Here is a 144,179-nt window from a genome sequence, read left to right as displayed (position 1 = left end):
GAATTTTTTTTGCCAAATGGTGTAGCTTATATCAACACATGAACCAGTCAATTTGAGTTGACAATTAGTTTCTGAGATGTCAAAGCTGGTTAACGCATCAGTGTGGAACGTCGGACTTTCAGGTCATTTTAGTAACTTTTTTAGTTTTTACACTTTACACGGTATAACTGGTAATAAAATATTCGTGATTCCTCAAATATTCAACTATCTCAGATAACGAAAAGTTTACACTTTACGGAAAATTGTTTGTGCGATCTGAGGGACGAATCTAGTAACATAGTAAACTGTGATATTGTGTGATAAAGGGGTTGATTGTAATATGGAACATTTCTTGCCAGTGTGGTGCGCAAAAAACGCTACAGTTGTGTCAGTGACGCCTTAATTCCGGCAATTACGAGGTCCCGAATCAAAAGGTTATAGCGAAGGGTGACGTATGCTTATTAATTTACGTTACCGTTGAAAGTAAATCTGGCCAGCTCGGGGTTTGGCCCGTGTGCCGTGTAAAGAACAGAGGCGATCGGGCCATCCCGATGGTATCTTTATAGTGCATTATTGCATTAAGCACTTCGGTACATAGAGCAAGGGTAGCATCGTCGAAGGGCAACAATGGAGGCACCCACGGGCCCCATGGATTCGGCCCGTTCGCATTATCGGGGCACAATGGACCATGCCTCGATCAAAAGCACACCGAGTGTTCCTCTCGCCAACGATACACACGTAACCGAATCCACTCGGCTACTTTTCACCACCAAGACGGCTACGATCGCATCCGTTTGCTCAACTTCTATTCACCGTTTCGCGTTTGATCCCCGTTATTTGCCTGTTTAGTGAACGGAGAATTATTATAACTGCAGCCCTCGGGACGAATATTAGATCGGCCTGTAAAGGCCGTTAAGGAGCTATACCTTTGATGAAATAAAAAACAAATCGATAATTTCCGAAATGAGATATTCTGTTAGCAGGATCCTTCTGGAATACCCTCACAAAGTTCTAGTTGGAAATTCGGAGATCTGCTGGATATACATAGCTCTGGAAGTGCAGTCGTGCGCAGTGATGGCAGATAATTGCACTTTCTCGAAATGGAGAGTTCGAATCGGCACCCGGAACATCTGAAAGACTAATGAATTAAATTGGATAAGATTTTGCAGTAACAACATTCCTCGACTGAGCGGATTTTCGATTCGTACATTTTCCTTCTCATCACGAACGAAAGCAGTAACTTTTTAAATTATTGCTAGGACAAAGATTTCTTCTTCTAGTTTAATATAAAATTAACAAACTCAGTTTTTCAGCAAATACTATTTATATGTCGTACAATAAGGTGTAAATATTGACTTTTTAGAGGAACATAATTTTATATATAGAAAAAATTGTTGAATTTACTACTACCCTTTTGAGTTAAATGTCACACAAGAGAATCTTAGAGCAGGGCTGTAGCCGTACAGATCAACCGATGAACTCGGCAGAACGAATTTTAATATACATACAGGGTGTCTCAGCTGAAGGAGGCCACCTAAATATCTCCTTTATTTTTAATTATAATATATATATATTAATTAAAATATAATTAATAATATATATGATATATATAATATTTATATATATATTAGATCAGATATATTAGAGCAGACGTTTTAATGTACCGCAGTTTTTTCCACTGAATCTTAGTTTTAATGAGTACTACAACTGAAAGTTCGAGCACGTCTGCGGTTGGAAATTGGAATTGCATTTTGGTGAGCCACGTGAATCCGACCGTAGAACACTCGACTGGATTTGTCATTAGCTTCTCCGCGCTCCAACCCCTCCCAATTACTTTCGGATTTTAAAGTCCACGTTGAAATAGGTGATCGAAATGTTCGATCGAAATATTGAGTCGTTAATCGGTTTGTGGCAGCTGGTGGGTTCGATCGTACGGTCGCACACAGTGGTTCAACGATGGAAAAATTCAATTTTTGGAATGTTAAATGTAAAGCTATTTATTACTGCAATTTGTTTGCTACTACAGTTGAGCCTGAAACTCAATACAAATTTTCTATGAACTTCTTTAATGAATGTTAGGGTACAGCAATCTTGCATTTTCGTGCACATTCTTTGAGGAATGCATTCAGAGTACCTAGATGATTAGAACACAATTTCTTTTTTTTAATATATAGAATTTCGAAATTTATCGTACGCTCGTATGCGTTCGACTTGTCGAAATCGTTGAAACGTCTTCGGAACGGATTGAATTTTTTTCGTAAATGAAAAGTAACGGACGTTGAAAGGTTACGAACGAATCGTTTGCTTAGGCTCGTCCAGAACCTTCTGGATTATGATCCGCTCTTTATGACCAAGGGAAAATTATAACCGAAGGCCTGGAGCTATTCGCATCATAACTATGATCTCTGTTTACCCAACGAGTTAGTCTTTCGTATAGAGTTTGCGAGTTTGACGAGCCATTAAATAATCGTTTCCGGTTTTTGGTAAGACGTATCATGTTGTTAAGCGGGCGTCGCAAAAATCCTGAACGCGTTTGTCCTTTATTCACAAATATTTCTGTAGAAGCAATAGCAAACATATTAACTGCAAACAATGCGAATCCTGAATAGTTTTTTTTAAAGAAGCAAATGGCGTAGTTAAATAACACTGTCCAACAAAAACTATTTTTATGTTTCCTAATTACCGTTGTGTGGTTCTTATAGAGTTTTTTGCGCTGATTCCGAATCTATTCTTAATTTTTCTCCTAGACGCACAGTTTTGAGAAACATGGCTTTGAAAGAAAACATATTTTTCAACTTTAAACAAATATTGTGATGTTATTATAAAAGATATTGAATTGTTCTTTACAGCAAAAGATTCTGCAGCCTTTCCCGAATCCAGTGATATCCAATATTAATACATTATGATTGTTTAAACACGTTTAAACAATGATTAAAAACGGAGAGACACCACTTTTCCACTAATTTTTGATGATATTTTTCAATTTATCCAAAAAAATAAGGGTCCAGCGGAAAATCGAACTATACCACGCGATAGAGCTTCTTTATCTTCAGAAACCACCCTTTTAAGTTTGCAACGTCGACGTTTTTTTCGAACCAGAAAGCAAAATATCTTCGCCCGACATGAGTTGACGCCAGTGGCGCTTCACCACTAGACGGTCGTTGGACGGGATACGGCGCGGCGCGGCCACTTGCGTTTAATTTACGCGTAGGACATTGTAAATACATCCGACCTCGGTGATGACACACGCCAAACTCAATTTGCACAGGTTAATTGAATTGTTTTTCCTTCCCGAACTATTTTCTCTTAAGTCAAGAGTCCATCGAACAACGACTTGATGAAATTTCGAAGCGGTGGCAGGGAGCCCGTCATTTTAGCGGAAGCTCCGACGCTTAACTTCGTTTACGTTGTTGCTCTTGTCCGGTCCATTAAACTGAACGAGGAGCAAAAACATATGTGTGTGTATAGGTATATTTCACTGTGCGACAAGGAATTTTACCGTTAATTTGTCTCGGCTTCCACACCGAGCACGCCCAATTTTTGACAACGGAATTACCGTAGCGATCTCGGTTGCCAAGGAATTCTTATATTGTCAGAGATCAGTCACTAGATTTCTTTTACTGACGGTATGTAGCGATGTTCGACGAGTTACGGCGCGGCGAGTGGTGAGCGCCACTGGCGGCAACTCATGTCGGGTGAAGATATTTTGCTTTCTGGTTCGAAAAAAATGTCGACGAGGCAAACTTGAAAGGGTGGTTTCTCAAGATAAAAGTCTGCTTTATCGCGTGGTATAGTTGGATTTTCCGCTGAACCCTTATTTTATGAGATAAATTGAAAAATATCCTCAACAATTGGTGCAAAAGTGGTGTCTCTCTGTCTTTAATCATTGTTTAAACATGTTGAAAGAATCATAATGTATTAATATTAGATATCACTGGATTCGGGAAAGTCTGCAGAATCTTTTGCTGTAAAGAACAATTCAATATCTTTTATAATAACATCACAGTATTTGTTTAAAGTTGAGAAATATGTTTTTTTGTACAAGCCGAATGAATAAACTGGAAGAGGTGAATGTAGTTTCAGTGATAATTGTTTGGAATTATTGTACTACGAACAAATTGTAACTGAATGTCCCCTAAGGGTTGGTTTCTACGATGCGATCAAGAGCGCGTGCAAGTAAACGTGACCCGTTATACATGGAACGATCCTCGCGTGTTCTTCTACGATTTTTCCCTTCTGACAGCTCCACCTGCTTCCGTACGAATTTTTCAATTGGACGCTGGCGTATTTGTACTCTTTACAGTAATGAGTTTGACTGGCCTCAATTATTAACCCGGTTCTACACAGATAAAGATACTTTCCCCCAAGCACAAATCATGATAAAAGTTCGGTTTATATCGCGTCGCGTCACAAATGATCTCCATGTTTTCTCCTTCAAGCTCGCTAATTAACATTTACACGAGACTTAATCTTAACAACACGAGTAAAGTTATATAAAACTTTATCTTACTTTCTCTAGTATTCATCACGCTTTCGTTATGCCGCAGCAAAAATAGGCAAGTGTTTTATAATTAAATTACACGTGTCATACGTCTAATATGTGATTCTTGTTTTCTTTTAATTAAGTTAATGAATTTCTATTTCACGTATAAACGTTTCTATTTAAGTTGTTATATTATCTGGTTCATATAATTAAATTTTTAAGCTGCAAAATGATACATTCACGATTTAAAAGAATCGCAATGACTCATAAAAGTATTACATTTATTTCTTTGGTCATACATTGCAATAAGAATCGCTAAAAATCCGAATGATTACATTCCTGTCACGAAGTAATGTAAAATAGTATTTTTCACTGGTTTGTTAATTTCGTGTTAAGGTTTTAATAGCGTTCTTTCACGAACCACTGTAAATATTAAATGGAGTATTCGCTATGAGAATCATATAGTGAAAGTTCCATATTAAAAGGAGGTCTAACAGGGGCAGCTACCCCGTTCAAAGATTCTGTTTCCTCTGCTCGAGGTAGCCATCGATGAATGGTGTATTGATAGAACGGCAGATATTAAATTTATTAGACCGTAGGCTCGTTCTTTGTAACAAGCGGAGCCACACCACTCCCCTCCGAAACGAACGAACCTTTTCTAGATCAACCCATGGGCGTGCAATTTTCCCAACTGCCAATCCCTCTGTCCCCTACCAATGGCAAAAAGCGGCGTGTTCTGTATTCGCCACGAAATTGCCCAGTCGTTTCAATCCACCGCGAATTTTTCGATGAAATGCCGCAAGACGTGCGCCGTGCTGGGTGTCGAAACGCAGCATAGCGCGCTGTCACGCAGTATGGATTTCGGTGCACGCCATTTTGCCAAATGCACGGCGCATTTAATAAAGAATTTTTGATGCAACTGGAACACGCCGACAGTGGCTCTGTCGTAGACCGCAGGTTTAAAATCAATCATTCCGATTCCATTTCGAATTCTTTAATGCGCCTCGAACTCATTTCCTTATTCAGCTCAAATACCTTCTTTTCTTGGGTAAAACACGCTGAATACATCCATTCTAAATGGGTCACTGAATATAGAATACCGAGCAAAAGTTTCAAATCCGAGGGAATAGAGAAACGAAGGAGCATTTGCTTTCTGCGGCAGTAAGTACATAAGTGGCTAAAACACATTGGCAATTCAATGAAAATTATTCGAAATGTCTCACTCAGACTTTTATTTCGCAATACTATGAACAGTTCATTGTATTCTGTGAGATATTTCTCCGCCTATAAAAAATTTGTATCTGCATAAAATATCGGTAATATTTGTCATATTAACTGTATGTGGACTGTGCGAATCGTTAAGTAAGCAAAGTAAAAATTGTTTGTATGAATTGCCAGACACAGGAGTCATTTAGGGATGTGTTTTTAACAATTTGAAATGATTGAAAATTACATACCGATATCTCTGAATTTGTTTAATCTTTCAATCCATAATTCACAGTCTAAGTCCTCAAACGAATTAAAATAATCAATGAACGTTAACGAAAAATGAAATTAGAATTTATGAAAAAATAAAAGAAAGATCGTGTGTTCAATAATTGATTAGATCGTAAGAAAATTAAATTTGTTCTTCACGCGAAGAATTAGCGCCATTCTCTCGGAACGGTGCTCACGATTATATTTGTATTGGTACAGTAACAACGCCACTGGATATATATATGAAACTGAATTACTCTTTCTCGTCGCGCAGTAACAAAAAGTTATTGTATGTCCCTTTCACATTCAATGCCACGTGTCCACAAGCTTTCGAACGGTCGCTCAGCTCCGATTGAGTTCTCAGAATCTACTTTGAAACGACGACGTTCACATTTTAATGTCTCCTAATCCCGATGCACCTCGGGAAACCCTATCGTCGAAGTTTCCCTTCTTTTCTTCCATTGAGGGCGCGTTGAATTTGATTCGGGGACGCTGAAGAATCGAATGTAGCCCGAGGAAACGCGGCCGTGCGCTGCGACACGTGAAACCGATCGGTACACAACGGTGACACGCAACCGACGACCGTAAAGCACGGTAATCGACGAGTCAAAACGCAAGAAGGTTTGTCGTACACCCCCTTCTAATCCGTTTAACGGGGCCAATCGGCCGTCGCTATACACACACCGAAACGTAAATACGAGCCTGGCTAGAAAGAATCACCGAAACCATTGTCAAATAACTGCGGGCCGTGAACCTGAAGAAACTGCGTCTGCGTGCTCGGTGCTGAATAAAATTTGGAACAGTTTCACACGAAATATCTGGTTATTCGATTTCTAACAGTAAGGAACTAACGTAAAGGTAGGGACACGTTTTGATTTTAGCTATGAAATTTCATAGGATGAGACATTGTAGGATGCTACATTTTCGCTCCATATAGTACAATACAATGGCGTTAACGGATAAAAAGTTATAGCCAAAAACTTTTTAGGACATATTTCTAAGTGTGGATTTATAGTGGAGCAGCGAGGTGAGCTGTGCGGTGAAAAAAAAGAAAAACAATGAAAATACATATGTACTTTTTCATTAGTATGTGTCGAAATGTTGTCACGCATGTTGGTTTGTTTTCACCGCGCCGCTATCATCGATGCTCGCAGCTCCACTATAAATCCACCCTTACATGTGTTTCGCACAGCTACACCGAACACAACTTGTGTTGCTTCTAATGCACATGGAAAGTTTATTATAAAAAGAAATAAAGTTGACAACCTTGACGTTGGTGTTTTCAGTGCGTTAATGTGGCAAATGCACTGTCCCAACCTTTACGACAGTACCTTACTATAATTACCATCATGATTCCATTACGTCTACACCTTTCTTCGAAGACTGGAGAGGTTCGAGGATTCTCCAAAGTTCATTTCACGGTCAGTAATTTCACTTTCTCAAGGAGACAGCGACACTACTGATCTACTTAATGAAAGTGGGGTGGGGCTGAAGAAGTTCTGCAGTTTACCTGCCCCCGGTGTCCAGCGGCCAGGTAAATTGCGTCACAGGGATGCGTATCCAGGTATCTACCAGGTGTCACCAGACCCAGCTGGTAGGGCCATTAACCATTCCAAGTCCCGTGCTCCTTGGAAACATCTTTCCACCAGTTCACCCCCTGTAGCTGCGTTGGTGTTCCCGGCTGTGTTTTGCCATAGTGTACCGGCAAAGTTGCACGTTTCTAACAGTCCGTCTTTGTCGGCGGCACGGTGTCTCGTTGGTCTTCTGACAAATTGGGGGGAGACGAGGGTCACCGGTAACAGAGTGAAAACAAATTTGTCTGTGGAATGTCATTGATGGATCGTGACTTGTGTGCCCTTTCCAATTTGCCGCTGGAAACTCGTAATGCACAGTATCAATTAATCATATTGATTCTACTCGACGCGCGTCAATACAACTGCTTTATGTAATTCACTGCGCTGCGCTGCGTGGACGCAATCTAATCCCAACTCTCGATCTCCTGTCTCCGGCAAAGACGTTCTTTGGTATCGATTAGTCTGGTGGTATGATGGCAAGGTCAAAATAAAATGTTTACAAACATATTGTTTCGAGGGTAATCCGACATTAACTCAGCCACAGAAATCCGAATAAAAATAGCTCAGTGGCTCAGGCTAATATGTTTGATGTTCAGGATTAACATATTCTAGAATGGTTACTCGACTGCGAATTTTATGTATTTATGACAGAAATGAGTAAGCCAAATTTAAAACAGCAACAAGATTCAAAGAATTTCAGTTTGAACGGAATATACATACAGTGGGTAACGAAAGTATTTGAAATTTGAACGCCCTTTAAAACAGAATAACTGTTTTATAATTGTACCAAATGACCCGATTTTTTATAATCAATTAGAAGCAGGGACCAAAAATAACAGTTATTTTAAAATTTTCTACGATAAAAATCATTAATAAAAAGTTGATTATTATTGAAATTTAAGATATTCTACACAAAACGAAGAAAAAAATTCGAAAAATAAAATGATTAAAAAATATCGATTTTTATACTTCTTGGTTACAAGTAACAAGATTAGTGTCCAAAAAATTGGATCCTCCTCGATAACTGTTATCGATGAAGAAAAACTGTTTCGATTGCTCAAAGCAGTTATCGATGAGAGACATTTATTTCGATCGCTCATAAAAGTTATCGATGATCGAATTTCTTTTCACGTGTTCATAATAATTATTGATAAGAAAATTCATTTCGGTGGCTTATTTAATTATTGAGTTGTCTACTCTTTTTAAGATGGAGCACGCCTGTGAAATTCATTGAGAAGGTTCCGTACAACAAGACGAATCAACAGACCATAGAAACAACACAAAATCTGTTTGTTAACTGTCTTTGATAATTGATTGTCTACCATTTGAAAGTTATACTATTTAATAATAACTATTACAAATTTCCTGCATCAATAACTGTTATGAGCGATCGAAATGAATTTCTCTCAACGATAACATTTACCAACAAGAGAAAAAATTTGCAGTTATTTATAATCCTTATTTGTAACCAATACGATTTTAGTCGATGAAATACTTGTTATTCTATGACTTTTTTTCTTTTTGGATAGAACAGTTTTGGTCCTTGAGTAGAAGCATTGGTTTACGAAATGATATGCAAAAAAGATTTTCCAAAAATTATAATTTACAAGGTTACATGAAAAAATACAAAAGGCATTTATTAAAACTTTTTTTATTTGGGCCCTTAATGAAAATTTAAAATTTAGAGTAGTAGATATTCAAAATATTTTCTGCTAATAAAATATTACTAATTGATGCATCTCGTTGCAATCGAAAAGAATATTTTGTTATAAATTTCGTGCAATAAAACATTCCCAGAAGACACGTACCGCAGACCATAGGAACGGATCAATTAGTAATCAGCCTCTAGGTATCGTTCTGTACAAAACCGCCTGTACTTTCATGTCCACCCTATTGTTGCTTAACGCGATCCCGATCGAGTCAAGTGCACCGAAGGGGAAAACAAAAAGGTGAAATTGCCGAGTGTGTTCTGCGCAGCTAATCAACCCCTACTGGAATTAGCGATGAAACGATAAAACGTGGAGTGGTTTCGAGTGACTCTCTTGAATGAACCCACCTATACATACTATTCCGTTGGAAAAATTAAGAGGCTCGAGTGGGAAGATAGAATTCAAACGAATATTAACTGTTAATTTCTCTCCAATGAACCAGGGAAAATCAACTTTCTTGGTAATTTTCTTGTAGGTGGATTCAATTTTCTAAATTAGCAGTGAGCCGGTGATATTCTACCTAGCAATTTTAGAGCAGGCCCACTTTGGATTTTCTAGTCACATCGTTCTCGCGGATGATAGTGTTTCGATAAGGACTTCCTGGCTCCGGTGATAACACGGAAATCGAGGTCAACCGAGGAAATGGAACTGGCCAATAGAACGTTCTCGTCCACTTTAACCCGCTCGAAATCTTTCCAATACGCTGCCCTAGTATTCGAGAGATAGAAGATAGTTGGATAAACTACACTGCGAGACAAACCGATAATATATTTTCGAAATCATAACAAATAATTTATTGATTATTTATTTGGATGAACTTCCGAAAAGCCCATACCTCCGATTTTTTTTATACTTTGGATTTTTACGTAGTTTGACGTGCTGATTGCGAATATGATAGTGAAAATTGGCACAAATGTTATTTTCATAGCGAAAACCATGAAAAAACCATAAAAATCATAGTTTTTTCCATTTATTTCCGTAAATAATGGTAATTTTGAAAAATACATCAAATAAAAGTTGTAGCTCTTATCGAAATACACATTTTATGTCGTATTGATTTATGTCATAAAGACAGTAGTTCTTGAGAAAAACGATCTCACTCTGGTCATACATATAATGTATAGGGTGAGCTTTCAATTTTGAAAGACTACTCCCCTGGATTTTCGTATGCGCGGTCGGGCCAGCCCTCTCCGCCCCCTCCCACAACATAATCCAAACTAATTCTGATCGCATTATCTTCCCATTGTACCACACACACCCACCCAGTGTTTCTGAGAAGAAGGTTCTCACATTAAACAATATAAAATCAACTGTAACCAATACCAATTTGTTTTACTATCGAATACGATAATACATATAATACATGTATGCCGTATTGGTCTCAGTTGATTTTATATTGTTTAATGTGAGAACCTTCTTCTCAGAAACACCGGGTGGATATGTGGTACAATGGGAAGATTATGCGATCACAATGAGTATAAATATATGAGTATGAGTATATGAATGCGGAAAATTCAATACTTTAAATAAAAATTGTAGGTCTCATCAAAATACACATTTCATGTCCTATTGATTTTTGTCACAAAAATAGTAGTTTTTGAGAAAAACGATATTAAATGTTCAAAACTTCATATAACTCATATACATAACCTGGATTATCGTCTGCGTGGTCGCAGCTCTGCGCCCCCGCCACCACCTAATGTTAACTAATTCTGATCGCATAATCTTTGCATTCTATACATATAGCCGTCATACAGAATTTAAACTAAATAGTAATGGATAAATCATGCGATCATTGAAATCGAGGGTAGCTCTGTATAAGTGAATAAGTACGTATCATTTTTTTCACAGAAAGTATTATCTTTATGACAAATGTTCTACTAGAAAATGGCGGACTCTTTCATAACCTACAATCGCGGTAGAACGTGTTGCCAACAAATGTTGCCAAAAGTCGTTCACCTCATTTCACAAGATTTTGTGTATCAAATGTGTATAGATGACTATACACAGGGCAATTTTTAAGGTTATGTGAAATAACTTTTTCCTTTAAGGAAATGTTCTCCGCCACTTCGTTAAGGAGTTATTACCAAAAAACACGGGTCAATCAGAGCGCGGCTACAGCAGACGGATTCTGGCTCGGCCAATGCCAACGCCTCGCTCAGCGAGGTCTGTCGTAGCCGCGCTCTGATTGGCCCGTGTTTTTCGTTAATAACTCCTCAACGAATCCACGGAGAACATTTTCGTAAAGGAAAAAGTTTTTTCAGGAATCACCTCTTTCAAGGAAATACAACATTTTTGGGACACCCTGTATAAAATGTGTATATACCAAATTCTCTACAAAAAGATGGACACATGAGAAGTTACTTCCTATTGTCTGTTTATGATAAAATACAGTCAGCTGTTCTTTTGCCACTTGAATTTCGAGTTTTGTCCAGTTCGTGCGCTATGGCGATTCGGTTCACGAGTTACGATTACGCGGAGCTCGTTTCGGATTTAAGAACAATGTTTCGCATTGGCTACGGTTATCAGCAAACGTTTCGCGACCAGCTTTCCTCTCTAATTGTTCCCTTTGAAAGCTTCGTTGACACCTTATCGCTGATCCAACATCGAAACAAGGGCTGGCGCTAAGCCGTTGATGGCCCTCGACGAAATAAGTCGAGCGTTACCGTGCTTAAATTGGAGAAACGAAAAAAGGGAGTAGTTTTGAAAATCCGTGGAATGTCCCGCACCATGGCGCCTGTAACATTTTGCACGCGTGTATATGCGTATGCAATGTTTTTGCCAACAGCAATCGAATTCGTAAATCAAGGTTTGCACTTCGTTTAATGCAACAATGTACAACTTTTATTCGGGCATTTTATATGATACTAACTTTAAAATTGCTTATTATTGCCCCCGTATAGTACATTTTATAATTTTTTAAAGCAATTAGGATTTGTTCCATTATCAAAAACAAGGATCCGTATGCTAAATAAAAATCGTATGAGTCGATTTCAAGAAGTTGAAATTTCAACGAGTCTGGTATAGTGTAACGATATTTCCAAATTGCTTTTATATGTCTGATAACTAGATTGCGGATCTTTATGCATTTATAGCTTTTGAAAATTTTCAAAAAATGCTAGGATATATGTAAAATACGACAGAATTTAGTACGGTTTTAATTTATATCTGATCTAAAAAGTCTACTACCACGGAAAATAAGATTATATTTTATTTAAGTTTCTTAAAATTCGTCTATAAAAATTACAAATTCCATAAACATCCGCAGCCTACTGATAACAAATTTATTGCTGTTATTTATTTGTTGTACGTGCAACCATTTTGGTAACCTCCCCGCTTTGTCCCTGAGGCAAGTGATGCGATATGTAACCCGTCCACAGTATAAATAGATGGGCTTCGACAGCGAATTTTACTGCGAATCGAAAATGGCACAAAGAAAATTCTCGCAGCTTCCAGCGGTATGTATTACTCAGCCGCGGTTGACGAGCACCGATACATTTTTGAATTGAATCCGCCGGGCGACAAAGGGATTGGCCTTCGTCACATCCGAGGAATCGTCGAGAAAATTGATTCGCGAAATCTTGCGGGAAACGATTCCTCGGGGATCTTTTTATCGGGCGGGGAAATCGCGGTTTTGTTTCCTGCCGGAATTATTGCCTTTCGGGACAAATCAACCACTGAATGTTCGGTTTGCTTGAATAAGCGTTCACGAGGAATTATAAAGAGTTGTTCCTCTGATTCGATTTAGATGTAAATCATTATGCATTTCTCGAAAGCATTTGCTTGTGACCATTTTATATGGAAACTGAAAATTCGTATATTGACTTGCGAGACCCTTTGAATGTGTTTCAGTGTTGCGTATCGAAGATGATTGTACAGAACTAGGCAGCGGATTTTATGCATGTTATTTATTATCATTGATAAATAATTACCGACATTTATATTAACTAAAATGAATAGCATTTTTAAGTTGGTTTCGCTGCAATGAATCTTCTATTCATCGAAAGAAATCACCACCCTATTTCAATTTTTATATAATTTCTTATGGTTTACACAACAAAATAATAGAGGAAGCGATAGAATGGCTGAGGAAGTTAGGGGAAAAAAGAAAGAAAAGAGTAGAGAGAAAGATAGGAGAAAGATAGCTCAAAGCAAACTGTACGAGTGGGTCCGGGGAAGGAGGATGTGTGGAACGATGAGAGAGTGTTTAGTTAGAATTGTAAACGGAGTCCCTTTTTATGGTCGGAAGGCTAAAATTAAAGCATTTCTAGTCTATTCTCTTTCAGAAACAAAAACATATGTATAAGGTGGAGTGGGGTAAGTCCGCCCTAGTTTTTGCAAAGTTGGACTTTAAACTGATGAATTTTCAGTCTGGTATGTAAAAACTTGACGTTCTTGGTATCAAACTCTTGCCACAGTTATTACTGATGTATTTTCAGTCTGGTATGTAAAAAATTGACGTTCTTGGTATCAAACTCTTGCCACAGTTATTACTGATGAATTAGTCTTATGTAGGATTCTAATTTTGCTTTAAAATTATCATTTTGATAGGATATTGTACAAAGTGTCAACTAGGACGCACTTTCCCCGAGAAGTATCGTTCATATTATAATAAAAATAACCAATTTACGGATTTTCCCCGTAGACGGACTTACCCCACTCCACCTTATGTACAAGGGAATATACATATAATTCTGCTGTAATCTTTGGTCTAAAACTAAACGGTAATTTGCCCACAAATTGGCCATCTTACCTCACTATAGCTTAACCTTTAACTACCCGCGCGGTGTATTCACTACACCACATGTATCACTGTGTGACTGAGTACTGTGCGGAGCATGAGAGAAAACTACTGGGCAGGGAAAGGGTTAAGAAGATTGCCTTTGCGTTCCTCTTGCCCCGCTCCCCTCTCGCTAGTTTTCTCTCGTGCTCTGAACAGTACATACATTATATTATTGTATTGGTGTACTTTTTACACCAGCGCGGGTAATTAAAGGTTAAGGTGGTTTACGTGCCGTGGTAGGATAGTACTATTGATTTAATGAATATAGTCCCGACATGTGAATGAGCCAACTATATTTAATGCAATAAGTGCAAAATTGCAATTTCTTCATGTTCCTTTTCAATGTATGGTTCGTGAAATATTGTGCTTTAATAATAGACTTACGCAACATTGCTTTTCTTGCATACAATATCGCACGATGTCGTCTAAAATGGACATAAAGCATTATTCAATTTTTAAGCGCAATTAGAGGAATATCTCTATAATCTCAATCTCCAAGCGGTACTAATTGCCTCTTCATCTCCAACGACTTTAAAAACAATTTACCATCCCATTGTCTGACTTCCACAAAGGTGAAGACAGTTTCGTATTCATTGTTTGCTCGCGAATTCGTGCAGACTTATTGTTATAATGGCAACAAAATCTGTATAGAACTCGAACTGCGAAATGCTTCACTGTTCGCGGAACAAACCTACGCGACATTCAAGCTACTGCAACAATCTATTACTCAATGTCATTCGAGCCACCAAGCGCAAATTGAAAGGAGTTCGGAGCTACATCGAAGCGCGCAATTTTTCACGATAGATATTCCAAGATTCAGCCTTCAACTTATCGATACCGTGCCACTGTGAGGTAACTTTCTGGTGCATCGACCTTGTTGTAAATATCGAATACGACGCACCATTTGAGCAAAGTACAATACAGAACTGATATTTCCCCAGATCAAGGACAAAACACCAGGAGTACCAGTTGTTGCAGTTTGCAAGGAGAACCGTTCTTTAGAAAATAGGCAATACGGTTCGTTAACTTAAAAAATGCTGAAAAATTGCAGTTCTTGTTAAAAGGGAAAAGAATATGTAAATCTTAGTTTAATGGTGGTCTATTCATTGTGTTATGTCTCCTATAGGAAATGTGAATGTGGACGTATTTTTTAAAATAATGTTCGTCTACAAAGCTACATCTTTTTTTACACTTTGTGAATGGAACTTACTCTGGGATATTACATACAAAGAGCCATTGAATTAATTAAGGTATACTTTTATTGAAGGACTGAAAACTTTCATACACGGGAAACATTTTACTTGCTCTTAATGCTCTTGTAATGTTTGCACATTTATTAATACACTTACAGCGTAACTAAATAATGGTTCGACATAAGTATTGACGTAACTAGTATTGAACCATATTCGGACAATTACTTTTTTGCTAATTCCTCCATTTTATACGAATTTTGGTTAGGTTCTGTGGGACAGGCTGGGTCCCTCCCCCACTCTAAAGTACGTGTTTCGTCAATTAATAAGGGCAGAATTCACTGTAGTGGGAGTCTGAAGTTTTTTGCAAACATCGTGCGAAGTTGCTCAGAATAGTGACATTGACTAAAGTAAATTATTACGCATTAGTTACACCTTTTCATTTAGATAGACGTGCACAAAGGAATCAGTATTTTTCTGGCCTAGTGCCCGAATGTCGTCCACATCTGTCAGAAATTTTTTCTGCAATATTTCTGAATGTTTTCATTTCGAAAAGATAGATGATCAGCACGTTAGACCACAGAATACCCTGTTAATGCGCGAGGTCGTTACGGGTTAAGACTCCTGATATAGAAATTGGATCAACGACCTTTCGTGGCATTCCTTCATCCTTTCGCGAGGCAGCGGAGATTGGCGGATCGATGATGATATTTCGATCAAAGGCGGCTAAATTGAGGCCAGCGGGGACAGCCGACGCGATCTCGTGGACCGGTGGACGAGTTATTTTTCATCGCGCATCAAAATATTCTCTCGACGGCACTCAGATCGCTGACCTCTTGGCCCTGTTACGAGATGCCACGGCCAGGACGGTATGAAAGCGTCGTGGAGGGTATTGAATCGAGATAATGCTTTATTCCGGCTCTGATAAGCAGTGATAGGTTCTTCATTTATACGACCCTACGACAATGCCGGGCTTTGGTTGGTGGAGTGGATAGATATCTGGCCCGATGACGTCCGCACGTCCACACATACACATATTTTTGTGAAATTGTCACCTGTTCGACGGCTAATACGAAGTCGATATTGCATTCCTAGCATAGAGTTAGAAAACGGTAAGGAGGGAAAGCAGACAAAAGGAGAGAGAGATGGAAGAGGAGAAGAGAGCGCATTTCCGATCCTCCGATGCTTATGGAGGCGAGTTTCCATTGAAAGGCGGAACACGTGTCCGTGGCCTGTAGTCTCGGTCCAGGTCAGTCGATATGGGGATCTTTCGCAGGGTGCCATAAACCACCATAAAGAAGAGGAGAGCGATGCTTGGTCGAGGTCTTCGAGGCTCAATGATCCCCGAGAGCCCATTATTATTCTCGTAGTAAGTCGGGCTGACCAGATGCTAACTCCCCCGTTCTATCCTCGACTTCTCTCGTTCGCCGGTATGGATTTCATTCACAAGATCCTTCGGTGGCTTCTTGAGTCGTTTCATTGTGGCTCTCGAGTACCTGTAACCTAGAAGGCCTCTGAAGAGAACCTTCTTTCGTGTTCTCGTTTAGCCTACGTCCCCGGAGGAACGTAAAATTCAAATTTCCTGCACGGGAGGTGGCAACGCCCCGAGACTGTCCAGATTCTCATTGAGAAATACTGAAAGTGCACCGGACACAATAGTAAAATGCCGGATGGAAGGAGGAAGAAGAGAGAACGAAGAGATATCCTTACACCGGTCATTGATGAGAAACAGCACCGAGGTCTTTACACCCTCTTGAGAATGTTTTCTTGCTGGCGATCCTCCCGCGAAAGCCAACAGTCTCTTCCAGCTTCATTCAGCGATCGCCAGGATGAATGGGAGTCGTGCAGTCCACTCGTAGGCGTTCGATGGAGTAATGTCATTCGTGAAGTGCCCAGACTCCGCGGGATGCCAGTCGAAAAAGCCGATTCTCCTTCAGCAATGGTGGAACAAATGGGTCAGGTCCTTGGAAAAACGACTCTCGTGAGCTAAACCCTTCCGCGAAATAAGTCTGTTGCCACGAAATGCCTTCTTTTTACTCATCAATTGACCATGGAATTTCACAGGGACCTTTGTGTCGCTCACAAAAATTTTGGTGATTATTTAATAGTTCGCCCTGCTTACAGATTTCTTGTTTCTTGCAACAGATCTAGACAAATTTTATTCTGCACCTGCATTCCACTAATTGCCGTAACCTTGCAAGATCTTGAAGGCCACAGACACCAAGAATTGTGGAAATGTTAGATTGATTCGAAATGCTTCTGCCGTAGTATCTTCTCGGCTTTATTAACACGTTCGCTGCCAACAACGAGTTATCTCGTAGGTCGAAGTTTGTGTTTAGGCTGTCATAAAACATTTTATCGCAAAAACCGATTACGATATAACTCGTATAATTAATAAAGCAATTAAAAATTATCTAAATTCAATATCTTTCCCATAAATACATGTTTTGTCTTTTTATTTTACGATTAATTAAAATTTGTTGGCGTGGTGGAACCGTTTTTGAAAATGTCGCTCGGGAGCGAACGTGTTAACACTAAACCTACCACGAGGGGTCAAATGATCCATTTTAGATTTTTTATGCAACAGTTATTGAAATTGTAAAGTTGTTTTCATGGGAATTTATTGAATATATTTTTTGACTCTAGTATATATTATAGTAAAAATCGCACAAAATATAAATCAATTTAATCTTGTTATTTTGATGGTCGGTAGGTTTAGTGTTAACGAAATCGAACTGAATCAATCAAAACCAATTTACATATTGTAATAACTCAATTAAATCTCATTAATTATTTGTTGTCGTCTAGAGCCGACAGCACCCAATGAAAGAGAGGTCACAGTAAAATTGAATAGCATCAAACACAAAATGTTCAACAACGTAAATATCGAATTTTTAAATAACTAATTAAATAAATAATTATTGATTACATATTATAAAATCAGCGTGGCAGCCAACGTGTTACTACAACTGTAAATAATTATTTTCGGAAGCATTCATACATTTTAACGTCCATGACATTGAACGACCTTGTGTTCACGTAATTTTCCTTAGTATTAATTGCGTCGACTCGATAATTCTCAAAGAATTTTTCATCGTTCCTGTCTCTCGCGTCGTCGAAGACAGAAATACAAGACGGTTGATGAATTTTTCGATGACTGGTCGTCGAGGCAAGCTAATATTCTAGCAAACAAGTTACTGCGCGGCAAGGCGCTCTCCACGCCGGAAATAAAGAAGGAAAATTAATTTTAGAGTAATTAACACGCCTGTCCTTCGTAGGGCTTCTCTCGGAAAGTAAACGCCAAGGAAATGAATCGAATGATTTGACGAGAGAGCGAGAGAGGACTTGGACGAAGTAGCAGCACACTCGAGGATTTCAAATGAAAAGAAACAAAATGGGGAAAAATGGTGACGAGGGCGCGGAGAGCGAAGGTGAAGGTATAACGATAGACGATAACCGACAAAGTATCGAGGACTCGGCTGACTCTTTTGCACCGCACCGTGAACTGCCTTGCCTGTTTCCTTTCAGAAACGGTTTCCTTTTGTGCGCTCGCGTGCGAGTGGTTGTGCCAAGAACTTCCCTTTCTGCGGTAGATCTTTTCACGACCACCTTATATATGTAATTTGAGAAAACCTTTGGCAGCCCATATAAAAACACATTGTACGCAACTTCAGAAAAATTTCTAGGCTTAACGCTAATGGCGACCTTGCTCGAAACCTCGTTGCGTCGCACAGTGAGCCAAACTGATGAATTCTGTGTCAAAATCGAAGAACTTTCAATAGAAATGAGATAGAGCGATAATGAAATTGCTGCCACGTCCCTCTAGTTCAAGCTAAATAGCTCAATTTTTCAGTAAATACTTTCTTGAACATCACACAATAAAATGTGCACAGTTTTTTTTTTAAAGAAACATAATTTTATATGTTAAAAAAACTTTTTAAGAACCACGCTTATATTAAAATGCACTAAAAAGGAGAAAATAATTTTTTCCTGGTACTCCATAAAAATACCGAATCCACTTAAATGGTTAATAATAAATATATTAACCCAAAATTTTAAGGAATTAGTTCAGAATTCTTCCGTTATAAAATTAGTGTCGGAATAGATAGAAATATTTACTATCCATATAAATTTAAAGAAAATCATGACATTAGTGACTATAAAAATAAAAGCTTGGATCACGCACGAAGATTAAGTCAATATAGTATAGCGCTCCACGCTTTTATTTTTATAGTCACACTAATGTCATGATTTTATATCTAAATTTATATTGAATTTTTCTATCTATTCCGACACTAATTTTATAACAGAAGAAATTTTGAACAAATTGCTTAAAATTTTGGGGAGAAATAATATTAATTATTCAACTGGATTCGGTATTTTATGGAGAACCAGGAAAAAATTATTTTCTCCCTTTTAGTGCATTTTAATATAAGCGTGGTTTTTAAAGAGTATTCGGTAATTATTTACTTTCAGGGCTTCCACGGTAATACGGGCGATGCGTGGGTGCATAGTTATTTCGCACGTGTGACATTGTACCTCTATGATCAAGCCCCGTGAAGGCTGCGCGACGACACCTTTTCACCTTCCACCCTGCCCTTACTCAACGGATTTATCATGCACACGTCCCAATAAAGATGAGATTTATATTCATTACCCAGAAAGGCAACAGCAAAAAATTGAAGTATAAATGCACTATCTGAAAAAAGGATGCAACGTCAATAAGTATTTCCTTGCCGCTGGGGTTCTATAAAACGTCGTACGAAAGTACTTACGCCAGACTTTGTTCTGACGTTTTATTCTTTGCATTATGGTTCAAAGGAGTCTTCTGCAGGATAATATATTCCTCTCGAGTGTCGTGTTGTTGTTACAAGATGCGAGTTCTGCGTTGTCGATGAAAGAACGAAATTTATTACGATGGAGAAGATCGCAGAAGAGACCGGTGTGAACTGTAGCTATAAAATATTCTATTTCATTAATAAGATTAGAAAAACTACACTGGGAAAATCTAATCAATCTCTTGAGACATACAAATCTAAAAAATATGTACCGAGGAAGTTTCTTCAGTGTGTTAAGCTCTTAATGGCTTTTCGATCGGGAGAGATAATCAGAACCTGAAAAAATAACAGAAACACTCGCACGGCATTATTAACGCATCCGTTCCCCACTGAATGGTGGTGGGTGTTTACCATGAAATCGAGGTTGTTCTGGATGATTTTCATAATGAGCGGTACGATGATTAAATGTAGAGTCCGAACAGGGCGTAATGTTAAATGAACTATAAGTGCATATCGAGTCGTCGAATTTGCAAGCTCGAATATCAAGCGTTAAGTTTACCCTTGCAACTTTATAGGCCAGCGATCCGTAATTGAGATAATGTGATAGCTCGATAGCTAGCCTGACCTCACTCACGGTAACATCGGCTGCGAAATTTCATTTAAATTATTTCGCCTCAGAGATGCTTACCGCATCGACTTGAATGGCGCGGCGCGGCGCGACGTACGCTGCTGGACGAAATTGAAAATACCCTGGAAATGAACAGGATAAGGGCTTCATATTATAACTGTATTAAATAACATTATGCAGGATGATTCTCGTAAAGTGAGGATCTCGTATAACTCGTTAATTATTATTAGTACGTAGAATGATGCAAGTTTACATCTAAAGATCTCTTTTATTTTTTAAAATGCAATGCCTAACATTTCTTACTGAATTTATTGTGTAGAACATGAATTTTTCTATAAAAAAATATTAGGAGACGTCATTTTTTCAACTTGAATTAGCTTTTGGTCTGAAATTGACGCAATGGTAAAAAAATAATATCATGGAGCGATAATAGTTATATTAATAAAATAATATTTAAAGTAAAATTACTCACGTCGTTCACGACTAATAAAACAATGTGCAGAATGCATGCAAAATTTGCATGCTCAGAATCAGTGAAAATATAGCAAATTGAAACGAGGTACAAATGGAAGTTAATCCAGTAATTTTCGGAGGGTTACAATTGCTGGAGTTTTATAATTCTGTTCACAAATGTGTTTGGAGGTTTTTGATATATATAGATGTCTAAGGGATCGAGAGACGATAATTTCGAGGCGATAAAAGCGTACGGTCCAGAGATCATTAAATACAAATTTGAGGGAAACAGTTTACGAGGCCTTAATTTTATTAGCAATATAACCGTGGAGGTCTTTTGTTAGCCAGACCCGCCGGCACACTTTCTCAATCGTAAATTTTTATTTGTCAGAATTTCTTAAGCCCTGCGGGTGATACTCTGCCACCCTCTCCCGCAGGTTCCCCTCTATTCTTGAGGCAGGGTAGCGCGGCGCTTCGGTGGTCCTCTTACGAATCTCCTCCAAGCAAAGATTCCTACAGAAGGAGCTGTTTGTTGTTCGCGAACAAAATGTTATATTCACCGCCACCTAGGAACATTTGCATTCTCTCCATTCGTGTCTCTGGTGTAAAATAAAATTATTTTAAAGTATTACCAAAATGCTTCCCGATATACTTACGAATTTAATAAATTTTATAAAAAAGGAGAGTTTTTCAATACGCTAATTACTTTGAATACTTTCATAATAGGAGATTAAAGTATAGTATAAAGTTCGTATATATATATATATATAGAAGTTAATAAATCAACTATTCATACATATAAGAAAATAATGTACTGCTTACTTTTGTTTCCTACGTCGTGTAAAGAAATATTGCTTAATAATAAAAAGGACATTCTTTAATATTGAGTCACGCTTACAAAACCCGAGACTCGGTTGCGTCTTATTTTTAAGGGAAAACTTTCGAGCCACTGCATCGGCTCGGCATAAATAAAAAATTCAGTAGCCAAAAGTCGCGGCTTATCCTCAAGATTTTCCGAATGCGGCAGTTACATTTTGGATTCACGTGTATTTACATATTCATGCGACGTGTATAGTGTATAGCGATATTCCCGCTCTGTATCTTATTCGTCTAAATTCTAAATCTTACTCAAAGTTTCTGCGACAGTAAACCGACTTCTCTTTGACCAGCCTGAACACTCGGAAATGTCAAGATAGATTTTTCCGGTCTTAAATTTTTACTTATCACACTTCCAGAAGCTCGCCAGATGTTCCCACCCCGCTACTCCGACAGTTCGCACTGGCTGGTGGGAATTCGCGTGAAAGTTCCCAGGCTCGCTGCAATCTCGAAGTACGGTATCGACGTACTTGGTCTTTGATGTTTCATGTGCTGGCACTTCTGCAGATCTCCGAATCCATTCTTAAAGATGCGCAAGCATCCTCTTTTGGCAGGATTTCACTTCTCATACCGTTTGCGTCTATAGACTCTGTCACTCTCTGGGCGACCCACAGTGGGGTATTTGGCCCGAAAAGTCGGAAATAACTATTTTAGCGTTATTTATGTGCTTAAAGTCATAATATAGCGAGTTGAATTCGTCTCAACGTCAGCTGTAACATTATGAAATCAAAATGATTTTTATTTTGTATTGGAAAAAAATTTTTTCGCAATTTTATATTTATATTAATTTTGTATTATATTAATTTCCATCAGGAAATACACGCTGTAATTGTTGATGCTCATTTCTACTTAACCCTTTTAGTGCCGGAGGCCGATATATCGGCTCTTGCTCCACTGGCGAAAAGTGCCAGAGCCGATATACATATTTCGTCCTTAATATACTGCTTTTTGAATCATGTAAATATTGTTTCTTATTTGGTTTTTATGAGCATTTTCCCAAACCCTAGTAAAACCATGAAATTCGGCTGGTTATTCTCGCATAGGCATCTCTTTTTCGCCTGGCACTAAAAGGGTTAAATTAGTTATAAATCTTCAATCTGTGCAAATCTCTCTGGGACTAATTCCTTCTGTGCTATGATCACAAACCTTTATCGAATGTAATGGTACCAGTGAGAGCACCATATATTACTCAATACATAGTACAGTAAAGTCGCGATCTAAGCGCGACAGAGGTGGTCGTTCTAAGTCAGTTAGCTTCCACTGTGGGCAGAGTTGCCAGAAATGTTTTATCCAAATATAGAAGAAGTAGTGAAATCTGCAATTATGTATACATATACATATGAGCTAGGCTCGAAATATAGGAGTTCAAGTAAAAGAGGTACACAGTACTACACAGCACATTTTAAACTTTTTTATTCAAACAAAGATTTTTGAAAATTCCTACAGGTACGTAAAGATCAAGTTCAAATATAAAAAACTCATATCAAATATACAGGGTGTCCCAAAATTCGTGAAAATCCCGAAAGGGGTTGGTTCCTGATTTCAAGCGACATTTTCCCTTGCAAAAATGTTATCCGCGGCTTTGTTTAGGAGTTATTAACGAAAAACACCGACTAATCAGAGCGCGACCTAGACGCGAGTTGGCACACACAAAGCGTGCTATAAAATCTCTCGACTTTCGATAAAGTAGAGTAGTTCACGGGTGCACACGTAAAAAAGCAATGCTGAAACCTTATTCTTCACACGTGTACGTCGGACAGCAAAAATTGTACGACTTACGCAGAATTATGAAATTGACTTATTTTCGACTTTTCGGGCCAAATAACCCACTGTGCAGCGGTTTTTTAAGCAAAATGTAAATTTTGTACCTCAATTGCAACAAACTGGACTGAAGCGGAAGCTCATTGTATTTCTTAAGCTACATGGATATTCATTTCTTTTCTTACCATTTTAATGACTTGAAGCCTCATTTCTTTGGTTTGATAGTGCACAACTGCGACATGGCGGATTGCGATATTCCGGGGGGGGGGGGTGGGTTGAATTTATCGACCTGATAGCAAAGGTTCCTCGTACCATATTGGAGATGTTTTTGGTCTTATCTGTACCTAAGATAATTGCATCCAGCGTACTGCTTCCGTCGGCGCTAATTTAATAAACGTCATTTCCTAAAAGGAATCAGCCAATGTTGCGGTTCGCCCCGAAGAGGCTCAGGTGTGGTAGTAGGGAAGAAGAGAGAAAATCGTTCTCCCACATTAATGCGTAATGTTATGAGGGATTAATTTTCCTTTAATTTCGCCCACGCAAAGTGCATTTATCGCGAATAACTCACCGTAAATACCTCTTCTACATCCTATTGTATTCTGTGGCCTGTTTATGCCCATGGGTGCAACTCTCTACAAAGTGCTATACTCTTCAATGTTACCTGAACTAAATCTAATCAAATAAAACAAAAAAAGTTGAACGGTATTTAAACATCTACAAACTTGTATAATATAAAATTTCGAAAAGAAATTTTTTTCGTCAAAAAATAAAAATCAATTTGACTTTTTTAATATTCAACGAGCACTTTTGATTTTATAATGTTATAGCTGACGTTAAGATGAATTCAACGACCTACTATGTTATGACTATGTTATACCCCACTGTGTGCGCTGTCTAGTTATTATCATATGATCCTAATAATTGTACTAAATATGTATGGACGAGGTAATTGGAAGGTAATTGCGAGGTGATTGGAAGCTGTGTATCAAGCCCAGTAGCTGGAATTGGTTGGGCTATAACTTCAAGGGAGTCAGTTGAAAGGATATTTGAACCGGATTCGATGGGATTCAATGAAACCGGCCGCGCTCTGGTTCTGGTCCGAGGAATTAATATCGCATCATTGTAGATTCATTACGCTAAGAAACCGTAGATTCATCGAATAGCGCCGCAGCCGGTCCGCTACCGATAGGTATACATATGTATTCATCCTGCCTCGAAAACTAATAATTTCACGATCGTTATACACAGACGTAGACGGTACGGCCCCAGTTGGTGGCCGCATTAATCTTCCAGCGGAACTTTGCAGCCTTAATAAACGCGTGATATGACAGTTTCGGCGTTACAGGGCGAATCCATTGTCTGAGCTCCGCCGCCGTGGAGTGCCACAGTACATTTTCCCCTGTGGCCGGGTCCCAGGAAACAGATTCGGGGACCTTCGTACTGCAATAATGAGACGAAAGATACCGTCGTTCCTACCACCGTTTCGATTCCGAACAGTTCAAACGGCGGTCGTCTCATTATTTAAACAATTTTAGATCCTACTCCTAGCTACTTTTTATAGTAAATATTGGATTGTGTTGAGAAATCGTTGGCTGTGGCATGCAACAGCAAAAGTGAGTCTACGTACCGACAATATCATCAAGAACGATGTAGTCATTTCTTGTGCAACGTATTTTGCAGCAGTGCAAACACTCGAAGTACAGAAAATGGAAGCATCGGTCTCCTTTAATGTCTCGGCATAAAGAGAAGCGCTTGGTGTTTGCAGAGAATGCATATTGTACGTATACCAAACGTAGATTCACGCATGCATATCCCAAAAAGAGTAATGATCTCGCTTAAGAAGGCGTCAATATTTTTTGTGATTTAAAATAATCACACACACACATTAACTTTCAATGCACGTGTATATCACGATATGAGATACATTTCTGCAAAGTTCAATGCACGTGTATATCAGGGTATGAGATACATTTCTTTTGCAAAAAATGCGCATTAGGATGGAAATTGTTATTAATAATCATATAAAAATAATTTATATTCGTAAAAATTGTTAATTTCTTTTTGAATATAGTAACTGTACTGTGTTAAATTTCGTGTTCTGTGAATAGTTACCTATACATATGCATTAGTAACCTTTAGACTTCTGTCCAAAATTTGGTCATTTGTCCGCACTGTGCGTCGTTAGATAGGTACCCTCATTGAAATGATCGCTTTGTCATCGTTTACTGTCATCGATCTCGCACGGTCGTGCATTCATAGGTAAACAGAATCGAAAAAAACATGTAATTTCGTCGTAGTTGCGTGCAGCTGACGATGATCGGCCGTGTACAAAATCGCGGGTTCTTAAGTAGGTGCACCAGAGCTCGTTCGGGTGACGCATGATATATCATAATTTTGTAACTGGTCCGAAAAAAAGAGAGAGAAGAAGAGGTAGGGAGGGGTGCTCGGTATTGCTGATGGGGGAAAAAATTGAATATGTTTCGTGTATTCATAACCCCCGACAATGGACACTTGAACCTGCCTTGTTAAATGGGAGCAGTGAAGCGAGAAACTGGGTGGACCCGGCACCTATAGGTCGTTTCAGGATCCGTTGGGTGTTATTGATGGTCCTGCGAACGCGCGCGCGAGGGCAACCGTGTTCCTCGTTCCAGGACCAAATCGTTTGACGGATATGTCTCGATAACAAGGTACTCTCTCTCTCTCTCTCCTGTGGGCAAAAAGGATTCGATGACGCCAGGAGTACGTTTGCTGACTAATTCCCTTCGGCGCTAGTTATCCCGAAGGAAGAACAATCAGGAGAGACTTCATCCTCAGATTTGAAATAATCCCATTGCAGATTACACTGGGTGATAATCAAGATATTAGAACCACGATTGTGATAAGTTGACGATTTTACGTTAAAATGGTCGATTTTGAAATGAAACCCTAGAGACACATTTTTGTAATTTTTGTATAAAGCGTTAATGTTTGCAAATTACAATATTTTAGACACTTTAGAGAATTATGTACATATTATGACATGGTTAAAAAGTATGTGTCTCGTACTGTGGCTTTAATAATATAATTTGATCACCTCCTGTAAGTTAGAAGAACTTCCAATTCTAAGAGTTGCCATATTTAGAATTAGAACCTTTCTGCAAAATTATGCTAGGTTTAACACTAGAATTTTATTTTTGAAAATTTTTATTTCACTTCATAATACATATAATCATATAGGTTTAACACTAGAACTATCGAGTACTAAACGTGACTGGCATATGTATATTGTTTTATGATAATGACAAGATTGGATTTATTTCGGTTTGTATGGTTTATACGTACATGAGTGTACGAGTTTGTCAAAGCAAGTTTTCATTAGGAATTTTTATGATTTCAATAATTGTATGAAGGAAAATAAAGGAACAAGATATTTTGACCCGTTCAGTAATTTTAGTAAGTAGGAATAAGTAGACAAATACATTAGTCTGTAGATCTTTAGGAATTAAAACACTATTTATGTATTTTCTACGTTGTATTTGTTAAACATTTTCCAGAAGATCTGAATACATAAAGAAATGGACAGTTTTAATTAGTCGTTCGGTGTATCCCATTTTAATTTTCCGATTTTTATTTGGTGCTAAAAATGAAATTATCTCGTTCCCTCAGATTTCAACCGCTTTTCAAAATTGGCTGCCACGCGTAATTGCAACAATTGAATAATCTATTTAGTTTTGTCGGTATGTATCGGTAACGGAATATTCTCCGTTTAATATGGCACGCAAGTAATAATTGGTTAAACTCTAATTGAAGCGGACAGATGAAAGCAATTAGCGCAGTTATAATCAAGTGAACCTCTACTTGAATTTTCTTCAATGTCATTTCATGTACGAGACATTAATGTTGAGTGAAGATTTTAACAAATGAAGAATTTAAAAATACGATTATATTATTTTCAACGTATTAAACATACTAACAAACGGAATTAATTTATATCGTATTCCAGGTTGTTGCACGTGAGGTAGACAATTTTTATTTTGCGTAAAGATCCGCTGTCTATTCATCACTCATAGTTACTCAGAATTCCGATCGAATATTCTGTACCATCGGTAGTAATAATCTTCTGCGAACAGAGGTGTCTCAGATCTATTCTAAAAATTCATGATTCTGTGTAGCGATTCATAGTTATTCACATTCGAAACCAGTCGCAACAATCTAACTGAAAGAGCATCGGTACCTGTTGGTGTCGATTGTCAGCGGGATATCACGCAAGAACGGCAACACAACACGCGCCGTGCACAGTAAATTTGCGGGACAGGCTCATCATTTTTCCATCCTCGGCGATTCGGCACCCCTCTCGGCGCACTTAAACGCGATTATACCGTTCGCTAGATCAACGGGGCCGAATCGGTTCTATTCGACAGTGGCGCTGTCATTTGCCAGGCATCCGGGAAATTAAACGCGGCATCGACTGACGCGGCGACGCCACCGTCACCCCTGACAGGAATGAATTTAATTCTTAATTAAACTACGAAATGGAAAGTCCAATTCGCTGTGGTGCGACCCTCTTCGGTTCTGCGGGGCGCACCTGCACGCCCCCGTACACGTGGAATCCGTAGAACATTAAAGCGCATACCGGCCGAAAACAAATACGCGTCACCCCGGGTCCCGAGTCCTCGAACCGTACGCAATATGTGTCCTCGACCCTAAACTGCCGACTTGAAAAAAGATGAGGCGACAAGCTCGATCCATACACACCTCTTCAATGCTGCAACGGCGCCGCATTCGGGGACCGCATTCGTGCTAGCTCTGTGCACCCCATAATACATATACGACGCACTGTGGCCCACTTCAAAGTCGCCAGATTTCTGGTTTGTTTCTTTGGAGGCTTCAATAGTTATAGACAAACGGAGAAATATGTTCTGGATCATTTCTACTCTCTTCTATTTCGAGTGTAGTAATGTTTAAAACGAGCGTCTTTTATTGCAACAGCGATTGAAAAAAGGAATTGAGAATCCTGTTAAAGTAGCAATTGATTATTGAATATGTAATATTTGAGCGTGCGTATTTTTCAAATCGCAGCGCTCAAAGACCACAATATAATCCATTCTTGATCATACTAATCTTAATAATAGTAATAACATAATATACCTAATAATAACAATAATAACAATAATAATAGTAATAATAATATTAATAACAATAATAATATTAACGATAGAGGGAAATGCAGTTACCCCCTCTCTGCCAGTACACAGTTCGACAGAGACGAAAGGCGTCACGTGACTGGGCCCTGGCGGAAACGTGGGAGAAAAGTCTTAATTTGGCGACTCGGGCCCAAGCATTGACTTAAGGAATATTATTCCGGTGTTATATCGTATAGAAACAGATTTTCAGGAGATCTATTTCGTTTCAAAAATTTGTATTTCTTATTTTCAACTTTCTATTTTCCCATATTCTTTGAGTGGAAAAGACATTTCCTCATGGTTTTATTGGAATCTAGTATTTTATTGGAACCTGAAATAAAACAGTAGTGTTTTAAAAAACATTTGATTCAAGCATTAAATGAAACATATAGTATTTGAAATGAAACATATATTTCCATATAGTATTTGCATATATGGAAACATTTCAATTTTCAGTATTTTTTCCCAAACTGTTTCGAATGTTCCCTCGGCAGGCTAACGAATTTTTTACGAATTCCACAGTCGGTTGGAGCAGCGAGTTGCGGCGCCACTGTTTCCAGAATACCAAAACGCAGGGTTGTTCTCGCACCCTCTCACCGACGCACGTGCACGATCGTAGAATTCGTCGCAGTTCTGGTTTCGAATGTGCCCTACAATAACGCATGTTAATAAGCATTAATGGCCGTTATATATGGGGGTACTGTTTATATTGGATATCAGTTATCGGATATTGCTTCGCACGATGAATAACGAATACTGGGTTAGCTGAATCGTCACCCGATCTGTTTGATCTAAATTTCACAAATACAAGTCACGCGCGAATAGTAAATATCCATAGCGTGCATGGAATCGAGGGAAATGGGTTGTTCAGTTGAAACAACAAAAAACGAAAAAAAAATAGTACGAAAGTAGAGCGCTGATCGAGAGAAAAAATGAAAAGTAGAATGTCGAGACTGGCTTAAACGATTTCGATGTTTGCGTATCGTATCGACGATTGAGTTTGATACGAAATAAAAAAATATGTTTCAATGTAGAGGGGACACTACTGCGCATTCATCAAGCTAAGAAAAAAAAATTAATGATGCTTCTGTAATTCTTCGGATGATCGCGTGCCTCTGTCGTGACGGAAATGGAGTCGTCATCGATTATCACTCGATACGACAAATTCGTATTAATGACCAGGCAACTTTCTTTCCGATCAGTTTTTGCATACTCATCCTCGACACAATATGACATAACAGTTGGGTCTGCAGTCGGCGCGAGTTTCTTTTATTGTCGATTCCGAATCGGTCGGACATCATATGTCGGACAGATTGTTCATTTCGCGTCTGTCATGCAGATTCTACTGGCAGCAGACTCGATAATTAATTTACCCATACACCCCTAGCATCATTAGCCGTTTCAACATGACGAAGGGTACACGAATATTCGCATGTTTCTTTCTCCTGGGCGAAATTAAAGCGACCATTCACGTCATTTGCGAGTTAGTATTCGTCATTTCCCTTTGATCGAAGATTATTGGAACGGGTGAAGTTTCAAGAGCCGTGTTTGAATATAAAATCTCAATAAGTCTCAATTAAACAGGACGATCTTTGTAGATACAGAGACATCACAATTTGAACATTTTCGGATTCATTCTGGACTCATTTTAAAGCTTGAAAGCTCTGCATTCACAATCCCTCATAATTTGTAATAATAATTTTCTTCTTGAGAAATATGAATAATTCTCTTCCTCTTTTCTTCTTAAAAATACTATCAGGTCGTTAAGTATGGAATTTGACAAGTGTGTTTAAAAGTGTTTGGTCAAGTTCCGTACTTAACGACCTGATACAAGTTGAAACTTTTCTAAAAACATTGGACAATATTTTGGTTAAGGAATCCATCACATAGTTGTGTGTGACGATTAAAACTTTCCCTTTACAACGACCCCTTAAAACTCGATGTACAATTTTGTTTTCTCTTAACTATATGTATAATCTAAAATGATGGTTAACATTTAAAATTCTAAACAATTCGTATTAAAAAGGTTTACGATTCCGACGGAATTTCGATGATACAATGTCAAGGATGTTTGCATTATTCGCCGGGGAACGAAATTTGTTTTCGAATAACATAATGGAAGCTTTAAGTAAATTAACGAGACGGATGTGAATTGTTTTCCGCGCTGAATGGTCCTTCACGTGTTTGAAAATTCTATCCTCGAGAGATTATTTCAGCGTTTCCAACGTTCATGTTGCCAACAATCGATTCCAAATAATTTCGTAAACAGCGTTCGTGGAACAGAGCATGTATCTCGAAAGGTCAGACGTAAGATAGGGTAAGTTTCCTGTAAATACTATCGTGGATCCTTTTTACTGAACTGGTTGTTGAGTGGAGTATTTTGAAAAAAAAAACGATGGAGTACTTAATTGGCGCACTAATTTTGTCAGACACTTTTCTATTTATTAGTTAAGAGACTGAAGTCTAACTACATCATACGGTGGAGCGTATCTTATGTTTCCAACGTGGATTTTATTTTTGATTGACCAAACAACGAAAAGTTAGTGTTTACCCTCCCCGCCCCCTTAGGCACCTAATCCTAACCAATTCCAAATCAGTGAGGTCGTAGCTTTTCGATAAGTTCAACAAAAGTTAATTCAATTTGATGTGCCTTTTGAAATAATGCGCAGAATGTAGTCAATAAAGAATTGACTCAAGTTTTTTACGAATATGTATAGGGGAAAGTTGTTCAGAATGTGTTGACCTCGACAACATATATCAAGATCAAGGTCATTGGAGTTGGGACCGATTTAAATATTTATTTTGCATGAAGATCTGTTGTCTAGTAATCAATCAATTAGAACAACCTGCTATTCGTCAGTCGCACTAATTGCGGTAATCGTTCAGCAACCACATCAAGTAGCGGCGCCAGAAAAGAGTCTTTGATATCAATTTAGGTCTATGATCCCTTCAAAACGATCCCCGTTTGTTTGCTACTCGTTATCTCACGAGATTCAGGCTTTCGGGGACAGGGACGAGCCATGGATCGTGCGCATCGTCAAATAGGCAAGATTTTTGGCCGTAGTTTCCCGTGGGACGATGCGCAAACACTCGCACGCACGTACGCACGCACACGAGCGTGTACGCGCTTACAATCAATCGTAGGGTCCGGAACACGCAGCCGGTGCACGCGTCTTCGGCTTTGCTGCACAATCAAGTGTCCCTCATTATTGTTAGCGGTTATTTGTTTGGCGAAGTAGTCAATAAGAAGTGATTTAGTAAACAAGTAGCATATTGCCGATGGCCGTTCGCTCAGCCGTGTGATTTAATGTTGCGTGGTGGCCGACAGCGAGCGAATCGATTCTCGTGTCCGACCGATTATTCCTGGGAACATGGGGAAGCTTTCCGATCTAAGTGCACAAATGCCAAACGATTTGCCGAATCCACCCACGGCGAGCACGCGCGTCAACCACGCTAATGGAAATCAGGAGATAATTAACCACCGACGTTTTTTTTTTCATGCGAAACTTCCTCTCTGCGTTTCGATAGTTCGAACCAAAGCAGAGCTCGAAGACGATTGTAACATGTACATTAAGGTGGTCCTTACTTTTCAACTTTCGAATCTTTTGGTCTTAGGACCCTAAAATATGACACTTCGTGAAAAAATGATATGTGCAAAATTTCAGCTCGATCGGACGATGGGAACCCGTGCCGCAACCAGAGTTGGGCATTAATCGATTAAAATTTTAATCAAGATTGATTGATTAATGTGTACGATTAACAAAGTAATCATTGAAAAATCTGCGATTGATTCAATCGATTCATGAAGTTAATCGTTAGTCGTTGATTAAAAGTAGAAATCATCGAAAAAGCGATTGATGTAGTTAATCGCCATACGGTCTATCCATAAATTGTAGTAAGGAGGGAGATAGAGACAGAGAGAGGAGATGGAGAATTGACAGAAATATATCTCAGCAAAAACTTAGTTTACATTTTTTTCAGTATTCATACAGTCTTGATTCCGTATTTCATTTTGAAGTTTCAACAGTTAATCATTAATCAATTATCCGATTGACGGTTGACGATTACAATTGAAAGGAATGTAATCGTTAATCGCAATTCACGACTAAAGTAGAAATTTAACCGTTATTCCCAATTAACGATTAATAAGTACATGTTCAATCGTTAACCGCAATTAACGAATGAACTAGGAGATTAATTGTTAATTGCGATTGACGATTGAAGTAGAAATTTATTCGTCTATCGTTGATTAAATTTTTGCCTAACTCTGGCCGCAACGCGCTTGGAAATTGTTCATTTTGAAACTTGATTTCCTCTATTATAGTACATTGTAAATATAGATTCCTATATATCGTTGAATTTGTCTTTCCATGCTACATAACTATATGCAAATAAAGTACAACGTTATCGTAAAAAAAGATTCCGCAACATTAAAATTTCGAAAATGGAATTTCAAAAAAAGATTTGTTGTTCAGCATTATATTATATTTACTTTGTCTAACAATACAACTTTTGTTTGACACATTTTTTCATATATTTATTAATAACAAAGATGTTTAAATAACGTAGTATAAAAGTATTACAATGCACCAAAATACTTGCTCAACCCATTTTGATCATCTAATCAGCTCGATGTGATCGGATTGGGATGGTGAATTTGGTTAATAACTTCATCGCGAGCGCCGGTGAACAAACCTGTTGTCGCATACTGACACACCTAATTGGCAAAGTTAAGTTCTGATTCTAGATCTTAAATTAAGTTCTGATTCTAGATCTGTTCTGATTTCTACGTAAAACCTCTCGATAAAGGTATACATATATTTGGTGATGCGAATTTCAAATTGACGACTTGCGGGGTGGGAGTATTCTCGCGTGTAAACACGTACAATAAAATATTCGACAATTATTTTAAGAAAATGATCGAGACTAATATGATAACGTTTTGAATGTATGTATATTTTTATGTTTCGAGTAATAGCAGAAATTTTTATGAAACATTCTATTAAAAATTGTACCAGCTAGAGCAGTCTTTATTAAACAGTCAGAGTGAAACTGTTAATTAAACACGCAATATTAAAAATAATAATGAACGTTTCATATTTTGCATTTATATGAAGTCCAGCAAGGAAAAAAGGTAAATGAAGCTACAATTATATTAAATGAATGCGATTCGATAAACACGATTAATAATTTGAAATACAGAAACATTATTCAATGACAAAAATTTCAGAAACGTGCAAGTGGCTCTCCAAAAGCAATAATTTTGTGGGAAAAGCGAGAAACAAAGTTTTGTTTGAAACAGAAAACAATTAAGAGAACTGATTAGAGAAGATTAAGTACATGTATGTATAAATGAAAGCTACAGTACATATTATCAGTAAGTAATAAAAATAAAGTACCTATACCATACGTAACTATATAAAAACTGTTGTTTTCACTGTTATTGGTTTCGTTCTAATTTGTATAGCTGTAAATTAGAGTTTAGCGATAAATAACTTTTCCTATAACCATAATACAGATTTATATCGTTTGATATAGTGTTGAACAGTATTGTCGCAGTAGGAGCTCAAATATTCATATCGATTCGCTACCCTTGAATCATGAAGTGTCCCCTCTTGTGGTTTAGTGGACCGTGCAAAGTTTGTTTCTCTAATTCACTCAGCCGTGGCTACACGTTGACCAACGCGGTGAAAACTAAGCGAATTAATAACGTAATAAAGCATCATCGACTACGTCTCCGCGGTCAATTACGCACAATCCAATTTTTAACGACCGCTCAATCAATCAAAATTGGATAAACCCCTCTCACGAACAAACAATATTATCCGTTTCACAATGCAAATACCGAAAATTCAACAACTACAAATAGCAAAAATCCGAAATTTAGAGTTTTTAGTACAGTAGGATAATCGGGATAATCGAGACCCGAGGGACATAATTAAAATGTACATTATATTCCAAAATAAATTTTTTATTTTTGAAAATTTATTTCACACACATCATAATACATATAATCATATAGGTTTAACACTAGAACTATCGAGTACTAAACGTGATTGGTATATGTATACATATTGTTTTGTGATAATATAAAACGATTGGATTTATTTCAGTTTGTATGGTTTCTATTCTAATACGTGCCTGAGTGAACGAGTTTATCAAAGCAATTTTTCATTAAAAATTTTTATGATTTCAATAATTGTATGAAGGAAAATAAGGAACAAGATATTTTGACCCGCGCGCGCGCGTTCAGTAATTTTAGTGAGTATGAATAAGCAGACAAATACATTGGTCTGTAGATCTTTAGGAATTAAAACACTATTTATGTATTTTCTACGTTTTATTTGTTAAACATTTTCCAGAAGATCTGAATACATAAACAAATGGACAGTTTTAATTAGTCGTTCGGTGTGTTCCGTTTTAATTTTCCGATTTCTATTTGGTGCTAAAAATGAAATTATCTCGATCCCTCAGATTTCAACCGCTTTTCAAATTAGCTGCCACGCGTAATTGCAACAATTGAATAATCTCATTTTTGTCGGTTTCGGTAACGAAATAATCTCTGTTTAATATGGCATGCAAGTAATAATTCGTTAAACTCTAATTGAAGCAGTCCGCGGTCAATTACGCATACTCCAATTTTTAACATGACCGCTGGGTTTAATAAATCAAAATTGGATGTATATAAACCCCTCTCACGAAAAAACATTATCCGTTTCACAATACAAATACCGAAAATTCAACAACTACAAATAGCAAAAATCCGAAATTCAGTGTTTCTAGTACAGTAGGACAATCGGGATGATTGGGAGATAAACAGCCCGCACAAATTAAGGCCCAATGCATAATCGAGACCCGAGGGACATAATTAAAATGTACAGTATATTCCAAAATAAATTTTTTATTTTTGAAAATTTATTTTCCTTCATGATACATATAATTATATTTAAACTCATATTTGTTTATAATCGGGATCCGGTTAATCGAGGTCCTACTGTATTCGAATTTCTGTAAGTTTTATGTTAATAAAGTTCCGCGCGTATTATTAATAATAATAATTCTATACAATAATGAATACTATGTTTCTGTAAATGGACAAAGTACTTAATAATGGTACATAGCAAACACAAATCATTGAAATGCTGGAACCACCATAGTGCATTTATTTCTCCAAAACACAATTTCTTCATTCTCGATTTTCTACTTTTAAATATAGCATTTCCCTGACCGCGTTTCTATCATGACTTACGGCCCACCTTGTATACGTAATCTAGCAATTTTCCGGGACATTGGCCTTCTACAATTCGGTTTTCGTGGAATTCGTAGGAAGTCAGGTCAGTTTAACACCTATTTGTGAGGTCGATTGGCTCAGACCGATCTATTTCCAGGCGTCATAGAATGTTTCCGTGATCCTCGATCACTGTATCCCCGCCCTCCGCACGCTCCAAGAACATATGTCAGCCCTTTGTGTACGCTTCCGACGATTTTCTTTCTGGATCTCACACACCGATGACTTTTTCTTCGCTTCTTCTATTCGAGCACCATTGACGACCTTCTCGACGCGATCAATAACTTATGGTTGATCGCGTTGATGATCCATGCTCGTGCCAATCATTCCTTTCTACCTCTAAGTTGCAATCGGCGTCGTTCTTCCAACTCCAGGAAATAGGGCGATTTTTTAAGAGGAGCTTGACCATCACTGAATGTGCTCAAGTGGTTCTGCGTAATGTAACTAATTGGTTTTTGTAATTGAAATTGATTGTGAATCCGTGATAACGGAAGGGTTAATTATATCCCGTTGTCGTATAGGCACTTGGAGTTCGCTCGATAAAGTTATGTCGTGAGGCGACTGTAGTCTATGAAAATGATTCTTCAATAGAGCCTCGCTCATCCAAACGTGTCAAACAAGGCAGTCTGGATAAAGGACAACTGCTGATAACAGGAGCTGACATTGGTTGAGCAAACAATTTCGAGGCGAACGTTCAATTGGTTATGTCTAGGGGTGTACGAGATCTCGGTCGGGACGGGCATTTTTCTCGGAATCGGGACGGAATCCCGAAAATATCTGTGATTCCCGACATTTTGAAGTTTTTCCATACTTGCAGAATAACGACACTTTCGGGAATCCCAAATATTATTCTATATCCCGTACATTGTCGGGCATCCCGAACACTTTTGGGATCCCGTATATTCTCGGGAATCCTGAATCTTCGCGGGATCCCGAATATGTTACGGGAATCCCGAACATTTTCGGGAATCTCGCACACCCCTCGTTATGTCGGTTTGGGCAACTTGCGGCTCGCGAGCTGCAGACGACTTCTCTCCCTACTCCTGCGTCCTCCCCACTAAACTCCCGTGTACTGTAAGAGGAGGTTGGGTAGATTAGAAGTGTACCTATAGGAGGTCGTATCCTCGCAGTCACGCGTGGCAAAGCACGGTAGAGGCAATATGAAATAGTTGATAGTGGGGGGACCGGTGCAGTGGTAGTGGGAGTCGTGAAGCGACAGCGGGGAAAAAGTTTCCCGGGCCTGGGGCCTAAGTTATGCAAAGTCGGGCTATATGAACATCAGTATTGGTACAACTGAAAATACGGACCATAGTACGGGGTAAGAGAGGATCTTTATGAATTCAGATATTAATTAACTTGTTTATAGAAACGAGATGCGGATAAACAAGGTTTCGCAGAATTCGTTAGCGGAGATAATAAATTCTGAGAAACACGAGCTCGTGTAGTTCCGAAAATTCACGGAAAATCCTTTAGAGTTTTCCGCGCGTGATGTTAACCTTGGAGCTTTTCTTTTGTTTCCGCTCATCGTTTTCACGTGGTTTTTTTTTCATTCTCCAGTATTCTCCACCTGAATCGAGTGTTCATCACTCAGCGCGTATTCGATGGAATCCCGTGAATTTGAATGAGAATTCGTGGACACCACTGTCAGCTCATTTTCACGGGTTTTCTCGTGCTTGTACGTGTGGCGTCGGATCGATTGGCATAGGCTCTAGAAAACGATACCCGAAGACCACCTCGATTGTTTGCGCTCTCTGCTTTCTTTTCTCACCCTGAACAAAACACCGCTCGCTCTCTGGTCACACGCGTGATTCCATTGAAGCAAAGTTGTTTTTATAATTGTTTTGCATTCGCGACGCCACGCCGCGCTGGTCTTGTAAAAGCATTTAAATAATAAAACATGACATCTTACATTTGACTTCGTCGGCTCCTGCCTATATTCACTTTCGCGATATTATCGATACAGCGAACCACAATAATATTCGAACACTTTTAAGAGGATGATAACCTTTGAAGTGAAACTTCTTTTATATAGCAGGGTGTAAGCCTAATTCGCGTCACGGAATTCGCGACACGAAAATGCGTAACGGAAGTGGTGGGGATGGTTAGCCGAGCTAGTCTTAAATAAAAAATGGCTGTATCTCGAGAACGGTGCGTCCTACTACAAAAATAACGGAATCCTCAAAAGGCTGAACCGAAAGCATGTAAGATATGCCCAACCACATGACGTATGTAGTCTTTTGAATTTAAAAAAAAAACATACGCGTGGAAAACCACGCGCGGCAGAAGTGAAACTTCTTGCAGTCTAGTAATGTTTAGAAGTAAATTAAGATTGGAAATAGTAAATAATCCTAATGAAACGCGACAACAAGGTCAGGAACAACTCTCGATGCAGTATTTGCAAGACATTTAGACAAAATTGAATCATGGATATTTATATCATATTTTAGCTATCACAAGCCAATTGTTTCAATGATAGAATCATAGAAAATCATAGAAAAAATAATGAACGATCAAAATTTGCGACGCAAAGAAGGAGAGCATATGGGAAATGCTATGAACCATGTCTCTTGCTTTCCCATACGCTCTCCTTCTTTGCGTCGCAAATTTTGACTTTAAAGTCAGATCATACGGCTTGGTTTTTTGAGAAGTCATAACAATTAGTTTACTATAAGACGTGAAAAAAATTTTTTTAAAAATTGCAATTTGTCGGGATTACAGAGAAAATACTAGAAGTTGTTGTTTATAACTTTTTTTTATGGGGATCTATATTGAAAATTTAAAAAATACATTTTACAATAAATTACAAACGTTTAAAGAAAGTGAAAATTGCGGTTTTTGCCGATTTTCAGCCTATAATCTAATACAGGTTATAATGCGCAAATGCGACGTATAACAATAAAGTTTTATTCATTCTGTATTTGTATTACATTTTTTAAAAGCATGTTTACTAAAGTGCGGCCCGCTGTAACGTTACGCGTCATCAAAGTGGCCCATGAAACCATTTGGGTTGGCCAGGCCTGATCTGATATAATAAATTTTGATGAAATTTTCAGAATATTTATAATTGACACAACTTTTATTATTCTTTTTTTGTAATTCCGACCAATTGCAATTTATTTAAAATTTCGTTTTCACGTCACGTAATAAACTAATTGCTCTAACTTCTAAAAAATATCCAAGTAGTATGATTGATATTAAAAAAGTTATCGTCCTTTTTAAAGTGTCCGAATATTACTGTGGTTCGCCGTATATCAAATGTACTGACAAACGTATCAATAATCGCATCTCCGCTTCGCGATTACAAAGGTCTGTTGCTGCTTCACCAATTAAGGTGGTGCAGCCACTCTGAATTTAAATAGAGTGCGTGGGTCATAAACACGGCTGCGACATTCGCCAGGATGTAATCTCGGACTGGGGTTAAATTCGCGCAGATGGAGGTTGTGAATTAGACGACACACAAGCCAGAGCAAATCTTCTACGTATTGTTCACCTTGCCGCACCGCGTTGGATAATGCTCTGGGAGAGAGTTCCACTCATTTCATACATTACTCTGCTTAGTTAGATAAGCGTTAGTTTACTGGGCGACGCAGCATGAGCCCGCGCGAGTATGTCTTCTCTAATATGATTGTAAACGCTGTCTAGGAATAGATCCTTTGCAGCAGAGAGAGAGAGAGAGAGTGTATGTTCTAAATATATACTTGATCCTTGTATTAGATGGTCAATCAGAACCCTCTAGTCTGGTGTAAACGAATTTTGGCGAAACTTGTTTGGGACAGTGTGTTGAATCAATTTTTCTGAATCTTTCTACACTGAAGTAGCTAACAATATTTTTTATCTAAACAGAGCTATAAATAATGCCGTTGTGGTCGCTTATATCCATAGTTCGCCGTCAAAACAGTTATAATGTTTGCTGTATTCGTCATACAAACTGAAAATCCATAAACTTTTCATTAGTTTATGAGTTCGTGCCCACAGCATGAACACATTTGTACGTTGAGACATGAAAAATTGAAGAAATACAATTTTCTGACACCCTAGTTTATGTACTTTATATGTACTAGGTTATACATAAATAATTTAACTCATTATCTACATAGTCATTGCTTTTACCAAAAAATATTTTACATGAAACTGACTCTATTCGAAGGGACTAATTGAATAAATACATACATTTCTTATTTTTTTCTTGCCTATTTTGAAATATTATAATAACCTCGAGTTTTTAAAATTACAATGCCTACTGTGTGTTTTTATACATGATAGATAACTGTTACAGAATATGTCTCTGATTAATAATATTTATTGTGTTATCAGGTGCATACCAGTGCTGAATAATGATCAAATTCAATTGTTCTTGCTTTATGTATTAGTATTCAAGAATTTCAAGCGTAATTGAACAATATTGTTAACATTGAAAGAGAGATCAATGAGAATTGGAGGCACAGACGGTTTATAGTAGTTAAGGGTTAAGGTAGGAACTTCCGACGTCGATCGTATCTCCGTTCGCTGAATGTGTGTGCTTCGGAACACGCCCAAAATCTACACTTCAAGTTCGCGGATACAACGTCAGCTCGAACGGGGCCGTGAATTAAGGTACTCATGTTTCCTGCTTCATTTAGTGTAAATCACCTCGTACACAGCGCGAGCAAATAACCCGAATATTTGTCAGCGAGTTTCCCGGAGAACTTCACGAATTCTTTAAGAGGAACGTGAAGATGATACGCGTCGACGAACGATAGGGAACATCTTGAACCGTTAGGAGTGGATTCCCTATGCCATAGTTCGAACAGGATCAAAGGCGTTTCAGTGACAATTCGTGTTGCGAAAAGGGTGCGCAGAATGAGTTTTTGTTACGACATAATCAGTGGAGCATTACCCTATGGGCAACTTGGGCAAATGCTCGGGGTCCCAAGAAAATGGGGGCCCGAAAACACAAACCATGATCCAAGATCCAAATTCTACGTTTTTATCATAAACTGTCATAAAGTTATTTAGTTGGGGTTAGGGGTCCCGAAATTCTACTTTGCCCAAGGCCCCAACTAGTTATAACGCGCTACTGGACATAATACAAAGGGACTGTCGTAAAGGTTGGGATACCGTATAAGTTGGGACTGTGCTTTCTTCCACATTAACACACTGAGAACACCAATGTCATGGTTGGCATTAGAGGCAACAAGTCGTGTTCAGTGTAGCTGTGCCAAGCAAAGGCTAAAAATATGTCCTAAAAAGTTTTATTGTGTTTCTTATTGATTCGTTTATAACTGAAAATACTTCAACCGTGATTGGTTACATATAATCTGATTTGTTGGAAATTGAATGTGGTTGAAATGTGCAAAAAAAATGGTGCACTTGTAGCGAAAATGTAGCTGGCAACTGTGCTTTTCCAACGGTATACATTTTTTTGCGTAATTCTCGTCCTATGAAGTTTTATAGCTAAAAAACAAAAGATGCCCCAACCTTTACGACAGTCCCTTACATATGTATAAAAATCGTTTGATTTCATTGTTTCGGAGTTAATGTCTTTTGATATTGTTTTCTGCATATAGGATTGTACATAGACCGTGCCAAAAATGACAGAGCAGAGATTATGCCAAATGGAAACCAAGAAAAGTGCAATCCAAGCGGAATGTAGGGCTATGGTTTCCGCAATCGGTATGGGGCGACCCTAGCAAATGGCGGAAGACCGGCAAGTGCTGGTCCCTACGAAATTCTTTGGCCACGTGTGACAAGGCTTCGGCATCGGACAACGTTAATTGGACAAATAACCTCGTCCCTGTATTACCGGAGATCCCGGGCCTCCTCTATCTTTAGGGATCAATCTGAACATTCCCAGGAGCGAATCTCCTTTGTCTGACGAGAGTTGCTTGCACGAATAATCGGCTTTATCCAGCCCAGAGAGAAAACTCTATCTTTGACGTCACCGTCGACGAATTTGTAAGAAGGGTCAAAAGTATTGTCACAATCGACTTTCAGAATATTAAGAAAAATAGAGGAACTTGCAAAAATGCTTAAAATCGCCCAACTTTAAACACGCATATCTTCGAACCAGTGAATTTCTAACATTAAAACTTGGATTTTCAGCATTTTCTTGTCAAAATCTACAGGATTACATTTAAAAAAGTTGAAGACTTTCGATTTGGTTGACTTACTCCACTTTTAATATAAGCATTGCATTTGGAAGTTCTGTCTGTTGCAAATGGTTCGCTTCAACGAACATAGCAATTGTTTCTCCCAAACAGTATTATCTTATTCACCAGATTGTTTGACTTTTATGCTCTACGCGATTGTTCTACACCCACATTGTCGTGCTAGTGTACACTCTAGTTGAATTACATGCGACATAATTATCTTCGAGCTCTGTTCTTTAATTAAGAATTTATGCTGCTTCAAAGGACATCTCCGACGCCGACGTATCGATAAAGAAGCTAAACTAAAGTTCGAATACGAAACTAAATCCCGCCTCGCGAATTCAAGAGACATCCTGCCCTTTGTCGTCGTGAAAACTCGAGGAATCGCATAAGACAAAACACGCTGTTACCAAGAAACAGATTGAATGGTATGCAAATACAACGAGGAGCTCGTTCTTCGTAGTTTTCTTACGTGCCATTCAAGTGCTATAATGGTTTCTCCGTTGGCTCTGAAATCTGCCGCCTCCATCTCAGTTTCTTGTTCTCCTGAACCACTCGTGTTATGCATATGTTATTACCATTTACCATCGCTTAGAGATGACTAAAATGTTGTCTGGACCAAGTTTAGCTTGTAAACCAATTTTGTTAATTGAAAATCAAAAATACTGATTAGCCTATCAGTGCAAATTAAGGGTTCGTGCACAAGATGGCAAACTTCTTCTTAAGCGGTATAGTAATGTATCGATTTATGTATATATATGTATATATATGTATATATATATATATATATATATATATACAGGAATTTTGAAGGAATTTTGAGACACCATGTATACATATACAGTAAGGAACAAAACTGATTCCACACACTTTAAATCAGAACAACTTTTTTATGAATGGACCAAACGACTTCAGTTTCTCTGTAAGGCTAGAAGAATTAGTTTAGTAAATGATGTGTAAAAAATATGTTGAAAAAATGCATAAAAAATGGTACAACTTGCCACTTTATGGTACACTACAAAAATTACCACTTGTGATCGTTTATAATTCCGAAACCAATTAACTAATTTTAATGAAATTTTCAGAGCGTATATAATTTATACCAGTTGACCAGACACATCTTTTGAATTTTCGTTATTGGCCCAGCTAAAAAAGTTGTAAAAATCAATTTTTAGTATTGTTTTTCACAATTCCGACCAAATGCATTTTTTCAGCTTATTTATTAGACGTCATTTACTAAACTAATTCTTCTAGCCTTACAGAGAAATTGAAGTCGTTTGGTCGATTCATATAGAAGTTATTCTGATTTAAAGTGTGTGGAATCAGTTATGCCCCTTACCGTATATGTAAAAGAGATGTGCACGATATTTGGGACCTAGAAAGTCCGCTTTAGGGACCCAGAAAGTCCGATCATAACATGTAAACGAGATCAGATATAGCGGTGAAACAATGCTATGTAATCCCATCATAAAACATTTTTGTTTTCAATTATTTGTGACATTGCGTTTGTGACATTCAACTTTGCATACATTTTTTTGTTAATAATTTGGTACAATCCTGGGGGGTGCCATGAAAGAAGCTCAAAAGTCAAAAATAAGAACCTATAGTGTACATGATCCGTTCAACAGTTCACCGCTTGTCTGGGAGGTAAGAAAAACACACACGGTAAGCTTTCCTCCGGAAAGCTGCGAGGCGAGGTCCACCGTTCGAACAATCGATTAGCACGAAAGCCCGAGTTTTACGATCGTGCTCTGGGGGCACGATAATTTCTAGCAAGTTTTCGACGCGATATAAACAGCACCGGTCTTCTTGCGGAATTCTGGCCGTGGGAAGGGCTGGCAAACAACCACGCGAAATCCCCGGGAAACATCGAGGAGGGTGGATCTCCTCGAACGAGTCTCGAGTGGTTGGTACGTCGTGAGAAATTGCGGTGCGGTCATCCGAGGCCAGATATCAGAAGTCTCTTCGACGTGGCAATCATCTACGTTTTTCCGCCCCTTGTTGCCCCCTGTCCAGCGATATTCCGATCCTGGCAACCCGGCCCAAGAAAGGGAAATAGTAGCCCAATGATAGCCACCCCCCGCCCGACAGCGCGAGAACGAAATCAATAAAGCCTGGGCAAGTTTTGCCGCCGCTCTTTCTCTCCTGGTTCCTGTTTCACGCTACTACCCTGTCTCTCTTTCGCCACACCTTTTGCCATCTTTGCTTCCCTATTTTGCCAGAATCTCGTCTCCCCCCTCCGCCACTTATTTCGTCGCTATGTGTTTCCTTCGACGGTGTACGCGACGCAGTCTTGAGTTAAGGTCCATTACCTGGGACCAGAAAGTTACCTCGAACGTTTTTATGGAAAAAATTGCTAACCGATGCTGGTTTGTTATTCGAGGGTATTTAATTAGATACTAAACGTGAAGAGTATATTTTTGATCTTCTTACGCCGGCACAATGACTCGGCTTGCCGAGTTCCAGGAAAATTCCCAATTCTTTATAATTGTCTGTCGAATTTTTATTTTTATTGCGAAAAGGTTTAACGGTTAACTGACTGAGAATTCCATTGTATATGATTTTTTATGAAATTGGTATAATACCTCATTAAATATATCATGCTAATATATTTAATAATGTAAACAATATTGTGAATAATGGTACTAATGTTAATGTAATAATGTAATAATCATTTTTCACTAAAGGATTCCAAATTTCCGATTGTGGATTTTGTTGAATGTGAGAGATCATATAAATCTAATCTCTTCTCGGTAAAACTAATCACTCGGTAGAAATTCTGAATCTACATAGTACAGATGAATAGAGTTGTACCATCTGGAATGGAGGATGCGAAACGAACCACCTTAATGTTAGGAGATTGCAATGTAAAAACGTTTTAATTAAAACGTCTCTGTGCTAGTTCAATCTATTCTTTGTAAATACTTCATTATAATGTAATTACAACCAGCATGCACAATTTAATGTTACGCTTGAGATTGTTTTAGACGTCTCGAAATAAAAGAGTGTTTGAGCTTTTGTTATCAAATTCCACATTTGCTGTGTTCTGCGGCTCGACAAATATACGGCAGTTTGTTTTTACGAGTGTGATGAGGTGAGGTATTTATACGCATGCTTCGAATTTTTATTCCATTGGTTTAATTAAAATGCTTCATGCAGCGAAAAATGCTTTTATAAGGTTGAGGGTGAAATAGATGAACGAACAAAAATGAAATAATATCGTATCAATATGTACAGTTACTCGAATTAATATTCGAACTCTCTAAAAAAAGACGATAACTTTTTTAATATTATACATACTATAAAATTTGAACTTTTTTGGGAAGCTAGAGTAATTAGTTTACTAAAGGATGTGAAATTTTTTTTTCGAAAATAGCAATTGGTCGGAATTGTAGAAAAAATACTAAAAGTAACGTTTTACAACTTTTTTATGTGGGCCTATATTGAAAATTTTAAAAACACGTTTTGCAGATCTGTGTCAATTAAACATATTCTGAAAATTTCGTCAAAATCAGTCGACGTTGCAATGAGCTACAAACGTTCAAAGATGGTAAAAACTGCAGATTTTCACGATTTTTGTGGCCTATATCTAAGAATTATTACATCTTTCAATGCCCGTCGTTTTTTGGGTAGGTTCGATCACGCGGGTGAGCTGCATTTCGCGAAGAAGCAATATTTTTTTATGCTCTTTGTGTTGAAATATTCTCTGCGTTATTGCGGACTCCCGCACAAAGCCCTTTTTTGCAATTTGGCTCTTGGAACTTTATAAACAACAAAAGTGTACGTTTTTATGGAAGAACATTTTTTCTGTACACTTTTTCCAAATGCTCTTTGTGTTGAAATACTCTCTGTATTATTGCGGATTAGCATGCAGAGCTCTTTTTTGGAAAAGGTGTACAGAAAAAAAGTTCTTCTATAAAAATGTATACTTTTGTTGTTTATAAAGTTCCAACAGCCAAATTGCAAAAAAGGGCTTTGTGCGGGAGTCCGCAACAATGCAGATAATATTTCAACACAAAGAGCATCAAAAAATATTGCTTCTTCGCGAAATGCAGCCTACCCGCGTGATCGAAAAAATCAAGCTGTTTCATATTCTCTGTCAGTGTCTTTCCTGCCAGAAACACGTCTGCTTCTCTGTCTTCGTAGTTCACCTCGATTGGCGCTGTTAAAGTTACTATTTCCGCTCCGGTGCACCTTTAAAACACGTACGTGGCTGTATTTCGGGAACGGTGCGTTCTACTGCAAAAATAACGAAATTTTCGACAGACCTTACGCGAAGCATATACGGTATGCCCAACCACATGTCGTATGTGGTCTTTTGATTTAAAGAAAAAAAATTTTTTTTCGGGTTTTTCGAAAAAAAATTGTTTTTGGGATTTTCGATTTTTCCTGTTGGTTTCGATATAAAAGACACCTGATTCCAAAATTTCAAGTTTCTAGCTTGTCTGGAAGTGGGTTAGAATTAACATGATCCTCCTATATATATTCCAAGAATTATGCGTTTTTGGGATATTTTTATCTCACTCAGGTTCTAGGCTAAGTAGAAAGTTACTTTTTACATGAGAGTTAGTTGATATTATATCTAGCTCAAATAAAAATTTTGGTTGACCTCGGTTACCAGGGAGAGCGGCAGTGGCGGTGGCAATATGGCTAAAAAGCGCTAAACTATCGTACGAGAATAACTACTCGGCAGCTTAGAGGTGGCGGGAGGGGAATTTGGTTCGCGCGCTACCGCGCGTGTTGATAACCAGTTATTATGCATAATCACCGGACTAATCACATTTATCGTAAAAAACGCAAATAAAAAACCGTGCAAAAACTGATGCGTTTCCTATAGTAAATAGAGGATACGTTCCGTGTTATCGAAAAATTGTGTACAATGAAATGAAGAACGCGATATTTAATTCAAAAAACTGCGCCAAAAAGGCAATAAAGAGGCAACACGTGGCAGAATATCGTCTGTTCTACTTTTGGAAAGTTTCTTAAGGGAGGTATAGAACAATAGAGACTCCTAAACGCCATGGGTACATGATATTGCGTAACACGATAGTGATTGACTAATTGCGCAACCTGTTGTGTAAAATCAGAATTTCCTGATATTTCATGCACAACAAATGGGCTGCACCAATATTGTCAGAGTCTCATCACTACGGAGTGAAAAACTGAACGATTGCTCAAATTATGTGTCAACGTGAATACAATTTGGATTTGCGTAACATCATGATGCACAATAATTGTTGCGCAACATGCTTGATCGTGGATAGGTCCCTCTATTTATCGACTCTACGTAAAAAACTCTCCAGAAAAATCTTGCGTAAAATCAATGTCGTTCGAACCGCGGTAGAGAGAACATCTCTAAAGACGTATCATTTCGAAGCTTACGTTTGTTATCTACCACCAGCTGTGCAGTTCGTTGACCCGACGGCAGATCCCTTGACTTTCGGCACTGCCATATACCTGAAGTCAGCTGTGCAGTTCGCCACCGAATGGCCTAGTGATACATATTTCGAAGCAGCAACTGTATTTACGGCTGGATAAGCGAGTTCTAATTAAATCAATTTTTGCTCCTTCTCTTGTTCGGTGTTTCACCACGGCGCGACACCAACGCTGCGCTCAATGAAACCAGCCACCGCGCACCTCCTCCTCGACCCTCTTCACTCCTCGCTATCACGCGCCGATGACGCGCTCTGATTGGTCCGTGGATTTTCGTTAATAACTCCTTAACAAAGCCGATGCGCACATTTTGGCAAATGAAAATGTCGTTTCAAATAACCTCAGGAACCGCCTCATTCAAGGAACTCGAACATTTGTGGGACACCCTGCATACACTCGCCGCTCATTTAACCGAGGAACAAAAATATTTTATATATCACGTATCTATTGTATTCTTTCTCTTTCTCGTATCGTAATATTTTTCCAGTCTAATAATGAACAGATTTAATTTAACAGAGTTATATATTTTACGCTTTGGAAACATTTATGAACGACATTTTACACGTGTACGATTACGGGTTATTCGAGTGAGAGAATAAACTAAAATTAATCGACATTAATCACGTAGTAGAGTTGAAGTTAATAACGAATAGATCTCCCTTTGTGTGTTTCCTTTTCAAAACTTCATCATCTAGAACAGCTACAACACGGAGCAAGTACCATCTCCCATTTTTTCGATCATATTTGAACAGGCGGATGATAAATGAGCCGTTAGAGATAGTCGGTGTGTTTAAACTTCTGCCACTCAAAGGATTCACGAACACTTTTTGTGCGAAAGTTCACCGCGATTCCGAGCTCTTTGCGTCCCGCAATCCTCTTTAATTCGATCTGCTTCGGACGAGCCAAGGTCGGACCGTTTCATCGGTCAGATTTCGAGTCGTTGAGAGTACGCACGGATACTCTAGCTGGTATAAATCCAGGTGAAATCTTAGGACCTTTAGTGTACTTGGATATTTTTCTTTTAATTAGACCGTCCGGTTTGTACATCTTGCACAGGGTGAAGTACGAAACGTGATCACAAGACTGTAGGTCCTTATGGCGGTAGATTCGTTTCAATAATTGCCAGGGTACGGGATTCGCATTCTCATTTCTCGGTAATACAAACACGGCGGTTTTCAGTAGTAACGCTAGATAAAAGATCGATCTAGAGCGCTATATACCCTCAAAAGTCCTATTTTTCGTTTACGAGGCGTAATTAGCATTATTTGGCAGCATGTAGCTATGAAAATAAGACTTTTGAGGAAGATAGTGCCCTAGATCGATCTTTTATCTAGCGTTTTTGACTACTGAAAAACCCCGTGTTTCTATTATCGAGAAATGAAAAGGCAATCCCGCACCCTTACAATCCTGGAAAAACGAGTCTATCCCCTTATACGAAATATAAATTTTCTAGACATTTTGGCCGTCTCGACACAGTCCTTGCCTTAGCAATTTGATTATTTTACAATCAAGACACTTGAAACACGCGGTTTCCATTCATAAAAACGACTTCTATATGCAAAACAAAGAAAAAAGTTTCTGTCAAAAGTTTTCGCGCATTTAAACTACATTCAATTTCCAACCAAATCAGATATATTTAAGCAATCAGGGTTGAAAAATTTTCAATTGAGAACGAATCTATAAGAAACACAATAAAACTTTTTTGGACATATTTTTAGACTTTGCTTGGCACATCTACACTGAACACTGCTTGTTGCCTCTAATGCCAACCATGAGGTTGGTGTTTCCAGTGCGTTAATGTGCTAAAAAGCAGTGTTCCAACTTATAGGGTACCCCAATCTTTACGACAGTCCCTTACGTATATTCGACTCAAGTTACATAAAAATGAGTTTCCTTAAAACAAGTACTAAAGAGAATCTTAACCGGATCGATAACAGACCTGCCTGTAATAATTCATGGAGCGTGAACTGTGCTTCTCACAACAAGCGTGCACGAGCGCTTGTGAACGCAATCGAATGGGACAGCGTTGCATTGGCGCGCGTGTAATCGCCAATATTGTTCCTGGTTATTTGTTCATAGAAGCGCTATTGCTGGCTTCAATACGCCGGAATTAACGTGGTAAGGGGGAATGCCTCGTTGATCGGAAGAGAAACCTACTTTGCACCATTCATGCGGCTCCTTTCAAATGCTATTCACGATTCAACTATTTGGAATATGCACCATTGTGGTACGACAAGTAAATCTTTTACTAATGGTACGTTAGAACTATCGTTTTAGCTAGGAACTCAAAACAACAATTATCCCAGAAGTTTTCATCGAAAGAATCGACAGTACAGTCTTGATTACTATGTATTTCAGTTAACACGTGTGCGGTCAGCATGCTTTCTCCATTCATCTTTCTACTCTTTCTTGTATTTTCATTCATGGTATGTGCAAATTTGTAAAACACAAGAATGCTTGTACTGTCAGTCACATAAGTATTCGTACGTCCTTTAAAACAGAATAATTTTTTTATAATTGTACCAAATGTGTGTGTGTGTGTGTGTGTGTGTGTGTGACTTGATGTTTTGTAAGCAATTAGGATTGGTTTACTAAATGATCTGCAAAAAAGATTTTCCAAAAATTACAATTTACAAGGTTGCTTGCAATAATAAAACAGGAATTTTTTAAAACTTTTTTACTTGGGCTGTTAATGAAAATTTCAAATGTTTTGTAGATCTATAGTAGTTACATACATGCTGAAAAATTCATCGACATCGATTGACATACACACGAGCTAAAAGCGGTTAAAAATGGTAAAAATCGTAGTTTTTCACGACTTTTGATCAGTTTCTGCTTAAATACCACAGAATTGTACATCTTTCGGTGCATGTCGTTTATTCCTGCGTCAACCGATTTCGATGAAGTTTTCAGCACGTGTACAACTAACATAGACCCACAAAACATATATTTTAAATTTTCATTTAGGGCCAAATAAAAAAGTTTTAAGAAATGCCTTTTTTATTTTTGCATGCAACCTTGTAAATTGTAATTTTTAGCAAATCTTTTTTGCACATCATTTAGTAAACCAATGCCTCTAGTTGCTTACAAAACATGAGGTCATTTGGTACAATTATAAAAAAGTTATTCTGTTTTAAAGGGCGTACGAACACTTCTACACTCACTGTATGTATATTATCCACAATTAAAAGCGTTTTTAGTGGGTTGGCAAGAAAGTAATTTCGGTACTTGAAGGTGAAATAGAGCCCAATTTTTTTATACAAGCAATGAATTTTAATGAATAAGATATTCTCCTTTTTGTTCAATGATCTTTTGCCAAAAAGAATAAATAAGAAAATATTTTATTGATTAATGTTCATCGTTTGAATAAAGAAATTCGGTTTTATTTCACCTTAAAATACCGAAATTACTTTCTTGCCAACCCAATAATTTTGTTGTGTGGGTTACCCTGGGTTCGTCATTCCGTATTTACCAACAGGTTTCTGAGTTCATTCATTCCCACGAATTTATAGCTACATAAGAAATTGTTGTTATTAATACAACCCAATTTGTGTTGCTAATATGTGTCTGCTTTGGTACGTAATTGTTGTGTTAAATTGTTCGATGGTCGATGAAAATATTTGTTGACGATTTGACGGCATCGATGAAAATATAGTGTCGCATAGTGGGGTTCATTTGGCCCGAGAAGTCGGAAAAAAGTCGATTTCAATATTTTGCGTAAGTCGTACAATTTTTGCTGTCTGACGTAGACAAAGGTCTGAAGAATAATGTTTTGGTATCGTTTTTTCTATTTGTACACACGTGTAGTACTCTACTACAGCGTTCTCATTCATCAGCGATTTTCAAGTGTTTTAAGGAAATTATGTAAAATGTTACATTGCAGAAGCTTTTCAAGTAGATATACAGACCACTTTTGCACAGATTTCATTTCGTTATCATCTAAATTAGTATAGCTATTAATATTTGAACATAATCAATAATTCTGTAAGTTTTTTGACGATTATAAAACTTCATTGAAGATTTTGTTGTGCTACTGAGTAATATCCGGTGCACTTTCTGGTATCATTGCATTCTTTTCGGTCAAAGCACTCCGCCATCACGATTTTTCAAGGATTTCCGAAATCGGAGGGAAAATGTTTGCAACAAAAGTGGAACAGTATTTAAACATCTACAGACTTCTATATATAAAATTCCAAAATGAGAAATATTTTTTCGACAAAAAATAAAAATCATTTGTTTGTATTTTCTAAATTTGTTAAAATACATTCAAATTCCTACTTGATCGAATTCAAAGACCAACTATATTATGACCTCGAACCCATAAATGACGCTAAAATAGTTTTTCCGACTTTTTCCAAGTCGCCAAATACCCCATTGTGTGAACCAACATTATCAAGTCCGTTTCGCGTTAGTGGATAGCCGACGGGCTAAAAGAATATCAGTGCCAGGTAAAGCGTTGAAAAGGACGAACGCGTTGAATCCTATCTGGTTCGCAGAGCAGCTCGTTAGAGTCGTATATCCTTGATGGAGCAAAAAACGCCGTCAGCCTCGGATATTCATTTATCCCGAGCGTTATACAATTTTTTTCGATTAAACCACTTCAACGCCAATTTTTCAGCGTGCTCAATGCCAAATCCTGACTGACGCGCGCCATGACCATTCGTCGAGATCAAGGTCCCTGCACGGAGGGTGACAATAGAGAGGGGATTGATTGTTGCGGTCTGAAGGCAAACCCCACGGCAAAAAGTTCCGGTGGCAAACGGGATCCGGTTTTCCGGTTGCGTTGCGAATCGTCCGCGTGCGTGTTCCGTTCACGGTAGGCGTGCCGTACTCGACAAATCGTCTTTCGATGTATGCCTGAGTGATTTCGAATAGAAGAGACACTGCTCGAGAGGGAAGAGCAAGAGAGAGACACCATCTACGAGATACAGGGGGTTGGGACCATAAATATTGTCTCTCCGCTCGATTGTACGGTGCCTGCGCATTGGTCTGCAAGAATAAAACAGGTTTCTCCCCGTGATACGCGACTGTCGACATCATTCACATAAAGAAGTGGGCTGGCACATGATAATTTAGTCCTTAGCAATTTCATGCTCGAGAAACGAAGGTGATGCGGTGTCTCTTCAGGCAGATGTTTGTGGAGACGTTTTGACTTTATCCAAATCGATTGTGAATTTTTCACACCTAACATTTTCTTGAGATTTCTGGGTCGAAGTATGTACAGTGACTGCCATTAATATCCGAACACTCTTCAATATTAGATATACGGAGCACTAAAAATTTACATTACGTTATAAGAATAACAAGAATATATTTATCCTAATTTTTGGGGCGACATCTAAGAAATGAATATAGTATATTAGATAAATCCTTCGTAAATGCGTCCTTAGAATCTCTAACAATCAAAAATTAAAAAATTTGGCACAAAATTGAAATGAATGTGCACGTATTTCTGAGAAAAATGAAATGGTGGAACTTGAAACGCTAAACAGATTAAACGGTTTTGAGATCTTATTTTCAACTGATTAAAATGATTAAAGAAAAATAGAAATATATATTTGAGAATCCCGTTTCTCGTAATCAACGAAGTAAGTTTTCTAACGAATAAATGTACACGTACTTAAAGTACTAGTTGATTTTCTGGAAGAACCCGAAGCTAATTAAAAACTAGTAAATACGACGAATTCAATTCCACCATTTTATCTGCGCCTCTTCCAAAGCTCTTTATTATGTACCAACACACCATTGAAGCACAGCACGCACGTACTGCGCACAAAATTAAATAGGATTTTGTGTATCTCTGTCCTTTTAAAACAATTTGCCGCGGGAGATAGAATTCACGGGAGCGAAACGCGTTTATATCATTGACGAACGGTCTTCTAACTGCAATATGACTATTTCGCCAGTGATCCGACATTGAAAAACTTGCTTGCAGGCGCGAGACGTCCATTCCCAAATTAATTACCGAGTTTGCGAACTGATTCAATTTACGCTTTCAATATCCACTGGGACGGAACTACGTTATACGGTCGGACGCGAAAGTTTCATCCGGATGACAGGGAACAGTCAAGGTGAACATCGTGCAAAACAGTTATCATGCCACGTGTGTATCGCACGAGTGTGTGTTTGTGTGTGTGTGTGTGAGAGAGAGAGGGATGTGTTCGCGATCAACATGTTTCATGTGGCATTCGGAACAACAAATCCAATCTTCTTTACATCTGGTTGAATAATAATCTTCCAACCTTTCGACACAATGATTATCAGAATCTTCAGGACTGTTTATGATCTTCTCTTTTTGTAATTAATTGAAGAAGGGATGCTATCCTGACGAAAACGACTGCCTAGTATACCTACATAAATTACTGGTGCGTCTATCCCTAAATTGAGGGAGAAACGCACCTATACAAAAACAAGAACCAGTACAAAAAATTTTGTCAAAGCACGATGAAAAATCGTAAAGGAAAAACCATTGTCACTATTTAAGTCGATACGGATAGTTAAAACCATACAATAAGAACGTAATAACATTTGTATTTTCACTAACAAAAATATCTGTGGTTGTCAGGAAGAACGCCGCATGTCACATAATTTCACTTTCGAGATAAGGTGGAGTGGGGTAAGTGCGCCCTGGTTTTTGCAAAGTTCGACTTTAAAATGATGTATTTTCAGTCTGGTATGTAAAAACTTAACGCTCTTGGTATCAAACTCTTGCCACAGTTATTACTGATGAATTAGTATTATGTAGGATTATAGTTTTGCTTGAAAATGATTATTTTGATAGGATATTGTACAAAGTGTCAACTACTACGCACTTGCCCCGAAAATGGGGCAAGAGCGTCTCTGACAGTTAAAAATGCTTTCGAACCTTGTTTCAAGTGCTACGGGGCAAGAAAAGAATGATTAACAAGCCTGGTACAAAATGATTTTTATTGCATTAAATATATTGTTTAGTTTTATAGTTACCCTTACAGTACGGACTTACCCCACCGTGATAATACGGACTTGCCCCGCGTAGTGTAATATTTACGAGGCAAGATCATCTTAGTGTTTTTCTCAATAAATTTTACAAAATACAATAAAAACGGTTTATTTAATGTAAACCTACATCAATATTTGTTGTATTTACCTAAAATAACAACACAGAATATATTAATAATGTGTAAACTATTGCACGTTCAGGGTAACCTCATAGTTGTACGTGTACCTCGCACGTGACTGTTTGGCATTGGTTGATTTAAGCGAGGAAAACACACCTTTATTCTTGGGCGCCATCTATGTCGAATAGTTCATATTAACTTCATATAATAGTTCATATTAATAAATACAAGCTAGAGAAATTTCGTTCATATTATAATAAAAATAAGCAATTAACGCACTTGCCCCGTTGACGCACTTACCCCATTCCACCTTATTGCCGTTTAACTTTTTGATCACTAATGCTTTGATATAGGACATCGGTGAAATTACATTATTTTTTTCTGCCTTTCGAATTTTTTTTTCATGACTTTTTTTCTGGTAATTACATGAATCCTATACTATAGAGCTCAATTAATGTATAAACTCTAATTTGTTGAAATTGTGACATGCAGCGTTTTTCCTTGCAACCACAGATATTTGAGTTACCATGGGTTCGTCGACAACTCATTTGACCGACACTGTTTTGATCGACACGATTTTACCGACAATAACTTTCATCGACACTATGCTTTCCTCGACATTGTGAAATGGTCGACAAATAATTTGACCGACACTATGTTTTCGTCGACGTATTAGAAAAATACTAGAGAGCCGAGAAATGTACAGTGATATGGGTCTTTTAAAGTAAAGGCTTTAGCACAAAATATATCGCGTTGATTTCATTACTTGATATTTATGTAATTATTGTACAAGTTTGTTATGTTTTGTAATCTGCATATGTATATGCGTAGCATTCGTTCTGTTCATTGAAATTATTTATACGTATTTACACAATTATGTTTGAAATTAAATGAAATATTATGATTTTTGTTTATTTGTGTGTACCTATTAATGCCTTAAAATACCACATATTTATTTGAAGAAATGCTTTGTACTTCTCTTTATTTTTTATTATACAAGCAACTAAATGCGTCTAGAACATAACAGTGATAATAACGATTAGTCAACATTAGCAAATACGAATCAAACCTGTCGCTAAACACGGACTGTCGATGAAAGCAGCAGACGTCGACAATTTGACCGTATCTATGAAAACATAGTGTCGGTCAAATTATTTGTCGACCATTTCACAATGTCGAGGAAAACATAGTGTCGACGAAAGTTATTGTCGGTCAAATCGTGTCGATCAAAACAGTGTCGGTCAAATGAGTTGTCCGCGAACCCATGGTAACCCAGATATTTCGGCAGGAGTGCGGAGCACTAAGAAGTTTTTGTTTTTGTTACACGCAAATGATGTTATACACGTGTTTTTCGAAACGAGGTTATTTGCATAGGTTTTATTTGTAAAAAAACAGTTAAAAATTGTCTAGTATTGCCACAATAAAAACTGGTGCATCTCTCACCCAATGGTGCATCTATCCCGACATTAACCTACGTGTATGTTTGCTGGCGTAAATTCCGTTAGCGATGATCACTTAATCCGCTGCCAGGTGTCTATCCGAAAGCAAAAAAAGCGACGTAAGCGTGTTCGCGCGATCAAATTATTCGCTAACGAACGGTATCACGAGCGTTAACAAGCGTCCTGCCGACAAAAGTTGCACGCGACGGATGTCGATTTCCTGCAAACAGCGTGACGAGCAAACTGTTGAGGCCAATCGATCTCGATACACGAGGCTGACGACCTGGCAGCAATTCACCTTCGCGAACAATAAGTCGGCCAGCCATAGCTTTTGATATAACCGCGTGTTCAATTAACAGTGGCGACAAGCACTGTTCGACGTCTCTTGTCCTTTGACTGGTAAGGAACACTTCTCAATAGATAATAATATTGCACAATATTATTTAGGTACTCCGTACACACTTAAAAAGAGAATAACTTTCTTAAAACAAGTTAGAACCGTTCGAGTATATTTCAGTTTATGGAAGTACATATTACTTTACTTGATGATGCACAGCTACAACTATTTCTACAAATATTTGGACGGAATCGCAAAGAAAATAGTAAAGGTCCTTTTTGTAGTTTTGTATGACAGTCATGCGTGTTAAAAATTTAATTGAAATCTAAAATTTTTAATTCATATCTGAAAATCATCCGACCCAATTTTGAAGAAGCTCTTTCTTTTTAGAAGATGTGCGTATACTTTTGTCCATCGCCATAAGATTGTTAACACGATTAACAATGGAGTATGGCGTGATATGAGCGACGATTACGTACGTCTAATATATTTATTATAATTTATCGATAGCGAAGCCAAACCATCAAAAACGAAGAAGTGCACCAAAAATTTGTACACAAAACTACGTGCCAACTTTGTGTGAACAGTGTAACGAGGAAACTATCGCTGCCAATCGATTTCGATACACGGGCCCATCGAGCAAGCAATTCATCTGTGCGAACAATAAGCCTGTTCGCTGAGGCAACCATAGGCTAGCTAGACTATCAGAACAAGCCTGTGCATTGTCGATGCCATGGCACGTTTACCTGTTTTCTTACAATGTGTCTGGCCTCTTTCAAACTCGATCCATCGACGGTTTCTTTGACAGCTACGGATACCAGGGCCTTCTTTTATCGATGTATCGAAAGAGGTTAAACGGTGGATCACGAAAGTAATCGCGACGCCCCATCGGCAAAGGTCTCGGATGAAAGTGTCGGCGACGGATCCATCCGAGAACGGCTTAATTCGTTCCGACAACATCGTTTAACCCTCTATGTTGCGACCAGCCGAGTTCTCCACCCTGTCTCGACGACTCCGTAACCGAATCAGAGTGCTGTGGCACTTCGACAGATGCCTGATCGCGCGATAAAGGGGCACCGCACGGTGGCGTAGTATAAATGCCCCATAAAATCGATTCTGGAAATAATCTGTATCACATGGATTTTCAGTACAATTTTGTATTCGGGTAGTTGAAGTATCCGAGTCGAGAGAAACATTTTCTGTAAGGTACACGTCCGAGTGAGCCACTGAAATTAGCTCTTTGCGGCCGGGTCCAAAGTTGTTCGACTTTTTCACTTCAGAACTTGCTGCAACGCCATGCAGTTCGCGAAACTACCATTGTTCCATGTGTACTTACCTCATAATTTTCACTTCATTTTTCTCTAATCTTCACGATGTGATGGCGAGAACAGGCAGGACGTACTTTTAAAAAAGTCGTCGGAACTTTCAATTCTGTGGCGACAAGTTTGCCCTATCAATTTTAGAGGCTTAACCATTCAATGACATGAGACTATCCAATTCTGTGGCGACAAGTTTGCCCTATCAATTTTAGAGGCTTAACCATTCAATGACAAGAGACTATCTGTCTTGCGATTCTATTAATTTTGATCCGTTTTGAGAGTTGAGCATCAAAATGTACGATCAACAGCTTTAATTGATTTCATGTTTCATGAAAATGAAACTTCTCTCAAGAATCAGAAGATCGATTAATGAAACAGTACGCTTTGGCCAAGTTTCGAAATTCATTCGAAAAAAAACAGTAACGAAAATGAAAGCAAAGTAAAGTGAAGTGCACGAGAAGGCCAACTTATGGAACTGAAAACTTAAGAAGCAAAGAAAGAATGAAGATTTTAAGAAATAAAAAGGAAGAGGAATTGAGAAAGACAATGGAGTCTTCGTTGTAAATGCAATTGTAAAATATTGTAAACTTCACGATGCTCTTAATTTAAAACAGCTTCAAACTAAAGATAAGTATTTAGTTATGTATGTGATTTTATACTACGGTGTTAAAATTAATGAAATGTTTATTCATTTAAAATGTAATGAAGAAAAAACTTATTTGTTACTGTACGCTCGTATATTTCGAATTCTAGTCCGCAGTAATGGGTACGCAGTAATTAGTGTATGGCTCTTTCTCAAAATGTTAGCGATTTTATTTTTGAATATTAACTTACGTTGCATTAGGTTTTGAGAGACGCCAATTCTTTTTTTAACAGGACACATCAGGCTTCCATAAAATGCTTACACATATTATTATTTCATGATAAATTAGGAATAGTATTAAAATTAATTACAATCGAAGCATGATATGATATGAGTAATCGGTACAATTACCCTATTGTTAATAAGTAGACTCGATACATGCTTGCTCGTATCGAGTTGAAGCGAGTACATTAAAACTGAACAAAAGGCAATGCTATCACTGAAAATGTTCAGCCGCTATTCACGGGTCCAATGAGACACTCGATAGAGGGAGTTAATGGGCCATTAAGTGACTCGTAATAGAAAAACTTTCAATAGAAAGCAGCTTTATCTAGAGTCCTAGGGCACGAGGTCAAAACGGTTGTTGCGCTTCGTCCAATATGGCGGTAACGCGACACCGGACTGCATTACCTCTTTAATCATACGCTCTAGCGTATGTAATCTTCGACGCTGGAGAGGATATTAACTTTTGGCGATAAGATCACCCCGTTAATTTTGCGCTGCTCTCTGCTCGGAGACCATTCGATACTGATTACAGCCTTGCCTTCCCGGTGACTGAAACTTTTCATGAGCAACTTATCGCGATTATTGACCTCTAATTGCAGGCGAACCAGTGTTCACGGTTTAAACAGTTGGTATACTCATTGGCGAATCTTGTGAACCTAAGACAAAAAGTACGTGGTAAGTAATAGTAAGTATGCAGTCATCCCGCGTTGAAAGATACCGAAGCGTCATTTTAATCAGCTAACGTAACAGTATTTTTAAATACTTCACATGTTTCTACTATGTCGCAGTTGACCTACTTATTTGTTTCATGAATACATAAAATTCGCAGTCTGATAAGTCACATTATTTGGATGATCTAATATTAATACGAGTTATAAGAGTTTTATTATTTTAGATATAAATAATTCATTGCAAAAACCAGTCTATATATTATATACAGGGTGAGGCAGCTAAAACAGGCTACCTGGATAACTCAATAGCAATTGATGTTAGGAAAAAAGGCATCAGATGGAACTTGCTTTGTTTCTTATGTTAGTAGCTTTTTTGTAGGTGGACGCGTCGTAGAGATCATATGAAGGTCACAACTTCGATTTTCTTAATATAATGCCCAATATTTTTGATAGAAATCGGATGAAGCACAAAATTCTGCGTAAAGAAGTATTGACCTTCATATATTATAAATCTAATAGTTAACGAGATATTATCTAATTTCCCATATGTATAATAGCTATTACCTGGAAGCTGGTAGGTGCTCGAACTGATATTTCTCAACTTGAATAAGTACAAATGGAAAATTATTTCGATAATGTCTCGTTAACTATTAGATTTATGATATACGAAGATCAATACTTTTTTACGCAGAATCTTGTGCTTCATCTAAGTTCGAGAAAAAATATTGGGCATTCTATTTAAAAAACTAAAGGTGACCTTCATGTTCTTTACGCGTTCACCTACAAGAAAGCTACTTACATCAGATTAATGCCCCCTCGAAACCAAGCAAGTTCCATCTGATGCATTTTAGCAGCCGAGTTATTCCGGTTGCCTATTTTAGGTGCCTCACCCTGTATAGACTTGTGTATTCACAATTTATTCGTTACTGTTCATTTATGTGTAGAATCATCAAGTATAGATTTATCATTCAAATCTATATAAATAAAAATGTAATGTTCGTTTGTTCAAAATTTAACAACTCCGAAACGGCTGAACGTAGAAAGCTGGGGTTTGAGCCATTAGACGCAGCGTTCCTTCAGGAAGGTTTTAGGACAATCTGCATTCGAAAAAGTCCATTCGTTCAAAAGTTGTGACGTCATTAGTGACCATTTTTCGCCCTCTTTTGGGCACGTTTCTGCTTATAACTTTTGACTGGTAGTACCTATATTCAATTTGAGGTACTCATTGGATTCAGCTCGCCAAGTTCTTTCAAATGACTACTGATACGATTCTGTAGTTTGCATAGTTTAGGAGTTATAACACAAAAAGTGTGCGTTTTTTTAACTTTTTGGTTTACCGACTTTTTAAACAGCTGTAGCTTTTCAAGGGTAGGTTTTAGGAAAAATCTGAGATCACCTTGGCGATTGGAAATTTAATTCTCTACAACTTTCATATTTGACACTTTTTTCTCCGACGCGATCTAAGTGGTCATGCAAAAAACGATATAAACTCGAAAATGTTGATAGTTTTGCTTTAAGGTATTTTCGGCCATAACTTTTGAACCGTTTGTCGGAAATAAGTTTTGGGCAAACGTTTGCACATAATGCATTATTGGATTTTTTTATTTTTGTGCGGTCGGAATTAAATTGCCATTTTTAGAAAAATTTTTCACTGCAATAATAAAAAGTACACTGTTTTATATTCAGAGAGAAGGTAGTTTTTCTTGCCTGACCATTTCTCGATTCTTCAGCGTGAAAACATCCCTTGATTGAATACGGAAGTTACCTTGTTTCCTTGTAAACCTTTAAAATTATATTACATGCAACGACAATAGATATAAAGACGACACTACTGAATTAATACAAATTGTTTATCTGAATAAAACATCTACCACCATCTTCATTGTGAAATATTTTGAACTTTCTGTCACGTGGAGAAATATGTAGAATAAATGGTTCTGAAATTCCCAAAGGAACAATTGGTAGCAATAGTACGGGAGGTATACATTATACACTCACGCATACTTGATGACTGACAAATAAACTACGGATCTATATATGCAACATACAAATTTTTTGCAAAAATTCCAAGGTACAGAAGCTGAATATAAATTTCTTTCTTTCTTTAATAATTCTAGTAAGTTGAAAGTATTATGGACATATTTTTAAATTCTTCGAATTTTTCTATTGTTTTAAATGTCAGACACTCATTTCTGTCATAAATTCATAAAATCCTTAGTCTACTGATAAAGCAAGTATTACGTTGCCACTAAAATAATAATTTTAAAGTGATTAAAAGGATTTAGAACATTCATGATAATCCAATATTTAATCGCCGTTTCTGACCAAATTATGGAAGCATCATTCGTGTACCTGACCAAAAACTTGTTGTTTGGACACCCACGAGGCAACGCCTGAAGCAAGAGCCGTTGAATTTATTCATCTTTTGCCGCAGAAACTAGAAAGTATTTACTTTAAGAGAATTTGAAGCATTTAATTAACGTGAAAATCGAAGTTTAATTGTATAGTATCCGTTTCCCGCTGACAACTGCAATAGTTCCATGCTCTGAAGAAATTGAATCCCGTTCTAGGGAACAGAAAGTTTCTTTTCTGTATCGGACAATGGTTAAACGAGCTGATGTAAATGTTTCTTTACTCTATTATGCAAACATTTACACATAATCGAAAACTGCTCGTCAATCTATACACATCGAAAAACATTTAACGTTATTATCGATGTTTATTGTTTCAGTTATTATCGATGAAATGACATTTAAAAACATGTTGTAATAAAGATGTTCTGTTAAACATAGCATATTTTTATTTTTTTACACATAATAATGATGTATTTTATTGACAAATAAAATATTTCATTAAAGTTTTAATTATTAGCAAATTTTATTCTTTAACAACAGCTTGCCCCACAACGGGGCAAAAAGTTCCGCTTCGCTCAACGACAAATAAATGAAAAAATATAAAAACCTATATTACAGTATTTTAATTTTAAGATTAGAATTTTAAAATATAATAAATTTAACAAAATAAATTACTCGTTAAAGATGAGAATATCTATACTATCTCTACGTCATTTTATATGTTTCTTCAAAATCGGAACTTCTAGCCCCGGTTTTCCCTATGCAATGAAATTCACTTTCGATAGATTTTCGCGGGATCCTTACCATAAATGAAATATGAAGTTTTCACATGGATAACTCTGTGGGATTCTTGTAATCTTGTTCACTATTATAGGATCAGCGAAACGGATCAGAAAATCGATGGTATTTCCTCGGAATAAAGCGTCGGGATAACAACACTCTCCGCCGCGCCGCACCGCACCGTGGCGATCGTCGCACGGGGCAGCTAACAATTACGCATCGGAATTACTCGATATCGATTCGGGCCAGTTCCCACAATTTTAATTGGTTGGCCGCAATAACGTACGGAAGTACGATTAAATGGTTGTCGGGTATCCGCGCGCGTATGCACACGTAGTGCCCATCTTGATCGACGACAATTACTGCCGCCTCTTTCAGGAATATTCTCCTACCGGACTCCTTTGTGTCCGGGGCTCTCTCCGTTTTATTTTTTCATCTTCCCTTTTCCATTTCCCCCCCAAGGTCGTGTGTCACGCGATGAAAGAGTAGAAATGCCCGATGGTATGCGAATCGTCGGCTTCGTGAAATGTCAACCCCAAAACCACTCGAGTTACTCGAAAGGGAAATACGAGTCCATGGGCCGAACTACACCGCTGCTGTTGCTGCGTCGCCGTCGATTCCAACGAAACGTTCGAGCCGCCGATAAAAATTGAAACGAGACTCAGGAACCGTCGGAGATGCGACGTTGGATACCGTCGAAAACGGCCACACAGTTGTCGATTTTTCACAAAAGTCGGACAAAAATTAGTATCACTTGAAAATTATTCTTATACATATACATGTATACGTGGATAGGTGTATCAAAAGTGTATCATCCTTGCCAAGTATTACATAATGACTTAACATCACTGTAGATCACGATGACTTCTTCCAATCAAAATCCCATCAAAGTTGTGACAATTGGATCCGAAGTACATGCAAAGCACGTGAAATAGATCTTCCATGTTCACACTCGTATTTCTTCCATTTCCGACCTTGTGCGATCTTAAAGATCATTTTGTCGTATACGAATGAATTCGTTTTGGTGCACGCTTTCATATGACATAAAAAACTATATAGCATTCCATTTAAAAAATTGAAAGCCATCTTGATTTCTAACAAAATAATTTCTATTTGAATTTGTGGCAGCCAACAATGTAATTATTGAATTGATTATTGAGCCTTCAGGAAATCTCACTTGCCCCAGCCTCCAATTCATGTCTATAATAATTCTTATATTTTTGCCCCTGTTCTCGTACTTATCGACCACTGTGTGTCGCGGGCCTGTTTGATATCGTCCAGATTTTGGCACGAGGGAATTACCTGTGGGAACGGCTGCCGAATCAAGGAGTCCGCTGGATTTCTGGTCGGCGCGCCGCGCCGCGCCGAAGCGATTCGACGTTGCTCCCCAGGGAAAAGTTGGAAAACGGCGGAACTTCCAAGACTTTCCGCTACAGATCGAACAAATAAAAATTCAAATTGCGCCGGGAGATGCCGAAGAAACGGGGAGAAACGCGCGACGAGCGTAGAATATGTTTCGCGAGAATGTGCTGACTTCGAATTGCGAAGCCGCGTTCGGCGCTGTTTCGCCCCGAATAATGGGCCTGCCAGCCTTGCTCCAAAATGCTTCGAGAATGGAGTGAACATGTCTCGTTTGGTTACTATTAGGTATTGGGCAATGTACCTCGGACGTGTCTTCCACTTCGCAGGGTACGTGACATTTCTTCTCATGAGTTTCGAATCGTATCATCTCGAGTTATTAGCAATTACTTGGCGATTAAATTCTCTCTCACGTAGAATTTACCTTTTAAGTATGGTTTTCAAGGTCAAAAACGCTTAAAATCGCTCAACTTTACACACGCATAACCTTTGAACCAGTGAATCCTTTGAAACATTGAGACTTGGTTTCGTCAGAATCTACAGGATTACATATAAAAAAGTTAAAAAATTTAGGTTTCCCGAGTTGAAGTTCAGTCGTGTTTTGTACTTCACTTATTCATTTCTCTAATAAATTCACAAAATTCTCTGCTGATGACAATATTACGGATACTAGTAATTTCATTATGTCCAAAGACACGTGCCACAAGCTACCACGCTTTCACTTTCAATTTTGATCCTCAATTTCTAAGGAACAAATTCTGAATATGTATAACGAATGGGGAAATCGTTAACCCGACTTTATGCCAGTTCCATTACCGGGATAGCGCAATAGTTCCACGTGGGCGGATTACGAAAGCTGTTATGCATTTTAACGTTAATGGTTTCATTCTCAGGAGCACCGCGATAGGCGGCGAGTGCTGGACTGTGATAACGATGCGTAGTTTGCTACCGATTTTGGCATCTATTTTCCGGCATCCATTGGCAACAGCACAGGTAATCCTCTTAATTGGCCCAGTAACTGGGCCTCGTCGACTGCTTCTCGTCGACGAAAAATTACAACTCATGGTTAGGATTGCCGTCTATAAAATCACGAACGCAGGACGAACGGCATAAAAATCCCGGACTTTTCTGTCTGAAAGTCGGACAGTTTCAACTACTCTTTAAGTTAGATATGATAACATAAAGAAAAGATTCAGACGGGAAATTCCGGCGAAAAATATATATGAATTATTTTTTAATGAATTATAGTGCAAATTTCATCCCGGTATTTCTTATGATTTAAGAGATATGTATAGCAAAATGTCACCCTTGATCCAAGCCCTCTGTGCGCGGCCGTTCGAGACTCTATGTATGTATATCGTGGTGCAGAGTTCACTTCAAATAATTTTAACTTCGTCAATTTTAATGTGTCCGTGTTTTGAAAACAGGCCCGTAAAGGGGACACTTGGGGCTATATCCCATTTTTTCAAATTTTAAGTAAATGGTGACATAAATGTATAAAAATATGCGTCATTTTCGTGTAGAACGAATTCGACGAAATCCAGATACAGCGAATAGCTACCTCCATGTACGATGGAACGTTCTCACGAGCGTTTAGGTTTCTGCCGTCGCTGATTCGCCAGGTATCATTCTTTTCATCATGGCGGAAAGTTGACGGAAATCGATGGTACGTCGGATACGACGAACATCTCCTCCTGAACTTGCGTCTTTTTCGTTTTTCCACGCGAGTGCTTCCGGCAATATTTTCCGGCGCGTATTTACATTTAGATTGAATTCCGCATTTGTGAAAACAACTATAATATATACGGTGACGTAGCTCGACTAATTTGATACCAGACTCGACGAAAAATCATCTATTTTCTCCGTTTCTCGAATTTGTTCTGCCTCCACGTTTTTCCGCTGGTTACGCAGTGAAAGATTTTTGGAAGTGGTGTAGATGAGCCACAAGTGATCTATAAAATTTCGATAGTCGTGATCTGAACTGCATATACATAGCACGTGCGGGATAGTGCGACTTGAATGAGTCGGGAAAATAAGCAGATATTTATCTTTATTGCAGTCTAATGCGCTATTGTGTGATTTCTTTAGCCATATAACATCAAATCGGGCGAAATAATGTCTGTGTATGCATTTCAAAAATGTCCATTTAATGTTTTCTTTTATTTATTCACAAAATACAAAATTACATTCAATTAATTGTATAATTTATGTTATGTGAATTTTCAACGAGTCGTAAACTAATTGTAAGTATATAAAATTACAATATGTTTATGTTACGATCTAAAATTTTATACTAGTCCCCAAAATCGAATTATTATCTCAAACAATGATCTATTCCTTTGTCAACGCAGTATTTTAATGATCAACAAATACTAGAATATACATAGTCTTTTATTTATTGACTATGTATTTCTATTTCTTCAGGAACGAAAAACTAAAAAATTTGGTAAACTCGAAAAATGAAGAAAATTAACTCCTTGTCAAAATATTTAATAATATGGGAATGATAAACTACTTACCTGTGAGCATCATGCAAATAGCGTGAAGATCATAATACAATTGAAATGATTGACAATTGTATTATACCTACATAACATAAAATAACATTTTACCGATTCATAAACATACAACCAACGAGAGTGACAATAGGACCACTACGTCAAAATTATAGTCTCCTAATTGGAACAGATACTCCACAGAATAGTGGTTCGGTTCATTAATAAGACTTAGTGCTGCTTGAAAATTTGATGCGCATTTGATGACTAGTATGCTTACCTATCAAAGCGACCATTTCCCGGCACACAACACTAACTAGTGTCTTTAGCATAATTGATAAGTCCCATATAATTTGCACACCATCCTTTTCACATGTCTGTTCCCGATATTCACTGAATGTCGACCATCAAGGTAAAAGAATATTCAACACACTAAATTGTTACGATTTCTTGTTACGTCAACTCGCGCGCGGGGACGAGTAAATATTCGAGCGGACAATACCTGCTATGTACATAGGATGTTCAAAAAATGGGACATTTTCTTGAATGGGTGATTCCCGAGGTAATTTGAAATAACTTTTCCCTTTACAAAAATGTCACTTAACTATTCCAATTAAAGTTATTAACATTTTTTATCTATTGTACTGTAAGTTCTCCTTTGAGCACAAATTCGATTTGAACTGGCGATTTAAAAATGTTAAAGCTACTTTCTTTAAACTGGCAAAAAGGCGCACATTTATACACTTAACTCATTAATGCTTTTACTTTCGTCTTTGGGAAGTAATGGTACGTTCATTAAATGCTTCAAATCGCCTGTGCAAGGGGTCGGCGAAGGGTGGGGAATGGAAAATGGATGGTGACAAAGGATATTTTTTTTCTGGAATGGTTGCGGGTTCGGGGCTGAAAAGGATATACTCGGCGTACACCATGTAGACACTTTATTTTCTGTACTCGGTGGTTACGTTACACATGGGTCACAATATGAGTCCACCATACTCGCTTACAATCATTTCTCCGGACTCTTGCACTCGCACGTAACGCACGTACAATTCATAAATCTCCCGTGCTACAAATCGCTCTTTTAAATCTTCCACTGTGAGCACGCATGTCGTGCAGGTCTCAAGAGGCCTATAAACGATCCAAGCGAGCTTGTCGACAGTTCAAGAAGCACAGACAAATATAAATAATCATTAGTTCTCTTCTGTTCTCAACTTATTAACATACAAACGTTCCCTGCAGACTTCAACGAGTACTTTCGTGCTGGGCGAAACAATTAAGACGAAACGTACCCATAGAAAAACGTAAATGATCATCGGTTCTCTTATTCTCTCAACTTATGAGGATACAAACGTCCGCTCCAGACTTCAACGAGCACATTTGTGCCGAGGGAAACAATCAAAACAGAGCGTACGCATACGAAAACGTAAATGATCATGGGTTCTCTCATTTTCTCAACTTATGAGGATACAAACGTTCTCTCAAGCAATATAGACTTCAAGCCATAGAAACCATTTTCACAACCAGTTACTAACTGGAAATCGATGTCTCTCGTGACAGACTTTTTCTCAGTTCGACCAACATGTACCCCGAAATTAAAGATTCATCGCTACACGTGCTCGCGCGAGAAGCCTATATAGGTAATAGATTTAATTGGAAATTCTACGTTGATGCGCCATGCTCTAATTAGTACGCAAACAATCGGTACTATTGCGGAACAGGTACCAGAGCTTCAAGCTGTGTTTCGCGTGTATTTAAGGCACGCGGACAACAGACAATTATGGATTATCAAGTACAGTCGACAAGCACGATCGATCCTCTATGGGAGACTTAACGATGCGTGTTACGGCACTGCTCGATTGGTTGCGCGTTTCTTCTTCGCCGGCGCTCGTACAAGATACAAAACATGTCCAGACATTCTTCTCCATTCTACCGCCCCCTTTTCCCCCATTCGTTCGCTTGTAATGGATGGTCGTGTACGCACAAATGCCGCGCTCCACGTGCGCTGTTTCTCAATTAATCGAGCTTTTACTGCAATCGAGGCGAGAGACAATTAGCTCGCGTTAATGATGCTCCTAAATTGCGTTTCTTCGTTCTTATTTTCACACAAGCTGCTGCTGGCCAAATTAAGAAATATGTTGCTCTTTCTCGATAAAATCGTTGAGCTACTCAATTAAATGACACGTACTCATTTTTGTCATAAATTACATATAATCCGCTGTCTAGTTGTTATACGGCAAGGGGTTAATATATTAGAAAATAATGTTCTTACTCCGTGTTCGTGCCATTAGAAAAATGTCTAGTTCGACTGAAAAGAATTTTCATGAAATATGAACACTTGCCAAAAGTTTACGATACCAAGCTCAAGGTAATTTCATTAAAACGAATCTTCACGGATGGTTATTAGAGTGTGAAATTCACTTTTTGAAACTCTTGGTGGTGAATGAAGTGCGTTGGTGTAAATAAGATTTACGAGGGCCTTTCGGCTGCAGCAACGATACGATTAATTGAGAGACATAAATAGAATGCACACAAAGCGTCCTATCGCGTTCCCCGTTGATTAGCGACCAACGCAGATAGCAGCACTGTATGGGTCCTGATGGAGAGGAACACAACATGGTTCGGAGGTAATTTAATTGAACAAAACACGTCGCTCGATAAGCGTGTACTGTTGTTATTGTAGTAGCATCGTGTGGGGCCTGGTCGCCTGACACGCGCAGATAATACATTGGAATTCGGCGGCGAGTTTATTTGAAATATCGAGCAATTGCACGGACAACACTGGCATTCTACCATGATGCGTCGAAAATAACGCAGACCTAACTCAAACCAAACGAAAGAACACGAATGCTATTTTTATAAATACCTTGAAAGCAATTATGAATTCTACACTTAACTTAGAATTATGAATTCTACAACATATTTGAGTTTCATCAAAATGGGTAAGGTGTACACTTTTCTATATGCATAATTACCGACAATTGTACAGCAAGGGGTTAAAGAATTTATGAATAGTCTTGCGGTAGATAAAATATTAAGGACCACCATGAGACCATCAAATAACAAATTTCTCGCGAAGGAAGGTCGCCCGCAGACAGGGAATTCACCCTAAATCTCTTCCCCGAATAAGGCTAGCATTCAGTGTCAATTGTCTGCAGTTGTTCCCTTATCACTGGCATCAGCCCCAATTACGTTCTGTACTCCTTTCAGCACGCGATACGCCCATAATAATGACATCAAAATAAACCAGCGAGGGGTTTGCATACGCTCGTAGGTGTACTTTACTTGAAAAAAAAGGAAAACTCGCCCCCGATTCCATGATTCTCGACACGAAAGCCCGTGTGCGGGCTTAAACGTCGATCGTCCAGCGATACTCGATCGGCGATTACGCAACTGAGGGGGTCAAAGAGTTATAGGATTCGCGTTTGTATGTATAACGCCAGTGGTAAAGTTTCTTTGGAACGCGACAGGACCGAGAATTGCGCGTATCCCGTGCGCACGTTGCGCAACCCCACGACAACGCTGAACTTCTAGGAACACGTCTAGTAACGCATCTGTTTCAGAAATGCATCTGCACTTCGTACTCGGACTCGGTGCACGTTGCCGCCGCATTCCTCTCGATGCAGAGTAGACTGTGTTGCGATGGAACACGCGCAGAGCTATGATCGATATACATCTACCATTAAAGCGTTACATCAACGTTACATGAGACGGCGCGAGGGTGATTTGGAACGTTATCGAGCGCTCTCTGGAATTTCTCGCACGGTTTTCCGCGCATCAATACGCTGACTACCTCGAGATCTCTCTAAAACACTGGCAAATATCAATTACGATACATCGATGCCTAGCGGGGTATCTATAGCAAATGGAAGTTATATGGTACGAGAGGGTCAACCAAATATGTAAACCAAACTTTCGTTGCATATGAAATGTCCGATTTTTAACTGTGACATTAAAGAAACATTTTTCGAAATAAAACTTATTGATGAGCAAGGTGAGCACCGTTATAATCCACATGTCCTATTAATTGGTTGCTAGATCACATTCATTCTGTGTAAGACTGTCATTTATATTTTAAAGATATTTTTAGCATCATTTATCATTGCATCTTGACCAAACATCACACAATGCTATATCGCTTGTCTCGATGCATCGTGTTTTGATCGTGTTGGCGTCCACTAACATTAGCAACTATCTGTGTCGTCAACAACGTCGTATCTCGAAATTGTTGGTGTGATCTACGCAAGGTTTCAATGAATTTAGCACGTTGAATAGTTAAAAACGTGATAATAATACGTTATGCAATGGGAATTGGTACTAGTCGGCGCTCATTCTGTTATGTAGAATATCCCATGAAGCAGATTGAGGTGTAAGCCATTCTACTTGAACTAGCCTGTTGTACAATAGAAAATCCGGTTAATATTTGGTCTGACTCCTTGTTTCGTTGATCAGTAGTCAGCGCTGTCCTCGGTCAACGACCGACCGTATTGACGCGCAACGCTTCGAAACTTTTCATTTTACTTTCTCCTCTAGAATGACGCCCTCAAACCTGATACGCAATGCTTTTTACTCGCTACTTTGTTATATGCTTTTAGACCTTATCGCTCGTACGACTACGAAGTAATTGCTACACGTATAAATCTTTTCTGAAAAAGACCGTTCCTCCGTTCTAAAAGGGTACAAACGTTTTATACAGCTCGTTGTGCTGCGTACCAGGCTCCGGGATCATCACAAGATTTCTACATACCTACTATACGGACTTCGCAGCATCTACAAAAATAATTCTCGGTTTTAATGTCCTGGACGTTTTTCAGTCGTTGCAACGTTACAAAATCCCACATGCCTAGAGCGAGAATCAAGCGCGGCCGATGATCGCTCTCGTTTAATTCGGCCTTGTTCATTAGCGTTTTCATATTGCGTCAACACTTGTCCGCGCGGACCGATGATCATCGCGAACAAATCGCGCGGATTCCACTGTGTCTGAACAAGGCCTAATTCTTTCCGCGCGGGATCGCAGGTACGAAGTTTTGAGCAGAGTCGCCAGATTAAGATTTGTGTCCCCACTCTACTTTTCCCATCTACGACGCTATTCCCCCCGCCGTGCCGCGGCCCAGTCACGTGGCACGTTTCGCCTCTGTCGTCCATGCGTCACAATGTCACGTGACTAATTTAGTACTGTCAGAGAGACGGTAACTGCATTCCCCTCAATTCGCGCGTGCCCCCTCCCCTCATCTGACGACTCTGGTTCTGAGTTCCACACACCAATGCGAATAAACTACCCCCGGTAAATGTCGAACATTGAAAATGAAACAAGGATTCTGCACATTTTGTGTCACACTGGTTTGCTTTATCGTTGAAATTGCGTTCTGGAAAAATGACGACGTTCCTCGGATTTGGATTTAGTTGGAGACGCACATACGCTACGGTTTGTAAGTATTTGAGACACTTAGTACTAGCTAATTGAGAGCTTTCTATCGTTAATATTATTATTATTGTTAATATTATTATATTATTACAATTAGTGTGATCAAGAATGGGTTATATTGTGGTCTTTGAGCGCCGCGATTTAAAAAATACGCACGCCCAAATGTTACATATTTAATAATCTATTGTTACTTTTGCAGGATTCTCAATCCCCTTTTTTTCAATCGCTGTTTCAATAAAAAACCCTCGTTCTAAATATTACTACACTCGAAATAGAAGAGAATAGAATATTAAACATGCTGGTGAAAATAAATGAAATGATCCGGAACACATTCATTTAATCAAAACGAAGAAACAAATCTGAAATCACGGTGTATGTCAATATTAAGATTACCAAAGATAGACATACTATTTCAGAAAGGGTTGATTTGAAGAATGTTTTATGTATATTACTTTTAGTAAAATTTGTTATTATGATTATTATCGTGGTGATCATATTATTTGGTTTAGTATTAGTGCATCAATGCATTCCCGTACGTGATTCATCTATATTTCCATGTAAAAAAATAATAAAGGCATCGTCATTTTTCAGAATTCTGATAAGCAGATCAATGTCCAAAACCTTTGCTTATCGGTTTCAAATGTTTGAGATTTCGCAGATGTACGTACATTTTTGTGACCGATTGCGAGACACCAGATAAATTCTACTGTCACCAATATTCGAGTTGTTCGTGAGACCGCTTAAACTTTAGTCCATCAGAGTCCATAACTGTGTCGCGCATCTCGGAAGTCGGTGAGGTGGCGCTGGGTGGTGGGCTGTACATAAGCTGTACATTGGGAAGGGGGCGGATGGAGTGGGAGATGTGCAAGAACGAACGAAAACCGGTTCGTCCGCAATTATGGACTCTGATGGAACCGACTTTAGGCGATGATGTGTAGGGCGTACATTATGAGAAGCAGTGTCTTGTGTTCTGGAGGCGGGAAAAAGAGTAGTGTGTCGTCGGTAATGCGCTAATTATGGAATTGTAAGCGATAATTGGACCCTCGAAAATGTCTGCGTGGATACAGGTGATTTTGAGACGCGTCCATGACTTGTGTTTCGATCCTCTTAATTTGTAAAAATAGAAATTCACCACCGGAAGTTATTAACCAATAAATCACGAGAAATTTTTCACGTAGATTCTGACTCGAATAAATATCTATATTTGTTGGTTACAAACAACTACCATGGATTTATTCGGCCATGTCCCACAAATGTCGTAAAATGTTGAAAGAGTTGGTGTCTGAGCTCATTTGAAGTAGCCTTTCCCTTTACGAAAATGTCCTCCGCGTCTTTTTTAATAAGTTACTAGCGTTAATAACTTCTTAACAAACCCGAAGCGGAACTTTTCGCTATGGAAAAAGTTACTTCGAATTGCCTCAGGAACTACACCTTTCAAGATTTTCGGACATTTTTGGGACACCCTGTGTAAAGATCAAACCTTCTAAACTTTCTACTGTTTTACATTTCACATGCCAATTTTCTAGTTTAAAGTTTAGTTCAAATGTTTGTATGTATATTGAACCACTTAATGTGCCAATATTTATGTGCATCTCTGCATGTTGATTCGTCGAAATCAAATTTGTCCAACTTTGTCGTTGGTTCGTTTCGATCCACAGTACTGCACGCGATTCTATATTTTTCCCTAGACAGAACACGTTCAATAATTTTGACTCCCCACGGATAAACCGTCGCACAGTGGTCGCAAATCGCGAAAAACCGGCAAAACCTCTAAACGTACTTAATGCACTCAAAAATTCGTATTCGGGGGTTTTCGGGATCGCTGATTACGAATATGAAGTTGAAATTCCACAAAACAAAATGGCGGATCCAATATGGCGAACATATACATTAAAGAATGGTTAGGTCTGCTTGGAAAATGATCTTTCTGGGGTTTTTGGGGTCACCGATTACGAATATGAATTCAAAAATTTGAAACACAAAATGGCCGATTAAAATTTAGACAACAATTCGCATTAAATGTGTTTTGAGATGTTGATAGGTAAAAATGTATAAATGACAAACAAAATTGCACTTTTTATATCAAGAATTAGTATAATTTTAAATTATGTACATAAGATTTAATCATCCGAATCGTTTTTCATTACTGAAAGTTGTAAAATCGCATTTTGAAATTCATAGAAAAGAAACAAAGTTCACCCTCGTATGAGCAAACAGGAGCCTATTGGAAGTTGGGTTTTATAAATTTTGAAAGATACATGTGTGTGTATTAGCAACATGTCGGAAATGGAATTTTGGTGGCACGACGTGGAACTTCTAACTTATGTCTACGTTTCTACAATACGCGCATCAAGTTTTACCTTCTACGTTCTCCAAAGAATATTGCCATCGTGTAATGTAATGACTAACAATTTTGGAGATACAAAAACAGATAAACATTCTACTTACTTCCAGGAACAGCATCCATTTTGCAAAATTGAAATTGATGCACTATTTTGAAAGTTATGCACTTTAGAAGAGGTCGTTCAATTTTCTACTAATGCACGCGACAAGTGCTCATCAAACGAAGGCTAACTTTGAACTGACTATTGAACCGTACCATAAACTTTTTACCTTTTTCCCTGTTGGCACACACACACACACACATTCAGTGGTCATACCGTCACTTTATCCAACCTTACAATTACAAACTCCTAGGAGGAAGTTCATTTTTGAGGTTTTGGCCGTGTTTTCGGGATTTGGTACCACTGTGCGTCGCGTCATCGGGAGAAGCGATAAACTACGGTTTCCCGAATCGAGAGGACACGTTGATTTCGCAATTAAACGGAGGAATGTTAAGACCGACGATACTTATGAGTGCACCAGCTGAACGCAGGAACGCGTGCCGTGATTCCACTTGAACGGTTTTGTGAGTAATACCGGGCCAAAACTAGGGCTCGAAAAGTTATCTAATTAACGCGCCGATGAACCGTAATGGCGGGAAGTTTGGTATCAGCCACGTGTCTAGGATAGCCTGGCAAAGTTTTGCCATTTCCTGGCCTGTTTGTAAACTCGGATTGTGATTCCGTGCGACTGCCTCGACTTGAAAGCACTTTCCCTAATTATTTTTTAAATATAGAACATAAAACGTTCTCGACGTTTCCAAGAAACTTCATTCAAAGAATCTAAGCTCCATTTATTTGTTTAACTATTCTACCTTACGAAGATTTACTTTTTCATAGAAAAATATCGACACACCGATATTCGATATAAATTAAATTGGTTCACAACAGTTTCGGTAAACGAGAAACTACATTAAATTCGAAGGTTTCCGTCTCGTGTATGTTTTTAAGATCTTCTTGCATGAAGCAACTCTGCGTTGTAACAACGTTCATGATGCAATGTTTTTAAATTTCAAATTCCACGGAAATAAGACAGCAGAATGCTATGGCGGTGCGCTTGTTTCCACTAGAGATCCCTGTTACGTGTATTTCACGTACACGTACTTCAGTACATGTCATGGGTACACGAATGCTATTTCACGTACACTTAAATACATGTGCATTAACGTATCTGCATTTTAATTTGTATTCATTTTCAGGATACAGTTACCAATTTCCGGAAGGAAAATATGGATATACAGAATAGATACAAAAATTAATTTGAAAACCACTCACATTAAAAAAATTTCATCAACTAATCCTCTAGTTTAATAGAGAAGAATCGAAAAAAGAATAACACCATTCCGGAGCAACTGCAGTTGCTGATATGTTTAAATATTTTGTCTTGTCTGCTTAAAGATTCGGCAATACTATTCAATTCAATTGTACGTGGAAATGATGTTTAAATTTATTATTGTACCAACAACCGCGGAATTTGTGAAACCATAGTCTCAATACATAAATTAATATCAGTGTTCTAAAAATTATACGAATTAAAACGAGGAAGCATCAATGCACGTGTACCCGTGAACTTAAAATGACACGCACTAAAGTACGTGTACACGTAGGGTAAGGTTGCTCAAGTCGTACCCCTTAAGAAAAAAAACCGTATACATAAAACGTAGGATTTATCAAATAAATAGAAATTAAATGTGTTATTCAAAACTTGTGTTAATATTGTCGTTATTTATTATAACGAAATTAGAAAAATCTATGTTTTCACGTAAAATAAACTAAATCTTTAAAAACTTACATCGGTACGACTAAAGGAACAGGTTTCCTAAGTAGTACCACCTATAGCCTAAGTCGTACCTAAGAATTCAATTAAGCAACAATAATAATTAAAACGTATTTTTCATTAATCTGTTTACATGACACATAGGTATTCAGTTAGTACAAACATCACATACAAATGTTTTTGTTCTTTTGTCAACTCTAGCGCATACATCGTGCACCCATGATTTGCATTTCAAGCATTGAATCATGTTTTTCTCGCGATATTCTCCACAAATATAACAAAACCAACCGCTTTTCTTCTTTTTAATTTTTAATGACAATTACTTTTTATTAATTACTGCGTTTCTTTTATTTGTCGCATTTTTTATGTCTTCTTTATTCTGCGTTGACGTCATTTCGACTGGCGAGGTTGCACGACTTAGAAATCTCATATGGGCACGACTTAAGACACGGCACAAGTTAAATTTAAAAAGTAAACATAACCTAACTGAATAAAATTAATACGATTTCGTTTCGAGCAAACTATTTTATCAATAATTTACTTGCAAGATTAACATATGCATATCCAAACATATGCAATCCATCGACAACGCGCTTAAGTCGATTGCGTACTAAAATCACGGTTTGAATTCAAATTGCTTCATATGGTTCTCAACTGCAATCGAAACTACACGATGCAGCTGGAAGTTTTCCTTCCCAGCTGCGCCGTGAACCGAAAGGAAGAGGATAAACTGTTCTCCTGTTCTCCAAAGACCAAGAAAAATCAATAGCTGCACTCCGCTGACTAGGAATCGCAGTGTGCTATCGTGAACGCGTTTCCACGTGCAAGTCAGACTACGTGGAAGCCAGTATACTATCGTTCTTGGTTTGCAGTAATTGAACGGTACTAGTCATTGTCTTAATGACCGATAACCGATATTTCCTGTGATTTTTAACTGGTTATCAAAACATAGAGTGTATTTATCACTTCGACTGTTACGTTAGTCATGTAATGCCTGACAGTATTCTTTAATCAAACTCGAAAATTAAACTTCATCGTAACATGTTAATTAAACTAACGTTTGTTAGGATTTATAAACCATAAGAAGGCTACAAAATTAGTACCTGTAATAAAACTTGTCTTTCCTACTTTCCTATTATTTAATAAATTATTCTGATTTTGTGTGACTTTTACGGGAACTGATGTAGCAGTTAAAGTGTGGAGAAACCTTTTAATTGTTCATAGCACGTCAGTTTCGTCACGTTAGTAATTTTTCAAACACCAGTGTAGCAATTTAATAATTATTTATCTTTATTCATTTCACTAAGGAAATTTTATACAGATTCACGTACCTGTGTACTGACAATTTAAGGCAAACCTGGTCTGCAGATATTCATAGTGTCACTAAAACATTTGGAGTGCATTGTCATTTAAAAATGAATACAAGTTTTCAAGCCTTTTATCGTTTCATTACAGTAACAATGTGCATTTCAGGCTTTTGTGCTTGAAGCTTTAAATGGCGTTTTGACTAGGATTTGAAAAGTGAGTGCTTTTAGATAGCCAATCGACGTTCACGATCTCGGTAAAATGTTGACAGTCGGGTTAGAAATGGGTAGCGCGTTCCGCGAATGGGGAACGTCACGGTCCTCCGCGTCCCAAAAGATATCCATTTTGATGTCAATTTCGTGCACAATGCATTACTCGCTTACATTCCGCGCACTAGCTATATACCGGAACGACACGGTGTGCTTGCGATCGTGGTGGAATAGTGCAAACGTTGTCGAAAAATGTAGTCGATGTATGAGATAGGTTTTATCGCCGTCGGAAATATCGCTGGAAATCTTTGCTAGCAATCGCCGTAACAATTTGCTCACCTATGAAACGTTTGCTCATTACAGGGGGCGAAAGTTTCACATGCATTTACATTTCTATCATTTATCCACGAACAATTCTCGATAAGTGGAATCCAACAAAAAAAAATTATCCTGACCGTGCAACTTTTAATTCGAATTTTAGAGAATTAACCACTGGAAGGAACATACGAGATAAATGATTTGTTTAAACGGTTTTATTGCACAAGTACATGAATTATACAACCAAGAAATAAAGAGGAGACACAGTTGGATGTTACCAGATTGATGGACGCTATATTTAACAGATGGTATATTTGAAATCTGTTTTTAAGCAACAAAAAATTCCTTTAGCACCGAAATTTCGAAAATAAAAATTTTTCATCAACTCTTGAAAAATACATACATATCATCAGATATTACGATAACTCAATTTATTTATTTTATAATTTGTTATATAGTTTGATACGTGAAAAACTCGATTTGCTTTACGATAATCTTCTCGATACTGATAGTCTGAATCCTTTGAGTTCGCAGAAAAAGTGAATGTTGCTTATTGTTCGTTGTTTAATATCTATCGTCATATTATTTATATAAAATCGTCAATGTATCCTCGAGGGACTAAGAAGTGGGAAGATATTTATTACGCTTAATTCCATATAGAGTGAAGATCAACTACAAATGTTTGCTAATAAAATGTATACTAATTTAAAAAGATATTCATTTTTGTTCATGATTTCCAGCGTTATTTCCGGCGCGAATGAGGAAAACACACGAACGTGTTCAGAAGGGTGAATGCTACGTTAAAGCCTGGACCACAATTTGCAATATAGTGCGTGCAAATATCCTTAACCGCTATCGGATATGAGACGACTAGATGCATTTCACGCTTCTCGGAAGTACTGTCCGAGAAGTGCCGCGCGTTACTACTTACGAGACACACACATATACACACGCATATACATATATGTAATTGTTACAGTTTCACTTTGATACGTATGAACACGTACACGTAGTTAATTTGCCCTAAAACAGCTTGTTAGTTATTTGAGAAAAATCAACGTCAACTGATCGCGTGATTCAATCGTTGAACTGTGAATTCATATGCGAACTATGTATTATCTAAAGCTCATCGTCGACAGATGCCTTTTCTATATTTAGAACCCGATGGAACTCTTAACAAATCAATATCGGAGTCGATCGTTCTATAAATTAGACCGTTATGCGTTCCTATAAACGTTCACAGTCCAGCGATTTCAAAAAGCCTGAACGAGTCCAGCGGACAATGATAAACAGCCGCCATTCCCGTTGCTACGTGTTGTTCAATGAAATAGATATCGGACTGTATAAAACCATCCAGTATAAAAATAAATAAGCTCTCTATTCTATATAAATCCAACGACATGTTAACACTCGATATATCAACGGAATCGTTAATCCTTACAACTCTAGCGAATGACCGAGGGCTGCTGAAAGGAAATGACCGCGACTCGTCGACGTTGTCCGACCACGAAACACGGTTTCCCTTTCTCACCCGCCATGGATATTTATCTAGATATGTATGTATATGTACATGTATATACTATATTCGGCTCGTCAGCCGCCGGTGCTCATGGAAACGCGGCCTACGAATATCATCGGTTAATTCGATGTTTGGACCAGCGCGGCACGATGCTATGACTGAAATTTCACTGGCATGCTCTGCAACGCACGAACGAAAATTATTTCCCTTCGAATACTATCGCTCCGATTGAATATTGGAGTCCGGCTGTCGATTCCATGCCGCCAATCGAACGCCCAGATAGGATTAAAATGATTTCTCTTTCCTCCTACTGCTCGTCCCACGAATCTTTCGTTTCTCGATTTCGACACCAGATTTGTTCGAGTTTCGAAGTACAGACGTGTACAGGGTGTAAAGAAATTATATCTCGCGGTTATTATAAAATAATTCTACAACCTCGGTTTTGCAGTAATTGATGTAAGAAAGCTGCCTTAAAATTAATTCTAAGGTGAAAAAGTCGACAATTTTTTCTTTGTTGCGTCTTATTCTACTCATTGCAAGGATAAAAAGTGAAAAAGAAACCGTGGATCACAACTTGACCATTCTATTAAAACATTATGGTAAAGTTTGCCTCACTATCAAACTGATTTTATCTATGCTATATTTTCATTCCTTAGTCAGATAGAGAATAAATAAAAGTTAGAAAAAAAATTAGTCGGATACAGAATAAAATAAAATTTATAAAAATGGATGATAATAAAACGAGTACGTTTTTTTGTTAAAAGATGATACAATAAAGGCAAGTTATCTATCATTGAAACTTACAATACAAGACAATTTAAAGAATGGCTGTGTTCATATGTATATGTTCGCTGGTGTAAGTAAATGGGTAGAAATAAAAGGATATTCGAGATTTTATAAAATTTTGGAGATCCAATATTTCAACTCTTTCGTGGCTAACTCTAATCTATGATTCAGCATATAGTATTGGTTTAGCTGTCACAAACAAAGTCAGGTATATCGATGCTCGTAAAACCGTTATGGCAGAAACTAAAGGGCATACAGACGGAGACTAAAAAATCGTCATAATATTAAAGAAACCGTACTACAGAATTTCGTACTACAGAATAAAATATTCTCGAAATTTCGCGACAGATGTACTTTAGTAATATATAATTATTCTAGCCTTAAACAATCCTTTCTTTCTTGAAAAAGTTATCGACAAAGATATCGCAAATCTTTATTCTTTAAGTACAGTTACGTCAATGTTTATTTTCAAAATAGAAATGCAAGCAATAGAAAATTTATGGTATACATATAAACACTGAAAGTTATTTAGACGTTGGTTGTCTATACGAGGGCTAAACATTTTGTAATACTTCCAAGAGCTAGATCTATGGAACACTAAAAATGTGTACTTTATATTACATTCAGATTTTTAATGATTTTTATTGTATCCTCAAAGTATCCTTAATAGAGTAATGAACCAATTCTGCACAACTGTATCTTTACAATCTCAATAATAAAATAATTTTGACGAATCCCGTAAGTTTAGTGTGAAATACCATTTCGATTTCTTCAATGACCTCTCAGTCAATCTAAAAAAGATTACAAGGAAGAGAGTGAGAGAACGAACGGTGAATTGAAACGAGATATCAGATCAATAGACAACAGAGAAGTTTGTTCTCGACAGAAGCAACAACGTTTCCATGGTCTCTGACAGAATACCGTTCGAAATGAGTCCAGCAGTCCTGGTCGAAATTACAGCGAAGCTAAAATGTAGCTGTTCGCGTGAACAAGTGTCGTGCACGCGTCCACGGACACAGGTCGTGAATGGTGAAAATGCTAACCGAAGCAGTTAATCGGCATGCAGCGCGGCCGCGTCAAATCCACGAGAAATGGCCTGATTTCTACAAACGAAAGTGCATGCAGCTAATTAAACGTAGCTCACCACTAATGGAATTGCAATATTCGTTGATATTTCGACACGATTATAATCTGTCAAAGGTGCGACGGTTGCTACGATCAAGCTCGTTACGCATTGCCGTTGGTGATCTCACAACGAAAGCTATGGAACGAGGATATCAAAGATTTTCTACGTGGGCCATTCAATAATCACTAGGAATCCCTTTGTCAAATTTTCATCCATCTCGACGACGATATATTTCTCTATTAAGGTGGGATCACCTAAGCGCGTCTGGACGCAGCGTTTTGCGATCCATACTACATTCGTCGTAACTTTCTGCTGTTCGTCTCGACGCATAAGTTTACGTTCGTGACGAATGGAGCATAAACGACTCTAGGCGCTTAGGAGATCCCACCTTCACACGGTTCTTCCGGAAGATTAAGCCCTCGAATATCATCGTACTTAATCTTCAAGCTGAACGCGGATTGGATATGTTATAAACTCTACGTGTAAAAAGTATTTAATAACGTCGTGTCATCGTTGCTTCGTATTCAATATACTTCGTGCAGTTCTCTTTTCAATGTTGATTCGTAAAGGACTCGAAAAGATGCGTTCGTAGAGTACAAATCTTAAAACTGCTAGTAAATCCGTGGATAAAAAGCGCACATTGTGCATCTGAAAAATGTAGGATCGTCGATGATGAATAGAAACTCCATCAAAAGATTCTTTCGACACCGAAGTCCAGGCCAGTGAGCTTCTGGTTTCTGGCTTGTTCGTGCTAGCGTGTTGAAGTTAACAGGATTAATGGATCGAAAGGATCGAACGCTCCCATTCGAGGTTTTTCGATGGAGATCGGCATTCGATGACCTTTCGATTGATTAATCCAGAATTTGCGGTGCTCACTGAACGACCCACGTACATACATTCAGCAGGTTGATTCCGTGACACACAGCTGAGCATTGTTGATGACGAGAATGCGGTGATCCTGCAGCGGACAAACGTGAGCTCAGTATCCTCGCACGAGTTCGGCGTCACAGCGGCGTTACCAGCATCGTCTTTTGTAACGATTTACAAGGCCGAACCCGGGAGAAGTTTAAACGTATCATTCTTATTTCAGAACGTCTCCGGACATCTCGTGCAAAATCTTACGTTATCCCTTCTTATCCTAGGAATTCGCTGTCGCGGAATACGCAAGATTCTCCTGAAAAGTCGCGGTGCTCTCGGGATTTCCAGTTAAAACGGTAATTCCCTTGATCAGGTCCCTTTTATTCGTTTTTGTGCCCCTTTGCGAACGAATTCAATTTTTCCTAGAATCTCCGTCTTTTCGTTCGGAGAACGCAACGCGCAACTCGATCCAATTTTTGTCCGGAAATCGAATTTCTTTTGCATTCAGAACTAATCCTGGCAAATGTTTACAAAAATGCTCGATAGTTGTCTGTTCTCGTAAGAAAAAAGGTACTTCTCGAAAGTCGAATCTTAGACCGGAAGATGCATGTCATTTCTACGGATCGTGAAAAGCACTTTTCTTACTGTATCACCGACATAGAAGTTCTACACGAAACAAATATTAAATTCACCTTACTGTGATCGAGAACTTTCCAGGAATGCCAACTACCTAAACCGACTTGCATTTTCTTCTACAAGATTTAGTGAGCTTCCGATCGGCTTTGCAGTTTGCAATTTCCCACACAGATTCTTTTATGGTCTCATCAATTGTTGAAGATGCTGATCGTTTTGACTTCGTCCAACAGTTCTAGTGTTAACCGAGTAGTACTGGTCGCGTTAGTTGTCGCGACGAAATTGCCATGACTAGACTGCGGATTTGATGCATTTATAATAAAAATGGGTGGGTCGAAACGAAGACAGTAAAAACATTTGAAGAATTTAAATATACTGTTCAACCTTTTGAACATACTCGGAAAGAAATTAAATATTTACGTCATAATGATCCGGAGTCTTGTAATGACAAAACATTCGTCTTGTTTCATTAGTTTCTTTGCCCCTCTACCCGTGTCTCTGCTATTTGTACTAACAATAAGTAGCGCACGTGTGTCACACACGTGACAGTCTCGCGAGTGCGTACTCGTTGAATTGATTATTACGTTGCGCTGGACATTATTTGCCGGAGAATCTTTTCGCAAACAGACTTCGACATCGTTCAAGAATGATTCTTGTTCTCTGTTGTACAACCGTCTCGGAGCGTCTCGAGACCGTTCTCATACGCAAATAGACGTCGCTTCGGGAAACTTCAGGAATGAGATCTGTCGATTTCTCGTATAACTATAATCGAACGCGATCATCGAAGACAGTTGTTCAGACGAAGACGGTTCACACGCATTTACATCGATAAAATGGACACAATACGAACTGGTTACACTTACTGAAATGGACGATATAATATGGACCCTTTGAATTCACCCGTGCAGTCATGGATCACGGACACGCTGTTGCTCGCAGGAGTCATCCAGTCACCCTAATCATTACTTTTAAACAGCCTCCTCATTCAATCCTCGGCAACTTGCTTCGGGAAAGTCTTGCGAGATACTTTGGATGCCGTGCACTTTCTCTAGAGTGCTTTGGAAGGGAGTATTCTGATTTCCGGGGTCGTTTTTTCACCAAATTTTAGAAGCTTTTTCAGAAGAACTATTAAACTTTTTGTATCAGGATTCTGCGCACATATTATGAGCGGTTAAAGTACGTAAGTTATGTGTTTCGAATAAAAATAATCAAAATTACTTGAGTTATATATTTTTTTATATAGCTTGTTCATAAGAATCATTAGACCTTGCTCAATCGAATGATTATCTGTTTTCGTTGTTTCAATATTATTTAGCTAGTAAAGATATGAAGACATTGGCAAAGATGTTGAAATATTTTTTCGAGAAGGGATTCGTCAGCTGGCTGAAAAAATAATACAATTAATAATAGGAATATGTTGAGATTCTTCCGTAAAAGCTCCTCCACTTTTTTGTTAACTCTTAGCACTCGAGAGGTGACTCAAAAAGTCACCACTAAAAATTTCTGTTACCATTATTCATAATATTGTTTACATTATTAAATATGTTGGTAGTTAATCAATTACTAAACATTTAAGTGTTGCATGAGGTATTATGTCAATTTCATATTCATACAAAGAAAGAAATTAATATAAAATGGAATTATTCTAGGTCGGAAGAAATGTTTAATTTTCGCGTTAAAATAGCTCTGAGCGTAAAGGGCTAAGTTGAAATAAAATTCTGATCTTCTGCATCAGTATTGAAGCAGTGAAGTCACTGTGCACATGCAATAAATATCGTTTCTCTTTACATACTATGAAATAATTAGAGAAGTTTCCGTCCATTTGTAACCGCAAACAAAACTGTGCGGCAAGGGTTTCGAGAAGTGTGTGTTGCGGTTGGAAAAATTGAAATTCATATTGAGCAAATTCCACGAGGTGAATGGAGGCTCCCACGACCAACACGCGTCGCCCGACCAGCTTCCCATGCAAATGTAAATCCCAATTCGATGACCTGCGGCAAGCGAAACTGTCATTTCTCCGACTGTGTTCCGTGCTTCGTATATTCGCTGGAATACGTTTCGCCGATCCCGTTCTACTTTGGTCTATTCTTCGTTAACGATTGTTTGTTACATACAAGTATACACTTATTGATATATTTACATATAGAATAAAGTTTCTCCATTAACGAAACTGCGGATTATAATCTCTGATGTGTTCGTGTAATTGACACTGGTCTTGCCCTTCCGACTCGCGATGACGGCTGGCCGTCGCCAGCGTTACCCTAAACGCGGCCAAACTCTGTTTCCCCACAAAGCGCCAACCCCAGGAAATATATTCTTCGATCTCACCGACTATTATATTCTTATAATATTAATAACGGCTTGACGACAAAAACACGAGCAGAATTACATCATCTCGGTTGTGACACCGGTTACAACTTTGGCTTGGATCTCGCCAGCTTGATCTGTAGTGGACACAATATTGACGAAACAAGAAGCGTCAAGGTTCACATTGATCACAAATGACTCAAGTTGGAAGAAACCGTCAATCAATTTACTCGACTCGCCGAGACTGCCCTCGGAGCATAATGGTCCGGGCGGCCGATCTAGCAGTTCATTCAGATTTTAGCACTATTTGGAAGTTTAAGGGTGTAACAATGTACGTCGTTCAGTTTTGAAAGAAACAATTATATTTATAAAATGTTGCTTTTTAAATGCTTCTACAATTTTTAATAAATCTTATTAATTTAACCGTTTTTGAAGATGATGGACACTTTAAACGATATGGTGAAGGTGGAAATGATGCGGAACTATTCGGAACTCGAACGATATTCCCTGTCAAAGGGAAACAACTTTGACAACTGTCATTAGTCCGTTACGAATTATTTATTTAATAAATGTATACTATGCATTTTCAAGGTAAACGAATGCAGAAGAAAATTAGTAATTTTTTCGATCGAAAATCATGTACACAAAATGTTTATTATTAAATGCTTGTTCTAATTAGGTATCATTTTTATTTACATTAGAAAGTAATGTAGATGCATTAAATACCGATATGACACAAGTCATTCTTCACCAAATAAGCTGCTATATCGGCCGGCCGGACCACTCTGCGGAGGGTCCGTGAAATATTCATGGAAAGAATAAACACAGCCCAGAATAGCCGGTCTTTCTAGAGCTGCTTGCGCTTGCTCGTACGTACATTTCTAATCACAAGCATCAGGATTACTGCATTCGACGAAAATTACATGCTGGTATAGATCGCGCGTGTCGCGCCACTTTTGTTTAACCCCATTTCACAGCGTGACTATAGTTTCTTGAGCTTCGAGGAGCCTAGCCGCGGTAAACGACCCCCGTGTCACGACTGCGTTCACGATTTCGCATTGTTATCCCCGTTATATTATATATTTCTCTTTGGATCGGCCGTCGTAATACTTATGAATGAGAGTGTACGCGAAAGATATAACTTCGCGTTTTCCCATCAAGATTTAAATGGTCCGATAATTTTTGAGCAACGACGTATGAAAGTCAATCTTTACGCTATCAAGAGGCAACGCGAGTCGACAGAAATCTACAAAAGATCAGAAGACAGAGCGCGTCAAGTTGGGAAATTGAAGACTGGAACTAGAAGAGACTATAAGTGCCAAACGCTCGAGCCGTAATCTTAATTATTCGTGCATTCGTTGCTTGATCGGATTTTGTAACAGAAAATTAATCATCTCATTACGTCGACGATAACGTGTGATAGACATGCATGTGAAATCGTTTTCTTAACATTTTCAATCTACGAATTTCAACGAAAGTTCACGTTGAATAGATTCCATTGAACATTGTAACGGCTTCGGAGGATGAAACTGTGTATTTTGGACACCTACGGCTCTTTTCGCGTCCAGTTTTCAATTGTGTTGTGTGTCTGATACCCCGTCGACAGATTCCAGGTTTGACAGAGTACAGTAGGATTGAAAACGATAAATACGAGTTTATGCGACCGTCCTCGGACTGGTGGTCAGTTAACAGCTAAAAGTATGACGTCACAGCGTTCACCGGATGCGTGTGAGTCGATACTGCAACCCGTACAGCAGACACCATCAATGAAACCCCATAACCACCGATAAAACATTTATAAAAGGTAGATTGAACAACGAAATATCTACGAACGGATTTTCACGTTACAATGAAACATTACCCATTCTGGGGAATAGCGGAAAGCTCGTTAATTGGCTTCGATAAAAATACTGGACAAAATCTGCACAAATCGCGACCACTTTCAGAATACATCGACAGAAGTAACAGAACTGGCTCGCTTACCTTTCCGATCAATCATTTTCGCTCGAACTAACCTCTGCCTTAAACTGTTCCCTTGGATCATCTACGAGTCAGTCGACGCGATCATCTCGCTTACAAGCTGTTCGATCTCGTTCGAAAATCGCGCTCTGACAATTGCAACGCATAACTCTCTCGCGAGATGTGCAGTTTGTCTCCGAAAATTTCTCGTGCGCCTCTACCCTTCCGTCGGAAGGTGCCGCACCTCCTCAGCCACCTCTCGAAAAAGGTTCAGGTTTCTCTTTTTAGGACTGTAGGTCGTATTTTTCGTTCGCAATGGATGTATCTTCTCAAGTCCTCGATGCGTATCCCTTGCGAATCCAAATGCTCGGTCAAGGGCCTGATCCACGTGACAATATGGATCCGTTGCGTCAACTTCTCTGTAGGTTCTTTTCCCAGAAAATTGATCAAACCGGTTTGTCGTGTTCGATGGTAATCTCCCTGTACCCGGAAAAAACTTCTCTCTGTCTCTGCTGGTTCGTATTTTCCTTGGCAGCTCGGCTGAAACAGTAAATGGCAGGCGGGATTCCGCGCTGGAATCTCTTTCGGTGATGTTCTCGCCATTTCGACGTCGACGGCTGCCAGAAATCCTTCGAATTGAGCGCATCCGTCCGCGATCATGAGAGAGAAACGGAACGATTCATCGCGATTATCCTTCCTCGCTTTCGCAAAAAGAGACTTTTCTCGATGTCTCTTCTGGAGAATCGTTTTTTTCGACGAAAGTGTCACTCCTCTATCGTTCTTCTTCGGGTAAGCATAATTCTCCGTCAACGAAGATACACAGAACGACTCTAAAATTCTTGCATGTTTTGTATTTTTTTTTTTGTAATTTTTACAAGCTTTTTTGTTCCTTCTTTCTAACAGAATGCTCATCTAGAATCTTCGGGTTATGTGTGTCTTTTGTAATAAAATTTTGTTTTCTCCTCGCGGTTCTTTTGTCGCTCTCTTAGCCAATTACCTTCTTCATTAGTAGGATAGAACTTCGCGGTTACCTGCGGTTGGAAAAGAACGCGATAAATCCACTGTCGTTTCGTGAGATTCGTTAAAAATGAATGATTAAGGTATTTCGCCGAAAAGAAAGTATCCGTGTTTGAGAGCGCGTAGCAGTGATGAAGAAGAAAACGCTTAACATATTTGGTACCGATTGTTTTAACCAGTCTATCTTATTAAATGACAATCATATATGATTTCGAACACGCCTTCGAACACGCACACTTTCTTTTAAAGCCGAAGTTATACAGAACTAAATACAAGAAGCACGGTTAGAGTCTAGAAATTAATAACTTCGGCTTTAAAAGAAAGTGTCCGTGTTCGAAGGCGCGTAGTTGCGATGAAGAAGGAAACATGTAACATATTTGATACCGATTGTTTTAACAAGTATATGTTATTAAATGAAAATTATATACGGTTTTGCCAATTTTTAGAATGTTACCATGCTTCTTGTACTAGTTCTTAGTTTTGTGTAATTAGCAATTTTTGAATCCTAAGTAGTGTTTCACGGGGGATACCTATACATATTTATGATCGCCGTGGCACGCGACTAAATTCGTTGACCTACTATTTTACATATACGCTCGATGAATGCTGGTTAGTACACTGATATCGTTCAATAGAGAACGTGAACTCTAATTCAGGTATACGTTTTTGCGAAACGAACTTAGGCTTTCTGTTCACGATGCATTGTGTAGACTGAACTTGTGTAGACTTTAATTCCTGGTCATGGTACTGTGCTAATAACCGGTGCAATTCTATGTAACATGCTTAAGGGTTAAATCGTTAACTTAAATTCTTGAATACTTTTGTATAATCCCTATCTTTACCGTTGCAGTCATAGAAGTGGTTTGATAACGTTGAAATATGTTGTAAAGGTCATCATTCTCTGAATAGATTTTCCGTATACAATACATGTTACCGCCGCGCGGCCTTAGTTTTTTAGATATTTGCAAAAAAACTCATAGGGTAACTATACCGAACTCCATCTTTTCCCAATGACCGAATTTATCCTTTAGGGCGGGGCAGGGCTCCACCCCTCTCCCTGCACCCTCCCCAGAAGAAATTACACCCAGATCCAGTGTTAGGCAATAAATAAATTTATTTAAATAAATAATCATTTAAATAAAAATTTGAATAACAAGTTATTTGTTATTTGGATATTCAAATAAAAACGAAAAATAATTATTTATTATTTGAGCAAGTCTAAATAGAATTATTTAAAATAATAAAGTTAATTGTTATTTACAAATACAATTTCAATTATTATTTGTGTTGAGTATTTATATTGAGTATTTGTACTGTAGTGAGTGTATGTCCTTTTTTTTTGCGAATATCTAAAGCCGAGCTGCGGTAACATGTGTAGCGAATAGTTGTTCAAAATGATTACCTTTTGACAATATATTTCAAGGTTATCAAAATCGGTGAGGCGTACTCTTTTTTGTATAGTAATTACCGAGGTGGTTATAACTCTGTTCTCACAGAATGCACAGAAGGTATAATATACAGGGTGTGGTCGGACGGGTGGTACAACCGAGCAGGGGGTGATACTACATGTAAAACTAAGTCGAAAAAAAGGAACAACACTTTTTTGTTTGACGCTTCTTTTTCGAGAAAATCAAGTTTAAAGTTCGGCCAGGTTCGCGTGCTTTAGTATATGCGCGAAGTAGAATTGGTTGATCATGGTCAGACGCGTCAGACAATTCATATGCAATAGCACGTGTATTCAGAGTTGTGTAGAATTACAATTGAATTACTGCAGGAATTATAATTACGAAGTAATTGAATTACATTGTAATTCAGTTATATTGTAATTTATAATTTAGATCTTCATTCAATTAAATTACATTGTAATTCAGTTATATTGTAATTTATAAGTTAGATCTTCATTCAATTAAATTAGAATGTAATTCGTAATTGCAATTAGAGTACAATTGTAAAATACATTTTAATTAAATTACAATGTAATTCGTAATTGCAATTAGAGTACAATTATAAAACACTTTGTAATTAAATTAGATTAATTACGAATTACGATGTAATTAAATTACAATTAAAAATTAAAGAATAATAAAGTAATAGATGAGAAGAGGTTGAAAAATCCATGTGAAGGTTTCAAACAGAAGGAATTTATTATTTATAAATTTATAATATCTGAACAGAAATAACTTTTGCGTTACACATTTTTTAAATTTCAACCACAAACATGAAATAGCGTTACGAGGACGAAGAAGAAACTACGCCGCACGGACAGCAAACAAGTATATGAAAGAAAAACACAAAAATACATATATCGCACTTCTGCAAAGTTCTGGGCTATAATTTGGAGAGCTATATTTTAATTATATTGTATTTCAATTATACATCTGAATAAAATACTTAGTAATTGAATTAATTCAAAGGTTTGATTTATGTAATTCAGTTACGACGTAATTGAAATACAATGTAATTGAATTAGCACAACTCTGCGTGTATTCGCTGCATTTTCAAACTCGATTTTCTCGAAAACGAAGCGTCCCAACAAAAAAATGTTATTCCTTTTTTTCGACTTATTTTTACATGTAGTATCATCCCCTGCTCGGTTGTATCACCCGTCCGGCCACACCCTGTAGAAATACTCGATTGAAATTTTTATTTTTACGAAACGATAAGTGTGTGTGTACAAACGCTTAATTATTAAAAATGGTGCAGGAATTCCTATTATAATAATGCAAACTGTCTCAGTGTTGGTGGAACATAACGGATGTAACATCGAGGGTCACATATTGAAGTTGCAACCACCGAAGCTCTAATATCGTGGCAACTACAGATGTGATGAGACCAATCTGTAGGTGTAAGCAAATGCTCGCAATAGCCATTACCGTTAGTCCAGTACCATTTACTTTGGACAGAGTGGAATTAGTCGTACAACCATTGCATCTATCGTATGCTTGGCTCGTTTGTTTGCTTTGTCTCGCCCCTATGAATGAGCTATACATTCTCTTATTTCAGTGTCACTTGTTGTCGATGATACCATATCCATTAGATTGCATTTTGTCAAAGTATTATACATCCAATAATCCGAGTGGTAAATACTTGTTATTCCATTATAACCAAATTCTCTTATGTGAACACCTCTGTACCTCAATTATCTCATACAATGGAGAGGTTCAACTGTATTCCTAATCTAACTAAACAATAATTTATTAGGTTTAATGGATTGTTATAATACAGGCATTTATCTGTTTCTACGAAACTTTATACATAGCATATATGTACATATATGAACATAAAATAAATTGTCTGCACTTTTATACTATTTGGATACATATTACGATTTCGAAATCGAGAGAGGAAGAATAAATTATTTTCTTTATTAAATACTAAAATAAGGTACGGAAAAGAAAATTGAATATTTTTGATTTTTATCATTAAATGAAGTAAATTTACCGTAATTTTAAATTTACGTTATTGTGCAGACATTTTTATGCAAGCTAATTGTCGTATTTAAAAAAAGAACTAATTCAATTGAGATGAAAAATTAGGATGACAGTGAGGAAATTCACATTAGATTAAAAAATCACGGCGCGAAGAAAGTTAAGATCACGACCGTGTCCGTGATTCTGCGATTACTATGATAAATCACGGTTAGTGATTTGGCCGCCATCACTAGAGTCTAGATGTCAGTGAACGCGTTATCGATGCGGTCGTTCGATGACTTATAAACACGAGTGTACGTGCGCGTTCCGGAGCGGCGGCTAATTGCTTTCCAGGCGCTACAGCGTTCGGCATTCGCGGCGCTTGCAGAATATTCGCGATGATGCACGGTGACCCAGTACCCTCGTGGGTTCAACGCGTTCCGCACTGCTCCCGATAATGGGTGGTTCGTTTTTACGTGCCTGACACACGTGTCGAGCGTCAAGGAGGTTCGATAAAAGGACGATAACTTTTTTAATATCAGCTCATACGACTTGGATTTTTTTGAGAAATTAGAACAATTAACTTACTACATGAGGTGAAAAAGAAATTTTTCAAAAATTGCTATTGGTCGGAATTCCAAAGATAATGTGATAAAAAGTTGTTGTTTATAACTTTTTTATGTGGGCCAATATTGAAAATTATTAAGATCCTTTTATTTGGTGATCCGGTTAATTTTGACGGATTAAAAAAAAAAGACACGAATATTTTGGGACATTAAACTGCATTTTATTCAAAATTTTCTTGTGTACTAGTTTTAACTTCTTTTTACTTTTCTAGCAATAAGTGAATTCTGCGATAAACAAGAAATAAAAAATAATCCTGTATGGACAGTTGACCTGACACGTTCAGACACTGAACAAAAGTGCAATCGCGTGGCACTCGAATGGTCAGCAACTGCAACTGCACGAATAGCCGCCCTCAGGTAATCGCCATAAAGCGTTCTATAAAGTTCAAAGCTCACGAGCCAGAGCAATCGAAAGGATTTATTCCGGAATTCGTCTAAGCAGGCAATCCGCTGTGCGAAAGCAATTATTCGATCGTCCACTTTTTTCCCGGTGAAAAATTCTACTATTGTTTGGTGGGACGGACCTTTTACTCTGTTTCGTTGACACCATCCGAATATTCGACCAGAGTCGCCAAATTAATGCTTGTAGCCCCTTCTAGTACGCTATTCCTCACTTTGTCTCGAAAAAGTTGGCGAAAATACGATTCCTCAAATCTTGCGTAAGATGAAAAATATTAGTTGTCTAAGCTATTGAACTATATGAACAACAGCGTGTAAAGTAAAGACTTTTGTAATATCGCATCGGTTACTAGGATCGTTTATATGTGACGAAGATGTTGTGTTAATTTTTTCTTTACAGACACTTTTCAGATAGGTATAAATTATAGTTTTCAGCAATTTTCACGTCCTTATTGTTTGTCTGTTTAAAATTATTCAAGTTTAAAGATGACCTATTACTTACTGCGATATTTCTTTAAGAAAATAAATAATTATTTTTAAAGAAATTTTTAGGCTTCCGAGTGAGTTCCGATGTTACTTTTTGCGCCATTGGAAACTTTAAAGGTTTCTGTTAACAACGCAAAAAATTGGCTGCCAAGATGTGCCAATACGGCTTTTACATTACATTTTGTAATGTCGCGTCGCGTGGCGTCGCCACAATATAATATAATTATAGGATAATATGATAATCTGGCAAAAAAATTCATCTATAAAACGCACAAGACAAAAAATTATAAATATTCTAATAAAAAATTTTGACAAAAAATTATGGTCAACTTAATTTTTTAAAAATCACTATGTATTTTTTATTACATATTGTTGTAACTGACATCGAAACGAATCCAATGACTAGTGAGTGCATGCAAATCTTAAAATAATAGTTTGGGCCAACTTTTCAGGGGAAATGTGCCCCGCCGCGGCCCTGTCACGTGACTAATCCGGTACTGGCAGAGAGAGGGTAACTGCATTCCCCTAAATTCGTGTTCCCTCCCGTCATCCGGCGACTGTGTATGCGACACCCGAGATTAACCTGTCGAGTGCACGCAGCTCAGGCGTGGATTCTCGGAGGCGAATCTAGGACGCCGCGTCGGTTTATCGTGTCGTTAACCACGAATCGCATCGGCCGAATTCCGCAAACTCGTGATCCCGACGATTCGCGACGTGCTTCATATCTCGGATGGATGGATAGGAGGGTAGGATACTGCTCGCGTTAATAGAAGGTAGTAAGACAGTAATCAACGGGTTAGTGTTTGGTTTGTGATAACGAGTTACGGTACGTTTGTGTTCGGGCTGCGACAAACGATCGTAGCGAATCGTGGAAACATTAGGTAATTGCATATAAAATATCCGATTTTTAACTGTCACGCGATAGAAACATAATGTTTGTATAAACAAATCGATCGAAACAATTCGTATGTTCTATCAATGAATTGAAAGTTTCTTGATCGTATCGCATAGAAGATTTTTCAATGGAAAGACAAGCTTTGTCAAATCGCCATAACAGATTTATTTCAGACGAATTGTGGGATGCGATAATGATGTTATATCTTTCAGCATTAATAGGACGCATACAATGTTTACGTTTACTACGTACACTCTTCCCGACGTACCGTTCTCTGTGACACTTTCGGGATAAATACTATTACTAGACTGCGAAAATCTGTGCAAAGTAAAAATTGTTTGCAACAGCTGCCAGAGACCCAATAGGAACCAAATACGAATTTACTTCTCCATAATACTTTTAATAAATTGATAGTAATTTACTAATATTCTTAAATTCATTTAATCTGTTTACTGTTTGAAATTAATGATGTTCGGAATTATAGAAAATCCGTAGTCTCATTATCACAGTGCCACTACAAACATAACGGAAGAAGATATTTTTGAGCAGGTTTTATCACCGCTTGAACATAATCGTACCCTCAGAAAATATAATTAGCGAATCGCGACGCTTGATTGGTCCTCTTACCTTCCCGGTGACCACCAGCCGATGATCCTTAAAACTGCCATGACTAGCATCACGAATATTATTATCAGAAACGTGAAGTATATCACATATAGGTGGACAATGGATAGCATGTACAGCCAATAGTTGCAATATTTGTCCGGTTGATACCGGTGGTCGTCAAAACTCGGCCACATTATCTCGCGGATCCAAATGTTTCCTGCCACAAACGATCGAAGAAAAACGTTACGGAGTGATAGCGTCAGATATTTAGCTGGAAATTGAATCGTTTAGAAGAGAGGTGGTATCGTCTGTGTCAAAGAACCGAGAACTCGAGATTGATAAAGCAGAAAACACTAAATTGCAAGGAGCTGGTTGATTTATGACACAGTGGCCGTGTATCTTGTATGGATGACTAAAATTATTGTGGCCACCAGCTAACATGAAAAATGATCGGTAACCATTTCATCGATAATCATAATTCATGAGGACAACATTTTTTGGTTACTCTTATTATTATATCGGTAATGCGTAACCGAAACAAAATTTCAGTGACTTACATTAGTTACTACTGACCAACAAAATATAGATCATTTCAAATGGTTATTCGTAATCCGAGTATTAAAAATTAGTATTTTTTGGAAAATTTCTTTGAGATATATTGATAACTGGCATTCATTTCAGTAAATATTAATTTCCAATCTATGGATTTTGCAAAAACATTCTGAGAATAATTGTTATTTTGGACGTCTGGTATCCACATGTTCGGCCAGTTTCTGTTAATTTGTTTCCTTTGCGATTTTGTGGTGGCTTGCACAACCGTCGATTTCTCTCGTTTCAATAGAGGATGTCGATTATCAGAATCAGGAATTCGAGTTTGAGCGAGCGTTCAGATTGATTCGATCTTCTCTGCCTTTCGAGAGTGGCTGCGATCTCAATAGAGGACTATCTCTGACGGTTTTGAATATCAACTTCTTTATTCATTTTTCCCTTATCCGCGGAGGGTACTTCAACATCGATGGATAATGTATCGCGTAACCTGGCCGTAACTTGAATTCTGAATTCTGAATATGGAAACTCCGTAAAAAACACGATAATTAGCTGCCACTTTTGTACTCTAACTAAGGAAGTTATTCACCGTGACTGTAAAAGTACAAATTAGTAGCTTGTTAGCCCGAAACTGACGCAATTACGTCCCCGAATACATGTGGTCGGGCAGCTTGTAACTAGTCGCAATCACGAACTAGAATTAGCTTGCATCAAAACAACTTATGGCCCACGTCTGCCAATTACTAGCTGGCGAAGCGATCGATCGGGTTTGTAAGTTTGAATCGGATGTGTATAATGAGCAGATTACATATTTAAGGGATGCCAATTGGAAACACGAATATAATTCAACGCGTTTAATTTAGCAACAAAAATATTTTATCTTGTAAATTGTAAAGAAACAGAATAAGTGAAATGTGAAAGGAATGCAATTTGGTACTGAATTCATTCACTGTCATTGTTACAAGGAAACACGCGTCTGCCAGTTTTAGTGTTTAGTAGGTTCAACCATATTTTGCTAATAAAACTAAGTAGCAGACCTAGTGCTTCTGGATGGGATTATAAAACGAATTAAAAATATTAAATCACAGAATGTAAGGAGCTGCTTCTAGCACGAAGTAAATCCTCGCTACTATCACGTGGAATGAAGGTCGTTTGTGTTGTATAGCATCTCGAGTTTCTGTATTACTTACCCATTGCGAACCACACGATTAAGAAAATTGATAGCAGTGCCATCACGACGTTTACGAACGAAATTTCCGACGACGGCGGATGAACTGTTAACAGTTCCAATCTTCTCGAACGTATCTGAGAATACGTCACCAGAAACATGAATATAGAACCAAAAGTTCCTGCTATGATCATGTATGTAGGAATTTCTTCCTTCACACGACACTGATCCGAATAATTCCATCCTGAAACAGAGGAGAATTCATTGAAATGATTTTTCGAGACTTGTTTGTGTATCGTTCATCTTCTGTTTCTGTTCAACGTTAAACACGTGACGAAGACTTCGAATATAATCCATCAGGTACAGGCAGCCGCAAAAGTCTCCGTCCACCCTTCAAAATCGAAAAATATTACTCCTTATTTTTTCACGTAGAATCATCCCCTGTCTGATTGTACCTCCCGTCCGGCCGCACGCTGTATTGCATACAGAGGACTCCAAAAATTAATATGTTAAATATCTTCATTAACAACAAAACTCGAACACGTGTCTGCTTGTTTTGTCTCCTGAATCACCATAAAAGTTTCATTAAAAATCGGCGACCCCACAGGTATGATCTTCTCTGTGAGAACTACGATAGAAAAATAGACGAAACAGAAAATAGAGCTGCAATATTTGCTACTAATTTCGTTACGACGCACAGTGTGTCGTCCAATGGAAAAAAGTCCGAAAATCAAAGTGTAAGATCTGCAAATTTATGTATCCTAAAATGTTCGTAACAAAACATAGTTTCTAAAACTACCTCCTTTTTACTACTTTCTTTTTACTTTTACTGTCAAATTCCGTGCATTTTTTAAAACATGCGTCCCTCGCAAGCTATTTGGTTTTTTAATTTGATTTTTACAGGGTGTGTTTAGTATTGTAAGACCTTCAATCTCCCAAAAATTTTTTTTTGAAATAATCGCAATTTGTCCTAATTTTTCATGTTTACCATTTATCAACTTTGATTATAGTTTTAAAAAAAGTACCCTGAGGTAATTGGTGGCATATTAAACTTTAATTTCGCGTTGGTTTTAATCTGCTCACATTTGCTTAACTGGAGAAAATAATAAAAAACCATATTAATACGCTCGCACTCGGCGGCTTTGTGCGTAGTCTTTCGAAGAAATTTGTTGCAATTATTTTTAAACGCATGCCATTTGATAAATACGTATTATATGTATGTGTCCAATTTTATTCGTATAAATTATATATTTAGTTTTAAAATTGTTTAAATATTTACAATCTTTCAATCGAGTATTAAAGAAAGTACCATTAGGTTCCTTTGAGATTTTGTATTATATTAATTTGAAATACGTTAGACTTGATATGACGGTCGACCTTAGTGCATAAATAAACCCAAATGTTAAAAGTAGTAGAAATTTATGTTGACGTTGGGACGCGTGCGTTCGCCGTCCACGCCTTTAACGCAGTCTATCGAGTTCCCACTTGAATCCGCGCGAAATGATAAGACACTATGTTTACTCAAATTGTTTATACGATATCCGTCGTGGTCAGAAGTATCAGACGCGAAACTGAAGCCGAACTTAGTCAATCGCAAACGCGTCCAAGTTATTAATAATCTGTTCATTTCCTACAGTATTTATGTGTTTATTCTACATATTATATTTATAATATTCCGTAATAGTATTTTTGTTATTGTGTGTTGTATTATATGTATCTCATTTAGTTTATGCCTATTATTTATATGTATAATATGTTCCGTCGCGGAACAATGACGACTTCAACAAGTCCATCGAAAATATCTTAATAAAAAGAAACATAAAAAACAAAGTCATCGCAATTGAAAAAAAAATTTTTTTGAAATAATTGGAAAAAAATTTTTTTATATACCAATCGATTAGTCTTTGCATTTTATTTCGAAAAGTATTAAAATACTTCACTCGAAAATTGCATAGTTTAAGAGTTATGACTTTTTTCCCGAACGCCCATATACATATACATACATATACTCGACACACTGTGCGACGATGAAATGTGGTTCCGGTGTGCCTCTTCCGGGTTTTCAGCCCATTCAGAATGCTCCGGATGGGATTCACCTGAAGAATATACATACATATGCGAAAATTGTAACGGTCCCCCGACCATCGACCATCAATGAAGTATAGGCAATGGCAGTCAAAGATTCTATAAAATAAACATCGATAAACATAGACTCTATTCTATGTTTATAAATTTTACTACTTAGATGATTTACATTTATGAAACGAATCTTGAGATAAATATTCCATTCCATATTTTTATTTTATTATAATTAATGCTTAAGTGACCGCCCCATTAGCCCGTTCTCCTCGACTGCTCTGCAAACGTAACTTTATGGGAACAATCAGGAATGCGAGACTTCGCTTACTCCGCCCGATCAATTCTGTTAAAATGGTCATGCAAACGTTTCCTGACGGCGCACAGTGGGCCACATTTGTTTGAATTTTTGTAATTCTTTAAATAAGACAGTAATAACACATTTTTGTTATTTCATTAAATGTAATAAACTTCATTCATTCAATAATTATGGATTACTCTTGTCTGAATGCATGAATAGCCAGTTTTCAATTATTCTTCATTATTCACACGATTTTTCAGACATTTCCGATGGTGCGGCAAAAAAATATTTCCTACAAAAAATAATCAGTACACAGTCTTGTACAAATCTCAATACAAAAAATTTCAAGAATTCTTTTTTTTTAATAAATAATTGTGGTCACCTTGATTATTTATTTATAACTATTATCTTTTATTCAATAATGTTATAGCTGACGCCAAGACGAATCCAACGACCTATTTAACGTGGTCTTTATGATTTGAAATAATGGTGAAATGGGCGTGAACAGCTAGCACGTCGATCTGGCCCACTGTGCGGCGTGTCCTATTTCTACGAACTATACATATACATATGTAGTATTCTACGTATGTATATCGATTTCGTGGAGTTTGGATTATTCATCTATGGAGCTGCGGTAATCTCGTAAAAGTGACGCGCGCTTACATGTACACCGGCAATGCCGGCGACACAGGGATTGACCTAATTCGAACAATATCCGCAGTTAATTAAGGAGTAATTAAAAAAGGAAATTGAGCTCTCCTCGGTAAAATACACAATTGAGGGCTGCACATATCGGCCAGATTAAAATAATGTCTACTGGTTCGACCTGGCTTTAGTTTTAGTTTTACATATCTCGTCGGGAGCGAAGTAACTTTCGACTTTAATTAACATTAATCGCAAAAAGAAATTGACATCCATGGTGCGTATACACGATGGGTATTAGCTTTACGTTCACCGGTAACAAACGGAATTTTATCAAATCAATTCTCATTCCGTTTCAAATCGTTTGAACTAGAATATAGTTTTGTTCCTCCAGCTCTTCTGTTATCTTTACTTCAGGGATGACGAACGATGTGTGCGTTCATTACTTACGCGTTGTTCGAGACATTTCATCTAAATGCCAATTTTATTCATTTCCGGCTTGCTGAATACGACCAGCGTGGGTTCAATTTTGCACATCTAGCGACCGGCAACGAACCACAGATGTTTCATAAAAAGCCTAAACGAAAGTGATCCATCAATGTCGCGGATCCATTGATAAATGTACTCGAAAACCGTTTCCTTTTTTATTCCTTCTCAACCTTGACAGTGCCTTCATGCAGTATTTTCCCAGCACTGTTGCTATAGTCCGTGCGTAACTCAATGTTTGAAATATAGGTATACACAGTGTATCAACATAATAGTAAGTGTACCAATTAATTCGTGGCTCTTACTTATTGTAAACTTTAAATCTGAAACTGTGATTTAGTGGTTAGAGGAATTTAATGTAGAGCAGAAATCAATGTAGAGCAAAGATATTTAGATATTTACTTTTTGTTAACCCCCGCAAAGCAAGGTCTAATAACACATAAATAGTAAGGTGGGGTCTCTGAGACCCCGACAAATGAATTTCATATAAATAGCCTCGTTTTTAATAAATTTTTGGGATAAAGAATAACACAGGATAAAAAATAAACAGACAAATTGAATTTTATTCATATAAAAATTCTTTTCAAAAATCTGAAGCTAAGGTCTCTGAGACCCCACATTACCTTGCAAAGGTTAACTATGAAACTACGTCCTAGATAGAAGCTACAAGGTAGGGAGGAAACTCTCGATGGACTTAAACGTTATTATCGTCACGTTAGTTCGCTCCTTCGGGAGTAATGGGAATGGAAGTCAAGACACATGATTAATGTGTCTCGAGCAACGACAGTTCTCCGACATTACGTTAATTATTGATAATCGGTTTAACGCGAGGTATTGATTTGGTCCATTTTCGTATCTTAAGATCTTCAACAAAAGAAAGAAAATACTTTAAATGAGAAAAAGAAGTGGCGTTTAAAGTGCAATCTGTCTGTGCTACGGCATGTTTATTGAGAATTGAAAATGGTTAAGAAATATGGATGTTTAAGGGGTAAACTCTCGTTTCCAGGATTGCAAGGGTGCGGGATGCGCATTCTCATTTCTCGCTAATGCAAAGGTGAGGTTTTTCAGTAGTCAAAAGCGCTACATAAAAGATCAATCTAGGCTGCAATCGCTCTCAAGAGTCCTATTTTTACGTTTACGAGGTGTAATTTGCATTATTTGGCAACATAATTAGCATTATCTCGAAGCATAAAGCAGCGCATGTAAATTACGCCTCGTAAATCGTTAGCGAGAAATGATAAGGCGCAATCCTTGTAATCCTAGAAACAAGTCTATCCTCGTAAGTACTAAGTGTATTGTCGGGGGGTCACTCACCAAATATCAGCATTAGGACCGGCAAAATACAAAGCAGCACTAGAAACGCAGTGGCGATGCGTGTTTTGTATACAACTTTGAACGCCCTAAAAGCGAAATCGATTGTGTTTTTCGCTTCGACGTTCGCATCCTTCAGTTGAAAGACCACAGATCCATAAGTGATTGCGTTATAGTGGTTAGTATCCACTTTCTCGTCTGGTACTTTGATACCGTTGTTGAAAAGGCGGCGCGATTCGTCACCTGAAAACTAGAAATGCACACAGACTGTGACAGAACGTGTGATTAATTCAACACGTACGAATTTTACAGTGGGGTGCCTACGAGTTAACGATTTACCGTTTCAGATCAAATATTCAGTTTGTTACATGTCAAGCAGCAAAATTCAACTCTAGCGGAAAGCTCAAGTAAATTATTAACGTGGTCTAATTCCTCGAAAGGTTATGGCATTACACATTTACAACACGGAAACACTCGGCGTCAAGAAATTATTATTGAAACATTCGCACACGACTAATATATTTGTACACCCTTTCGGAAAACAAAAAGGGTCTGAAGTTCAGAAAAAGTATTCTGCGACGAAGCTCAACTGCGCAATCAGCAATTCCAGTGTATTGTCCAAGTTTTTTATCGATTCGGTCTTTTCGTGTTTGTTCGGCAGAAAATTAAATAAAAACGAAAATAAAACAAATCTGATTCCACAGGAACATAATAAAAACAGGTGCACATGGGATTCGTCTAGCCAATTCTCCCGATCACGATCGTCTCGTATTCCGCGTTCACGGGTGGAATATAGTCAGATAATTGCTCGCATATTCGTGGTCGCAGGATGCAACTTCAATTCGAACGGTGGACCGTAGACCTTTGACAATTGTTCACGTGCTTGCAATTTCTTCGAGTCTCCGAGGACTCATTAATTCCGCGGGTATCGGGAGGCCGGCTCGTTATGTGTTTCGGAAATTTCATGGTGAAACTGGGGACGAAAGAGTCACTGGGACCAGAGTTGGGCAAAAATTTTATTGAAACTTAAATTTCGAATAAAGTGGGTTTAAAACTCTGACGGGGACTGCGGGACTCGCGATAGAATGAAGGATATTCGCGCGTCACCAATTTTCAGAATCGAAATTCAATAACCGTTTCGGGTCTGTCGTAAATTACTTTCTATGCGCGTATTGGTCTGGTGAAATACACCGACGCGTCGCGACTGTTGAAAGTTTGCGATCGACGGAGTTATTGTAGTTTTTTACGGTATGGACCTTGCCGTCAAACAAAGTCCTGTTCTCGTCTGGTTACGGCGAATCCAAAAATTGTTTGAACTTTCTGAACTGAATTTTCTATTCTCGAGAAATTGTCGATATTTAAATTCTGATAATTTCGTATCTTTTCTTTCTATTATATAAAATAGTTTTGTGGTTTCTGAGGCCCTAGAACGCAGAGCGGGTTGCCTTCTGCAGGGGAACCGAAAATTGAGAAGCGGGTTGCCGTCCGAAGGGGAACTGAAAATTGGGCGCCGTGACAGTGTGTATTTTTCAAAGAGAGAGAGAGAGAGAGAGAGAGGGAGAGAGAGAGAGACAGAGAAAAATACTTCACGTCAGTGAATCCACCGTAGATTCGAAGATTGAAACCGCCTCTTTACATCGACACAAAAAAGCTTTCCTGGGAGTGCCTCGAAACGTTTTTACCCCTACATTTAAACGCATAGCTGATCACAAGCACAATCATGTTGTCTAAATGGAGAAAACGATGGGTAGGTACATTGCGAAAACCATGAACTGCTATTATTATTATGCATATTATGCAAAATCAGTATACAGCGTGGGACACTATAAACAGGTCACCTGAATAACCGGGCTGCTATTGGTGTTAGAAACAAATGCATCAGATGGAAATTGCTTGGTTTCGAGGCGGCATTAATCTGATGTTAGTAGCTTTTTTGTAGGTGGACGCGTCAAGGACATGTGAAGGTCAACTTCATTTTTTTTTAATAGAATGAGGTATTTTTGAATACATCAATCGATGCAGCTGGACATTGGTTCTAAAAAAGTACTGACCTATGTATGTTGAAAAGTTAGTAGTTCAGGAGACATTTCAATTTAAATTACTCTAAAACACCATTACTATCGTACTAAGACGTTACACAAAGTAAGTAAACGCTGACGTCTTAGTAGTACAACAGTAATGGTGTTTTAGAGTTATTTAAATTGAAATGTCTCCTGAACTACTAACTTTTCGACATACATAGGTTACTAACTTTTAAATTTTAAAAAAGTACCTCATTCCATTTAAAAAAAATGAAGTTGACCTTCGTATGTCCTTTACGCGTCCATATACAAAAAAGTGACCAACATCAGATTATTGCACCCTCGAAACCAAGCAATTTCCATCTGATGCATTTTTTCCCAACACCAATAGCAGCCGAGTTATTCAGGTGACCTGTTTATAGTGCACCACCCTGTATACACTACAAGAACTTTAGTCAAGCTTTAATAGCTACACGTGGCTGCACCTTGCCCTTACGCAATATTAAATAAATTATGTACCAGCAACGTTTAGGTTCAGTAATTGCCTAATAAAGACGATATAATAACGCTAATAACATCGTGAAATATAAATTTCATAGTGCAGTAGACGAGACTCGTTGCGATTAGTAAAGATAAATTTGTTAAATTGCTATTATTAAAAGCTATTAAATTTCACCTTACTCGACTCAGACCTTCATCGACTACAGTTCGGTTTTAGAAATTCTCTGATGGAGAAAAGAGCATACTAGGTCAAACTAAGGGCTTTGTACCTGGGATACAGAGCTGCTCACTCGCCGAGATTCCTCAAAACTGGTCAATCCATGGTGCGCGTTGGCATCTGGTTTCTCTATCCTCGGTTTGGTCTTCTCCCTGTGCGGAGAAGAATTTCGTCGAGGCGAGAAACCTGCGCAAAAAAAGGAAATTTACGTGAAATTTATATAATTGAAGGTATTTGTCGTCGGTGAATCATGGTAAATGGCACGCGAACGGAATTGCCACTTGTAGACGATCAATTTAATTTTTATTCGACGACCGACTTGTTTTTCAGTTATTTCATGAAGACTATACATTCGCGTGAATATCTGCAGAGTAGGTAGCCGGGAGACAGGCTCTCGGTTCCATTTAATAATTATTAGATTATCAGATTTCGAGTTGAACTATATTTTAAAAGTAATTGGAAGTATTTATAAAGCGCGGGATGGAGCTTGAAGCGGAGATATCGGTAAACAGCGGGTACGAATCAATCTTTTAAAGGGAGACGGTGCATAAAAGAAGTTATGAATGGCACGGAGTTATTTATTCTCGTCCTGAACCCGTTAGTTAGAAAGTGACCCGATAAGTTGGAGGAAACTGGCGTAACGCGAAACGGAATTAAGTTACTCGAGAGCGCAGCGTCAGAATCAATAAAGTATTATCGGCGCGCTAAGAATCGCCGTGCACTTTGTAGCTCCTGCGTTTCTGGGGTAATCGACTCTTTCCTTCCCGGTTGGACTCGGAGCACGTAAATTGAAATCGTAAATTTATCGGCGCGGAAGTAACACAGTGTCGGGGAACGACCTCATGAGAAAAATGAGCGAGTAGATCTGATCTCACGGACCCGTCTTTTAGATGAAACCGGATGATAGCGATCTGCGCTGCGCCGGGAAATTCAATATTATTCCCCGTGATCAGAGTTGGGCATTAATCGATTAAAATTTTAATCATGATTGATTGTTTAATTAAAAGAAGAAATCATCGAAAAATCGACGATTGATTCAATCGATTGATGAAGTTAATCATCAATCGTTGATTGCAAGAAGAAATCATCCAAAAATCGACGATTGGATCAATCGATTGATGAAGTTAATCTTCAATCGTTGATTAAAAAAAGAAATCATCGAAAAAAAACATAATAGCACGTAAACAGAGTTTATATTATAGACCAAATGACAATACACCTAAACTCAATTTACATTTTTGTCAGTGTTCATATATAGTTTTGATTCCGTATTTCAGTTCAAAATTTCAGCAGCTAATCATTAATCAATTATCCGATTGACGATTACAATTGAAAGGAATTTAATCGTTAATCGCAATTAACGACTAAAGTAGAAATTTAATCGTTAATCGCAATTAACGACTAAAGTAGACATTTAATCGTTAACCGCAATTAACGACTAAACTAGGAGATTAATTGTTAATTGTGATTAACAATTGAAGTAGAAATTTAGTCGTCAATCGTCGATTAAATTTTTGCCCAACTCTGCCGGTGATTCGTCCACGAAGTAATGATAACGAATGCATACTATTTAGAGTAAGCGCATCTAATATCGCCCCGTCCATAATATTTTGAAAAAATTGTGATTAAACATGTACGCTATCGGTCAAAAGTTTGGAATCATGGCCTAAATTCAGAGAAACAGGATGTTTATAAGAAAAACTGAGCAATCAAGATTTATTTGTCCAAAGACTTACGAGTAGTACGTTTTACTTTTTGTATTATTTTATTATCAAGGTGTGAGTATTTTTCTGCAAGTTGCTTTCTCATTAAAAAATCGTCCTCATTTTTTTAATTACAGCCTGATATATTCAGGGCATCTGGGCAATTAGTTTTCCGAATGTTTCTAATTTGATATTTCTCCATGCTTCTTGTAGAAGTTGCCAAAGATGTCCCTTCAGAAAAGTGCATTCCGAGCACTGTCTCAGATTGGGTGTATAAACTATGCAATAGCATGATGGACACAAGAGAAAGCTGAAATCTGTTTAGAGATATTATTCAACTAGTTAATATGTGATAATAACGATGGATCATTTCAAAATGTATCGGTATATTCGATTTTTACAAAAATCAGCATGCGCCAAACTTTTGACCGGTAGCGTATGTATAAAAGACAAACAAATTTAAGTAACAAATTTCAACAGCGTAAAAGAGTGCGTGAATCTATTGAGAGAATCTTCGGAAATATTTCTATTTTCTAATTAGTGACAGATGCGAAGAAAAAGCCTAAAAAATCAAAATTCGAAATTCAACCTATTAAAAGATTCAATAGCTCTTTCGATTTATGATTAAGAAGCTTAAAGCAACTGCTTAATTAGAACAATTCAGTAAAGATTCAATGTTATCCACAAACTGTTCGACTAGTTTTACGATGATTTACTGATCAAAGCAGGTGTATCGGCTTCTGCTTGGACATTCTGATAAACATTTGGGCAGCATCCATTGAATCCGTATACGGAACAGTACATCATTGGACGGACATGTAACGAACACGTTCGCATGATTGGCTTAGCGGAGTTAGTACAGTCGTATCAATATCGATGAAGCTTTGTGATGTTAACCCGGTTTTACCATTATACGCGGTGCGTTCGGCAATAATAATTCTGATGACCGATCGGGATCATTGGCACGTCAGGTATCCGACCTTCACGGCATAGGCTGCGTTCAATACTCCGTCGGTCGTAACTTCTACTAGGAAAACGTGCCTCTTCCACTCGCACAGGCTGCATACTCTCATTGCGATATAAATTCTCTTTTTCCTCTAGGGTGTTATCGAAGACAGACATCTTCTAATCATTGCAAACAAAAGGTTCAAGTGGTTTTGGAATTCATTCAATGAAGAATCACCGAAAGAATTTCTACAGGTAAAAGACTTTTAAGAATGTATGCTATGAGTAGTTTCCCATTTTGAAAAAAATATAAATTTTCTTTTTTTCAAGGGTGTTATCGAAGACAGATATGTTGTAATCATTGCAGCTAAAAGACCATCGTACAGCAAGGGGTTCAAATGGTTTTTGAATAAATTCAATGAAGAGGCACCGAAATAACTTTTACACATAACGCTTTCAACCCTGGCCTCGCCTATTAATTCCGACGGTTCCAATGATATCATGAGTGCGATTTAATTGCGTCTCGTCGTATCAAGAACCTGATGGTAATTTGATGCTTACTACTGGCACAGCTTGATGCGATGTCTCAAAGGAGCCATGCGTGTCGCTCGTTTCATTGAGAAATTCTGTATAGCGATCGTGACAGCTACGTCTACGACCCGACCGCCGGGAATTGAACCCGATAATGCGTCGCCTGACAGCTTCGATGTCGGATTATAACGAGTGACGTACCTCATTAGAGACCAGGGTTTCAAAGCAATTATATTAAGCACTGAAATAAGTTCCTACCGCACTTTTGGTAAACGGAAGTTCTTTGTTCGAATATAACAATACAGAATATTTGACTTAAAGCATATTCCATCGTTATCTATAACCTTTCCTCACTTTTACGTAATAATTGGGTTTCGCGATAAAAGAAACTCGGTCCGTGTGAAGCGGCGATTCAATCGTGAAACTATTTTTTGACATCTTCATAAAAACTGAAGTACTCTGATGGGACAATATCTGGTGAATATGACGGTTGTAGTAGATTCTACCCGGTAGAACATCCCAGAAAATAGATACACCGGTTCCAGAAACGGCAGAAGCCGATCATGTACGAGCTACGTACAGAAACTGTACTTTGAATCCAGAGAAGACATTAGACAGCGATAAAAAATATTTAGTTAATATGAGTCGTATTTTAATTTGTCTTGATGATATTTTATAGATTTTATCGATACTTCGTTAAGTATCAATAAGATATCGATGAGATATTGAAAATCGATAGTCACACCTCTAGTCTAGACCAGGGTTACGGTACGCGTACGGTACGCGTCAGCGTTAGTGGGAAGAGTGGGGGAAGCAAAGGCGGGCTCCGAAGCACAGCTGGGCGAGGGGCGGAAGGGTAAGGGGCCTGGCGAGACTCGCAGATGGCAACCCTGGTCCAGACTCTTGCGAAAGGAAGTTCTCACCTTGGTCTGCGGAAGCCCGCCTCGGATCCTGTGCCATTAGATTCGGACTGATCTTTTCGTCCTGCAGACCACCGAGACTGCCCCTTGGTGTTCTTACAGTGGGTGCCTCGACGTTGTGCATCATGGTCCTCGCTCCATTTTCTCTATCATTCACGCCTATCAATTCTCTACTAACATCGTTCATACCGATGCTTCCTCGCGGTGATCTGTTGACATTTCGCGGCTTAGTGAATGTTTCGGATACGATAGACTCTCGAGGACTCCTTTGAGGACTTCGATCCACAAGCTCCATTGTACTGCCACGTGGGCAGCGCGATGAGTTGGGGATCAGCGAGTGTCGCGGGCTCTTCGAGGCCAGGTTCCCGTTCTCGGATATCAACGATGTTCTCGAGTCATTCAAATGAGCGATGCTCTTTCGAGGGCTCCGATTGTACGTAACGTCTGGTAGCAATGAGTTTCGAGGGCTAAGCGATGCGTCGTGAACCGAATGCCTCGAACCGTACAGCATTTCAGATGATGCTCCGATCCCTGGGACTAAGCTGTTTCTTGGCCTTCGGGCTCCATTGCCCGGAACTCTGTTGAAATCATCTGCGACCAGGGAATTTCGCGAACTCCTGTTCACGTTCAGCAGGTACTGTGATTCCTCGGGCATCTCTCGGTCGTGACGCATTCTCTGATTGATAGATCGAAAAGTTTAGTACTATCAGTCAAAAAGTCTCTGTACATACTTACAAACGAAATATCTTTTTTGAAATAAGTGCAAACGACGTGACCTTTTTTTTCTCAGATATTATAAAGATTAGTTTACTAGCTGACGTAGAATAAAGAAAACTGCAAAAATTTCGATTTGCCGGAATTGCGTAGAAAATACATATAGTTGGTTTCTACAACTTTTTTTTATATGTCTACATTGAAAATTTTTGAAATATGTTTTGTAAATCTGTGTGTGATCATAATATATTCTGAAAACTTCATCGAAATTAATTGGTCGATTGAATGATGTATGAATCCTTAGATTTATTACAGTTGCTCGCGTGAGCAAGATAAGTAACCTGATCGAACTCCGTTTTAATATCGGGCGACATCTCATTTAAAAATATCTCCCGCGGCGATTTTTGCCGCTCCATCGTCCCTCTAGGGCTCGTTTGCTGCATATTTATTGGCCTGTCGGTTGCGACGCTTGCGCGTCGCCCTCTTGACCCTGCCACCGCCGTTCTGCACCGTCTCGATGACGTGCTGCGATGTAAGGAGGCGAAGTCTCATCTCTGAAACAAAAGAATCAAACCCCATTCGTCAGTTGCACTCTGAGGATTCTTGGATATATGCGAATACGATGGTCAATCATACGCACAATCAGGCCTCGACGACACTCGCGCGTGAACACTCACACACCGCTAGGGTACACTCACACGACGACTACAATCATATGCGAAGATTCCAAGGGACCGGGATTCCACTTCTGATTTCTCGATAATGCAAAGACGGGGATTTTTAGTAGTCAAAACTGCTAGATGAAGGTAAAACTTTAATTTTCGAAGATCAAGGTCATTTCAAGGTCATGTTATTGTAAATATCCGAATGTATTTTTCGATCAGTTACACGATGCAATAAAAAATAAATGTATTGGGTTGGCAAATAAGTTCGTTCGGTTTTTGTGATTTATTCCAATGTACAAAATCGAACGTTAGTAGTTCACAGGAGATCTTTCAATTTAAATAACTCTAAAACACCATTACTGTCGTACTAACATAAGACGTTAGCGTTTATTTACTAGTGTAATGTCTTAGTACGACAGTAATGGTGTTTTAGAGTTATTTAAATTGAAATATCTCCTGAACTACTAACTTTTCGACATACATGGGTTAGTATTTTTTTATAATGAATGTCCAGCTGCATCGATTGATGTATTAAAAAATACGTCATTCCTTTAAAAAAAATGAAGTTGACCTTGGAATGATCTTGAAAACATGATGAAAATTTAAAATGGACATGACTGCTGCATCAGTCCTTCCTTGACTTTAACTTTTTATTTGAAATATTTTTTTCTCTGGAATGTAGTTTCCGAGATATTCCAGGTAGCCAGGATAAATGCCCCACCTTGTATACTAAGGGACAACCGGACAACCGACGAAAGCCAATGCATATCAATGCAGGGACAGTTGATTATGTACCGTGGCGTGTCTCTGTAATACCTTGCAGAAAATTATGTCCATACAGACAATTATTTCGGTCGCCCCGTGCACCGAGCAAGAGCGTTTCGTGCCAATGAACACTTCGCATGCCAGTCAAGTAAAAATATTCCCCGAAATATTATACTTACAATTAGACTCGGGACTTTATGCATTTATGACAAAAATCAGTAGGTGCAATTTAAAACAGTGAAACGATAAAAACACTTTAAGGAAAATAGAATTTTTTATCTTGCATCAAGATCCGAAGTCTAATTATAATGACTCGGAAATAAGGCGAAATAAAGGGTGGACCGGAAATCGTAGTACAACCGGGCAGGGGGTGATTCTACATACATACATATACAGGGTGTTTCGTCTAAAACACGACACCTAAATATCTCTTCAGGTTATTGTGATGCAAAAAATATTTGTTACGTAATGTGCATGGTGTCAATAGACCAAATATCTGGCACGAATATTTTATTTCGAAGGTCATTTTTTTCGGAGTTATCAAGGTCATCGATGTTTCTTGACACATAACTACATTTTTATTTTATTGCGCCGTGTAACTGATCGAAAAATACATTCAGATATGTATAACAACATGACCTTGATCTTCGAAAATTAAAGTTTCACCTTCAAATCAAGCTCAAGGTCATGTTATTATACATATCTGAATGTATTTTTCGATCAGTTACACGGCGCAATAAAATAAAAATGTAGTTATGTGTCAAGAAACATCGATGACCTTGATAACTCCGAAAAAAATGACCTTCGAAATAAAATATTCGTGCCAGATATTTGGTCTATTGACACCATGCACATTACGTAACAAATATTTTTTGCATCACAATAACCTGAAGAGATATTTAGGTGTCGTGTTTTAGACGAAACACCCTGTATAAGTCGACAAAAAGGAATAACATTTTTTTCGTTTGGCAGCTCGTTTACGAGAAAATCGAGTTTAAAGTTCCGCCAGGTTCGCGTGCTTTAGTATGAGAAAGTAGAATTGTTTGATCATGGTCAGACGCGTCAAACGATTCCTACGCAATAGCACGTGTGTTCGCTGCATTTTCATACTCGATTTTTTCTCGAACACGAGCTGTCAAACGAAAAAATGTTATTCCTTTTTTCCGACTTATTGTTGCATGTAGAATCAACCCCTGCCCGGTTGTACAGTAAATTTTATATAGACGCGAGAGCCTCGGGGATGATTTTCTCGCATCTACTGTACAATAGTCGGGTAGCTATTTTTTGAGCTTCAAAGGCCGAGTCGAACGTAGTGAAGGATCCAAACGCGTAGAGAACGTAGAGAAGCACAGCGCGTGTAAAGAGAGATCACGGCAACTGTCGATGCGACGGCAACTGTCCGCGTCTCTTTCTTTCTGATGCGCTGTCCTTCCTTGCGTTCGAAACTCTCATCGTCGATTAGACCACTAAATACAGTTGAAATTATATCGTGTTTGGTATCATTTTGCATTAGAAAAATGCCAGGAATATGTTGCTGAAAATTCCATAAAAAAATAATGAAAAATAAAGAAGATTAAATATTGGTGTTACATTGTGATGACGCACGGGCGTTTGAACTGTGCTGGCGACTGCGACTCTCCGCGTCGTGTTAGTAGTGGTTCACACCGATATACCGAGCCGAGATCAGATTACTAAGTTGGGGTGGGGGGGGGGGGGATATTTTTTTCGTATCTATCGTACAAAAATTTTCGCATCTATAGAACATTTACTGTACTACGATTTCCGGCCCACCCTGTACATTCTGTTTGGAACTTCGCTGTGTGATTAATGGTCCCCTTCATCGGTACCTGCCATTCGAACGAAGCGACAAAACTGCAATTGTTCGAAACTTTCTGCAATCGCTGATTACACATTTTCGTGACATTCAGTAATAAGCAAATGTTATTTATAGGCTGAAGATCTTCATGCAAGATAAGAATGTTCCAAGTCAATTAATCAAGAAAGTATATTCTTTCTCTTAATAATTTTAAGAAATCAAATAGCGTAAATAGTTTATAGAAATTCTTTGTATGTCTTCACAGGTTTGTATTTCACCTCTATCAACTTATGCCTAAATGCATAAATTTGAGAGTCTAATTAATTAGCAATGCTCTTGAGCCGAATCAGAATCAACTTCTGCTTTTTATTACCAGTTTGGTAATGTTTTAGGTATTGTATAAATCGCATGAATATGTGACATGTTACATTTAGTAGCGATATGGAATTTGTTTTATAAATATGGACACTAATACTATAGTCAAATGACCGGGTTTTTAATTATGAAGAAGCTTCCGTAGGAAATGATTCAGTAAATTCTATTATTATAACACTTATTATACAAGCTCACATTATATAAGCTCAATCAAATATGAATCGGACTTGTATATGTGTATGTATGTGCTCTGTTGCCTTTGCTACAGTCTACACACGCTCCAGAATCTTGAGCAAAAATTCAATAGGAAGAGTTTCTTTCTCTTCAAGGCGCACTCCTTTTGATTTTTCAATTTCATTAACATTTCGATATTGTACCAGGTGTTTCTGAAAACATGCTTAAAATATGCACAATTTCCATTTTTCCTTCAACTCGCTATATCTCGGCGAGAAATGATCGCAATACCATGGTCCGAAAGTCAGATTGAAGCAGTGCATTCTGCCAATTCGATTGAGCACCCTATGAACTCGATGCGCTAATTTTTTACTTATGGCAGCTGTGTTTGAAGTTGGTGATTCGCAGAAATTACCGTTCCACCTACAGCGGCTGCCTGACATCCCTGAATACACTACCGCCGGCGTTAGCATTACCAAAGACATACCGCGTGGATGGAAATTGTTCATATTTTAAGCATGTTTTCAGAAACACGGGTATATCGAAATGTTAATAAAATTGAAAAAACAAAAGAAGTGCGCCTTGAAGAGGAAGAAACTCTCTCAAGATTCGCTTTCTGGAGCCAGTTAAAGTTAAAAAGCCAAACTTTACTTCGATGTTGAATAACTCAAATAAAAAAAATCGCACAATAATCAAGAACCACACATTTTACACAGAAAAGATAGCCTTTCCAAATGATATTAATTCTTTTAAGGAGTGTAGAATTGAATAAAATTCTATCAAAATCGGTGTATTACGATTAAGTAAGCTCCCTCGTTAGTGCTCCGTTAGCCTAGCCTCAAAGACGGTAAGTGCGGTAAACAAATCTGTGAAGCAATTTTCAAGCCATTATCGTCGACCATAAAATTGAACAATATTTCGGGTTAGGTGATTCGACCGATGAGGCGGTGGCAGGGTGCTGATTAAACTGACGATTCTCGGAAGTGCGCGTCGTAAAGTGGCTGTCTAGTGCATAGAACGAAAGCACAACAAGCGCAGGTGTGCACCTCGAGTGAAACTTCGAGATCTTAAATCAAAAGTTCCACCCAGCCAAGCTGTTGCCTGAAGGGCGATATATAACGTCACCTTGGACAAACGTTATTCGCCAAAGAATAGTATTAATAAATAAATAACTCGTGAAACGCTGGCGGGTGTCGTCGAGTTTTATGAGCGCACCCAAGGTAAGGAAATGAACAGCATTGTTGCAATTTCGAATTCTCCGAACTTCGTGAAAGCGCCAGATTGAATTTAATAATACAATTCCAGCGGACGAGAAACACAAGGTTTGACAAAGTCCCGTTCACCTACTGAATAAACATTTGAGTTTATGACTTTGCAATAAATAAGACCATTCTTTAGAGTATGATACATCTGTCGATGCTATAAAAACCAAAATTCTAATACATTTCCAATTTGTATTTCTAATCACATCCTCTGGATATGGATACATAACTGAATGAATGAACGTTCGACTAAAAAAAAAATGAGAACCATTAAATATTTTGCAGAGGACTGGTAAATAAAATTCTTGGTCACTTGAATTTTTCTATGGATACTTTTAAACTGCATATTTTTATGTAACAATTTTTCACTCTCGGTTCAAATAGAAAAGTTGAATTTTTTTAGAAAAAGTAGATCGCTTTCTCTGCCTCTCTCTGCGCGCGAAAACATGTTTCAAGTATCACTACTTGTATAAACAATAGTGGTCAATAGTTATAAAGGTTGGGTTACTGACGTTTTCACGGTTTGAAATAACCGCCAAATATCGATCGGCTTGTGTTTTGATCGATTGACCCGTTGGGTTCTGTTTCTATTGGCTTTGCATCTCTGATCCAGTAGCTTGTTTGACGACATGGGAACAACATGTGTTAATACATTTCAATTCCGTTTTTAAGATTTCCATAAAACAAGTGAGTAATTGAATACAGTATTTTGATACAGAATTGCAATCTGATTTCACAGAAATTCTAAAGTTCTTGTTTATTACATTATAAAATCTTTTTCAGACGCAGTTTTTCTACTTTCTTGAACAGGATCCACACACATGGATCGAAACGTCGAAAGTTTAAGTTAACGTGCAAAATTTTCTTTTTCGTAATTAGTTGATCGAACCGTTGCGCCGAGAATACTAACATATTGTATGAACAATATTTCAAAAAACAGCACATTTGTCTTAATATTTGGAATCAAATGTTAATCCGTTTCCTTAAATATTTGTGTGTGAGAAGTGTATACCGTAATACGAAATACGTTGGTGATGTTTGGTGCCGTCTTCGTGCGGAAAATATGGATTAATGTATAATAACTGTATATCGTCACTACAAAGCAATAGAGCGGCGCTCTCATCTATCAAAAATACTGCAGATCGCTCAACTTTTAGCAAGCATAGCTCCTGAGCCATTGATCCTACAGGATCGAAACTTCGATCTGCAGCCGTCCCGAGTACAAATCTACTGGATTACATACCATATACATCATAATTTATACGAGAAAGGCACGAATTTTGAGTCCGGTAAAGTAAAGTTTACCCCAATTTTCTTTGTTATAAACAATTTTACGGCAAGTTTCTCTTACAAATGTGCACCGATCCAGAGGTGTAGATTCACCCCTAGGACGGATGACCATTATTTTTTATACACCCTGTACATCACGATCGCTACATACGCTGCGCGTTAAATGAATTAGTATTCACGGGCAGCGATCAGTCTCTAGCTAATTCATTATGCCATCAGTTGTTGCGAAAGGAATCAATTTACCGAAATACTGGAAATTTAATCTAACGAAGTTAATGATTGCGCAGCGCAATCGATAGGTTACGGTCGGCGGGTTATGGTCGAGGTCCGTTCAGTTTTACGGGGAATAAAACTCATTCGGACTGGTGCGGTGCAGGAATTATTTCTTTCGTAGGCTTAAACGGTCTTCACGCCGAACGGCTCTCAGTGGAGTATTTACCTCGAAAAGTTGGCCAAAACTATTTTTTAACATTACTTTACGACTTGAATGTATAGTGCAGTAAGTCATTGGAATCGCCTTAACGTTGGCTACAATATGTAATAAAAAATACATAGTGACTTTTGAAAAATTAAGTTGACCATAATTTTTTTATCAAAAAAAGTATGTTTTATAATTTTTTGTATTGGGATTTATAGATGACTGAATACCAATTGACTCTTGTCGGAAACATTTTTTTTGCCAGATTATCAGCTGTCCATGAAAAATCGTGGTGACTATTGGGCATTTTCAGTGCGACCGCGACGTTACATTAACGTACATTAACAATACATTAACAATATTATTTATCGTCTAGGGGCCCCTTAAAAGCCGTATTGGCATATCTTGGCAGCCAATTCTTTTTGCATTGTTAACAGATACTTTTAGAGTTTCCAATGGCGCAAAAAATAACATCGGGACTCACTCGAAAATTCTACAAATGCAAAATATCGCAGTAAGTAATAGGTCATCTTGAAACTTGAATGATTTTAAGCAGACAAACAATAAGGAAGTGAAAATTGCTGAAAACTATAATTTATACCTGTCTATATAAAGCGCCTATACAGAAGAAATTAACACAACATCTTTGTCACATACAAACGATCCGTATTGCCAAGCGATATTTTAGAAACGGGCGAAGAGAGAAATGAGTACTAAAAATGTCTTTACTTCCAATTTCAATGCATAACAACGCCACAGAAGTATATAAAAAATGAAATTGGTACACCGTTGTTCATATATTTCAATAGTTCGGACAACCAAAATTTTTCATCTTACACAAGATTTGAAAAATTGTATTTTGGCGAACTATCCGAGGCAAATACTCCACTGGGAAAATCATTAAGGAACAATCGTTCGTTTCTTCGTTGCCTGCGAGGCAAAGGCGGGTTACCCTAATTCAGTGCTGGACACGTTTGCCTCAATAGAGGCAAAACCGTCTCCACCATAGCGCCCACTGTCCCCTTCTGTTACCATGGCGAAAGCACACGCTTTGTCTGTCGCGAGTAGCTACAAAAGTATATACGGTGGGGCAACGAAGACAGGAGACTCCAGCTAGCGCGACGAAGGTGCGCGCTGCATGAAAAAGTGATTGGTGGGGGAAACAAGCGTTTGAGGGGCGCCAACCGTGGCCAGCACTGCCCTAATCAATCGAGTGGACCAGTCTGTATAGTTCGTTGCCAAACTCTCCTGATACGGTTTAGCTGCTATTCTAAACCATCGACCACCCACGCGTCTGTCATGTTTTTTCAGCACTTCGCTGCACGACCAAAGCGATGACCAATCTTTTCGGTACCCTCCATCACAGTTTTCACGGGAAAGATTCGATTAACCAACGCAACGCGACGATGCGATGGACACAAGGGTTGTCTCTTTTCGATCCACTCCTTTTTTTCGTTTCCTCAGCTAGCCAATCTGCGGACCATTTTACGATGGTCCCTTTTATCATTTTCTCCGAAATCCATTTGTTTCCATCTGTACAGCGCCTTGACGAGGGCGGGCGTGGCGAATTTAACGGGACGGAATTGAGGCCAATTTTGGGAAAATAGTGTGGTCCCTGAGCTACCTACTCTGGGCAACGATTCCTCTCAATCTCTAAAGCGACGGGATTACCCTCCAAGATGGATCTCTGTAACTCACTGTAGGGTTCCTCGACTCTGCACCAGGCTTGACTGTTATCGACATAAATTCTTTGGAAAAGAATCGTTAAGAGAATCAATATTTAATAATAATTGTGAAGTTTGGGGGATTAGATCTAATCAGTATGATGTATGAAAAGTATTGGTAATAATATTAAAAAATATTTTCAAGCTGGAAACACAGCAATTTTATATTGTCTAGCATGGCTTTATTAAACTCATATCAAGAATGACATCATAGATGAATTTAAAAGAAGAATTTTATTAATTATTTTGTTCAGAACACTATTTTCAGCAGCAGTGCTTTATAATTTTGTCCAAGTAAACCTTTATTACTTTTATTTTGGTTGAAAAATTTCTTGCATTATGTATTTAATTTGTGGGAATGGTGTTTACGACTAAGACCTTGCTTCGTGTAAAGTCTCTTTTGGTGTAAAAGCAATACTGAGTGCTTATTCTGATAATTCCGATTATTAGTGTGCATCAAAGGACGATTCCGCGTAGCTGTTTGGCTATTGACAAAAGTTAGTTAGTAGTTAGGGGGATAGTAATGCGATCTAAGGGCAGAGGCAATCTATCAAAGCTTCAAGCGCCTCATCTGTTGAACGTTGAAATGCTATTCTCCGTGATAAATTGGAGATCACTGATGCCGAATGTTCGTGCACAAAATCACTGGAACGCATTCATTTAACCAGTGTTATTCTCCGAGGTGACCGACGATGATTATGCAAAGCAAACTTCATTCATTTGCCTCAATCAAGAGCTAGAAAATCTTCATCACCATATCGCGGATCTTTATGCAAAATAAAAAGTTCGTACTTTCATTGCAAGAAACCGGGATTAAGTGGCTGTTTATTTCTCACTTTTGTATAATAGTTTTATTAAGTTGTACAAGATGTGTTGGGATTCTTAACTTTTCCAAATCTGCCTACTGTTTCAAATTACAACCACCCATTTTGGTGATAAATACAATACATCCGCAGTCAATTGCATCTCATAATTCTGGTAGCAACATTGTACTAGGTGTCGAAGAGATAGAAATTAGAAAAACTTTGCAGTCAACAGCATTAGCTATTTGTAAACTGTGGTAGCGTATAGAAAATAAAATATCCTGTTCACCAGTATTTATTCCCTATGTGAATAATTTTTGTTTACTTGGGCATTTGAAACCGCGTAGTGGAGATTTACTTCAGCTTACACGAATACATTACATTTGTATATGCAGTATGAATTACCTTTGTTTGCTGTAGTACTGAAGAGCAAATAATATTGGAAATCGCCGTATTTTATGTTTTATTGCGTTTTCACAATCGTGCTACATGTAGTATTCAATTTATCACAGAGTTTGGTAACAAAACTTTTGAAAACATGTACGGTTGCACTGAAGTATTGCATTTTCGATTTTGCATGCACACGATACTCGAATTTAAAAGAAATTATTTGGTTATTCACATAAAAAAACTAACACATGATTATTTCCACTGTTACGTAGCCAGATGGTACATCATTTATTTGTAATTGTATTTCCTCAAATGTTTACATTAGATTTCCTTACAGCTTGCAATGTATGTAGTGGGATTTAGCACATCCCACCTGACGAACGAGGAGTTAGCAATTATTTTTCAAATAATTGTTTTAACACATTACCGATCAGTGATTATTGAATAATTTTGAAAAATCTATGGTACATGTGTGTGGCTAAACACTTTTTAATGGAACCTTCAATAGCGACAGCAATTTTCATTGTGAACTAACAAGTCACCCTCAATAACGTCATCTAATAGTTTCATTTAAGATTGCAATGTAAAAGAAAATTTCTATGCTTTCTTTTGGTACAGCAAAATTATTGAAAATCCTATTAGTAGGCCTCCGGCCAGTACCTAGTAATAGTAACCTTGAGGTCCATTCTACCCGAAAGTAATGGTTTCCATCGTTCCAATTGTTTTTGGGAACGGGACTCCCCTAAACGTGTGTCCATCATACGCGGTCGAGATCCTTTCTGTATTAGAATCACTTTACGTGTCCGAGCCGACCTCGTGAAGATAAATGGGGAGATCTGGCGATGCGAGCATCATCCGCGTGTACAGTTCGAAAACAAAGCGCGAACTCAAGAATAAAATTTCTCCATTTCTCGTGCTCTCCCCCTTCCCTCCCCCACCTTGCGAATTTCATTTTTCGCATTCTTATTCGAGCGCGCGAGATGAAACAAAGTATCATACGTGCAGTCGAAAAGTGATGGTACCTTCATTCCATAGGTTGCAGTTTTGCGGCAAAACAATATGGTAACACGTGCCCCAGGATTATTCTGAGAACTCATTTTCGAAATAGGAGCTACTAATCTACGTAACACGATCCATGCACCTATTCGCTCGACTTCTGTTTAACGATTTACAAATAATCCTGCGTTCCTTTGTTCGTAGCAGCCATTGTGCGGGACATCGCTTAATGTGCGCGGAATATTCGTATGGAAATACCGGTATTGTCCAACTGTAACAACTGCACTAAATGGTTGCCCGCTCGAGCCTATAATCCAAGCTTTAGAATTTGACAAATCATATGTATACAGGCTAGAAATACGCGAAGCCCTTAGAAGTTTAATAATTCGCATTTTCGAAAGTGAAACACGTTATAGTCATGTAAAAATCAAATATCTCATTTTTCCCAAGTATTCCTGCGAATACAGAAACAGTTTACAACTGGTATACCAGGTATTTCACCTAACTTGACCACCTTAAATATCTTTGTTGTTTTTAAAAATACGTCAAATATCTGAAGGACAAAGTTGAATGGTAAAATGGGGCTCATACGATACCAAAAAATTGTTGTTCCTATGTAATTTTTTTTAGAGATATGAAGGTCACCTTCATTTTTTTAAATGGAATGAGGTACTTTTTTATACATCAATCAATGCAGCTAGACATTTGTTATAAAAAGCTAACCTATGTATGTCGAAAAGTTAGTAGTTCAGGAGACATTTCAGTTTAAATAACTCTAAAACACCATTATTGTCGTACTAAGACGTTAGCGTTTACTTACTTGTGTAACTTTTTAGTACGACAGTAATGGTGTTTTAGAGTTATTTAAATTGAAATATCTCCTGAACTACTAACTTTTCGACATACATAGGTTAGTACCTTTTATGTACTCTTTTGTCTTGCACACAAAAGCGCTCTAACTTTACGCGCGTTCAAAACTTTTACACTGATTCAAATCAGTTGACATTTTTTACAATGCTACGTCACGTGTATAAACTTTTACGTGTATTTCCATAGTTTCAAGGTATTGTCGTATTTCAGTTGTGTTATAAATTAATCCGTAACAACCTGTATCCACGTTCGGATTCGCAGTCGTAAAATTTATTATTTCACGATATCGTCAATAGTACAAATGTAGTGCATTTTGCATTCGACGAACAGTGTTTGTCGCATGTCACATAGCAATTCGCATTCAATTTTCCTGCCGGTACAGTACAATTGAGATGGAAAGGTATTGTAAAAGATAGGGCTCCCGTAATATGTTGACAAACTCGATCATGTTAATATGGCGCTGGCTAAACTTACAATATAATAGCATCCAGCTGAAACTTGTGCCTATCTCCTAGACCCACGAAGTTTGCATAATAATGCACCTCGACGCTTGGAATTTCGAGAACGTGTGCTAACCGGTAGAAACGTGGATTCCTGGCCGCAGCAGATAACGCAACGTTATGTATCATCATGCTGAACCACCCAATGAAACTATTGCGTTGGCAAGAAAGTAATTTCGTTATTTTACGCTGAAGTAAATATCGAATTTCTTAATTGAAGCGATGAACTTTAATCAATATAATATTTTCTTTTTTATTCTCATTAGCAAAAGATCATCGAACAGAAGAGAAAATATCTTATTCACTAAAGTTCATTGCTTAAATAAAAAAGTTGGGCTCCATTTAATCTTAAAATACCGATATTACTTTCTTGCCAACCCAATAATTACGTGTTCGCAAAAATTTAGTGATCCACAATTTTCTATAAAAACAACAACAGAGACGTAAGACTATACAGGTTGAGACACCTAATGTTTGTACCTCAAATACCTTTGTTGTTTTCAAAGATACATTAAATGTTTTCAGGATAATGTTGAATGGTAAAATGGGGCTCGCAGGCTACCAAAAATTTTTTGTTTTTATGTCATTTTTTTAGATATTAAGATCACCATCATTTTTAAAAATGGAATCACCCTTTTTTGAACACCTACAATGATAGTCATTTTCATTACGAATTCAGCGACTATAATTATTCAAGGTCATTCAAGGTCATTCAAGGTCACGGACAGAGAATCCTCAAAAATGTTTAAACATGTTTAAACAATCATAACGTATTAATATTAGATATTACTGTATTCGGGAAAGTCTACAGAATCTTTTGCTGTGAAGAATAATTCAATATCTTTTTTAATAATATCACAATATTTGTTCAAAATTGAAAAACATGTCATTTTTTTAAACTTAATTTTCTCAAAAACTGTACGTCTAGGATAACAATTAAGGACAGATTCGGAATCAGCGCGAAAAACTCTATAAGAATCGCATAATGAGAATCGAAATAATTTTTGGCTGTTGGACAGTGATAATTATAGTCACCGAATCCTTAATGAAAGTGACTATCATTGTAGGTGTTTTAAAAAGGGTGGTTCCATTTTTAAAAAATGAAGAAAACCTTGATATCTAAAAAAATGACACAAAAACAAAAATTTTTTGGTATCCTGCAAGCCCCATTTGACCATTCAACTTTGTCCTCAAGACATCTAATGGATCTTTGAAAACAACTCAGGTATTTGAAGTACAAAGTTAGATGACTCACCCTGTATACTTCACCGAACAGTAATCTGGAGCTGGAATAATTAGTGATACCAGAGCTACGGGGAAATCGATGCAAGTATCGATTCTCGAACCACGAACGTTATGAAAACACAACGATAATGAAATTGACATGGGAACGGTAACAAATACTAGTTGGATACGATTCTTCGTAACAGTAAATCGGAACAGAGATTCTTAACAACCATTTCACGAACTGAAATAGATATTTTAACAATTCTCAAGTTCAACGTTAACCTATATCCCCAAGAAATCCACAAGAAATAAGATATATATAAATATCTACAGTCTCCTGGCAAGGCTATATAATGAGTCATAGAAATTAGATATTTAATTTTCTGTAATACTAAATCTACGTAGCATTGAAAGTGATTGTTTTACGTTGCTTTATAAAAGAATATGTTTATTCGAAGTTTTATAAATTTTTATCATACTGTGTGTGTGTGTGTGTGTACGCGCGTCGAAGGAAATAACAATGAATCCTATGAACGTATCTTTCCAGTAACGGTTTATGATTTTCCAGCAAAATGCTGATAGAAACACGATTTTTTTAAAGAGTACAATAGACGACGAAGCGTGATCGGGTTAGGTTATTCTGCTGTTAGCGGAAGTTTTTTTTTCTTAGCTAAAATAACATGATTCAAGGAGTGCATTAAAATGATTGTACCAAATTTTTTTGTCAACCCTTATTTACAGAGTTATCAAGGTTACTTCCAGTTTTTTATCGGTGAACCCCACGGGTATAGGTAAACCTGTATGTATACCTATTTTGTACATCCATTTTTTAGGGGATACTGAGACAAATTCAGCAAGCATCATAACAAATATATTTTTCTGAATCTAAAAAGATGAAGAAAGTATTTCTTAACCGTTCACACAAGTGTATTGCTGCTAGTCGACCCCACTTCGAGCATCGATTCAATTAAAGTGAATGATATTTTTTAAATGTTTCTTTAGTTTAGATGGAACTTTTTACGGTGCTTGTCGAATTTCGTCTCAGTGAATCCTAAAAGTTGGCTGTAGGAAAATTGTAGGTTTACCTATAAAAAAAAGTGAAGGCGACCTTGATCGCTCTGGAAAAAAGGGTTGACAAAAAATTTGGTACAATTACCTTAAAGCTCTCTTTGAACCATGTTATTTTATTTTAAAAAATTTCCGATCGAACCTCTAACAGCAGAATAATCTAAGCTGATTACGTTTCGTGGTCCACCCTGTATACGACAAACAGCAGAGAGATGTTTTTCTATATTGCGACTAACTATTGGAATAGAAATCTTCGTTTCCTCCTTATTTGAAAACAATTACGTTACGGATTTCGCAGTGCAGCCACCACACCGGAATAAATATCACGATTGCCTTCTTGCGGTGAATACTGAAGATCCCCATTGATTTCGCCGGGATTAGAAGATACGTTTTCAATTAGTTCCCTTGTCGTGCATGGTTGTAATTTACGAAGTTTCGTTCGAACGAAGAAATGTTTCCGAGCCGTGGCTAACAGCAGAGTAATACCACTACCAATATCAGACCATTGAAACAATGAGGCAGATATTCGCCAACGTTTAGCCTAACCAATTTCCTTTTTGAAGCTAATCATCATTAAATACGTCTGCAGGAAAGACTGTGCTTATAAATCTGCATTGGGCAATTTTAACTTTACCTTCATCAGCAATTTCATTGCGGTAAATTTGAATACCTATGTTTCGAGAAATTCTACATACAGAGTGTTCTAATAACTGCGTTAAAGTCTTTCACGAAAAAATCCATTTAGGATACTATTTTATCATGCGATCGTCTGTTTCCAAGATGTGTATGTAATTGACAATTTCCATCCATTTCACGATAATCCGCATGTAGCCATAGATATATTTAAAACCAGGATGGCTAGGCTAACGCGTCTGTCAAAGTTTTTTTCTATTTACACTGATCACTAGATTATGGATTTTTATTTCTTTCGTTTTATTTTTGACGTACTGAAATTAGTAGCAATAAAAGTCAAGTAGTAGCATCCGATTTTTTGGCTTAGAATTCTGTGAAAATGTAAATTTTCAGAAAAGAGAAATATTCTCGATGAACCGATGCGTTGTGTGAATAAAATTCGTTGCACAATTTTGATTCATATTTTTTACGTAGAATTTATTTGTTTGATGGTTGTATTGAGATTCCCAGCATACCCTGTATAGCTCTCCAACGATCTACAGAGGATTTCAGACAATCCATAAAAAAGGAGCGGTCGTGAAAGCAGTGAGGGGAGAAGACAATAGCCCACGAGGGACGATCTTGAATGTTTTTGGGACGCTGTATCAAGAGGGTTGGACTCCGTGTGGTGAAAAAGACACTCACTCGTTTGCTTCTAGTGTTATCGCTCTCCATACCGCCAAAAATTCCCTGGGTACCTTTCCGTAAACACTGACTTAAGGGATTATGCTCAGTTGGGAGACCAAAAAGAAGTAATTAGTAATTCTAATAATATCTAAAATTGTGGCTGGCTCAATTGAAGTACGAAGGTTCAGTTAAAAAAGACGATTTGCTCCATGCGCTGGAACAAACGTCTGCAATATACAGTAAATGCTCCTTCGTTTTGAAAAGGCCGGGGGTTTGAGTTCACAACGACCGTATGCGGACGCTATTTTTGATTTATGACTGCGTCTAGATACACGCCGATCGCGCCGAGCGAGACTTCAATAGAGAGCAGAACATAGAGGACAGAGTGAACAATTTAAATTCCCGCGAGTTCTTACAATGTATGTGATGGCAATGATGGAATTGTTAATTTTCCATTAGGCTTCTATGGGACTTTCACTAACTCATTTCTGGCATTTTTCTGATTAAAATGATACCAAACACGATATAATTTGGTCAATATTTAGTGGTTTAATCGACGATGAAAGTTTCGAACGCAACGAAGAAGAGCGTATGGGAAAGAAAGAGACGCGGACAGTCGTCGCCGTCCTGCGGAGCGACTCGGGGCCGACTCGGCGTTGACAGGCAGTAGAGTGGGTAGGCACGTCACAACGATCGCATAGACGATTCTTCACAACGGAGCATTTACTGTACTATATTGTCTAGTGCTTCGAAGGACTTTCTGAAATGTTGGTTTAAGTGAAACGGACGCATGTTTTAATATGAAGTTGCAGTTTTTAATATCAAAAATCGCTCAATTTAAGTGGATAAAAGAAAAATGGTATCCTCCAAACATTACCGAATTGTCAACTTCTTTCTAACAGGCCCTTCAGCAGATCAGCCAAAAGAATTGATAAGTACTTCTAAATAAAAAAATTGTTTCGAATGTGCACATATATATTTTAATAGTGTTCAAAATCAGAAAAATTCCTAGAATTCATTGTCTTCCTTCTCCAAACTGGACTTGGACGAGCAAATAATCATACGAACCGGACCACAGATTGTATATTTCCAATTCGCAACGAAAATCTGCCGAGTACTGATTACCGAAGAAACAAACCATACGCATATGTACATACGCAAAGTTTAATTGTGTCAAAGGAAATTTCCCTTTGACGTGGAATATCAGATAATTAATTTGATTTTCATGTAGCTGCATACCTGCGGATCGCAATCACGACTAATAAATATTCGATAACGGAATTACATTAGTTTGTTCGTGGTAGAAAATATATAATTGTTTCTCGAAAAATCGGAGATTCTGAACTAGCACATGGCCATGCATAGAATCATTCAATCCATGAATGAATGCACAAGGGTATTGTTGATTCTATAACTGAAAATTGGATAATTGGAAATATAATTTTAAGGAAGTCTGCTCTTTTCTGAAAGAAGAAACTGCTTAGGCTCGCTTGATCATTTGAGATAGTGCCCGAGTGTCTGACCAGTGCTTGACACACTTCCACTTACAGTGGCATTTGACAACATGGGTGATTACTAGACTGCGGATCTTGCAAAATAAACATTTCTTACCTGAATTGCAACAAACTGGAGTGAAATAGAAATTTACTTTCTTCCCAATTATGTTTAGTAGGTTGAAAACAATATAATAGTATGTTCAAATTTTCCTAATATTTTTGCTATTTTAAATTACACCTACTCATTTTTGTCATAAATGCATAAAATCCGCAGTCTAGTGATTACAATCGAGCATACAATTCTTTGGAATTTTATTTTTATTTTACTTAACGTACATGTGTATAGTTTATATTCATTTAGAATAGAATTACAGTTTGGTATTCAATTTTTATTCAAGTTTATTCGATAAAACGTAGTACTATGTCATGCTCGACTTTTCTACTTACGGTGGAATTTGACTGCATTGTTGATTATATTCAAACATGTAACTCTTCTGAATTTAATTATTACTTTACTTAATAGATAGTTTCTATTTATTTAGATCAGAATTTTATTTTAATGCCTAATTCTATTTTACTGCCTAACTTATCCTCGATTTTTCTACTTACAGTGTCATTTGATAGTTTTTGAATACACATGATCTTCAAGAATTCAATTATGATTAAAACTTAGCATGTAGATTCTTTTAATGCAAATGCGGCGTAACGATGTTGAAATATATTCATAGGCGTATGCAAGTAGAATAACCGCGCAATAATCAGACGACGCAGCGCCGGGGGGGGGGGGACAAAATCCTAGGAGTATCTAACAAACTTTTCCAATTATTTCTCACTTCTCTATCCTTACTTCCGGTTCTACTTCCTACAAATGATAGTGGCGATACGTGTACAGCATTGCATTGATACTGACGCGACGATCGACATTTTGAGCAGAGCATATGTAGGCTACAATAATTTTTCGACATACAGTGAGCAACGAAAGTATTTGAACGCCATTCAAAACAGAATAACTTTCTTATAATTGTACCAAACAACCTGATTTTTTATAATTAATTAGAAGCATTGGTTTACGAAATGATATACAAGAAAGATTTTCCAAAAATTATAATTTACAAGGTTACATGCAAAAATAAAAAAGGCATTTCTTAAAACTTTTTCATTTGGGCCCTTAATGAAAATTTAAAATATATGTTTTATAGATCTATGTTAGTTATAGACATGCTGAAAATTTCATCGAAATCGATTAACACACACACGAGCTACAAGCGGTTTATTTAGTTTCTGCTTAAAATCCACAGAATCGTATATCTTTCGATGCGTGTCGTTTTTTCCTGCGTCAACCGATTTCGATGAAATTTTCAGCATGTGTATAACTAACATAGATCTACAAAACATATATTTTAAATTATCATTATAAGGGCCAAATAAAAAAGTTTTGAAAGATGCCTTTTCTATTTTTGCATGTAACCTTGTAAATTATAATTTTTGGAAAATCTTTTTTTCATATCATTTCGTGAACCAACGCTTCTAATTGATTATCAAAAAATCAGGTCGTTTGGTACAACTATAAAGAAGTGATTCTGCGTTAAAGGGTGTTCGAATATTATCGTGGCTCACTGTACTTAGGTCAATACTTTTTTATAGCAAATGTGGAGCTACATCAACTAATATATAGAAAAATATATGGTTTTATATAAAAAAAGTGAAGGTGACCTCGAAATTTCCGAAAATTCTCCAGCTGCAAAAAACTTTTACCACCGTATTATAGATTTCCCTAACCTCAACAAGTTTTGTTAATATCTCAATATCTTCTCAATATCTCCAAAAATAACAGAGATATTCAAGTCCTAATTTTACCACGTTTTTTTTAGTATCATTTCTCGCATTTGGAAAACTGAGCTTAGGAAAACTGAAAATTTTCCGGCAAACAAGTTTCTTTCACAAACGTCCACCGATCCAAAGGTGTAGATTGTGTAGAACCATCCCTAGGACGGATCATTACTTTTTCTACTCGCTGTACATATTGCGCGACTCGTAGATCGATGATTTAGTTCCGCATGTAAAATGAATGCCCGTTGACAGTACTACTCTTAGCCTCATCCGGTTTGATGCGGCAACGTGCTGCTCGCTTCTGGAATTTAGCAGTGTTGCCCGATGAAATGAAACAATTTCTAGAACATGGGTGCATCGGTTCGTGATCGCGTTCGCCGCCTACAAATGCGATACGTGACTGACACTGCGCGACTTCGTGTTCTACGATCGATATCGCACAAACAGAAATAGAACTTGGAGCACTTATTTTGTCCAACCGATGCAAACAGATGCTATAAAACCGTCGGATGCCCAAATCATTCGTTCAACAATCATATTAGCGATTATGATCTCCTGCCAGCGGTAGTAGCGCATCCTTTATGTAAGTATTTACTTTGAAGATCAATAGTAAAAGCTCTTGCTTTTTATTGTATACACACGACGCGTCATAATATAAATATTTTTCGAGCTGCGTGGAGTCTATGTACCTTATCCACGCGGGTGTTTACTATGGGTGGGCGGGTGCCCAAAAATTTCGAGACTCCGAAAATCTATGACATTCGGGTCTCTGGATAATATAAAATAATATAAAATTTCGGGTTTCCGATCCGACCACTATCCGAACGGAACCCGAATTTCCGGGTAACCGCCCGCCCCTGGTGTTTACCATGTATCGGTCAATTAAATGTAATTACCCTTCTCGTCACGAACAATTTCGTCCGTTTAATCCCGCTGCCGCGCCTCACCGTGCCGCACAGTGGGCTCGATTGAAGAATTACGTGACATTTTGCGAAAAAATCATATTTCTAATTTTGATATTTTTTCAATTGATATCGATTTCTAAATGTTCACCGACCACGAAAATGATAAAATTAACCAAATACAATAGCAGTTCTAGTTGTGATACACGCATGAAGTTAGACAGTTTAGGAATATCGATTTTTCCTACATAATTTGGCCGTTCATTCTTAAAGTGTCCTGATAACTGTGATCATCTTCTTGTCCTGAATTGTTTTCTACATCAAAATGCACACTTTATTGATAAGAAATCATACTTTTCATTGACAATTATGATATATAACATATTTAAAAAAAATACTGAACAAAATAAAAATAATCGTTGAAAATTTATATCTTTGACATGTGCGATCTTTCAAGTCCCAGGAGATCCCAGTTTTTAACACAGTAAGGATCTTGTCAGTGAACCATCCTCTATGTAATGTGACAAAAATGATTTCCTCCTTCGAGTATTTTTTCAAGATATTATTGTCTGAAGACATCCGCGTCGCGTTATCTTGTCGGCGCTCGGACGCGAGCTACGCGCTGAATTCGTCAAGTATGCAGCCTCTGAAAGTCTGACAGAACTGTATTGAATATTTATATTTATATTATATTTTTATTTAATATTAATTTATACTTTGCGGTAAATAAGTCAGTCTTTCATCTCTGATATTTTGATTGCGTTGAGTTTGACGAATTCTTTTCGACAGTGCATAAGTTACATTGTAATTGTTTACGCGCACATCAATCTTCAAATCTTTTGAAATTTCTTTTTAAATGTTTTGTTTTGTCGACGCAAATTGTGGATTGAAACAGAATTATTGTCAGTCAGAGCAGAACTGTCAGCCTGAGCAGTACAGTGATTCCGATATTATTTTCAGTTTCATACGTTTTCTGTTCATATTATTTGATATAATACATCAAGTAAGTTAATATATATCAATTATATTTTATTTTTTAGAACTTCATATACAGTAAGGAGCATAACTGATTCCACACACTTTAAATCAGAATAACTTTTATATGAATGGACCAAACGACTTCAATTTCTCTGTGAGGCTAAAAGAATTAGTTTAGTAAATGACGTCTAATAAATAAGTTGAAAAAATGCATTTGGTCGGAATTGTGAAAAACAATACTAAAAATTGATTTTTACAACTTTTTTAGCTGGGCCAATAACGAAAATTTAAAAAATATATTTTTCAACTGTTATAAATTATATACGCTCTGAAAATTTCATTGAAATTGGTTAATTGGTTTACGAATTATAAACAATCAAAAGTGGTAAAAATTGCAATTTTTCAATATTTTCGGCTTAACAAATTTTTCTCAAGAATGTAATACTTAAACATTATATCTATTTGCATTAAATAGCGAAAATATATTAAATACATTATAGAATAAATAATTTATAAAGCTGTTTTAAATTAATAAAAACGGTTAAACAAATGTGAAATATATTAGGTTAAAAATCATTGAAAAGGAATTATTTTTTTATATATTCAGTTCAAATTTCATTGCAATATCTTCAGTGGTTTAAGAGTTATTAAAAAATGTCGCCCACTGTGTGCCGGTGAGATGGAAAATCGTTCCGCTCTTGATCACAGATCGCGCAATCTCGGTGTATAAATTGCATCGACGTCGATTTTTTCAATTCGCCGACGCAGGCTCGAAGGACGCAGGACGACAACTTTGTAAAACGTGAATATTTTTTGAGAAGTTAGAGCAATTAGTTTACTACAAGACGTGAAGAAAATTTTGGAAAAATTGCAATTGGTTGCAATTACAGAGAAAATACTACAAGTTGTTGTTTACAACTTTCTTTATTGGGATCTATACACCTATACCTCGCTATACGGCCTAGATACGTTCCGGAAAAGTTGGCTGTAAAGCGAAAAGCCGTACAACGAATCAATTATTTACATACAAAACCATACAAATTCAATTGGATCCGTCTCAATTTTTCATTCTCTTGTCTTCAATCCACATATCTAATAATTTTTCCATTTTTTCCATGATGCTGCTTCTTTGGCGAGTTAATTTTGAGACACTTAAAGGTGCAGCAGATAGCGAATGTGTTTTAATTTCTTCTTTTCTATCGCGAATAGTTTGAACGGTAGACTTCGCTAGTTCCATATGTATATGTATACATATTCTGAAAATTTCATCAAAATCGGTCGACGTTGCAATAAACTATGAACGTTTAAAGACGGTAATTTTTCATGATTTTCAGCCTATAACGGGAATAAATCTCAGGATTTCTGCATCTTTCAATGCCTGCAGTTTTTTTCCGCATCTACCGATTTTAATGAAATTTTCGGAATATGTATAATGGATACAGATTTACAAAACGTATTTTTTCAATTTTCAATATTTGCCCACTTAAAAAAAGTTGTAATTCCGATCAATTGCCCTTTTTTCAAAATTTCTTTTTCACGCCATGTAGTAAATGAATGGTTCTAACTTCTAAAAAATATTCAAGTAGCGCGCGCGCGCATATGATCCGATATTAAAAAAGTTATCGTCCTTTTAAAAGTGTCTGAATATTACTGTGGTTCACTGTAATTGTGTGGGTTTGGCGCCTGTATCCGATGATATTAATAACCTTACAAGGGTGTATATTTACGTTTTTAGCAGTCAAAGGGTTCACGAAAAATGAAGTTGATTAAAATTGATTAAAAAGTATAAGAAAGGAAGACAAAAATTGATTAGAAAGCATGAGAAAGAACAGAAAGATGCAGAGGGGGAGAACATGTTGGTTGGACATGTGTTAACGATCAGCGGCAAATCGATGGCAGTTATCATGGCGAGTAATGTTTTCTTTTCGCGGGGATGTTATTGACATGCGAACCGAAATAGAAGGGGTTAAATATTTTACGCGGTCCCGTCGAGCAACCCCCGAGGTGCACTAGAGTGCTCCGTCTCGACTCAGCTCACCCCTTTCCGATGTCCCGCGAAAAAGGGTTGAAAGGCGGTTCTGAAGCCGATCGAAGTATGAAAAGAAGCTGAAACATGCAGCAGTATAATTACGCCGCATGCGCGATGACCTGTTCCTATTTTTTCTCGCTTTTTTAAAGACGTTTGTAAACAAAGGGGCTGCTTGGACGTTGACCCTGTTCTTAAAGGGTTCACGAGAGCCTTGCCCCAATTGTGTTAATTTCCGTTGACCGAGCTCTCTCGACGTAGCTGAAAGAGTGACCCAAAAATGAGGGCTTTTTCACCCTTTTTGGGCCTCTCGAATTTAGCTCTAATTTTTCTGACGAATGATAGTTTGATTTGACAATCAGATTGTGAGATAACATAATAGACTATGGTGATTTCAAAAACTGTTCCCAGGCTTCTCAGATTTTTAATAACGAATCCATATAACAATTTTCAAAATTCATAAAAACCGATGTCTTTATTTTGATGAAAAATTTATTATATTATAAATATTCGTAACACGAGAAGAAACAATAAATGGACATCAAATGTCGATTCGATTTCGATGATTATTAAATATGTGATCAAGGTCATCATTTTGAGTATTGTTACAAATGTTTTATTCGACCGTCACGTTTATTGAAAATAACATTTCAAAATTGTATAACAATACAAAAAACTATGCATCTAATCCCTCATCTAATTTTAAGTTAAATGTATTTTTAATAACAAATGCAGACAAGTAACGATTGAAATATTTGAAACCTAGGATAAATTCTTGATAACATGAATGTTGTGTCTGGGTTGTGTTGAATTTCAAAAACTTTATTTCATAATAAAAATTGTGTACCATAAAGTGAAATCGTAGGTACACTCCCACCCACGTATGCGAACACATACCAATACAAACGTATCACTAACGTTGAAAAATCATGCATAGGACCAAATATATTTTTTCAAATATGTATTTTAGATGTATTGTATTTTAGATTTAGATTTTAGACACATGTGTATGTATAGGAAACAATTGTTGAGAATAACTGTTTAAGATGGAAACAATTGTTTAAGATGGAGCTTCATCTATACAATTACCACTTTCATTTTTAATACGGTTTTAATGAACAACGACCGCCGAGACCTTCACAACACTAATTACAGTGATGACTTGACAAGATATTAAAAAAATTACGAAAATCGAAGGTAGTTCCCTTTCTCGAAATATTTACCAAAGCAAACTGAAGTGATTTATTTACCAAAAGACCTAACTTTCTTACATCTGATAAGCGTAACCTTTCATTGGTTCACTCAGTAAACCACAATGAACATTAATTTTGAACCGTACACAAAATTGTCACTAGTTTGAATTACCTCGTGAACATATAGATTTCTTAATAAATATTATTTTGAAACTTCTTAAACTGTCACTTCAATTAGTTAACAGAGCCCGTCAGTTCATAGCACACATATGCGATTTATCTATATGTATATTGACTTTGGTTGAGTGAAAAATTGGGAAATACTCTCGTTTATTCTTACAACAATAGTAGTTTCAGAAACACTACGCACCCACGTTCAATCAATTTCTCTGTTAAACATTGCGAAAATGGTACAAACATAAACACGACGACGCGATATCCTTTTCCAATTCTATGTCGCAATAGTCATTCGAGTAGAGACTGCGTACTTAATTGGTTCGTGTTATATGCACCCACATTGTCACAATTATCTGTATCCTGCGAATAAATTACTAAATGCACCATCACACATTCAGATGTACCAAGCATCTTTTAATAGTTTTCTGTTGTTGCTTGTTCTTTAAATGCTGTTACAAATTTACATTTATAAAACGGATATTGATGTAAAAAACGAGATATTCAAGCTCCAAACGTACACACTTTCAATGTCGACGCGAGATGAAAACAATCAAAATGCTTGTAGTTGTAGAATGTAAGACCAGGAACACCTTGAACCGCACAGGGTAAACTCGAAGCAGATGGCACCCGTAAATGCTCCCGCGGTACTAAAATAGCAAACCACGTACAATAGCGACCGACCATTTGCTAATCCCAGAAAGAACACGATTTTACTTAACAACCTGAACTCTCGAAGTTCGATTAAATGATGAGAACACAAGTTGTTCAAGAAAAGATTGCGAACACCTTGAACCGCGAAGGGTGAATTTAGAGAAGACAGTATCCAAAAATGTTTTCGTAGTATATTGATATTTTTGGATGTGACGTTTTTTGACCTCAATCAATGACTCAATAGAACAACATACTATTACATCTTGAGTCACTGATTGAGGGTGAGGTCAAGAAACGTCACATCCAAAAATATTCTCGCGATACAAAGATAGCAACCCTTGCATGAAATAGTTCAAGAGCACTGAATTCCAGGAGAAGCATAATTGTGCTCAGTAAACCGAATTGTTGGATTGTTTCCAGCCCATTCACAAGGGAAGGACCCCAAGTGTCCGACTTCAATTTTGATAATTTTTTGTGAGATGATAGTATATGGATCCCTAATTATGTATGCAAAATATTAGGTGTAGTTACTCAATAGTTTTAAAGATATAAACAATTCAAATTTCATACCTTGCTGATATGCCATGATTTGAGCTGTAGTTGTCGAAGTTCCATTAGCCGTGTAAGCAGGTTACGCGATTCAACGGTATGAAAATTTAATTGTTTATATCTTTAAAACTATTGAGTAGCTACACCTAATATTTCGCATACATAATTAGGGATCCATATAGCATCATCTCACAAAAAATTATCAAAATCGAAGTCGGACACTTGGGGTCCTTCCCTTGTCAGTGTTCGCAACAGCTGGCGTGCATAGGGGGTGTAACAATGTGCACATCGCGTAAACGATCAAAATGGTATTGTTTCTCGTCGACTTACCATCACCGTGTCCATCATAGGATTCGGTTCCGCAGACTCGCGCCATTCGTTCGAAAACATTACACTGTCGCTCGTCGTGCAACTGATCGCAACTACGGCTCGAAGCAGACTGAATGCGCCCCCGTCGTTCTGGCGAGAGGATACCGCGTCGCGCAGATCGGCGGAGACGGTCGCTCTTATTCATACGCCCATGATTGTGGCCTTGATCGACCTTAGACGTGATTTGCCGACGATTGCCGGAAGACCTTCTCAACCAGTCCACATCTGCCATCTAGACCGACGCATCAACCTTCTTTTCCACCATTTAAAGTGCGATTTGCACCCCCTGACAATAAAATACTACCTCCACCCTCCTGTTCATTTTCCCATTCCCCGAAACCCAACAATATCCAGCACGATTTTCCACCTACGGCTCAACATGATAGTCTACTCTTATTTTTTCAATGCCATTCTCTCTTGCGTTGGTATTAATTATTAACCCTTTACAGTCGGAGCTATTTCAACTTGAAATTTAAACATTCCTTCCGACCTAGAATAATTCCATTGTGGACAATTTTTTGCATTTTATGGATATGAAGACATTTCTTTCGACCTAGAACATATTCGTGCTATGCAAACTTTGTTCATGTTCAAATCAAATTGTTAATGTTTAATATTTTTTATGTATACACATGAAAGGGTTAAGTTTGTTTGTTTTTGCATACGTTACCGAGCATTGAATAGTGTGTCTCATACTTTTGTCCATTGGCGAAGTTGATGTCGCGCAAATTATTGTTCAAGGCGTCCAGATAGATAATATTTATCTTGCTGGAAAAAAGTGTTTCACGGAGGACGGACGACAGAAGCACATCGGTAAGTTCTGCGTCACCAAAGGTTCATTTGCATACATTAGACAGTCGAACCTCGATAGTGTTTGAATTGTCGAGGCTTTGTCCTGTCGAAACTCTCGACCAAAGGGATTCAGCAAACTTTGACGAACGAAGATTATGTAGGAGCATTATTAGGTTAATTATCACCTTGGTCATATATGGGTGACAATTTGTTTGCTAAATTTGAAAATAAAGTTTTATCCTGTAATAAGTAGACTGCGGATCCTTATGCACAATAAAAATAGTGTGCATTAATTTTAGGAAGGAGAGGCTACGTAAAAATTTCTTTCATCTTTTAATTATTTTAATACATAGAAAATAGTAAATTGATGTTTCTAAATTCTCTTAATCTTTATTCTATTCTAAATTGAATCTGCCTATTTTTCCATGATTGCATAAAATCCGCAGTCTAGTAATAAGCGAATTAAAATTGATCTGGTTATACACGGTCAAGCAGGATTACAAAACTAATTGCTACACTGTGGTCAAAAAGTCACTAGAACATTTTACACTGGAACTGTCGGACTCGCCAAAATGATGGATTTCAGATACTCTATTCTAGAGTTATGGAGATTGTGGAGGTGCGTTGTTACAACTCCAGCAAATTATGTCACGCAATTATGTGCGAAAAGTGGTCGTTCTTGAAATCCCGTAATTTTGGGTAAAAAATTTTTACAACTTTCTGCTCTTATGCTCATTGTAAGTAGTGCAATCTCTACTTTCACAGTTTTAAACATGGCTTTTTAAAAGACCGTTTTTTGTTATATAATGGAATGAGAAACTGAAGTTACTTTTTTCAACAAATTTGATTTCGCATTTATTTCAATGTGACCTTATCAAATGAAAGTCCACTTTTTATAATGACCTTTAATGAATTGACCTGAATTTACTTGCCGTGATTTCATTACCTTTTGTTTGATTGTCTTACGTCGCTTCTTCAACTGCTATGGTTATTAAAACGACGGAACCGTGATTTTATTACATGTCCAATGAAAAATTGTTTGAACTTGTAAAATTTCAAAAAATAACTGCACTTTCCCGTTCGATTTTATAACGATAAAATTGTATTTCAACGTCAAAGATATCACTCAGCAATGTTTTAACATTGTGTTTGAAAGCTCTGATTCATTTCTTTACAAATGTCTTCTTTTCTATAATAAAACAGAAAGGATATTTAACAATCTGATGTCTGTAATGTATAAAAGAAGAGGAAGTAAAGTAAAAATTACCTTTTGTAACATTACTATTGAATATAATTCAAATTAGAAATGCTATTAAAAAGCAACCCTTTACTATTGTTGTCTTACAAATATTTAAATTGAAATATTTCCTAAACGATTCACTTTTTGACATGAGTAGATCAATAATTTTTTATAACAAATATTGAACAGTATCCATTGATGTATTAACAAACACATTATTCCATTAAAAAAAGACGAAGTTGAACTTCACATGGTCTTTACGCATTCACTCACGAAAAAACTAATAATAACAAAATATGCCCCACTCGATACTATTTTTCTCTGAAACATTTTCTGCTGCGAGTAATAATAATAGACGAGAAATTTTCCCCGTGAGAAAATAACATTCACGCACACGTGTGAATCTTGAAACTTTAGATACAGCTGCGCGTTTAATCTCCTTAAAACTAATTGAACCAATGCGTTTGTACAACATATGACTAGACTGTGGATTTGTATGAAAAATTAAAATTTTCTTAATCTTAACAAATGTATTTGTTCTTTCACTTTGGCACTTCTTTGGCGCATATTAATATTATTTTAGCAATTTGTGCGTACTTTTCTTGTTTTATTTAAATGACGTATTAAAATCTTCAATAATGGAGAAAATGAACAACATGTACTGTGACGTTGCAAATTTTGCGACGTCACTTCTCCGTCAATTTCGGTTACGATTCAAATGCGAGAAAGGACACTAGACCGAAAACACAGGATTCGAGAGCGCTCCCCGAGGAGATTCCGTATTTACCATACATTGCTTAATGACATCTGTTGCGTGTGCCGAGAACGGCAAGTTACAGAGCCGTATAGGGAACGCGCCAGCGGAACCACCGACCTCCCGAAATTCCCAGGAAAAGCATCCCGCGTTACAGGATTCGTCCGCCGAGAAGAATTGGCCAATGTTGACGAAGCCTCGTGCCTCATACAACAATTACCTGGAACGACAACACACGGGCAACCAACCCGGAGGCGTGGAAGGGACAGGGACCCTTACTGAACACCTCGTGGTTTCGTAGTCCCGACGCCGCCGCATCCCGCCATAAAGCAGAGTCCTGCGAGGGTGGTGCGATCGAATCCAGGGGAGGGAACGCCTCCACCAGTCAAAGGATCGACCGAGATTTTCAATTTTTCGTTACGGTCTGGGGCCCTAGGACGCTCGTAGGGACGATCCTGCTAGTTTAGATGTCGCGCGAGGATGACGTGCCAATGGGAAAATTCGGTTAGGAGGTCGAGTGGGGGGAACAAGGATCGATTCGCCAAACGACCGAAAGCCCATAGATCACTGTCGTGCTGGCTCCCGTTACGCGAGTACCGATAATCTTTCGGCTCTGCGAATTTAGAGAACGCTGTCGAAGTGAGTCTCGATCGTTCCCGTTGGAGTTGTGAGGAGCGAATCCGCGAGCCGTACAGCCGTCGGAGAACCTCCTGCTGAAACGAACGTGCGGACAGAAACGGTAAGTCGCGCAGTGATCTATCGTGCATAATTTCGGCACGAGGTAGCTCGATCTTTGTCGCGAGAGTCACTTTGTCGAATTTTCGTGTATGCCGATGCGCCAAGCGCTTCGTGCCGTCGGCTCGTGCCCATTTGGGGGCACTTTGAGAATTTCTTGAGAGCGGTGAGAATAATCTCGGCGTCTAATTTCGTGAAGTCTCGAATCCTGTGTAGCGCCGGATATCGAAACGTTTGCCGGAGTTCGGACGCGTAGCCGTTATCGTACGCGTCGTAGCGTATTGCGTGCCGAAGCTATTGCGACGGTCCCGTATCGCGCTGTACATCTGCGCCCCGTGTGCTCCCGTAATTCGGGATCCTTGTAAATTGTGATACCGATCACCTGTATCGTCGCGAGCGAATACGAATCGACAACCGCGCTGCGACCGACCACCTTCTCGCAAAATTCTATGAAGAGTACGGGCTCTCGGGTCGCGGCCACGTGGCATTAGATGTCCTCGGAGGAATACAAGATACATAATGGGTGGATTGCTTTCCAAACAAAGCATTTTCATTTAAAAGATCCATTGTATCAGCCAATTTGTGTTTAATAGCTCGCGTATTTACTGAATTTTCGAACTCGATTTACTAAAAAACGAGGCGTTAAACCAAAAAAATGTTATTCGTTCTTTTTTGACTTTATTAAATATCTTTTATGATAAAATAATTTAGTTTCACAATTTAGATATCATAAATCTAATAAAATATTAAGACAAAAAATATGTCTGTTTATACACCGAATCAAATAGTTTATTGTGTGAGTTATCGTCGAGGCGTGATTTTTGCTGCACTGTGGTGCATCCAAACTAACTACGGCGAAATCACATTGGAGATAGGTCGATTCATTTAGTTTTATTCGTTATTTCCGGGACGTGCACGCGCAATTCTTGTGCTCGCATATTTTTCCATGACGGAAATCTTGTTTTCCAGGTTGGTTCAATTCGCTGAGCTGGAAAAAAGTTTGGAATTGTTTGAAAGCTCTCCTGGACGTACGAGAACATTTTTGGAGCGGCATTGAGCTTTTCATTCGCAATGAATTCCCCTCGGAAACTTGGCATATCGAATTATTCGCGTATTATATACCTCGAACTCATTCAGCTTCAATGAAATATTACGGGAAACGACTAATTATAAATATATTTATGAATATATTCGATTTTCCAAATTGGTAATTTCTACGAAACGAAAAATGAAATGAAAATATATTAAATGAATTGCTCCATGTTGAACCCTTTGCACTCGAGGGTGTGATGACTCAAGAATTCGGATATTTCATTTGATCTAGTGTTACGTTCCGAACATATATTATTATATGTATAGATATTTTATATTGTTTTCTCGCCAACAACCGTAGTCCCGTTGAAAGCACCGGTTCTCGTTAGATCACCGAAGTTATTAAACAACGTGGAACGTGACCGGCACTAGGATGGGTGACCGTCTGGTCAAAAACCGGAAAGTGACCCACTCGGGGTGTTTTTCACGTGTTGTTGGCAAAAGGTGGTTCGGAACCCACCATAAACAGTAGGTCCCGCTGAAAAGGCGATGATGAGAGTGGAAAGAGGAAGAGGATTGGTAAATGAATTTGAAACCCTGAGGGGACCAAATATCATGTCCATACCATACCACTCTTTCCATCGGCTGTGCCGCGGTTTGATAATGCGTTAGCATTGTGGGAATCCCCTAATCAATCGCAGCACTGTTTTTGATGTGTTAAATATTAAATTCTCTTAGCAACGCGGGTAATGTATATACAGGGTGGTCCATGCAACTTGCACACCTATAATGACTTCCAAAGTATGTAACTTCCTAAACTTTTTCGTGCAACACATACTTTGGAAGTTATTATAGGTGTACAAGTTGCGTCGACCATCCTGTATATAAGGCATACTCTCCTTGGAATCAACGTTGTCCAAATATAAATGTAAGATAACTATTAATATATAAGAAACTATTTGTACCGATGTACGAGAGAGAAGGCAAGGTTCGATTTTATTTATAAAAGCATGGTAGCAACGTTCATCGTTGTGGGTATGCCCTGGCTACACATGCCATACTTTTGTCAAGGACCTGTGCTCTCTCTTTCTCTCTCTCGAACATCGCTCGGCGACATCAGCATTGTACACAATCACATGGCAGAGTCAAGCCATACGAAAACTCCGGGCATTTAGGTAAACTGTAACGGATAGAAGAACAGAAAGGAAACACGCTTCACGACAAGACAAAGGCAAACGGTCGTTTCCGAATTCTTAAATCTAATTGGTTAACACGCGCTGCGTAGTCGGAATAGATTCGCCTTCCGCGAGACTGCGATTTGGAATCACTCATCGACGTATAATCGCGATGTGCGTGTCGGTTTGTCCGTAGATTCATTAGTCAGAGTTGTCGCGAATAATTAGTTATTGAACTTCATATTAAGGCAAAGACTTGGTTTACTTCAAATTCCAAATTCTCTTTTCCTTTAATCTAACATCTAGCCCAGTTTATCTAGTTCGATTATTGCAAAGATAATCTCTTAATTATTCGAAAGCATTTAATATGCATTTCAGTATTTCGTACGATATAATAATACAGTATAACGCCATTTTGACGTTGTCTAATCGTGCGTGTGTTCTTCAATTTCTCACAGGTTTTCTACAGCGTTTAGATATTTGGTTTGAACACACATATACGTGTAATACGTCGTGCATTGACAATTTATATAAATAGCATTTATTTGGTGAGTTGCTTTCGGTGTAAATATTATCCGCTAGTCTCTTCGGAGATTGTGGGATTTTCCTAACTGGATATATTAGAAAAGTTCATATTTACATTTTAATATTTAATCATTATAAACGTGATCTCATATACATGTTAGTTATTAGTTAACATTCAATTGTTCAACGTATAATATTGTATGATATAATCCGAAGTTCTATATTATCATTTTATAGAATATATTTATGTTTGTACCAGTTAAACGGTTATACTCATTGACGTCATTTACCAGCTCTTCCTTTCCTTTTAGCGATTAGGTGAAACTACCCATCAGGCAGTAGAGTCTCTCCGAACCCATTTTAACGAATATAATTAACTATGACCCCGAAAATCGAAAATCGATTTTTTAGCAGATCTTCACGTTTCAAGATCTCATTGGAGTCATTTTAGACTATTTTCAGCAAAATGTTCGCGCGCGCGTATGTATGTCCGTGCGTATGGTATCAAATTTTTTGTTAACGTTTTCTGAAAGAGTAACAACGCGATCAGAATGATGAATGATACAATCGATGTGCCCCGCTGTAACTTTTATTATAGATTCTTAAAAAACTCTGCTTAATGCTAAAATACAGAAAGAAACTAATGATATCCTATTCTGTGGAAGAAGAGTTCCCTTGCAATAAAACCTGACATTCTGATGTTTTCTCTTTTTCTGTCTTCTGTCGCTTTTCACTAGGCTCAGCTGGTTTCACTTTTATTAAAAATCTGTCCAAAGAACTTTGTTTCTGTCTTCTTTTCAGGATGTTTCTAAAGTGTGACATTGTCTGGTCTTGCCAAACGATGTATTGATATTTGTTTGAACTTTGTTGGGGTGGTATTTTTGTACATGGTAGTTTATACATTCATCGAGTTTCGTAGTATAGCATTAACGTATTTACCAGAAAAAAGTCATGAAAACAAATTCGGAAGACTCCAAAAAATTATGCAATTTAACCGATTTCCTATGTCGAAGCATTAATGACGAAAGCTTTAAAACTTTAAACGGCAATATCTCGAAAGTGGAAGTGTGTGACATGCGGCGTTCTTCCTGACGACCACAGAATTTTCTGGTATAATATGACGATGTACAATGGGGTATTGAAAATAGATTTTTCCGACTTTTCGAGCCAAATACCCCACTGTGCTAGGCGACATTAAAACACCGCAACGTTGTTTGTGTTCGAGCAGTGGGCGGAATTATCAATGTTCATAAACGTTTATATTATAAAAAAATATTACGTGAAACACAAACGATGTTCAATCAACGACTGACTTTTCCAACTAAACGCTCCTTCATGCACATTTATTTCTTTATTCCGTTCAGCCAAATTTACTTCATACATTCTGCCTCTCCCTCATTATGTTTCTTCCTCATTCTCATCACACATATAATGCACACAATTTGCAATTAATGAAGGGACTATTTTTAAGTGACCCGTGTAGACATTTCGATAGTGACTGAAGTCCAATCGATCCGGTTCTGTAAAATACCGGAGAAAATTACCGTGAAGTTGAACATGCACGAAAGAGGAAGTTAACAGACCGGGCGGGGACGATCGTTAAAATCCTGCCGGGAATAATGCAGATCCTCCCAGAAATTTCGCTGTTGCAGTTTCATTGGCGGATACGTCGTCGTGCCCTGGTATAATTAGACAGAATACTATTTTTTGCTCCCGCTGTCATTATACTCCACCACAAAAGAACGATGAAACGAATGCTCAGGTGAGCTCCAAACAATAAGATAATTGTGCGCCCCTTTACGATAACTTTGTGAACGCCTCTTTTATCGCGGTCCGCTTGAGATCATGCCATATTCATCGCGATGTCTTCACGGCGAGGAAGACTCTAAAAAATTCTCATTGACTACTGTATCTCTAGGTTTGCGTAAGTATTTCTGCCTTTGTGACCTGGCCGACGAGCTAAAAAGCATTTCGCTCTTTTTCTTTTCGAGTTGAATTTTAGCCGCAGAATTTAAATACTTTGATGAAGCCATACTATGTATTTTTTACGTGTGCTAACCACGTTTCTCCACACTCCCGCGTTTATTATTATGTATTTTGAATTCAAGAGACTTTCTTACATGATGTTTCTGTAAGAAAGATAGCTATGTAGGATCTCTGGGAGGACCCATATAAAGGATTATATCGAGACGAATTATTACTGCTTTAAACGAATAATGTAAAATTTTTATTCTTCCGGTTTCAGTGTCTTTTTACATAGCATTTAGAAAGGTACAACATTCACTGCGTATGTAACACTTGCACAGAGACATTTTCAACTAAAATTTTTAATTGTCGAATAAATGGTGACATGTACTTACACGGTTATAATTATAATTTGAATTCAGTTTAAAGCTTGCAGCTTTCACTTCACTTGCGATTCTTCCGGCCACACCCTATCTACACAGTCGGCCAATCGACATTTGGCGCGCCGGGCCGACTGTGCCAACTCGCGTTTAGGTCGCGCTCTGATTGGTCCGTGTTTTTCGTTAATAACTCCTAAACAAAGCCGCGAATAACATTTTTGCAAAGGAAAATATCACTTCAAGTGGTCTCAGGAACCTCCCATTTTCGGGATGTTCAGGAATTTTGGGACACCCTGTAGATCACACGTGTGAATTTTTATGGTGCTATGAGGTCAACAAAGCTGGTGATGATCCATTTTACCACGTTTTTATTTTTACAATTAATTAAAGATATTAGATATGTATATTCTGGAAATTAATATAAAATGTTTTCAAAATTGCAATTGTTAAACCAATTATGTAATTGAATATCTACAATGGGAAGATTATGCGATAAGAATTAGTTAGGATTATGTGGTAGGTGGACGTATACACAGACTTAAGATCAGTACCATAAACTTAAATTCTTTTTGCCTACGCCGCTGAATATAAACATGCATCAGAGTGCTATTGAAAATCCATTTTAATTGAATCAATTGGTCGTGGAGCACCTCTCATCCGTGACCTTGCGAAAAACACTCTAACCATTTTCGCCGTGGAGAGGACTAAGTACATTACGTGCGGTCGTGTGCTCAAATGAAATTATTGTTTCTGCGACGCGACGCCCAAGAACATAACGATACAGGATATCGATGCCGAAACAAACTCTGCGAACCCTTCGCCAACCTCCGTTAGCAATAAAGCCTGCCGCCTACACGTTTATTCGTTCTGAAACGCACCGCTAACCGGCGACATTAAAACACGATTCCGTCACTTCTCTCTTCTATCAATAATACAAAAATGTTGGAAGCAACGTGTCTACCAATCAGTCAAGGGCAAAAAGGTAGGACAGCCCATTAATTTGTTAATTTCTATTCAGTAGATAACATAAGTGTAATTTATAATAAATGTAATGTTGTTGCTCCGAATGAATCTATCTAGAAGTTTTCAAAGATAAATTAATGAATTAAAGAATTTACAAATTTTGTTTCACATTCAATATTTACTAGAGTCTCTTCTATTTTTTATCATGGAAATTTTTTGTTTGGGCGGAGATTTGTATCAATATTTTATTGTTTTCTGCCTTAA

General features: G+C 37.8%; 1 protein-coding gene across 3 annotated transcripts; it reads right to left on the bottom strand.

Moving 5' to 3' along the window:
* Positions 1-55,456: 55,456 nt before the first annotated feature.
* LOC143207575 (uncharacterized) lies at positions 55,457-134,474 on the bottom strand. 3 transcript variants are annotated; one of them, XR_013008691.1, is made up of 9 exons: positions 134,316-134,474; positions 108,883-109,095; positions 107,831-108,503; positions 103,781-103,914; positions 100,993-101,239; positions 96,196-96,417; positions 94,481-94,676; positions 90,911-93,712; positions 83,176-88,051 (listed from the first exon to the last, which is right to left on the bottom strand). XR_013008691.1 is itself a non-coding variant. In XM_076421231.1 (8 exons), exons 2-8 carry the CDS (start codon positions 108,982-108,984, stop codon positions 59,351-59,353), a joined length of 1,641 nt encoding a protein of 546 aa, XP_076277346.1. In that variant the 5' UTR covers positions 108,985-109,095; positions 134,316-134,474; the 3' UTR covers positions 55,457-59,350. The 3 variants fall into 3 exon arrangements, 2 of the variants coding, with proteins under 2 accessions (XP_076277346.1, XP_076277347.1); XM_076421231.1 differs by lacking the exons at positions 83,176-88,051; positions 90,911-93,712 and adding an exon at positions 55,457-59,417; XM_076421232.1 differs by lacking the exon at positions 90,911-93,712.
* Positions 134,475-144,179: the final 9,705 nt, after the last annotated feature.

The sequence above is a fragment of the Lasioglossum baleicum genome, chromosome 3 (genome assembly GCF_051020765.1).
Source record: "Lasioglossum baleicum chromosome 3, iyLasBale1, whole genome shotgun sequence".
Classification (NCBI taxonomy): Eukaryota; Metazoa; Arthropoda; class Insecta; order Hymenoptera; family Halictidae; genus Lasioglossum; species Lasioglossum baleicum.
This window is presented reverse-complemented; position numbering and strand designations above follow the sequence as displayed.

Excerpts from the sequence above, each read along its gene's own strand:
- LOC143207575 (XM_076421231.1), bottom strand. The coding sequence starts at position 108,984 with ATGCAGCAAACGAGCCCTAGAGGGACGATGGAGCGGCAAAAATCGCCG. Across the intron at positions 108,504-108,882 it reads TTAAAACGGAGTTCGATCAG|AGAATGCGTCACGACCGAGA; the intron begins GTTACTTATCTT and ends TCTATCAATCAG. Across the intron at positions 59,418-94,480 it reads GGCTGGTGGTCACCGGGAAG|GTTCACAAGATTCGCCAATG; the intron begins GTAAGAGGACCA and ends TTTTTGTCTTAG.